Genomic DNA, 134,814 nt, shown 5'->3' with positions numbered 1-134,814 from the left:
AGTCCTTCAGTGAATTTTTAAAATCAATTAGGTCCTTTTTTCACGTTTAGAAGTGTTACTAGGTTCGTTTTCTTATATACATGCTTCATTTTACAGAACTCCACTCCCCTTAACATATCAGACATGCTGATTTTATGCTCTGGATCTGATCAGCCCGACATTTGCAGTCTGTGGGAGTCTGATTCTGCTGGCTCTCACTTGTAGGCCTGTTTCCTTTTTTACTTGCATGTTTGGATTTTTGGACTGGATCTTTTTCTTTCTCAGAACTTCAGATGGGAATGGCTGAGACCTGGTTGCAGGTGGCTCCTTCCAGAGAGGATTTTCACTGCTTCTCAGTTTTTGGGGAGCACTCTACTCTAGAGCCACTTTAAGCTCAGTTCTCACTCTGAGGGGTTCATGGGCTAAATGGGATTGTAAATCCCAGCCGAAAACCACGTGGTACTGGCTCTGAGTCCAAACGCTTCAGGGTCCATCATTTCCCCTCCCCCAATGACATCCCCTCTTGGGAATGTCCCACCTCCATGCAGATCATAGGAGGGGACCTCTACTTTTACAAGTCTTGAGCTCAAGGTCGTCAGAGTCTACAAATGGCCTCAAGCTGAATGCTGGCTCTGGAACTCCGGATTCCTGCTCTGATTGAATTTTTGGAGTTGGAATTCCTTTCTTTTTGCCATTTCATTGATGTATTTAAAAAGATTTTTTAAATATTTTATTTAGCATTTTACATGCATGCATGCTAACATAAAAAAAAAAAAAACCCAGCTTCGTTCTTGGCTTTCTGATTGCAAAACTGCTGATACATTCACCAAAGACGAATCTTTCCTTCTCACTCTTGGTTATCTGTTCCCAGGGTGGTCTTGTATTTTTCTTTCATAAACATCTTTTTAAAGTAATGATACATTTACTTATTAGCTATGTGATTGGATGGGTGTCCCCTACTGGATAATAACAGGGACTGTGATAGAGGAGTAGGTTCAGCTACATAGATGACAAAAAAGTCCTAAGAATGGTGGGCTAACGAAGCTAGACATTTATTTGTCTCGTGCATTAATGAAGTCCAAAGGCAAAACTTTCAAGGATAGTATACATGTTCCACAAAATCATTAGGGATCAGAGGTCCTTCCAAATTATTCCAACTCACTGCACCGTAATCCCTGAGCAGTGACCTTCATTCTCTTGACCCAAGGTGGCAGCGAGAGCTCTAGACATCACTTGAGAATGGATTTCAGGAAAGGGATGAAAGAGAGGAACAAGGAAAGTAGCAGCATTTTTGAAAGGAGTTTCCCAGTGCTAGCCCAGACTTCAAGTTAAATGTCACTGGTCACTGACCATGCTTAATTGGAACAGAGTCTCAGAAACATCATCTTTACCCAGGAAGTAACAACAGGCCCAGCTGAGGATTGGGGTTCAAGCTACAGAGAAAAATGGGCAAGCAGCCAGCAGTCTCTTCCACTGGACACTCTTCCACAGTGTCCAGGGAGACTGGCCCAGTGCTAGTGATTTGTTGGGACTTTGTGCGTTGAAATAATAAAGAAGGGAAGCAGAGAAGGAGGGAGGGAGGGAGTCTTACAAACCTAACAAGAGTAGTACTTACTTGTAACTAGGTATAGTGGAGCACGCCTGTAATCCCAGCACTCAGGAGGGAGGCTGAGGCATGAGGATTCGAGTTTAAGTCTAGCTTGGGCTACATAGCAAAACCCCGTCTAGAAAACAACAAAAACAAACAATAAAGAGTGGTCCCAACTTGAACCAGCCATAGATGGGAAATGCAGCCACAGCATGCTGCACGCTGAGGTATGTAAGGATGAAGGAGCACTCAAGGAGGCACTGCGCATGCTCTCTGGGAGGTGCTCAGCAGCATGGTAGCGCATCCAAGGCCAGGCACAGAGCAGTGTGCTACTTTTGTACAAAACTGGGCCTTATAAATACACAGGCGTTGTTTTGTGAACAAATGGTTTCCGTAATGGAAAATTCAAAAGGCCAAAGCAATCAGGTGTCTTGAAAGCACAGTATTAATGATCACATCTATCTAATGGGAGATGGCCAAAGGACAAAAAGAATCACAAAAGAAATCCGGATTTCTGTATCGGCTGGGCCTAAATGAGGTCTCCACTAGACAAACCTGGGCTCCTTGGAGCATGTGCAAATCCAGGACTGGAGTAGGGAGTGAAGGCGAGCCCAGGACATCCTGCTAGAAGCATGGTGGGGGATGTGGATGCTGCCCAGAGTGCCCCCGCCACCGGCCAGTGAGGGACTAGCTGAGCACAAGAGGAAGGAGTTGGCTAATGCCAAAGTCTGTGCATCCTAATGACTGATCATTGCCAGTCATGGAGGTTGCCTGGGGACCAAATGGTGCATGAGGGAATGTTCTTCCATTCCAGAATTCCAACCAGGAAATGCATGAAGAGTTAAGTAGGAAAATGCTCTCTTGGAACCCTAAATAACAGACGTAGATGCTGTAAGTGCTAGGTGAACGGTCACTGGGGAATCCTATAAAAGCTGGATCCCCTGACACCATCTGGATCTCCTGACTAGTGTTGGCATAAGTGTGGTAGCACCCAGGCTCAGCCCTTCCCCGTACCTTCTCGCTCACATAGAAAATTCAACCTGGATCTGATCATACCTCTCACTCTCCTGACCAGTTTCCAGGGAATGCAGAGGACAACAGAGAATGGTAGATGATGGCATCGATGCCATCATCAACTATAACCTGATGTGAGAAGTGGCACAGGAAAAATGGCTTGGCTTTTCCGATACAGAAAAATGGGAGGGCCCCTGTTCTTGATGCTTTGAATTTTTGTGGTGCTGGAGATGGAACCCAGGGCCTCGTGCATGCTGAGCATGCATTCTACCACTGAGTTACACCCCGAGCCTGTCCTAGATTTTCGAAGACGTGAGAGCCATGTGAAGCCTATGCTACGTGCATCACACCCATATCCAGGTCTGAATAAACAGCTACAAAAAGGCTTCTTTAAGACAATCAGGGAAAGTGTGCATTAGGTGACATTAAGTGATTATTTGGGATAGTTTTAGGTATGACAGTTATTCTGTGGTGTTGTTGTTACAAGTCTGTAACTGTTGTTAGAACTCCATACTTAAGTATTTATGGTGGGAAATGACACGATGTCTAGTATTTAGTTTAAAATACTACAGATGAAAAGTGCGGTGGGATCCTGGAACAGAAAAGGGACACAAGTAGAAAAGGTGTGGAGATGGGAACTGAGTCTGGAGTTAAGTTACTAATTGTATCAGTTTTTCTTTGGTATGACAAATACCCGAGATGGTTTCTGAGGTTTCTATCCATGGTCAGCCATCGCTATGGGCCTGTCGTGAGGAAGAAGATTGTGGCAGCAGGAACGTGTGGCAGAGGAAGCTGCTCACCTTGTGGCAGCTAGGAAAGAAAGAGAAACTCAGGAAGGGACAAGGTATCCTTTTAAGACATGTCCACAGTGACCTGCTTCCTCCAGCCAGGCCCCACCTTCCACAGTTTCCACCAATCCATCAATGGATTAATCCATTGATGAAATCAAAGCACTCATAACCCAATCACCTCTTAATGATTGGGTCCACCAGCTGGAGACCAAGACTTCAACACATGAGCCTTTGGGGAACATTTCAGATTCAAACCATAACCCTAACATTGAACCAATGGTCGACTGTGACAAATGCACCATGGTAATGTCAGAGGTTATCAATAGGGGAGAGACCAGCTGCTGGCCCATGGGAGCTCTGTGTTATCTTTGCGGCTTCTTGAACTGCAAAGATAAAAAAATAATTTTCAAACTAAAATTATTCTACAATCAAATGTTCATTTTTAAATATTTCAAGAAAAAGGGGAAAGTATGAATTAAAACGATAAGCAAAACTCAACAGTTAAAAAGGCAAATAATGATGCATTTAGAAAACGGGCAAAAGACATTTCACCAAAGAGTTATGTGGGTGGCAAATGTGTCTGAAAAGTCACTCGATATCATTAGCTATTAGGAAACACAAATTAAAACCACAATTCAGAACCATCACAAACCTTCCAGAACAGCTAAAATAAAAAATTGTGCTGCTAGCAAACACTGGAAGGGAGAGACTGGATCTTCCGCCGATTGCTGGAGAGCCTGTAAAATGGGACAGCCACCCTGGAAAACTGTTTGGCAGGCAGTTTCTTATAAAAAATACACATCTTGCCAGGCACTGGTGGCTCACATCTGCAATCCTAGCTACTTGACAGGCTGAGCTCTGGAGAATCGCTGTTCCAGGCCAGCACCGGCAAAAAAAGTTTGTGAGACCCCATCTCAAAGTTTGTGAGACCCCATCTCAACGGTTAAAACTGGTTGTGGTAGTGTGGCCCAGCGACAGCAGGAAGCTTAATTAAAATAGGAGGACTGTGGTCCAAGCAGACCTTAGCAAAAACGAGACCCTGCCTCCAAAATAACCAGAACTAAAAGGGCTGAAGGGGTGGCACAGCGATAGAGTGTCTGCCTAGCAAACATAAAACCCTGAGTTCAGACCCCAGTACTGCCAAAAAAAAATACACACCCATGGGTTAGGAGTGTAGGTCAAAGGCAGCGCACTTGGCTAGTATTCACAAGGCTCACCTTGTGGCAGTTAGGAAAGAAAAAGTCAGGAAGGGACAAGATATCCTTTTAAGACATGTCCACAGTGACCTGCTTCCTCCAGCACCACACATACACAAAGAAGAAAATACACAGCTACAAAGAGGTAGCACAAGGACCTTTGTGGTGAGGGGAACCATTCTGCTCTTTGATAACTGTGTTAGTTACACGAATCCACACAAGTGGTGAAATAGCACAGAGCAGGTAAGAGTCAATGCCCGCACAACACACGATAGTGATACCTGAAAAGCTCTGTAGGGCTTTTATGTTGGGGAGTGGAGGTGCTAAGGATGGAACCCAGGGCCTTCTGCATGGTAGGCAAGTGCTCTACCACTGAGCTGCAGCCCCCAGCCCTTCTCAAAGGGTTCCAAGACTGCACTGCCCTCAGACAAGACGCCCATGCTAGGAGAACTGTGGGGATGGACCACTAGACTCTGATGTTTCTCTAATGATCTCAAAAGAACAAGTTTAAAAAAAAAAACACCCAAGGAGAAAAAAGAAGGGTATAAATGAAAAATGTGGGCAAATTGTTGAGGATTGTTGACACTGGCTGATTGATCCATGGGCCTTCATTAACTATTCTTTACTTTTGTTTATGTTTGACCTTTTCCGTGATAAACTGTTTTCTTAAGAGTCACTGCTAAACAAATGTCTGTTGAATGAATAAGTGAAAGATTAATGAATAACCGCAGTCCAAACCTGTCCTTCTATAGATAATGGAAGTGGGATCTAGAGGGGAAGGGCTGCTCAAGGTCACATGGAATACTCAAGGCTCCTGATGGCCAGTCTAGCTCTTGAAAATATGTAACGCGCCCTACACATGATGCATTTTTTAGAAAAGAATAAGTGACCACTAATTGAGCACTCTAACATAGGAGGGAGAAGGGTTCCCCAGGCTGGCTCATGAAGCCCAGAATAAGAGCTGTGCCCCCGGTGGGGGCAGGCAGACCACCTGGAGCAGGTCAGAGGCGGTATTGCAGAGATACTCCAGGATGAGATCACTAGAATGCCTGGTGTGTTTGAACGTCTTAAAAGAACATTTACACACCCGGAGGAGGGTGCAGGGTTGAATTAGTGATAAGTGTGTGGGAAGCTAAGCAAACAGCAACCCAAAGGACAATTATTAACTCCTGGGAAAACAGAAGTGTTCAGGGAAGAGAAGTCTCAGGGTTTGCAATGGCACTTACGTGGCTGCATAATTTTCAAGGATGGGGACAGGAAGGGGGAGGAGAGCAGAATCCTTTTCTTGCAAAAGAAGCACTGGGTGGGGGGCGGTGAGGTGCACCTGACCTCCCAGGTGGGAGCAAAGGTTCGAGACAGGACTGAGGGGTCCAAGAGGAGACCCACGGGATGCAGCTGGCCCTTCACTCTGCACGTTCTCCTTCAGATTCCCCTGAGTGGCAATGACCACCACCATCTGGGCCCCCTTCCTGCTCCTTCCTGTTCCTCTGTGTGGCCAGTCCTTGCTCCCTTCTGAGGCCAGTCCCTCAGAAAAAGGCACTAGCACCTCCTCCCCGCCTCTGGCCCACTCAAGTTGAAGGTTTGGCTTTTCCAGTGCCTGGCCCCTCTAAGTTACTCATGGGGACACCTCAGAACACAGACACCAACCAGTGCACATGCCCAGCCACAGACACACCTAGGCCACTCTGAGGTGAGGACTCTTGTCCAGTTTCTGCCAGACAATGGCTAAGTAGCACAGAGAAAGAGGGCACTTAGTTCCTCATAGACAGAATGGACAAAAGCTGCAGATCTTGTGGCTTTGGTGACCCAGCATTTCAAGGGAGGGTCCCCACTGCAAGGCCAAAAGCAGCCACCTTGTCAGCACCCACAGGCTGTTGTTTTCAGACACAAGCTGCCTGGCAGTGTGACCCGTAGTGAGCAGAGTGGCTTGAGTGGTATCCCCCAAAAGATGTGTCTGCATTCTGAAGCCTATGAACGTGACCTTATTAAGGAAAACGGTCTTTGCAGATGTAATTAAATTAAGGATGTTAAGATGAGATCCCCCTAGATTATCCAGACGGGCCCTAAATCCAATGACAGATGTCCTTATAAGAGACAGAAAAGAGACAAAGACCACATGAAGACAGAGGCACAGACTAGGACGATGTGGTCATAAGCCAAAGGATGTCTGCAGCTACCAGGAGCCGAGAGAGGCAGGGAGGGTCCTCCCCTAGAGCCTGTAGAGAGATCACAGCCCTGTCCACACCTTGATTTCAGACTCTGGGCTCCAGGCCGGGGAGTGAACACATTTCTGCTGCTTGAGACTCCATTCATGCTCATTTGTTCTGGCAGTCCCAGGACACTCAGCCAGTGGGGCAGACAGAGCAAGTGAGAAAGAGCACAGGGGCACTAAGTGCCATGGATAGTGGGTCGACAGCCTCAGTCAACCCTATCCAGACAGCCCAGACCCCTACAGAATCAAGCTACACAGAACTACCCTTGCCCTGACCAACAGCCCACCGGGCTTCGTTCTGTAAGAACCACTGTTGCCCAACACTACTGCCAGGTCCATTCTCACAAGAACCAAACCAAGCTGTGAAGAAAAGGGGCTGGGGACACAGTGGCTCCCCTCCACCCTTTCACTCATGGGCCTACTCTACAGCCATAATTCTCGAAAGAACCATCTACACTCGCTCCACTGCCTCAGTGCCCACTCAATAGTCACCCATGACCTGCCTCCTCCCCTATCTCCTGTAACCTTTGCCCACTGTCTTCTCTGACATGACCCTCCTGGAGGGCCCCTGGTGCAGCTTAAGCTCCTTGATCTGTGGCTTTGACTAGGGGAGGGGCAGGAGTGAGCTGGGACTTCAGCAGCCTGTCCTCGTCCTTGGAGGCGTCCTTGGTGTGGAATCAGGGAGCCAGCGCTGTGAGCAGCAGTGAAGAGCATAGCCAAGAGGAACCGAATGGCCATTGACTGCAAGGAACAAGAGGAGGGGAGGGCTGTGGCAAAGATAAGGACCTGGCAGAGTGGGGGCTGAGGGCTCCCATGCACCCCGGATCTCCCCAGACACACCACAAAGCCCAGCAGCCAGAGCCTCCAGGCCACAGGATGGCCTCCCAGCTGCATAGCGCTGCCACTCAGGGGCCATGGGATGCCAGAGGGTGGGAGGTTGGCAGCAACCTGCTACAGCCATGCTGACTCCAAGGAGCTCAGAGGCTGTCTGGGCCCAGGCATGAACTGCCCCTAGCAAGTTGGCTTCATCTAGGTGACTATCTGGCTCCTCTGCTTAGAGCACATCAGTGCTGTGCTGATCGTCCTTTGGTTTTGTTCACTTTTCTACCACCAGAGCCTAGCACAGCCATCATAGGTGCTTCGGTATTTGTTGGCAGAATGAACAAGTGAACGAATGAAAAGTCCGATGCTCCATGAAAGAATAGGGAGCAGAGGTGGCTGACACAGCCCTTGCACCGCAACACTGCGGTCAAGGCAAGGCTGGTGTGCCTTCTTCCTCTTTGAGGGGTGGCCTGAGGACAAAGGGGCCTCCTGCTCAAACTCACATGCCCTGAAGCCTGGGTTCCCCTGAGGACTCATTAGCAGCTCTCTTCTCACTGCCCCCACGTCCAAGTCTCTTCCTCAGTCAGACTTTTTGGGCCACCCCTAGGCAGTGACCCCTAAGTTAACTTAATCTTACCAGTCAGGGAAGCCACTTGCAAAGGATGAGGCAGCAGGGTGCTGCATGGAGGGGTGAAAACTGGGAGGAAGAGAGGAGCAGGGACTGGGGAGGTCACGCTCTACTCTCCTCTCCGGCTGGCCCTTGCAGCTCTGGCTGCTCTGCTGCTCCCCAGCTCTGTTCTCCCCTGTCCCAGGCTGACCCAGGATAGGCCTGGGAGCTGCCAGGGTACAGAGAGTGGGTTCTGTGCTGGGGCCAGCTGTGGGAGCCAGGTGAGCTGAGACAGAGGGGCTGTCCTGTGTCTCAGCTTGCTGGGCTGGCCAGGGTGGCTGTGGGGCCCTAGAGACTGAGGCATATGTGCATCCAGTTCAAAAAGTAGGTGCAAGGACTAGAAGTGTTCCAGTGTGGGGACAGGGTCATGGGGAACCTGCATTCACCAGGTGCTGGTATTCCCCTCAGATACCAAAGGCTCAGGGCCACCAGGTCCCTTGCTCTCCCAGCCCTGTCTGCTGGGAACTGCCCCCCACCCCCAGACTGACCTGGGGTTCTTGTCTTCAGGTGGCCCTGGGCTCTGACCAGCACAGCTTAGCTCACAGCAAGGAACACTCGGTTGGCCTGTGCTCCCAGCACGAAGGCTACCTGTCCCAGGCTTGGGTGGAAGGCTGGATACCCACTCAGGGTGCTTCTGCCTGTGGGGAGTGCAGATGGAACGGGGCCAAGTACAAGCACAGCTTCAGGGCCCCTTCCCTGGAACAGAGGCCCTGAAGCCCAAGATGCCTGCTCCCTGGGGCACTGGCTGGGCAGCTCCAGGACTTGGCTCCTGAAGGGCAGTGGGGCAATGGTGGCTTTGTCCACTCCAAAAGATGTCTACGCCTTGACTTCAGTCTCTGGTCTCCAGAACTGGGAGAGTTGTTTTAAGCCCCCAGATTTGTGGTCACTTCATGTGTTCACCCCCGGACACTCCCGTGTGGGGGACCGGGGGAGCCCAGTGCCCTCTTGGGCCAGTAGAGGTGGTGGGACTGGGCCTTCGTGCCAGTATCATCTAGTCACTGGAAGGAGCTGGGTCACCTTGCAAGTCTGCTCCCTTTGGCCTTGACAGTTCCCAGGGAGCGTGGGCAGCTTTCCCAGAAGCCGGGGTGGGGGTCCTGGGGTCACACCCACATCCACTGTGGGAGGAGTGGCAGGGTGTGCTCAGCTTGCACATCTGACACAACTCTAGAAACGGTGGCCCAGGGGACCGCATGTGTGCACGACTATCTTCAGCAGCGTGGGGCTATCCTCTTGATGGTGTAGCTTTGTTGTGGTCAGTCTGCAGAGTATGCACACCTGAAGCAAACCAAAGGGACACCGAGAAACCCAGTTATATCAGGAGTTGAAATCTCTTCTAGAATTTGTTCAATGTTTTATTGGAGGAATATCAGACACTTGGCACCTGCAGAGAATGAGGGCCCATGGGTGCACCCGTTAGCATCAGCAGCCGCCCCACTGTGGTCCTCTCCCTCATCTCCCCTTCTCTGACACAGGCAACCTCACCTCTGCAACAAATCCAGAATCAGAACCTTGGCCCTCGTCTGTACCAGCCAGGACCAGAAGCTGGCCCACTCAGCAGGGGTGCCCAGAGCGCCCCAAATCAGGCCCTGGTCCATACCCAATGGTCAGATCAGAGCCAGGGTAGGCAAGAGGTATCTCGAGGGCCATGCAGGAAGCAGGGCCCTAGGTGGGGGCAGGTCCAGACAGCAATTTCCCCAGGCATTTGCCCTCACATTAAGGGGTGTGCACAGAGTCAAGAGGAAGCAAGGTCAGGTCAGAGCTGGAAGAGATGGAATGTGTGGCAACACAGTATGAAGGTCAGGTGACACAGCAGCTGGAGGCAAGAGGGCTGCAGCCAGAAGTTTTGAGAGATGGGTGAGAGGTCCATGGAGCTGAGATTGCCAGGAAGAAAGCCAGGGCCACTGAGCCTGGGGTGCTCTCCCTGCCTGCCTGTCCACTCCTTACCCAGCCAGGCTTCCAGCCAGGCCCGCCCACCCACCCACCATCTCACAGGGATGGGGCTGCTCTTGCCCACCCTGCACTGCCTCCCTTGCGGGGATCCCTGGAGTACTGGGTAAGTTCATTGCCAAGTACACACCCAGGTCCTGCGTGGCTTCCGATGCCCACTCCCTGCCCCTGCCACGCCTAATGCAATGTTAGGTGCAATTTCTTCTTCCCAGCCTGTCTGCTCCTAGTCTGCATGCCTTCCCTGGAACACACACGCAGGCCACAGGTTGCTTGCTCCCCTCAGCACACATGCAGGCTGCTGGAAGTGGGGCTGGAAGTCTCTCGCCTTTTCTCTTTTCAGCAGCCTCCTAAGAGACTGGGTGAGGGGTGGGACACACATACACACCCATATCCCCATATACATATACACAGACATGTGCACACATCTACATACTCTCATACACGCACCACACATTCATACACATGCCCCCCGTGACACAGTAGCAGACACATGTATGCAGACACACAAATGTGTGAAAACTGTTGATCCCCAACCCACATGGTGAGGACAGCTGGGCCTTCCCACCCTGAGACTGCACAACTGAATCTTGGTAGAGGACAACTCCAAGGAGCCTGTCAGCCTACTATCTAGTCAGACCGTTCCCCTCCTGCTCCCTAGGGGACACCAGGGCTATTCTCAGAGCCAGCCAACCAGTAACAGGCACTGGGCATTTGTGCCCTTCCTGTGGGTGGTGGGAGCATCTCTCCCTTCCCCAGAAAGCTCACCCCACCAGGGCCAGGCCTGCTACCCCCACCTTGCCAACTTCTCCTCACTCACCACTTGGAGGACACAAAGGGCCAAGGGACAATGTAAGGAAACCAGAGAAGGGGTGACCTTGGAGCAGCCAGCTAAAATGGGGCCCAAGATGGTGGGAGAGGCAGTGGAAAGGGGTGCTACCAATGACCAGTGTGTCTGCTTTCCCCTCAGGAAAGGTCTATATACAGGTGAGTGGGATCACGTGTGCCCGAGCGCAAGCAGGCAAAGCAGCATGTGTGATCACACACTCTGAATGCTGGAGAACGTGTGGCTGTGCAGTGGCAAGCCAGGGAGGCCTTGTCCATGTACATGACTTGTGTGTGTATGTGTGTGTATCTGTCTGGCTGTGCGTGTGTGTGCATGTGTGAACAAGCCAGGGAATAAGTACACTCTGCCCACGGGGACTCTAGGAGCTGAATTGGAATTTGAGGAGCATCTTCAGGCCTTGCAATAAAGGGATCCATCTACAGGCTCCTCTCCAACGTACTTGTGTACTCACAGCAGAGGCCCCGTGGCACAGTGCACTCCAGCTGTGCAGACATGCACTCTCGGCCCCTCAGCAGGAAAAGCACTCTTGCCCTGAACCATCTGGTGAACTCCTACTTCAACAGGCAGCTCAGTAGCTCACCCTCAATGGCACTTTCCATGGTCCTGCCTTCTCTGTGGGTCTTGTGAGCTACTTGTTGAGGGTGGTTAACTTCCTCCTGGCTCCTCAGCTCCTATCCCAGTAACTATATCCAGACCTAGATTGTCTCTGGAAACTCCTTGGCTTAGTTCATTCCTTTCATATACATATGCTGGGTGCCTGCCATGTTATGCTTCCTCCCGAAAGACAAGCTCTTAGTTAACACAGTTAGTTAACGTAACTAATCACCAATTACGAAATTAGGGTGCGTATTTAGAAAGACTAATTTAGAGCAGGATTTACAGAAATGTCAGTAACTAAGAATAAACTAAGAATCTTCCTTCAAGTCAATTATGAGCTACTGTTTGTTCATCTGAGTCTGTTTTAGAGGCAGAATATGCACTTCACTGAACACCTTTCCATGAAGTTACAGACTTCTTGTCCTTCCTTTTCCTGAGTCTGGGTCAAAATAGCCAAAGAAACAAAACTACCTTCCCTGAATCAAGTTCTCGTTCCCTTTGAGACTCTCCCCTGTTACCAGTCTTCAAACACCATGAAATGCATAGCTGGTGAAAAAAATAATAATCTGTATGAAATCTTAAATGTTTCATTTCAATACTAATAACAACTAATGCTGGGCACAGTGGCTCACACCTACAAACCTAGCTACTCAGGAGGCAGAGATCAGGAAGATATGGTTCAAAGCCAGCCTCAGCAAATAGTTCTATGGAACCTATCTCAAAAAACCCTTCACAAAAAAAGGGCTGGTGGAGTAGCTGAAGGTGCAGACCCTGAGTTCAACCCCCGGTACCACAAAAAAAAAAATACAACTTATGATAAAGGGTCATTCCACCAAGAGGATGTATCAATCCTAAATAAATATGCACCAAACAACAAAGCTTCAAGACATAAATTTATGGCTGGAGAATTCAACAAATCAGTAGGAGGGGGAAGAGGAAGGAGAGGGTGCTGGGGAACGGATGTGATTGAAGTAAATTATATATGTATGAAAATAGCACAATGAAACCCACTAGAAACTGTTTAAAAGGGGGAGAGAGGCCTGGGTGCTGGTGGCTCATGCCTGTAATCCTAGCTACTCAGGAGGCAGAGATCAGGAGGATCAAGATTTGAAGCCAGCCTTGGCAAATAGTTCATGAAACCCTATCATCTCGAAAATGCCCAACACAAAAAAGGGCTGGTGGAGTAGCTCAAATGGTAGAGTGCCTAGCAAGCATGAAGCCCTGAGTTCAAGCCCCAGTGCTGCAAGAAAAAGGGGAGTTGGAGAGACAGAAGAAAGGGGGTAAAGAAAGAGTAATACAGGTGGGTGAATGTGATCAAAATACAGTATATGCATATGTAAGTAACACAACGGCACTCCTTTGTACAATTAATTTATGTTAATAAATAAATTTTTTTAAACTGACCAAATAACCAGACAGAAAATCAGCAAGAATATAAAAGAACTTAATAATGTCAACAAACAGGACCTATTAGACATTTACAGAGCACTCCATCCAACAACAGCAGAATGCCCATTCTTTGTAAGTGCCCATGGAACACATACCAATCGATATGGACCATATCCCAGGAAAACCTCAACAAATTTCAAAGAACTGAAATTACACAGAGTGTGTTCTCCAGCCACAGTAGAATCAAACTACAAATTAATACTAGAAAAATCTCCACACAACAGAAATCTAAATAACACATTTCTAAATAATCCATGGGTCACGCAGGGGGTGTGGCTCAGTGATAGGCCCTGAGTTCAAGCCCTACCATAATTAATTGGTTAATACATTCGTTAATTAAGTTGTTAATCAATTAATAACCCATGGGTCAAAGGGGAAGTCTGAAGACAAAAAGTTTCTCTTGCGGTACTGAGGAATGAGGTCAGGGCCTCTCGCTTGCAAGCCCTCCACCACTTGAGCCACACCTCCAGTCGCTATGCTTTGAGTTTGTTTTTCAGATAGGGTCTTACGTTTTTGCCCAGATCAGCCTTGGACCTTGATCCTTCCGTCCAAGCTAATCCTCCTGATTAACTAGGATTTCAGGTGTGCACCACCACACCTGGCTAAAGAAAAATTGTTGGCAGTACTGGGGTTTGGACTGAGGGCCTCACACTTGCTAGGCAGGCACTTTATCACTTGAGCCAAGCCCCAGACCTTTTTGCCTTAGTTATCTTTCAAATAGACTCTTGCATTTTTGCCCAGGTAGACCTGAGCTATGCTCTTCCTATTTATGCCTCCCACTTAGCTGAGATGACAGGCACACCCCCACCATATCCACCTTTATCATGTGAGACGGGATCTCGCTAACTTTTTGCCCAAGTTGGCTTCAAACCGTGATCCACCAGATCTCTGCCTCCCAAGTAATTGGGATTACAGGCAGGAGCCACTATGCATGGCCAAAAAAAAATCTTTTGCAGTACTGGGGTTTGAACTCAGGGCCTGCACCTTGAGCCACTCCACTAGTCCTTTTTGTGAAGGGTATTTTTGAGATAGGGTCTCGAGAACTATTTGCCTGGGTGGCTTCGAACCATGATCCTCCTGATCTCTGCCTCCTGAGTATCTAGGATTACAGGTGTGAGCCACCAGCGCCCAGATCCAAAGCAAAAATTTTAATACACCAAAATAAATTGGAGAAAATCCTACAGCATGGCAAAATTTGTGGAATGCCGCTAGCACGGAGCTAAGATGCACATTAATGGCACAAACAGAAAGATCACTCTCTCCCTAAAAGGAAACCAATTTCTCAAAAGTAGGACAGCACACAGGGAGAGGGTTGGCAATTTGCCTGACTCAATCAACATTACCTGTCAAACCTAATACACTTTATTATGTTTTCTTTCTTTTTTCTTTTTCGTTGGTACTGGGGTTTGAACTCAGGGCTTTGTGTTTGCTAGGCAAGCACTCTCCTACTTGAGCCACTCCTCCAGCTGGGGACATGGCTTAAGTGGTAGAGTATTTACCCAGCAAGCCTGAGGCCTTGAGTTCAAACCTCAGTACTGCCAAAAGAAGGAGGAGGAGGAGGAGGAGGAGAATGCCAAAATCTGAATATATCAGGAAGCTGTGAGTGTTTGGACCTCTTAAATCTCACTGGATCCAGAATTAAAATCCAAAGTTGAGTTAAGCGCCGGGTACACCTCAGACTGATTGAATTACTCTGAGCAAGCCATTCAAATGTTTGGAATGTCAGTTCCTTCCTCTGTAAAATACTGAGGCATCTCATCTACTTCATATGGATGTGTAAGGATTAATGATATCACATGAAAAAGTGTTTCGAAACTACTGTAGCTCTGGACTGGCTTACTGGAGCAGTAATAGCAAAATAGCACATCCAAGGAAGCTTACAGCAGACATTTGTGCTCTGCCAGTTCTGGAGGCCGGAAGTCCAAGATCTAGATATAAACAGGGCCTTTCTGCCTGCAGGCCTCCGCAGAATGATCCATTCCTCACCCCAGTCCTGGTTTCTCTGCCAGTTTGCTGGTGAGCTTTGGCATTCTTTGATTTATAGCTCTCTGCCTTCATCTTCACATGGCATTCTCCCTGTGTGTCTGTGTTCAAATCCCCCCTCTGTAATTCATAGCGCATTAGGGACGCACTGCACTCCAGAAAGACCTCATCCCACTAGTTACATCTTCAAGGAGCCCATTTCCTAATAAAGCCACATCCACGGGTACTGGGAATCAGAACTTCAATCTACGAATTTGGTAGGAAGGTATGCAATTGAACCCATAACAAGCTCTCTACTAATGTTGTATTAGAGAATTTCAGTCTTTTTTCAAAAAATTATGCCCCTTCTGTTGGCTGCAGCTCTGCCTCAGTGGCCAAGGAGGTATATTGCTGTCCCTGAGAAGGTGTACACACACACACACACACACGCACACGTGGCCATGCTTGTGATTCTCGGCTCCAAGTGTATGAGCCAGCCTCTTCCCCTGGTCTTCAGTATACATGGCAAGCCCAGGGCCCTGGACAGGCCCAACCTTGTCACTGCATTCAGCCCCATTCCACCAGGGCCCCTGCACTCTCCATGCATGTTTGTGGGTCTAAAGTAATCCAGTGGGGTTCTGTGCAGTCGCCAAGGCCCTGGTCCCCCACAGAGGCGTGGTCTGCTTGTCTCCCTCCTCCCTGACAACAGGCACTCACACGAGGCACTGGTTTCCTCAGTAACAGAGGCCTGCAGCTGACTGGTCACGGAACCTGCAGCAGAGGTGTCCCAGGGACCACCAACGTGATGACATGGCAGTTTGTCCTCCTCCTGCCCTTGCCCACCTTTTCTCCTGCAGCACCTGGGGTGTGACCAGCAGAGGAAGACAGGGGGGTCCTTTGGCCAGCTGGGCCTTGGCAAATACATGTTCCACCCTCAAGACAGCCCACAGTCACCTGGAGTGCCGGGAGGCCTGAGGGGCACCAGCTGAAAGGGGTGGAAGGTGAGAGCACTAAGGCTGGGGGGGGAGCCTAGGGCTGGGCCTGAAAGACAGAGGGTGCTCTGACCAAGTTCTGGGGTGCATTCTGGGAGGGAGAATGTCAGAAACAAAGGCTAGGACAGGGAGCAGCAACAGGGAGCCAGAAGGCTACCAAGAGACACAGATAGGCAGATGAGGGGAGCCCAGGGCCAGAAGGCCCAGAGAACCCTGGGCTCCAGGACTGCCAGGCAGTGCCGCAGGCTTTGAGGTACACCAGAGCACATAAGACCGCTATTTGAAGGCAGCTGTCTGGGCCTACTCAGGAATTCAGAGCCCTCAGCTGAGCAGACAAGGCCACAGAAACAACTAGGTAGTATGATGCCTGCCAAGAGTGCGGGCATTGCAGGAGAGTCCCAGGCAGGGAGACAACCTAGCAATGGCAGCAGCCACAGGAATCAAAAGAGGTGACCAGAGAGCTGCCATCCAATACTGGGGCAGAGGGACGTGCTGTAAGTGCCACCCACGGTCAGGGGGCTCCTGGAGACGGGTACAGTTCTCAGTCCTGTCTGCACCTTGGCAGCCTAACTCAAGGCTAGGCGAGTGCCATCCATTTCAGGAAACATTCGTGGAGCACCTGCGCTGCTTGGACCCAGCACCAGACATGCTGGAGCACAGAGGCACCCACAGAAGGAAGAAGACGGGTAAGCCCCAATGACACAGGAAGGGGACCAGAACACCACCTGAGGGACATGCCTGGTACTGTGAGGTCAAAGGGGGAAAAGGGAGGGTATTGGAGATGGGGACACCCTATGTGGCAGAGCACCAAGTCCAGAAGGGGCATGGTCAGGGGAGATAAGGGTCATACCTAGTACAACCCAGGGAGTGCCTAGAAGGAGCTGGGGATCTGAGCCTCACCCTTCAGCATTCCCAGTAGCCTGTCAGGGACCCAGTCCCCTACTGGGTTTCCGAACCTCTTGTTTTCATGAGAGCTGGAGGAGAAAGCAGCGTGCGGTGAGTGGAGGTGGGGGTGGAGGGTAGCCCCAGAGCCCTGAGTCTGCCTGAGACCACCCATTCTGTCCTCCCTCCAGATGGCTTCTCTGGGGCTACCAGGGCACAGTCCCTGGCTGTTGAGTTCATTCATTCCTGGGATCTACCCATATTGTGACAGCGAGAAACACCACCACATGGCCCCTCTCTCAGGAAAGAGAAGAAAGGGTTCATAGAGCAGAGCAGGTGGGACTGAGGGGTGTAAAGGTAGATGGGCACGCGGGACTGTCAGGGAGAACACATGATGACTTGGGGCATGGGATGGGTAAACGTGTTTTACACATGAGATGATGTGAATTGGGGGCAACAGGAGGACTGTATTAGGTTAAATAGTGGCCCCACAAAACATAGCCCACCTCAGAACGTGACCTTATTTAAAATAAGGCAAAGGGACAGTAGACATCCTGGTACTTTCTGGCAACAGCAAGTAGAGGAGCTGGGACTGGAATGTGGCTTAGAGGAGGCAGAAGAGCTGGCTGAGAGGCTCATGTGGTAGAGCGCCTGCCTAACAAGGATGACGCCCTGAGTTCAAACCTCAGCACTGTCAAAACATAAAAATAGAAAAATAAAGATAATTCACATTAAAAAGCAAAAAAAAAAAAAAAAAAAAAAAAAGAAGAAGCGATTGATGGGAAGCCAGGAGGTGCTCAGGAACCAGATTGCTCAGGGACTGCGAACTGGACTTTGTCCTCAAGGCCACAAGGAGCCATTAAGGGGCCCTGAGGGGAGGAGTAGCTGAGGCACCTGTCTCAGGATAATCGCACTGGCCTTGGTGTGGGGGAGTTGGGGGGAGTGCGGTGGGGGGGGAGGGGGCTGGGCCTGGGAAGCAGGACACACTGAGGAAGACTGGCAAGAGAGGACAGGGACAGAGGGATGCATTTCCAAGATCTTTAGATGGTCAAAGCACCAGAACCTGGCAACATGAGGAGGTGATGGAGATAGAAATCGAGGCTGTCTCCCAAGCTTGAGGTGTGGAGGAAAGACAGTGAGCTCACTTTTGGACACACTGCATGTGAAATGCCATGGGACTTCCAAGTGGCAATGGCAGCTGATAGTTGCAGCTATGGGAGAAGCACCCAGGAGACACAGATATAGCAGAGGTAACCCAGGAGAGAAGCTGAGGTCATCCACTGGGGCATGTAGAGGGAGATAAGAAGTCTTGGAGCCTGAGAAAGAGACTTGGGACAAATGGCCAAAGGGAGGGAAAGAAAGCCTGGAGTGGAGCCGGGAAGTTGTGAAAGGCCAGGAAGGGGTGTGTTCTAGGCGGGAGTGGGCACTGTTAACAAGGGTTGGAGGAGGCATGAGGCTGAAGAGGGGTCCAGGGAACTTGGCCACGGGCACCTCTGCAGGCAGGCAGCACTGGGCCAGTGACTGGAAAAGAGTGTCTAGAGAGGACTAGGTGAGGAAGGGACAGCAGGCGTGTTTGCACACTGATGTAACTGTGGCAGAGTGGCATGGAAATGGGGAGGCTGGTGCAGATGGGATGGAGGGCACACACAGGCATGGGTGGGCAACTGGAAGGATCCGAGAGGTTCAGGAGGCCTTTGAGAGTCACTCAGGGAGGTCACACAAACAGGACTCAGGTAAAGGCAAGGCCAGTACCAGGGGCTAGAGCCAGCAGTGCAGAAAAGACTGCAGGGGACACAGTGATGAAAGCCATGGGGAAGGGACAAGCTTGACTAAGAGGAACAGGACATTCTAAACACTACAAGTCCCCTATTCTGAAGACAACTTCTGGCCACTTCCCTCCCTTCTAGTCTACAGAGCCTGCCCAGACAGTCTGGGAGTTGATGAGGCTGTCACTGAGGAATAGAGCACATGAGGGTTGCCTCTGGAACACAGAAAGTTTGAGAAGCCCTGAAGGTAATCCAGGGAGAGTCACCAATATAGCATCTGCATACAGGAGTCTAGAGGGGTTGTAGTTGATGGTGTGGGCAAAGAAGCGCCCTCAGAGATGTGAACAAGGGTAGGGGACCCTGCCCCAGGACCTCAGTGAGCAAAAGTGATGTCAACAAGATGGAAGACTAGGAGGTCCCAACCCTTATTGTCCCACAAAAAGAAGGACTCAACAACCACTTACCAACAGAAACAGAACATCAGTGAGCTGAGGATCTTTAGCTCCTGTCCTTCCAGGCTGGTGACCATCTCAAGCCACTGCCCCAGGTGGTGACATCAGAGTAACCAGGACTGGCTGACCAACTCCTAGAGCCATGGTACCCTCTCTTTCTCTCTCTGATAATGCAGTGACATTGGACTCGGAACGCTGAAGACAGTTAGCCCATGATCTGCAGGCAGAACAAAAAGGACCCCTGGAAGGCGCTCAGTGACCCATCACAGCTCCTCATTGGGTGGGCTTGGCCAGGAGCCTGTAGCCCTGGCTGCCTCCTTCTCACCTTCAGCATCTCTTGGGCAAGGGCACACCAACACTTGCCTCCACACGAGTGTAACTAATTCCTCAGGCTTTGCTGCCACTCTATCTTGCTTGGCCTGCCCCTTTTCCCACCTTCTCTCTGCCCAGGGACTGGCCCCAAGGATGGGCAAGTCACATGGCACCACATCTGCATGATCCTTGCAGGGTGCTCTTGGGATGCAAATCAGTTACTGCTGTGGGAAGCAGGTACTGAGGGGTAATAGCTGCTCTCTAAATTTAGATGGAAAAATCCCCACAGAGTTGGCAGAAAGAAATATCCCAAGCCTTCCTTGTGGCAAGTCTCTCAACAGAAAAGTGGGGAGGGGCAACGAGGGTGGCAGAGGAACAGGCCCTCCTCTTGGCTGGGGTGCATTTACTCCAGGGGCTGATCCTCTCTGGGGCCCAGGTCCTCCCTGCAGCCAGGTATTTTGTCAATCTGAATTGCGTTCATAGCTCTCCAGAGCCCCTCTGCAGCCAGGAGCAGAAGGGAGCTGTCTCCTTCCTTGCCAGCTGACTGGGTAGGTTTGTCAGGGGACTAAGGCAGGGGCCAGCCCCCGGCCCCAAACCTGTGAGAAGGAATGACCTGAAGCCCCGAGGACAAAGGCAACTCCCCTCTGGCTGGTGGAGGGGTCACTCTGGCCTTAGCTCCTTGCCTGCTAGTTGTGGGGCTCTGTGTGCATAACCTCCTTCTGTGCCTCAGTTTTCTCATCCATGAGGTGCACCAGGACCAGTCGGGAGGACTGGGTGAGAGCACAGGCACTCCATGCACAGCCAGCCAATGTTGCTGCTTGTCCTCATAGTCACAGTGCTGTGAATGAGACCCTCGTCCATCTGCTGTCCTGAGTTGCTGTCGTCATTATCCAAGGGGCCTGTGAAAGAGTCCTCCCTGCACACAAAGAGGGCTCCTCCTGAGGTTCATGAGCTGGGAGTCTGAAATCCCGGTGACAGTAACACTTCAAGGGCAGTCAGTCTGGCACATGACAACGAGACAGCAGGGCCTTACCCCAGTCTACCTCCTGGAGGCCACCTAGCTCAGCCAGCTTTGACTCCTTGCCTGGAAGGTCATAACCTGGCACCCACAGCCCTACTTCTGCCCCCCAGCTTTGCCACTGTTTACTGCAGGGCCTTGGGAAAGTCCTACGGTGGGCAGGACAGGAGCTCCTCCAGAGCTGCAGGAGGTTCAGCCAGTCTGAGGGGTCAGCCTTAGGCAGAAAGCCAAAGAGACCCAGGCCAGGCCCTGCCGTGCTGGGAAGAGAGGGGGAGCAGAGGGAGGAAGACAGCCAGATAGGCCAACAGGCAGGACACTTTGGATGCTCAGTGCTGTGACAGGGACAGAGGCAAGGGACTCCCTGAGGATTGAGGTGAGAAAAACTCACAGCCTCCCTGGCAGCCCCCGCCCCACTCCCACAGACATCTGAGCCAGGGAGAGAAATTGCAATGAGCCCCTGCCTGGGCCCAGCCATGGCTGCTGTTTCATGTATTATCTTGTTTCTTGTTAGGAGCCAGCCCCACTTGCAAGGCGCGCTCCTGGCAGGGGGTCGGGAGTGGTGGGGGGGAAAGAGATGTGGCCAGAAAGGCTGACAGGCCACTCACAGAGGCCTTCCTCCTGATCAGTCAGGCAGAACAGTGGGGGGGGTGGGTGGGAAGGTGGGGGGGTCGTCTGAAGAAGGGAGCCGGATGTCTGTACGGCCCTTGGCGCCTCCAATCTCCCCGGCCCAATCCTTTCACACTTGGTGACTCCCCTCTCTCCTGGCCCCATTCAGCCCTTGACTCCCCTTAGATAAGCCAGAAAGTCATTGGCTTCCCTGTCCTCTCCTTCTACTGTGCGTGGAGTCTTTGGGCTCCTCATCTTCCCTCACCTCCCTCTGCCTGTGCAGCCAATGGGCGTGGGCGACTGGCTCTCACCCTGCATCATCTGTAATGTATATCCAGACACATGCATGGCTTCTCGGGAGGACAAGACAAGGAGAGGGAGCCCGTTCAGCTGGCCGGAGGGGGTTTATAACCAGGTTATTGAACCTGAACCTGAGCCTCCCGGAATGGGGGTGTTAATGGCTCCTGAGGTCCTAGCCCCCAGAAATCAATCACTGTGCAGGCTGACTCTGCCCTGCCCTCCTCCCCCTCCTCTCCTCCTGCCTCCCTCCTCTCCCTGCTTGGTGCTCATAACCTCTGGGATTGGGGTGCTGGTTGGGCTGCCTGACTGGCCTACCTTCAACCTCAGCTACAAGTGCAGCTTGGGGAGCTGCCACGGGGCCCTTTTGTTTAAAGAGTCTGGATGTGGCCCTTTTGGGAGTCCCCGAAGGTCATAGGTGGGATGTGTGCTCCTGAAAGCATGGCAACTGTCAGTGAGATGCGTCCAGAAGACTCTGGTTGAAGTGCTGCAGACAAGGAAGCCAGTTTACCCAAAGGTGGAGCAGTGGCGGCCAGGGGTGTTGTGACATCAGCAAATGCCTTCAGCTGGAGATATTGCTCTCTGTGGGACTGAATGGTTGCCCAGAAATAAAGCCTCAGGTGTGTGCACCCAAGTACTGGCCCCCCAGATGGGAGCAGGGTTTCCAAGTGGAAGGCATGTGGACTGGGCCAGCACTCAGAGCACAGTACTACCAGGTCCTGGGGCAGGGGGGCTACGGTTGAGCAAGGAGGGCAAATCTGTTCGTGGGGAGGTGGCATAGGCAAAGCTCCTGGGGCAGACAGGAGCCTTCCTTCTCTGACCAAGTTAGGGACCGTATATCAGGCCCAAGGCTTCCTGTGCCTCTCTCCAAAGCCCCACTGGCCTAAGGAGTGAGGACCTGACGAAAGTATGCCTTAACAGGTTTGATGCCCTCAGCCAAAGGGCCACCATGTCAGAGAGGTCAGAGCTGAGCCAGACAGCAGTGACACTGCCAAGCAAAGACCTCTTTACCCGAAGCAAGACCTGCCATCCTAGCCCCTCCACCTTGCCTATGGCTGGAAGTCCCTGGGGCTACTTTCAGAGTCTTTGGGAAGCACCTGAGAGGTTCAAGAGAGGATGGAGTCTGTCAGAAATGACATGGCCATTTCCCAAAGGCCACCCCCAAGGAAGGGAAGGGAAAGGGAGTGGCCTGCTGTTGACCCCAAGCTAGTGCTGGGTGCCTCGGACTTCTGAGTGGAAGGGAGACGATGGGATGGATTCAGGAGCAGTGATGTAGACAGGGTGAGGGCTGGAACTGACCAGTCACGTCACCCTGAGATTCGCTAGGGGCAGACAGGACCTGAGTAGGTAGACCTGGTTGCTTCAGAGATGGAGGCCCAGCTGTGGTGCCAAGTCAGCAACAGGAACTTGCCTTCACGTCTCCTTTGAAAAGGTTCTGCAATTTATTCTCAGCACCCAAAAGGGCACGGGCTGGGTCTTGCTAGACAAGAAAAGTTCCTGGGGGATGAGGGAACCCTGTTTCCAGAGGCCAAGGAGGCCCATGCCTTTCAATTTCCCAGGTATCTTTGGACCAACCTGGCCCTTTGCTTTCTTGTCTTCAAGCAGTGGGGGGTAGGAGGGGTCTTGTTGCCTGGAGAGCAGAGTTGCTGTGGGAGGCCTGAGGTGGGAGCTTCGCAGGGATGGGGGACAGCACTAATCAATCCAGACATTCCTTCCCCAGCTTTTTGGCCCTGAGTCACTAAAGTACAGGATGGAGGGGGGTGGTTAGCAAACGTGTCTAGAAACTCTTCTGAGTCAGTTCACAGAATCTTTGCCAGGGCCTAACTGAGTGCCCAGGCCACATGCACAGCTGCCATATGTCCTCTGCAAGTAGGATCATGGGCAGGGGTCAGAGTTAGCCTCCTCTCTTTTGTGTCTGTGTATTTTCACGTGTCAACAGACAAAAGGGAAGGTCCTATTGCTGTAAAGTATCGCATTTATCATGTATCAGTTTCCACGAAAAGGTCTCATACCTTCAGGACACCTGACGATACGGACTGTCAAGGAAACACGGGGTCCAGCAGCAGGAAGCCTGCACGCATCACATTGTAGGCTTGCCCGTGTGGTGTCATAATGGCAGGTGCAAGCCCAAGTCCTGAGCACCTCAGCTGTGTGATGCTGAAGGAAAGACACCCACAGAATGCAATCCAGAGAGTCAGAGGGCAGGCTGAAAGGCCCAAGCTCCAGAGCCAGGACAAGTTGTGAAGCTGGTGTCCTCCGCCTAGGAAGGACTGAGCTGCTGAGGCTGAAAAGGTAAAAAGGGTAGTCATGGCCCAAGGGCAGGGTGGGTGTGCCAGGCTGGTAGCAGCCAGACTCTGCCCAGACTCACACATCCTCCTCTGAAACTGCAGCAAAGCGGGGTTTGGCGGGGGGGACTCTGGAGATCATGCAATCCCACCCTTCTCCCCAAATGTACAGACCAGGAAGCCTGGGCTCGAAGGTAGGACAGGGACTTGGGTGCCAGAGGCAAAGCTGCCATCTTCCTCTCTTTTCCAGGGGTAATGACTCAGGGGAATTCAGCAGTGCTGCAGACACTGGTCAGACGGCCAGGCCTCCCTTGGCTGCCCCTCATCCATGGTGCTGCTAGCGCTAGCGTCCCAGCCCTGCCTGGCCTCACCCTGTTTTGCGCTTTCTGGGTAGAGAAGCCAGGCCTTGACTGCCCATGGCCATAGGCTGGTTCCCAACATCCCCCCAGTGCAGGTCTGAGCCCCAGCTCATCCATGACTGGTCTGGGAGTCTTGGAATGACTAGCCCTGCCTTTGCCTCCTCCTCCCCCAAACCTGGGTGCAATGGGTATCCTGTACCCACGCTCAACTGAAGCTCTAGGCTTCTGAATTCATCCTGGCCCCACTACATTACTGAGCAACCACTGAGAACGAGAAGCACTGCCTCAGTTTCCCTAACTGTAGCATGGGAACAGTCTCTGACTTCCAAAACTGGTGTAAGGATAAAATGAGGTTTTGATGGGAAGGCTTGTGATCTTTGGTGCAAAGAAAAGCAAATGGGACCTGGTGCCAACATCCTCTTCCCCCACACTCTCCTAGCCCCTCCCCCAACATCCTGGCTCCACCTCTTCCAGGCACCGAGGCTCACACGTTAATTCCTCTTAGGCAAAATCTGACACATGAGAACGGGAGAGGACTGTGCGGGAGGACCCGGGGTGGGGGCAGTTGCAGCGCTGTCAACGGGACCTCGTATTCACTCCATTGTCGGAGCGGGAGGTGGCCCCGGAGACCAAGCTGTTCACTTCTGCTGGAAGCAGGGATGGCCAGTGTAGACTCTCCAGGTCAACCCCACTAGCCACAGCCTAGGTCAGCCCCCTCCCACTCCACTCCAGCGCCCAAGCTCGGGGCTCCCAGGCAACCGCGCTGTTGGGAGCTGGGGGACCACAGCATCATCACGCAGGACTCGAGTTGTGGGCAGAGGCTTGCAGGTGGGAGGAAGGCGGGTGGGGGCGTGAGAGGTGGAGGGAGATGTTGGGCAGGCCCGCGAGGCTTCTCCCCATCCCTCCCCGGCGCTGCTGGCGACATTGCCGCTCCTGGGCAGGGGGCGGAGAAGACCGCGACGGGAGGGGAGGAGGCGGAGGCGGAGGCGGCGGAGGCGGAGGCGGTGGCGGAGGCGGGATTTGGAGTTTCCCTCCGCAGCAGCAGCGGCGGCGGCGGCCCCTAGGCTCCAGGCGAGGCCGCCGCCGGGGGCTCTGCTGGCGTTTGGCGTTTGGCGTTGGCCGTGGCGCTTTCCGCTGCTCAAGCTACCGCAACTTCCCGGCCGCTACGGACGGAGCCGGGGGTCGCGGGCCGAGCCCAGCCGAGGTGAGCAGAGCACGCGGCACCCCGGGGGGCTCCCACCCCACCCCCACCCTGCCTGGCTGCCCTCCCCCACGTGCGTTCCTCTACCCTGCACCCCCAAAAGTCCAACCAACGCACACCGACCCCGGGGCCAAGGCACGCGCCCTTGCAAGACCCATTGGTTCCTACCACTGCACACTACCTCACCCTGCCCGTGCGCCTCCCATGTCCCCTGCCACTTCCACCAGCTGCACTATCGCGAGCGCGCAAAACACGCACCGCGGACCCAGGTCCCTGTAGCGCACACATCAGCAGCCCCTGACCCACTACTCACCACTGTCCTCAACTCACGCTAACACCCATCCCAGACCCTGCCACGCCCCAGTGTATACCCAGGCGCGCACGCGTTGCCAACACATCCCTGCGCTATCTGCACGAACGTAGCTCCCACACACACTCTGTGCCCCACCATCTCAAACTTCCCATATGCCCATTACAGACACCCCACCCACGTTCCCAGCCCAGAGACACTGTAGTCCACCCACTACAACACAAACCCACATCCCAGAGGCCGACACTCCCCATTACCCAGCAGACACCTCCAGCATCCCCGACACGCACTCTCATACACCCCAACATGCATGAACACCTGCTTGATTGCATGCTCTCCAGCATCCTGCCCAACCCCCTTCGCAAATAGCCCTCAACACCACCCCCCACCACATCGCTGAGTCCCTCCCACCACTCCCCCCCCCCAACACCTGGCACACGGGCTCTAAAGGCTGCAGCATTTGGTGGCATCCTTGCCAGGCAGCGGCTTACTAGTCTGGTCCCCCCCCTCCCCAGGTGCCTCCCTAAACAGACCTCGAGACTCCCGGGGAACTGACTTGACCTCTTCTTCTCTAAGAGATAAAGAAGGCACTTTGGGGCCCAAGGTAAAGTAGTAAGGTGTGGAGGCGAGGGGCCGCGGGGGTGGAGGGAGGGCAGACAGTGGCAGGGACTGAAATGGAGAAGGCCCAGCTGGGACCAAAGGGGTGCCAGCTGCCCGGCCCTCACGCACGTACCCGTAAGGGCTGGAGTCCGCGTGCACTGTCTGTGTCCCTGTCTCTGCGTGGGTGCTGTGAGGAGGGCTGTGTGTGCACGTGTGCATGTGCGTGTCTGGGAGGAGTGATCGGCAGGAGGAAGAAGCAGGAGCGGCACCCTCCCGGGCTGCCCCAGGCAGCAATCGGTTTCATTCATTCATGCCTTCTTTGTTAACGAGCATTTCTTCCGTGGGCGCCGGGCGCGTGCCAGGCCCTGCACTGGGGGCTGGGGCCAGCTTGGGGCCGGGCACACACCCGTTCCTGCCTTGGAGGAACTCCCAGTCCCGCGAGGAGCCTGACCAGGGAAAGCAGAAAGCCATTCCCAGCGGAGAGTGGATTTGGTGGAAAAGACACTGGATTTGGCAGGAACGCTGTCTCTGGGAGTTGTGCTCCTGGCCATGTGACCGGGCCGCGACAGCCGAAATCCTGCCACTCGGCCCGGCGGGAACGGTGCATTTCGTGCGGGAAAGGCGAGGCGCCGCTCTCGGGAGGCTCGCGGGCCCAGGGAGCGCACGCCGCGCGCGCAGGGCCTGCGGGGGGCGTTGGCCTGGCAGGGCGGAGGCCCGGGGTGCCCGGCTGGGGCGGCAGTGGGCGCAGCGCCCACCCTGCGGTGAGTCGCGAGCACGCCGCCTGGCTCCGCCCGCCCGGGCGGCGCGGGGGTGGGGAGCAGACGAGACCCCGACACGCGTCTGCTCCCCCAAGCCCAGCCCGCTTGGGGAGCGGCCGCGGGGCGGGGCCAGCCCCAGAGTCGGCGCTGCAGGGGGCCCGAGTGGGGGCGGCCCCGGCGAGGAGTGGGGGCGGGGGCTTGGCTGCACTGAGCCCTGCAGTGCGGAGGTGGCAACAGGTTCCCATTTGTCCTATTGCCGGCGCTGTGGGCGCTGCAGGCGGCGGGCACTGAACACTGACTTTGAGATCGAGTGCCCCTCACTGCCTGACGCTTTCTCCCGGTGATGGGGCGGGGGGGGGGAGCCTTGACAGCAGGGGTCTGGAACAAGGGGCAAGGGAACTACTTCAGATGTCAGCAGAAGTGTCAGGATTGCTGGAGCCTAGGCTTCCCTTTCCTTCACCACTGCGGAGAGCCGCCTCCCCCAGCATCCTCATCCCTAGCCTACTTCCTCCAGGAAGCCCTCTCCAGAGAGCAGGACCGAGCACCTCAGGAGCCCGATATCCCTCGGGTTTGGGATCCTCTCTCCAAGCACACTGAGCCCCATGACAGGGTGGGTGGAATACGTGCCTCTCAGTTCCCGTCCAGCCACATCCTCACGCCCCCCCCCCACAATCCACAACGTGGCCAAACTCTAGCCCTGCTTTCCAGGCTGGCACATTGCAGAGCCCCTATGGTGCCTTCTCCCCTTGCCCACCCCAAGGTCCCACCCACAGCTGCAGTGGTGTCTGGAGGCAGCCCCCAGGCTGGGTGCCCATGGCCAGATGGCAGATGGTGCCCACTTCTAACACTGTGGAGCTAGGATATGAGAGACTGTTCCAGGAACATGCTGAGAAAGGGAGGACTGGGCCACGCCACAGCCCTAGCCCTCTGAGGCCACTGGAGCACGGGAAAGGGAGACTACAGGCTTGCCCAGGTGCCCAGGAGCAAGGTAGGAGGCCTGGAGCTTGAGCAGAACCTGGGAAACAGCACAGGAGTGAGGCCTGAGCTGGAGGCCCATGCCCACAGGGCCAGAGGGAAAGGGCACAGCACATATGCCCAGAGCCCCTGCATGTAGGCCTTGGGACTTGTCCTAGAAGCAGGGACATGGTGGAGTGTGGTCAGAGATGAGTTCACTCCCCACGGCCTAGAAGTCTGGGGCTGGTGACCCGCTGCAGGGAGGTAGGGAGAGGGAAAACTAGGGGCCCTTTAGAGGTGACCTAGCTTTCTGTAGCCTGCTTCTTTCCTTAGCATCACTTCGTGCAGTGTCGTGCCTTCACTTCTATGGTTCCACCGACATACGAAGGCCTGCAGTGATTCTAAATGTTGCACTTCTAGGTGGCTTTGTGGTTTTTCATTCCTTAGAAAAATATTTTGTGGTGCCCATCTAGTGTGCTTAAGTCTGCTTTCTTTTATTTAGTTCCTTCAAATAGATTCCCAGAAGTAGCCAGAAGGTATAATTTTTGTGTGTGTGTAGTTCTTGATACAAATTAATTTCCAAAAAGGCCTAACACAAAATCCTCGGGCAGAACTGCATGCTGGATTCACAGCAACCTTGCTAACAAGGGGCGTTCCTGTCTGAGAACATTCCACAAATGCAGCCAGTGGGAAGTGTTACCTTGCTCTTGTTTTACCTTGCCTTTCTTTTCTTTTTCCGTTTTTAGTGGCCCCGACGTGATTTGAACATACCTTGTTTTTGAATTGCCTTTTTTCCATGTCTGAGATTGAACCTTCCCCCCAATTTTTTTTTACCCCATCACATTCTTTCCTTCATGCAGTATTGCAGTTTTGTTGAGTTCATTATCCATTTATCTACCAGGGTCTTAACCTTTTGATTATTTTTTATGAGCTTTATCTTATCTGTTGTGTTTTCCTTCAACACTGTTATTTGCTTTTCTTGAGCTTTAAACTGAGAAATGACACATAGCCAGATCTTTTTTTTTTTTTTTAGAAACCTCCCCTGCCCCTCTTTTCATTGTCTCAGCACTTATCACTCTCGAGGGGTCTTGTTCTGTCTCTGCTTGCTGTTGATCTGTCCTGCTGGATTGGGAGTGCCAGTCAAGCAGGGCCCTGTGTGTCCTGCCTGTTCATAACCTGTGCCAGTGGAAAGGATGGAGGCCATCAGCCTTTGCTAAACGATGTTCTGGCACAGGACAGGGCAGGTTGATGCACACAGGCCTGGAGTCAGGGAGATGGCTTTGGAAACTTTGGAAGCTGTGATACTGATTTAGCTAAGAGATGGTGAATGTGAGCCCATGGCCAGAAAAGGAGGCAGAGGGGAGCATGGATGGAGGGATGGAGAGAGTTCAGTGGAAACTGCTTCTCTCCAGATGGATCCATCCAGAGGGTCAAGGGAAAGGAGTCCAGGGGTGAGTCCTGGGATTCATAATGTGAGAAGAGCAAAGTGTCCTAGTTTAGGGCTGGGAGCTCAGAGCTCCTGGGTGCCTTGAGCCAGGCCTGTGCGAATAAAGCCAGATGGGAGGTAGGGTGTCCAGGAACTGCCCTATGCCTGCCTAGCCCTTCAGTTGGCCTTAGGCAGAAGTCTGGGTGGAGAGGCAACTGGTGGTCTCTAGCCCTGCTACCTCCTCTCCTCCACGATTGTAGTGGCACCCCGAAGTAGCCCAAGGTGTTGGTTCTGTTTGGCCCATTATACAGACAGGGCCACTGAGGTGCAGACTGGATATGATGGTCCAGGATCACTGAGTAAGTTGTTGGAGGCAGCTTCTGGGGCAGGGGCATTGGGCTTTTGTCCCCACCCCTCCCCCTGCCTCCAGGGCCAGGCTGGCGCCGGCTAGGGGTAACTGCAACTGGTCCCCTGCTGGGCCCCTGACCTGCCCTTGGCCTCTGCCCCGACCCTGTCCCGCCTGGGTGGAAACCCCAGCTCAGCCTGCCACTTGCAGATCCCACCCGACTGCTTCGCTTGCACCCGTTGGCTCACCAGCCCCCCTGAGCCCGCCCGCTGCCCCGCCCCGGCCCGCCCCTCTGAGTTGCTACTCCGCGTCCTAAGACCGAGGCTTCCAAGGTGGAAGCTGGGTCCCGCTGCAGGAAGCGGCCGGCGCGGCGCGCGAACGGCGTGAGGCTTGGCCTCCACGTGCAAGCCTGCTCCGCCGCCCCGCCCTCTCCCGGCGCCCGGGCCTGGGGACTCTGTGCCTGCACACGGTGCTCCGCGCTCAGCCGTGGCCGTAGTCGTGGCCAGGACATCCACGCGCGGCCGCCTGGCGCCGGATCGCGCCCAAGGTTTCTCCTTTTGTTCTCTCCTGGGGCGGGAGCGGGGGAGGTGGGGTGGGTCAACTTCGAGAGGGCCCGGCAAGGCCCATCACCTCGGCGACCCCTTGTGCCCTGCGTATGCCTGGCCGTGGGGGCACATCTAGGCCTTGAGCCCCATTTCCTTACACGCATACACCCGCAAAGTCGAACTCGGGGAGCGACTGCAGGCAGGCCAAATGAGAGACCTAGGAAAGGGTGTGAAGGAAAGTGGCTTTGGCCTCAGGGCGCCCTGGGAGGAGACTTGAAGGGGCCGTTAGACACCCAACTCTCTTCTGGGGCACCCCTCGCGCTCTCCCAACTGGAGGCTGGCAGCAGTGCCTGGGGCCGAGCGGCTGCCTCGAGCGTTTTTCTTGGGGCGCCTCTTTGCCTGTCCTCACCGCGGGTGGGGCGCGAGGAGAGAAGCGGGCAGTGGAGGAGTGTCCCGCCTTCAGGACACGCCATCTCCGCCGCCACGGCCGGTGCCCAAGAGCGGCCAGCCGCGGAGACCCGAGCTGCTCACGCCGCGCGCCTTCCCTGTCCCTCTCTCCGCAGCACCCGCTGCCCGACGTGCAGAAAGCCGTGCGCCCATGGAGAGCCTGGGCCGCTCGTGCCTGTGGCTGCGCCAGGAGCTGTCGCCCCCGCGGCCGCGGCTGCTGCTCCTGGACTGCCGCAGCCGCGAGCTGTACGAGTCGGCGCGCATCGGCGGGGCGCTGAGTGTGGCCCTGCCCGCGCTGCTGCTGCGCCGCCTGCGGAGGGGCAGCCTGTCGGTGCGCGCGCTCCTGCCCGGGCCGCCGCTGCAGCCACCCCCGCCCGCCCCGGTGCTCCTGTACGACCAGGGCGGAGGCCGGCGCCGGCGCGGGGAGGCCGAGGCCGAGGCCGACGAGTGGGAGGCCGAGTCGGTGCTGGGCACCCTGCTCCAGAAGCTGCGGGAGGAAGGCTACCTGGCCTACTACCTACAGGGTAAGTGCGGGCGATGGGCTGCGGACTCCCGCCTGGGAGACGGGGCCCTGCCTTCCCAGGGGATTTCACAGTTCATTTGACCTTGGGCCAGCTCCATCTTATTTTGTCCGAAGTGGAGGTGAGACTCCCTCTCCCGATAACCTGCCACGCTGCTTTAAGGGGAGGACCTGGGCACGACCTTGGGCAAGTCCTCTACCCTCTTAAGCCCCAGTTTCCGAGTCTGGAAAAGGGGGAGAACTGACCTGATCTGACCTAGTTCACACTATGCTCACGAACAAAGTAGCAAGTGCTGCTCCCAGTGTCTGGGCAACAGTCTCCCCACTTCCCCTCAGCTGCTCCCTGCTCCCTTGGAGGCAGGGACCAGACGGCAGGAGGGAAAAATCCCAGGCTCTTACAGAAGAGACAGAGAGAGAGAGAGAGAGAGAGAGAGAGAGAGAGAGAGAGAAAGCAGGGAAAAGGAGGTAGCAGGGTCAGGGGTGGGTGGAGGCGAGGAAGGCTGATTGGGGCCTGTTAGCTCTTTGCTGAGCCAAACACCCCCTCCCCAGAGGCCCAGCACAGGTCAAGGTTCCCATGAGCCTATAGAACCAGCTCTCCTTACCTCCTGATCAGTTAATTACCGAGAAAGGTCATTGGGCTGTATTGGGATATATAAATATGGAAAGTATCAGGTTTCCAGGCCCCCAACCCCAGCCCAGGGGAATGGAGTGTGTAGATGAAGGAGATGCTGTTTCCTTGAGACTTTGGAACCATTCAAATGGAATGCCATGCTCTCTCCCAAGCTCCCCACTTCTTGAGGTCCCCCTTAGGGGGTTCATCCCTCAGCGGGCTCCTGGCCACACTGGATCAGGAGATTCTCAGGCAGAGAACTGACAGCTGAACCTTTCCACATCTTTAACTGGTGGCCACTGTCCTCGGTTGAGTCTTACACATTCCTCCACTTGTTCCTGGGGATCCCTTCAGTGGGTCTGCCTGGGACCAGCAGCTGCAGTGAGAGCACTTGCCATCCAGAGCAACAGTCAATGGTGCTGAGTTAGGATGGCTGGGTGTTCACAGCACACCACATGTGGCCCTCAGTACAGACTAAGCTGCTGGCTTGTATGTTCCCTTTTCAGACATCTGCAAATCCCCTGGGTTATCTAGGGTCCGCTCCCTATGCCCAGCAAGGGACTCCTGGTTGCGCTGGAGGCTAGGTCAGCAGGACCCACCCCCTCTCTCCCAACAGGTGGCTTCAGCAGATTTCAGGCTGAGTGCCCTCACCTGTGTGAGACCAGCCTCAATGGCCGTGGTGGCTCAAGCATGGCCCCAGTACCCAGCTCAGTGCCTGTGGTAGGGCTGGGTGGCCTGTGCCTGGGCTCCGATTGCTCTGACGCGGAATCAGAGGCTGACCGCGACTCCATGAGCTGTGGCCTGGATTCCGAGGGCACCACACCCCCTCCAACTGGGCTGCTGCCATCCTTCCCGGTCCAGATCTTGCCCAACCTCTACCTGGGCAGTGCCCGGGATTCCGCCAATTTGGAGAGCCTGGCCAAGCTGGGCATTCGCTATATCCTCAATGTCACCCCCAACCTTCCTAACCTCTTTGAGAAGAATGGCGACTTTCACTACAAGCAAATTCCCATCTCAGACCACTGGAGCCAAAACTTGTCCCAGTTCTTTCCGGAGGCCATTGCATTCATTGGTGAGTCCTCTCTGCCCTCTCCGTCCTCCCTCTCCACCACTTCCAAGCCCAGCTCCTGGCCTTTCCTCTTCTGCCCCTCTCCCTTAAGAGAATTCTTTCTAGGCTTAGCTGCCATTCCCAGAGCCCAAAGCTGGGAGGGCATGGAGGGGAGAGGTAGAGCTCACACTGGCTCCAGAGGCTGCTAGCAAAACCTCCAAGACTCCTCAGGCCAGTTGTGGCTCCCTGGCCAGGGCCACCTGGCTCAGAGGATGAGGGTGCTGTAGGGGTCCTGGCTTCTCATGCTGGCCCTGTCCTGCCCCTCCCAGACGAGGCCTTGTCTCAGAACTGCGGGGTGCTCGTCCACTGCCTGGCAGGGGTCAGCCGCTCTGTCACTGTCACCGTGGCCTACCTCATGCAGAAGCTCCACCTCTCGCTCAATGACGCCTACGATCTGGTCAAGAGGAAGAAGGCTAACATCTCGCCCAACTTCAACTTCATGGGGCAGCTGCTAGACTTTGAGCGCAGCCTGCGCCTGGAGGAGAGGCGCGCCCGGGGCCAGGGCAGTGGGGGGCAGGAGTCCACCACGTCAGACCCGCCTTCCTTCTTTACCACCCCCACCAGCGATGGGGTCTTTGAGCTGGACCCCACATAAGGCCCTGCAGGGCTGGCGGCTGGTCCCCACCTACAACCCCACACCCAGCCGGTGCTCTGACCACCCATGCGGTTGGGGGGGGGACTCAGTCATAAGCAGGGGGGTTGGGGGGAGGGAAAGCTCAATACCTCACGAGGGGGGGCAGCAGAGCCAGGCAGGAAGGGGAGCAGTGACCTGCCCTGCCCACCTGGACAGCCGCGGGAATCCTATTAAACGTGCCTATGGGCCGGCCCGGGGCCGCCGGCCCGACCCGCACCGCTCTTGGGCGGGACCACGCTCCAGAACCTGCCTTTTCTGCGACTGTTACTTTATTCTTTGGGGGGTGGGGGGGGTTCCATCTCTGAAGGACCATTCCAGGTGGCTGCCTGTTCCCTGGGCTCTGGTACTCAGCCAACTCAGCTGGGCCCTGGGCCTCCCTGCTGTTTCCCCTCCTTTGCCACCGGGACCAGCTCTCAGTCTCTTCTTTGTCCCCAAGCAGCCACTTGTGGGGAGGGCTTGTCACCTACACCGGCGTAGCACTTTCCTGTTTCTATGACAAGGGCTTGGACCTCTCTGGGCTGGGGGCCTCCCGGGGGGCTGTGGGCCCAGAGAAGTGATGGCTGTTCGGCATCCACAGGGACAGCCTGTCTGGGTGGCTTCTTGATGGACAGTGCCACAGGGGAGGGCATGGGCCTGGGAGCCAATAGGAGGGTTCCCAGCCGCACATCTGGCGCCCTGACTATTTCTTGCCTCCTCCCCCAGATGTCTTGACAGGATCACTGGGGCTCTTTGTGACTGAGGGTGGTCAAACTGCCACCGGAGAAGATGGGGTCTCAGAGTGAGAGCCGGGGGGGGGGGGGCGGGGGGGGAAGGAAGGATGAAGGCCTCAATTTTGCTGCTGCGGGTCTCACACAGCCGCTGTTGGTTTGGGGGGCAGGGAAGGGGCCAGGCTGCAGACACACACAGTCATTCATTCCAGTCCACACCCCTTGTGGGCCGGCATGCATGCGTGTGTGTGCGCGTGTCAGTGTTCACACATGCACACCCACCTACTTACACACCCGGCCTGGGGCAGCAAAACCATCTCACCCTTGAACCTGGAGGAGGGGCTGTGCTTGTTTGTTTTGTAATCCACATCATGATTGCTTTCTTTAATCGTTTCTCCTGAATAAACGGTTTATTTAAGATACTGGACAGAAAGGGATCCTGAGCTCTTTGGAGGGGAGAAGCTGGAGAAGGGCACCCTCGCTCTCCCTCTCCACTTGGCCATATGGAAAGGGGATGTACTCAGACACCGCCCCACTCCCCTTCCATGCCATCATTTCCCATCTGTGCTCCACTGCCTATTGGCCAAATCTCTGAGCCACCAGTTCACTCACAACCCAGCTGAGCCCCTACACTGCTAGAGACTAGGACACAGCAATGAGCCAGACATAAAGAGCTTGCACTGGGCACCAGTGGCTCACGCCTGTAATCCTAGCTACTCAGGAGGCAGAGATCAGGAGGATCTCGGTTCGAAGGTAGCCCGGGCAAACAGTTCTTGAGATCTTATATTGAAAAAAACCCATCACAAAAAAAGGGAGGGGGGCTGGTGGAGTGGCTCAAGGTGTAGGCCCTGAGTTCAAAACAAAGTACCGCAAAAAAAAGAAAAAAAAAAAGCTTGCTCGATGCCAACTTTCTGGAGGGGTAAGAAAGACAACAGTGAATAAATAATAAGTCCCCTGGTATGTGTCCAGTGCCACAGACAGAGCAGGGAATCAAGGATCCAAAAATTGGTCATGAAGTTCGGCAAGTGACCCCTGAGGTACCATGTGAATCAGATCCAAGTCCTGCCCCAAAGTGCTCTGAAGTACAGCCCTGTTTGAGTATCGTTGTGGGGGACCTGAACAGGAAGGGGACATGGCCTAAGTGTGTCTTCCCTTCTGTCACATAGTATGGAACTGGGGCTGCAAAGACCCAGGGAGAGGGCAGAGAGCCCTGGGAAGCCATTGGCCATCTAAAGTAACAAGCAGGACCTACAGCTCTCTCTACTCTGGACACTGCCATTCCTTCTCCACACCACAACTGGAGGGGCCTGCAAAGCTGTGATTCTCCAGCACGGAAAGTGGAGGGGCAGCTGGAGGCCAGTGGGGAACAAGTGCAGCTTTCCATCCCTGCAGTAATACCTGAGACAGTCAGCCTGTAGAGAGAGATTATGTGGGCTCAGTTTCAGAGGTTCCAGCCCCATTGCTTTGGGCCTGTGGTGAGGCAGTACGTTACGATAGGAGCGTGCAGCGAAGCAAAAATGGCCCCTTCATGACCAAGAAGGAAAAGAGAAGAAGATGAGGGGCCAGGGTCCCCCAGCCCTCCTCAAAGTTATGCTCCCAGTGACTTAAAGACCCACACACACACACCAGGCTCCACTCCAAAAGTTTCCATACCTCCTGATGGCATCACCCTAGGGACCAAGCCCTCAAACACAAGGGCCTTCGGGGGACAGTCAAGATCCAAACCACTTACAAGCATTGTGGACCAGATATCCAGGAGCTCTCCTGGTTCAGAAGTTCTAAAATGTGGATGAGTTCTAAATCAGAGTGACCAAATGGCTGAACTTGTGAGAATACTAGAGAAAAGCACTTAAGTGAGAAACAGGCCCATCTCTGTTGGTCCAGAAGAACCAAGGGTATCTCCTATAGGCCCAGGAGTCAGAAGTCTCCACAAGGAATGCAGCCCCTCTCACACCTTGATTTTAGTCCAGTGAAATCTATTTTGGGTTTCTGCCTTCCAATGGGATTTGAACTCAGGGCCTACACCTTCAGCCACTCCACCAGTCCTTTTCTGTGATGGGTTTTTTTGAGCTAGGGTCTCCCAAACTGTGTGCCCAGGCTGACTTCAAATTGCATGGGATCCTCCTGATCTCTGCCTCGTGAGTAGCTTGGATTATAGGCATGAGCCACTGGTGTAAATTGTGTTTTTTTTTTTTTAATGTGGTACGCTCCATGGATTTGCTTGCCATCCTTGCACAGGGGCCATGCTAACCTTCTCTGTATTGTTCCAATTTTAGTCTATGTGCTGCTGAAGCCAGCACAATGACACTACTACTGGGATTTAAGCTCAGGGCCTCACACTTGCTAGGTAGGTGCTCTACCACTTGAGCCACTCCACCAGCTAAAATTGTGTTCTTTAGGCCACTAAACCTTTGTGACAGCAGCAACAGAAAACAATTACAATAGATGACCTTGAAAAAATACCCCCACAGAAAGAGGTAAGGATGTGTACCTGACCTTGGATTTAGGGAAAAGTGGAAAAAAAAGTCACATCCTGGGAATTTATTGCCACAGCTGGAATGTTCACTTAGATCACTTATGTGGTCTGGACATAGAGTAGAGGATGTTCTAGAATGTCTTTCTTGGAGGGGGGAACAGAGACAGTGATGGAGTTGGTGGAAAGCTCTGGATTTGTCTTGAAGCTGAATTTGATTCTCACACACAGGTTTTATTTCAATTGTGACAGCCCATCTAAAATAACAAACTTTAAAACAATAAAATAAATGCTTAAAAGGTCAAAATGGCTGGCAGAATGGCTCAAGTGGTAGAGCACCTGCCTAGCAAGTATGAGGCCCTGAGTTCAAACCCCAGGAACACCAAAAAAAAAGAAATATAAGGTGTTGAAAGAATGACAAAAAAAACAAGACTATAAACTGTTGTTCTTGAAAGAGGACCAAATAGAACTTCTAGAAACTGAAAATGTAACAACTGATCAAAAAAGAGAGAGAGAAGTTAGTCTCAGTGGCTCATGCCTGTAATCCCAGCTACTAAGGCAGAGATCGGGTGGATTGCAGTTCAAGACCAGCCCAGGAAAAAGTTAGGGAAATCCCATCTCAACAAATAAGCCAGGTATGGTAGCTTGCAATAGTGGTCCCAGCTGCACAAGAGGGATAGGTAGGAGGGTCAGGGCCCAGGCCAACCCCAGGCCAAAACGCATGACCCCAAATAACTAAAAAAAAAAGGGGGAGGTGAAGGGATAGGGGCATGGCTCAAGTGGTAGAATGCCTACCTAGCAAGCTTAAGGTTCTGAGCTTAAGCTCTAGTACTGTGGGGAGGGTGGAAATACGCACTATTTTAAAAGCCAATGGCTAAATAAACATTTTTTAAAAAGCCAATGGCGAGGACTTTTTCAAAACTGGTAAAAACAGTGGAAGAGATTCGAGTATCCTTAGTCTCCATTTTAGAAATAAAATGCCCAAAGTCTGATAAGGTATATGGTTTCCCAGTTAGACACTATTTCCCATCCTCCTTTGCCAAGAATTGTGACCCCATTCTTGCATATCATCTGCTTTGTCCATCAGCGCCCTTTGCATTTTCATCATAGTTACTCTAAATTTCTGTGTGCTAATTCCAACACTCCTGCCCTACCTGACTCTGGTTCTGGTACTGACTTTGTCTTGTCAATGGTGTTCTTTGTTGTTTAGTATGCCTTGAAATTTTGTTGTTGTTGAAAGCTGTACTCCATGTTCTGGGTAAGAGGAACTGCTGTAAATAAACCTTCAGCCATGTGGTGGTGAGGTGGCCGGAGAGGGACTCCGTCTCAGTCTATTAGTGAGTCTGTGCCCTGGCCTGTGACCTTCACAGATGCTTCTCAGATTCTGCACCAGCCCCCTGTAGGTGGGACAGAATGGCTGGAGGGGGCTGGAGCTGAATATTCCCCTTCTCCCAGGTCGGTTAGGCTCCCGACAAGCCCCAGCAGGACAGACTGGTTAACTAGTTTCTCCTGAGGACAGGACTTGTTAAGAACACGATGCTTTGGAGGTTTTTCAGAATGGCTGTTTTCTCCCTCCCACTGCCAGACGCGTGGGCTTTTTCTTTGTACCCGGTAGGACTCCTGGAGGTAAAACCCACAACAGTACGGGGAGTCACAGAGTTTTAACCGTCCAGCCTCTGGGAGCATCCAACAACTCCGTAATTCCCATGTAGGTTCCTTCTTGTGGGTTTCTGCTCTGGTCACTTGAGATCTCCGTGTACACCTGTCTCGTTCCAGTCTGGGGAGCAACAGTTTGCCCTGTGACCTCAATTCCCTGACAGACCTAAGGGGGGTAGTTCATTGTCATCTTGGTCAGCTCTTTACTTGTTTGGGATAATTGTGATGACTTCCTAGCTCCTGCCACATACGACCAGAAGCTGGAAACTCTCCTAGGCCATTTTGGGGGCAGTACTGGGGTTTGAACTCAGGGTCTCATGCTTGCTAAGCAGTGCTCTATCACTTGAGCAACTCTGCCAGCCCTTGTGTGTGTGTGTGTGTGTGTGTGTGTGTGTGTGTGTGTGTGTGTGTGTGTGTGTTGGCTACTTTGGAGATGGGGTCTTGTGAGCAGTTTGCCTGGACTGAGTCTCTGCCTCCTAAGTAGCCAGGATTACAGGCGTGACCCACTAGTACCCAGCTCCTGTGCCATTTTTATGGGTTGACTTTTTCTTCTCATTATTGGTCACAGTTGTTGCTTAGTCTGTTTCAGTCAGAGGACTGGGTGCTACAGCTCACCTGGATTGTTTCTTCTCTCAGGAACCACAGTCCTTCACTGACTGCTGTCCACCAGCTAAAAACTATTGACTCACATACTTTGCTAAATGTTCTAAGTCATTTATGGTAGGGGTATAATCTGGACCCTGTTATTGTCTCATGGACATATTGATAGTAAATTTAGGCTTTGTTAAGTTTGCATGCTGAATTTTTTAGGGAGCTACTAAAAAAAAGATAGAGTACACTATTTCCAAACTAGTAGAGGAGAACATCAAATAATGAAGAAAAATCTCCAAAAGTCAAGAGAGAGAAACAGAAAAACATTGAAATAAGTAGAAAGTATAGCAGAAGATGTCAGAAATAGATCCAAACATTGCTAAGCAAACCAAATAGGTTAAACTCTCCTGTTAAAGACAGGATTTTTTTTTTTTTAAATCCAGCCATAAGCTGTTTGTAAGACATCCATCTAAAGGATGGAACAAAAAAAAAAAGAGGTTGAAAGGTAGGACTTCCAGCTGTTCAGCTATAGCCAAGTGAGGGGATATTGGCAAATAATCTCCCCAAAAGCAACTATAAAGTTGGGCAAAATTGACAAAAACATTTTGATCTGGAAATCAACCGAAGGTACGTAATAAACCAAGCAGCTGAGCACTAGTAAGAATAGGCAGACTCTGTGACACTCTGACCTGGAGCATAGTTGCCATGGACCCCATGAAAGGCCAGGAGGACGTGGGGCCAAGCTACGGTAGGCCATGAAGCCCAGCAGCTCCTCTGCCAAAGTCTGAAGAGGGGTTCACTCAGTTTGGATGGTGAGCAATGCCCCCAACCAGTAGCACTGTCACAGAAGTGACTTGTCAGACACAGGCCAGCAGTAGAGGGACAACAGCTCAGCTGTACTAGATTGAGAATGTGAACATGGCTGTGGCAAGCATTTTCCTGGTTGAATGGGGACTAGAGGAGTCCCAAGCCATTCATTCACTCCAGGACTGTGCTGAGGCTACACACACGTATAGAGGAGAGTCAAAAGGACCCAGTAGAAAGAAAAACCTAGAAAGACGTGAAAACAGCCTCAGCGTTAAAAGAGCTCCTGTGTCCACACACAGATCCCTCACCAGAATACACAAGCCCTATTAGCTCATGGCAGTGGAGTGCAGCTTCTGTCCAGTTTTTGTCTGACCACTAAGCTAGGCAGATACAGAGGTAAGTCCTAGGAAACCAGGCTTAACATTTTAAACCAGAACATACATTTTTTTGTTTTGCTTTGGGGTTTTTTTGGTGTGATTTTGTTTGTTTTGTTTTGTTTTTGTGGTACTAGGGCTTGAACTCAGGGCCTCAAGCTTGCTAGACAGGTGCTCTACCACTTGAGCCACTCCACCAGCCAAAAACACACATTTTTTTAAACTGGAAAAAATCTGAGCAGAGACACCAGTGAATGCACATTGCAGGGGGAGAAATTTCACAGATTTAGCCCAGAAAAGTTACACAATAAAAAACCAAGTATAAAACACGCACACAGCAGCAACAAATTCCACGAGGGAAGGAAAAATCAGACCAGAGTTGTTGGAAAAATACTATCTAAAATATCCAGTTTTCAACAAAAAGTTTTACAAGACAAGTAAATAAACAGTAAGGTGAAACCCACACAAAGGAAAGCAGTCTGTAGAAACTGTCTCTGTTCCCAAATATTACAACTAGCAGATGAAGACTTCAAAGCAGCTACTATAAATAGGTTCAAAGTAGTAAAGAAACCATATTTAAAGAGTTAAAGGAGCCATTGGAGTGCCTCAAGCAGTACAGTGCTGGCCTAGCAAGCATGAGGTTCCAAGTTCAAATCCCAGCACTGCCAAAAAAAAAAAAGAGTTAAAGGAAAGTTTGAGAGCAATTAACCAATAAATACTCTCAATAAGGATACAGTACAATAACTGAAATGAAGAAAGTAATAGTGAACTTGAAAACAGATCAATATAAATCATCCAAAAATGAGGGAAAATGGACAAAGCCTCAAAGACCTGGAGGACAGCATCACACATATGAAGACAGGTTTAACTGGAGGCTCTGGAGATGCAGAGAGAGTAACAAGCTGAACAAATATTTGAAGGAATAATGGCTAAACACTTCCAAAACCTGGTGAAAAAATTAATCAGAAGCAAGAAGTTCCACGAACCCCAAGTCAGATAAACGATACATTAGTCAACTTTTTGAGACTATAATAACAAGCTTCACACAGGCTATTCATGAGGAATAGATTAATTTAGCTCACAGTTTGGACATTTAAGGTCCAAAGAGTGCAATGATGCAGACATCAATGGCAAGAGTATATTTAGGAGCAAGCAAGTGACTTCATCTGAAACAAGAACAGAGAGAATGAGAAGGGCCAGGCCTTCTCCTTTTATAGCAACCTCTTACACAACTCAAAGGATCACACAGAAATGCCTTCCAAGATGGGCTGGCAGAGAGGCTCAAGTGATAAGAACACCCGTCTAGCAAGTGTAAGGCCCTAAGTTCAAACCACAATGCCACCAAAAAAAATTAGGAAAAAAAAAAAAAGAGCACATCTTCCAAGAGCACATCTTCACTGACCTAAGACTTCACATTAGGCCCCACCTCTTAAAGTTTCCATCACCTCCAATACCACCTTCCTGGGATCCATGGGTTTTGGGGGAGAAGGACAGAATGAAAGTATAAACCATAGCAACAAAAAGACAGTCCCTCATAGACACTTCATAGTCAAACTGTTTAAATGCAAAGATAAAACAATTTTGAAAGCAGCAAGAGAAAAATGACCCATGTAGAAAGGAACCACAATAAAATTAATATCCACCTTCTCATCAGACAAAATGGAAGTCAACCAGGTGTGGTGGTGTGTATCTGCAATCCCAGCTACTCAAGAGGCAGAGGCAAGAGGATCGTGAGTTTGAGGCCAGCCCAGGCGAGTTAGCAAGATCTATCTCAAAAGCACAATACAAACAAATGGACTGGACATGGTTCAAGTGGTAGAGCACCTGCCTGGCAAGCATGTGTTCAAAGTCAGGTTTGCATGAGTTCAAACCCCAGTATCACAAGAAGAAAAAAAAAAAAGTACAAACCAATTGCTTGTGGTCACACGTATAATTCTAGCTACTTGAGAGGTTGAGATTGGGAGGATTTTGGTTTGAGGCCAGCCCTGGCAAATAGTTCATGAGAGCTTCATCTCCAAAACAGCCAGACCAAAATGGACTGGAGTTGTGGTTCAAATGATAGAGCACCTGTTTTGCAAGTGTAAAGCCCTGAGTTCAAACCCCAGTCCCACCAAAATAAATAAACAAAGAGAAATAAAGCAAAAAGGGCAAGGCTTAAGTGGTAGTGTGCTTGCCCCAAAACTGCCAAAAAGTGACAAAAATATTATTACAGGAAAAAGGACAGTCCATAATGATAAAAGGGTCAGTTATTCAGGAAGGTATACCAGTTATAAATATATATGCACCTAACATCACAGCCCCAAACACAAAAAGCCATATCTGATGGAATTGAGAGGAGAAAATTCAACTATAATAGTTGGATATTTTAATCCCTCATTTTCTTTTTTCAATGTTTATATGGTCCTCATTTTCAATAATCAATAGAACTCGAGAAAATTAACGAGGGTATAGAAAATCTGAGCAGCACTATGAAAAAAACTGACCAAACTGATACTGATAGAACACATCACATAAGCACAGGATACACATTCTCTTCAAATGCACATGGAATGTTCTCCAGTATAGATCCTAACCTAGGCCATAAAACAAGTCACAATACAGTTAAAGAGACTTAAGTAACACAAAAATAGGCTCTCTGACCACAACAGAATTAAATGAGAGTGAAAGAGGAAGAGGGAGAGGGAGAGAGGGAGGAAGGAATGGAGGGAGGGAGGGAGGCAAACAAATCTAGGAAACCCAAAACATTTGGAAATTAAGCAACACACTCTAAGTAACTGACAGATCAAAGAAAAAATAAAGAGAATTTAGAAAAGGCCTTGGGCAGGCATGGTGGCATGCACCTGTGATGGTGCTACACAGGGGCATAGGTAGGAGGATCAAGGTCTGAGGCCAGCCCCAGGCAAAAACATGAGACTCTACCTGAAAAATAACTAAAGCAGAAAGGGATGGGGGCATGGCTCAAGTGGTAGAGTGCCTACCTAAAAAGGCCCTGAGTTCAAACCCCAGTACCGCTAAAAAAAGAAAAGACTTTGAACAGAATGAAAAAGCACAACATATCAAAGAGTATGGAGGCAGTTGAAGCAGGACTTAGAAGAAAATTTATAGTTTTAAATGCTTATCTGCAAAAATGAAAGGCTGCCTCAGGATCTACTTTAACAAACTAGAGAAAGAAGAGCAAAATAAATCCGAAGCAGCAGAAGGAAGGAAATGTATCACAGAAAGAAATGGAATTTTTTTTAAAAAGAAAAATGATAGGCAAAGTCAATCAAAACAGAAGTTGATGTTTTGAAAAAACCAAAAATCAGTCTTAGCTAGACTGACCAAGAAAAAAGAAAACCGAATTACCAAGACCAAAACGGGAAAGGGGAGCATCAATATCGACCTATAAAAATTGAAAGGATATAAGAAAATGTTTGGTTTTTTGTTTGGTTGGTTGGTTTTTGGCGGTACTCGGGCTTGAACTCAGAGCCTCACACTTACTAGGCAAGTGCTCTGCCCCTTCACCCACTCCACTAGCCCTTTGGTATTTTTCGAGATAGGGTCTCAAGAACTTCTTGCCTGAGCTGACTTGGAACCACAATCCTCCTAATCTCCACCTCCTGAGTAGCTAGGATAACAGGTGTGAGCCACCAGCATTGGGCAAGAAAATGTTTTAAATAACTTTATGCCAACAAATTAAACAACTCAGATTAAACGGACAAATTCCTAGAAAGACCATACCAAAACTGCCCTTAAAAGAAACAAAGTCTGCTGGAGGTGTGGCTCAAGCGGTAGAGGGCCTGCCTAGCTAGCACAAAGCTCTGAGTTCAAACCCCAGTACCACCAAAAAAAACCCCTCTCCCATTAGCTGAACGCTGCAGCAGGAGCAGGAGGGGTGGAGGGTGGCAAATCCTTAAGTTAAGGTTCAGGCTCTGATGAGCTGGCTGGGCCTGTTGAATCGCTTCTGTCTAGTGACATATGGTTGATGGGACAGGTCAGCAGTGGGCATCGGGAACCTCTGGCTTGCAGGCCTCCGACAGAGCACCTCCTGGAGGGTGCTTTCCCTTCAGAAGGATAGAAAGAACTCTGGGGTCACAGGTGTCGGTGATTCAATTCCTGGTTAATACAGAGCTGAAGCACTTCCAGCAAAGCCTGCATGTGCCTGTCCCCTCTGAAGCCAGGCCAGGTGGCCCTGTGTTCTGGAAGACCCCTCCAGTGGTATCACACCCCAGAGCCACTGTGTTCCCCAAGGTCTGGGAGGACTGGCTGGGGCTTGATCCCCACATTCATGATTTTAAAGCAAATACAGTTCAACAAACTGGGAACAGAGGGAAGATAAGTCAAGATGAAGGGCATTTATGAAAAAGGCAAAGCCACTGAGAGAGTGGCTCAAGTAGTAGAGCACCCACCTAGCAAGCGCAAGTACTGTGTTCAAGCTCCAGAACTCCTGAGAGAGAGAGAGAGAGAGAGAGAGGAAGGAGGGAAGGAGGGAGGGAGGGAGGAAGGAAGGAAGGAAGGAAGGAAGGAAAGAAGGAAGGAAGGAAAAGAAAATGCTCACATCAGATTTAATGATGAAAGACTATAGGATGCTTGAAAAGAAAATGCTCACATCAGATTTAATGATGAAAGACTATAGGATGCTTTTATTGCTAGTATTCAATGCAGAATTGGAGGCTCCTGGTAACACGATAAGGGGGGGAGTGGTGGACAAAAAGAAAGGAGAAATTAAAACCACCTAGATTGGGAAGAAAGAAGTAAAAACTCTTGTAGCTCGGTGGTAAAGTGCACGCTTAGCATGCAGGAGGCCTTGAGTTCCATCCCTAGCACCACCAAAAAACAATTTCAAAAGAAGTAATAAAACTATTTTCAGATAACACATCCTGCATGTAGAAAATCCTAAAGCACCCAAACAAAATTAAAACTCATCATAATTAATAAAACATTTAGCAAAGTAGCAGAAGGCAAGATCAATATATAAAAAAATGGTAACTTCTATACACTTGCCATAAAGAATCCAAAAATGAAATTAAGAAAATAATTCTGTTCACAGGATCATCTGAAAGAATAAAATTCATGAATAAACTTAACAAGAGGCACAATATGTGTGCACTGAAAACGATAAAACATAACTGAAAGAAATTAAAGATGACATAACTAGAATGGTTGTATATTCACAGACTGGAAAACTTAATGTTTTAATATCCCACTACTCCCCCTTCTAGTCTGCTCAAGTGCTATAACAAAATGCCATAGACTGAGTAGCTTAAGCAACAGAAATTCATTTTTTCACAGTTTTGGAGGCTAGAAGCCCAAGATCAGTGTTCCAGCCAGTTGGTTTCTGGGTTGTAAGCAGCCACCCTCTTACTATGTTCTGGCATAGCTTCTCCTTGGTGTGTGCTTGTGGAGAAAGAGAACAAGTGGATTCTCTGATGCCTCTTTTTTGTTGTTGTTGTTGTTGCACTGGGGTTTGAACTCAGGACCTCATGCATGCATTCAGTCCATAGCACTAAAATTTTATCTAAAGATTCTGTGCAAGCTCTGCCAAAATCCCAGCTGCCTTTCATTGCAGAAATTGACAAGTGGATCCTAAAATTCATACAGGAATTCAAGAAACCCAGAATATCCTAAACAACTTTGAAAAAAACAGTTGGAGAACGCCCACATCCTGGTTTTGAAAACTTACCACAAAGCTATAGTTATCAAGACAGTGTGGTACTGATAAGGATAGATATATAGATAAATAGAATAAAAGTTACAGTTGTGTGCGGCTGGTTTTTCAATAAAGGTATCAAGATAAGTTCACAGGAAAAGAATGGGCCTTTCAATAAACAGTGCTGGGCCAACTGGACAGCCACGAGCAAAAGAATGAAGTAGGACCTTAACCTCACAACACACACAAAAATCACCTCGGAATGGATCAAAGAGTTAAACCACTCAGAAGAAATTATAGGTGTAAATTTTTGTTGCCAGGATTAAACAATGGTTTCTTACATATGACACCAAAAGCACAAGCAATCAAAGAAAACTTTGGACCTCATCACAGTTTTAAAACATTTCTGCACTGATGAACACGAACAGACAGCAAAAAGGGGCCGGAGGCTGGTGGCTCACGCCTGTAACCCTAGCTACTCTGGGGGCAGAGAGCAGGAGAATTGAGGCTGAAAGCCAGCCCCAGGCAAATAGTTTGGGAGAGCCTATCTCAAAAACACACACCAAAAAAGGGCTGGCAGAGTGGCTTAAGTAGTAGAGCGCCTGCCTAGCAAGTGTGAGGCCCTGAGTTCAAACCCCAATACTGCCAAAAAGAAAAAAAAAAAAGAAAGAAAGAGGGAAAATATTTACAAATTATTTATCTGTTAAGGATATAGTAGCTAGAAAATATAAAGTATTCATCAATTAAAAACGGAAAATGTTTTCAATAGACATTTCTCCAAAGAAGATACACGAATGAATAACAAAGTGTAGGAAAAGATGCTTCACACCATTTGTGTTCAGTGCAATGCACATCAAAGCCACAAGGTGCCCTAGAATGGCTGTAAAAGAAAATCGCACACAATAGCAAGTGCTGACAAGGATGTAGAGCAGTGGGAGCCCTTCTGCCATGTAAATGGTGGGGTTGCTTTGGAAAACAGTTTGGCATACCCTTCAGACGTGAAAACATGAAGTCACCATAGAGCCTACGATCTCATTCCTCTGTATGTACTCAAGACAACTGGGCTGAGTGCGGTGATGCATGCCTGTATTCTCAGCACTTACAAGGCTGAGGGAGAAAGATCATGAGGTTGAGGCCAACCTGGGCAGCACAGTGAGTTCAAGGCTAGCTTGGGCTATACAGCAATACCCTGTCTCAGGAAAAAAACCAACAAAAAAGCCAGACAATTGAAATATATGTGCGTGCAAAACCTTGCTCACCAATGTCCACAGCAGCGCTATCCATAATAGCTAAAGTGGAATCAATCCACATGTCCGTCAATGGATGAACGATGTGACCTCTGCATACAGTGAAATATTACTCAGCTGGGAAAGGAATAAAGTGGCAATGCATACCACAGCGTGGCTGATCCCTGAGCACGTTATGCTAAGGGGAAGAAGCCAGACCTGACAGCTCACATACCGTCTGGTTACATCTGCTTGAAATAGCAGAGAAACAAACCCACAGACAGAAAGTAGATTAGTGGTTGCCAGGGGCTGGGGAGCAGCTGAGGGTTGATTGCTGATGGGTACAGGGCTTCCTTTTGGAGTAATGAAAATGCTCTGGAATTAGATCAAGGTTGCAAAAGCCCGCGGAAGTGTACATTTTTAAGTGTGAATTTTGTGGTACTGGTACGTGAATTATATCTCAATAAAACACAAATTTTAAGCTTGAAAGAGAAAGGATTGAAAAAGATATAGCAGATAAATGATTAACAACCAAAGGGGGCTGTGCCAGGCACCAGAGGCTCACGCCTGTAATCCTAGCTACTCAGGAGGCAAAGATGAGGAGGACCAAGGTTCGAAGCCAGCCTTGGTAAATAGTTCTTTTCCAAGATTCTATCTCAAAAATACCCAACACACATCCAAAAAAGCTGGCAGAGTGGTTCATGTGGTAGAGCGCCTGCCTAGCAAGCATGAGGCCCTGAATTCAAACCCTAGTACTGCTAAAAATGGAAAGGGGAGGCTGGAGGTGTGGCTCAAGCGATAGAGTGACTGCTTTGCGAGCTCAAAGCCCTGAGTTCAAATCCCAATCCCATCCAAAAAAAAACTAATAGTTGCTATCCAGGTACCCATGTCTCAGGCCTGTAATCCTGGCTACTTGGAGAATATGATGGGGATCAAGAATCAAGGTTGGAGACCAGCTGGGGCAAATCATGAGACCCGATGTCCAAAATAACCAAAGCAAAATGAACTGGAGGTGTGGCTGAGTTCAAACCTCAGTCCCACAAGAATAAGAATAATAATAATGCATAAAGTAACAAATTAAAAAAAACTACAAAGAGAAACTGGCAAAAAGCAGTCAGGCCTGTACTCAGGGCCTCTGTGAGGCAAGACTTGGCTCCCTGGGATGTAAGACAAGAGATCTGGAGATGGGTGCGAGGTCTTTATATTTATCAAGAGGGGCCAGAGAGAGTTAAAAAAATATTGAAAAACACTCTCAATGCAAAACTCTGATCTCGTCACTGTCCTTCTCAAACCTTCAGTGACTCCCCAGTGTGCTGTCTTCAGAAAGTTCACATTCCTGGTCACTTCCTCTCACAACTCACCTCAATCGGCCAAACGGGATTATTTGTAATTCCTCAAACGCTCCATACGTCTTACCTTGCCCACCTGGGGTTAGGGATGAAGATGGGGATGCCCGGATAGGGCTAGGGTTGGGTGGAGCGCATCATTGCCCTGTGCCCAAACAGTGACCCAAAGAGAAGAATGTGCAGTTTATAGTGCCAATTCAGTCATTCCCTGGCCAAGGGACCTGGCTTGTCCCCTTCATCTCTAGCTTTTCTCCTGGGTTCCCTGACAGAATCCTTGACTCCCACACAGTCCACCCGCAGCCCCCTCACCTGGTCAGCCCATCGCACTAAGCTCCACAACCCCAGTCTTGCTGGAAGTCTCTCTACACCTCTCCTGATCCTCATTTGGACCCAGACACCTCTGTCTCCCGGCCACCTGCCCTGTTCTACTTCCAAGCCAGCCCTCATGCTGAACTCCAGAGGGATCTACAAAGATCCCACCCACCCCTATCATCATGGGAACACCTTTCCTGTTCTCATTTAATGGGACATGAAATTCAGTCACTGCAAAAGCCACACTGAAATCAAAAGCAGGTCCCCCCAGCCCAGTGGTCTCTCTCCTTCAGCACGTGATAGTTTGCATCACAAAAAAGCAGAAAGAACACCCCTTCTTTTCCTTAATTCCCCACAGTCCTTATGTCCCAAGCAAGACCTCCTCACTTGCACAGAGGCAGGCGAGACTATGGATTCAAATGTTCACTCTGCCACAAGCTATATGGGCTTGGCTCAGTTTCCATATGCCTCAGTTTCCCCATAGATGATGATAATGACAGCAGCTACCTCATTCATAGGTGAGGTTTAATTGGTTTTTTTTTTTTTGGTGGTATGGGGTTTGAACTCAGAGCCTCACACTTGCTAAGCAGTTGCTCTACCACCTGAGCCACTCTGCCAGCCTGTCTTGTGTTGAGTATTTTTGAGATAGGGTCTCATGAACTATTTGCCTGGGGCTGGCTTCAAACCATGTCCCGATCTCTACCTTCTGAGTAGCTAGGATTACAGGTGTGAGCCACCAGCTCACCTGTGCTCGTAGCACAGGTGAGGTTTAAGTAAATACAGGGGAAGTTCTCGGTAGCAGTCCTTGGCAGACGGTAAGTGATCAATAAAGTCACCATTAGCTCCCTTTTTACTAGAAGGAAGAAGCTTTCCATACATATTAGCTATAAAGCTAGGTACATACTTGCAAAGAGAAGGGCGAGGAATAAGTTCTCTACTTTCCTGACCCTTGAATATCTCGAAGTCACGGTGTTCAAAAACAACCCCACTACTTCTTCTCCCCCACAGCCACCCCAGTTGAACCCTTCTCAGCAAATGGTTCCATCATTCACCCAGTAACAAATGGGTTCCCCAGCACCCATTCCTTCATTCCTCACCCCAAATTCATCACCAAGGCCTGTCCACCCAACTCCTAAAGAGCTCCTACCTCCAGATCTCCCTGCCCCCAGTGGTGTCCCTACAGGTTAAGCTTCCCTGAAACCTCTGCCACCTACATTTGCTCCAAGATAGATCGTGGGACCCACCCTATCTGGCTGAGATCTGGGGGACAGCAGCCTCTTGGTCTGGTCCCTGACGTCAGAAAGAACAGCCCACTGAGGGGCTGGACTCTGCTCCTGATTCATAGCACCTCAGTTTTATAGCCAGCTCAAACTCAGCTCCTGACCCAAACTAGACAACGATGCTGTCTGGCTAAAATCCCCTCAATAACTCCGCATTACTCATAGACTAAGGTCTCAACCCCTTACCCTGCTAGGCTTTGGTGCGGCCCATCCCTCCAGTGGCCAACCTCAGCGCAAGAACACCTGTTATTCACTGAGCCCAAAACGCCATGCCAGTGCCCCACCCCAGCTCCCTGTCCATCCCGCCATCTGCACATCACCTTTTGCCTTCCACTAAACCAGCCCTTTCTCTCTCCTGAGAGACTCTGGGTCTCTCTGCCTAGATGACCCAAAGCTTTCCTCTCACAAATTGCCCTCCTCAGAGGGCGTGTGAGCAACAAGAGGCATGAAGAAGGGGTGCTGCCTCTGCCTTATCTGGGGGTGTCCCCTCTCGCCCCACACTCAGATGCACAGGACCTCTCTCCAGAGTGCAGACTTCTCCAGAGCAGGACTGCGGCGGGAGGGGTGGAGGAATATGAATTTGAGCTGCTGCCCCAGGTGCTGAAGGAACCAGAGGTGGCTGGTGGATGTCTAAAGACGTGGTCGCGACGCCCCCTGCTGGTGGGAGGCCAAATTGCACCCTGTGTTAGGACCACCCAGAACTGGGGGCCAATTCATCAGAAGCCATCTTGCCCCAGGCCTAGCCAGGAAGAGCTAGCACTCTGAGCAAGTGCTGATTTTTTTTTTCGGAAAGGTGACTCTGGCGCTCATATTCAGGGCTCCTGGGGCAGCCAACATGGCACTTCCCGCCGTCTCATCAATCGTTCCGGTAAAACCATTCTCTCCGTGAGAGGACCTCACCATGGAGGGGCTGATGGGCCCAGGGCATGCCTAGCACCCAGTACGCAGTAGAGGCACAACCAGTGCTGTGCAAACAAAACAAGAACAAGTAGGTGTTCTGTGCGAATAGTGAAAAGATGGAAAGCAGAGCTAGCCAGACGGATTTTGGCAAAGATGTCTGAAAGACAATGAGGCCAGGTGGGAGCTGAGGAGTGGCAGGTCAGGAAGCCAAGCTGCTGAGACCTAGTCTTGGTACTGGTTGGCTGGAGTCCCCCCTCCAGTGGCCCAGTAAGGGTGTGAGCAGGACTGGACAGGCATGACAGGAGCTATGTGTGCGACTCAAAGCCTGAAGCCTCGGATGGGGTGGGGGTGGCCATAGGAACGGAGAAGGAAGCTGACACCCGCCTCCAGACATCCCCCCGGCTTGGGAAGGGGGTAGCAGAATACTGGACGAGAAGAGGAGCTGTCCCCATTCCCACATATCTGGAAGACAGGCGCGTAGCTGCTCTCCTTAGTGGAAGCCAGGCCCCCTGGCTCCAACACTGAACCACTCCACAGCCTCTGCTCCCAGAGAAATAGGCCAGCCTTAGTTTTGGCCTCTCTGCCTCCTTTTGGGCCCCAAAATTCAAGGAAAGAAGTCATCTCCAATATGCATTCCAATCAGGCTATAGATCTTTGAGCTCACCCTGGGGGCCGGCAGGGGAGCAGGGTCTTGGAAGGAAGGGGAAAGGGTGTCCTTCTTGCCTTAAACTCTGGCTGGGACCAAGGAGTGTCCCTAGTCTTCTGATGGGCCCCTGAAGCTTGGTCCCTACAAGCCTTGGGCCATCCAAAATGGAGGTGGGAAGGGCTGGGGTCACTCAGACCAGAGGACAGACTACAGCTCTTCAGACTAGAAGCAACAATCCACCCATCACTGTTTCTGGGGGGTGGGAAGGGCCCCAGCTGTCAACCTCAGTCCACCTGGGCCTGGAGCCCACAGTTCCAGACCCACAGCACAGAACATTGGTGGAGGCCCCATGGCGCCCTCTCCTGGCGAAATGCTCCTCCTCGGCCTCTGACTCCAGGGCACCCTACGCTTTCAGGCGACAAGGTGCGCCCTGGAAGGGGAAGGGAGAGGTGGGAGACAGCAGCAGCTGTGAAGGAGACCTCACCCCTGGCTCTGGTCACTCTTCGCACACACCCTCAAGCTTCTCCAAGCCCGGGGCATCTGCATGACATCTGGAGACTGCGCTGCTGGGGAGAGGGGCATAGCGGCTTGCCTCCTGTCATCGCCCCCTGCTGGCAGCCCAGTAGGCCTCAGTTTGCCTCCATTTTCTCCCAGACCCAGGATGGCACAGACTCCGAGTGACAGAGCTGGCAGCCAGGCGGCCTCTTGCTGTCTCTCTGGGGGCAGGAACAGGAAGTTCTTGGACAATCGGAGAGCGTCTGCCATGATTCCAGGGAGCAGAGGTTCAGGTGGCAGAGAACAAGGCCCGGCTGTAGCAGAACCCACCGGCAGTAGGACCTTCATTTCCTTTCCTGAGGTGACCGGCAACCCCACACTCGTCCCACCCCCAGCTCGGCACCGGCCCATTGCTCTGTCTGTCTTTATTGGTTTGGGGAAAACTGGACGGGACTGGAGGACTACGACACAAGCAGGACCACCCACAGTCAGCAAAGCCCAGAACAGCCGTGCGGTGCATGCGTGCGTGCCTGCGGTGCGTGCAAGAAGGACAGCCTCTGGAGCCCCTCTCAGCTTCAAGAGGGAGGTGGCAGCAACTGGGGAGGGGAGCCCCTGACCCTGGGCGAGGGCAGGGCTTCGGGGCAGACTGGGGATGCATCACCCCGTCCCAGCGCCATGCACCACACACACACACACACACACACACACACACACGTCTCAAACTCTCCAGCAGATGTCAGCCCAGGGTCTGAGGGGTGGGGGAAAGGGACCGTAAGGGTCCAAGGGAAGGAAATCTGGGGTCAGTCCACTTGGCCTGGGCATCTGCCTGGGACGGAAGGGAGGAGAAAGAGGCAAAGGGAAGGGGGCGGTCAGGAGCAGGCTGGCCTCCAGGCGCTCCCCTCCCCACCACACAATCAAGCCTTGGGTTTCCTTTTATAGAGGCTCTCAGGGGCCATGTCCCCCCCCCCACCCCCAGTGTTGGGCACCTCTGTCTTTCTGCTGCTCCTGGAAGCCCAGATTCCCCTCCACCTGTGCTCTCTGCCCTCAACCCTGTGATCTGGAACCCACTTGTCTCTTGGCCACATGGACCACCACCACCCTCAAAGGTCACCAAGGAGCCAGCTCTCAATGGGAGCAGGGTCCCCACATACACACCTGGGTATCACCACTTGGGGGGCTGCCCAGCTCGGAGGCCTGGGTGGCTGTGCCGGGTCATAACCTGTCTGGAGGCTTCCTCACCCTCTGGGCTCTGCCCAAGCTTCCGAATGTGGCGCAGGAATGAGGTGGCATTGAATGCACGCTGTAGGAAGAAAGGGGGTCAGGCCAGCCCAGGCCCCAACCCCATGACTGCAAGGACCTGAGTGGCCCCTGGGCAGCTGAGGCCACCCCCTGAAGCAGGGGAAGGGTGTCCCCCCATGCTGACCTTCCAGTGGGTCCGGGCAAAATTCTTCTGGATCTGCTCACTGACTGAGCCTAGGATGTCCTTGTCCAAGGCTGCATCCCCAGAGATCCTGAGGGAAGACCGAAGGTTAGAGAGGGGTGTCTCTCTGGCCCAGGAGCAAAAGGCCAGGGATCCCACTCACCAAAGGTGCTGTAAAGCCTGTTGGCAGGTGAACCTCTTCTGGGGGTCTCGCTCCAGAAGGTGTCTTATGAAGTCTTTGGCTGGAGCAAGGGGTAAGGTCAGCCTGCCCTGTCCCCAGCACCTCTTGTCACTCCCGAGCATAGGGCCAGCCTCAAGCTCACCTGATTCTGAGATGTCATCCCAAAAGGGAGAGTCAAACTCGTAGCTGGCCCTCAGGATCTGGCTGAACAGCTCAGGGTCGCTCTCGTCGTAGAAGGGGGGGTACCCACACAGCCTGGCACCCACAGATGAATCACCCAGCTGTCCACCCCTCCCCAACCCAGCAGAGGCAGGCAGGCAGGAGTCGAGCCTTCCCAGTGGTCACTCACAGGATGTAAGAGATGACACCCAGGGCCCACACATCTACAGCCTTTCCATAGGGCTTCTGCTCCAGGAGCTCTGGGGCTGGGGGACAGACAGATAGGCAGGCATCCTCCCGTGCACACAGGATGCCATGCCATTCAGTGCCGCCAGGTGCAGCTCCAGGAATAGACCACCACATGCAACAGTCACGCCAGTCACTGGTGCAGTGGCTCCCCCAGGGATCTGGTCTCCCACTCCACGGGGGGCCTCAGAGTGCCCCCCACTCACCCACATATCCTGGGGTCCCACAGGCAGTGCCTAGCATATTGCCAGCCTGGATTTTGGAGAGGCCAAAGTCAGAGACCATGATCTTGGAGTCCTCAAAGGGTGTGGCATAGAGGAGGTTTTCAGGCTGTGACAGGTGGAGATAAGGAAAGGGCCAGGTCAGTCCTGACATTGCCCAGGCACTGAGACAGCATGAGCCTCAGGACCCCGAAGTTCTCTGGTGTAAAGAGACACTGGGAAAGGCCCCAACTGTGTTCTTGGGAAAACCACTCAGGGCAGGTGGGCAGGCGAGATGGAGGAGGTGGGAGCCCCCAGCCAGTCACCTTGAGGTCCCGGTGCACAATGCCCAGGCTGTGCAGATAGGAGACAGCACCGAGGACCTGACCCACCAGGTGGCTGGCATCCTTTTCTGTGTAGGAGCCCCGCTCCATGATGCGGTCAAACAGCTCACCACCTGTCACCCTGCAGAGTGAGGAGCTCAGCTGACCCTGGCCCCTCAGTCCAGGCTTCAGCCCCCACTCCTGCCCAGCCTCCCACCGCCCCTGCTCACAGCTCCATAGCCAAGTAGAGGTGGGAGGGGCTCTCATGGACGTCCTCCAAAGCCACAATGTTGGGGTGGCTGACCCTGTAACAGCAAGAGAAAGCCCCTGTGGGCAACCATGGGCCTTGGCCACTGCAGACCCCTCTGAGAGCACAGCAGGGTCTGGCAGAGCTTTGTCCCGAGCCCCTCCCTTTCCTCTTCTCCCCACTTGTGCCCCATTCCATAAGCCCCCTGGCCTATCCAGGAAGGCAGAGCTCCAGCCCCTAACCGTTTGCAAAGCACAGCTCAGTATGGACCCTCTGATTTCACCAATGGAGACATGCAGGCCCCGAGAGGGCAAGAGAACTGCCTCCAACATCCCTGCAGCTTGGCAGCCAGGCAGCCAGGCCTGGATTACCCCGGAGGGCTCAGCCTCCCAGGCCAAGGGGCTCCTAAGGACCAGGGCTGCGGGGGGGGGGGGGGTGGAGGGGGCACACCTGCGGAGTACTGCAATCTCATTCTCCACCAGGGCCTCCTTGCCCCGCAGCGCCTTCTTGGGGATGCACTTGAGGGCCACAAGGTGTGCAGAGCCCCTCTCCTGGGCCAGCACCACCTCAGAGAAGGCGCCTCTGCCACAGAGCCAGATGGTGGGAGGCAGAGAGAGAGGAAAGGTACAGATCAGAAATGGGAGAAGGCAAAGAAGGGACAGGGGAAGGGCCCCCTCCCTCCCACCCCCCACCCCCCCGAGAAGATTCAGAACCCTCTGGGCTGGTGCCACCCACAGCACACACGCACATGCACCCACACATACAATATCTCAGGCACTCAGACATCTACACACCTCACAATTCACTCATATAGTCACACACTCACACACCATCTCACATGCACACATCTCGCAGACTCACAGTCACTCACATCCACACACCTCACACATTCACTCATACCCGCGCACACTCATACACACTCACACACCATCACCCGCACACACTCACGAGCCCAGCTTCTCCCGGATCTCGTAGACGCTGCTGATGTCCTCCGTCTGTTTCTTGAGCAGCAGCATGTCTGCAGGGGGTGGGGAGGTGGAGGGAGGCCCCTGGCAAGGGACAGCTCCTCCCTCCCCCAAGGCGAGGCAGTGCCTGCGACAGCCACCCTCATGCCCCGTGCCCCCAGTCAGGACCACGATCCTGTGAGGGACCCCCTTCCTCAACTCAGGTACATGTCTCTGCTCCCCCATGGCCCAGGGCCACACTTCTCCATGGACGCCTCCCACTGAGGCAGGCCACCGAACACACGCTGCTGCCTGTCCGATGCTCCCCCTATTCCAGCACCCCGACGGCGACCAACACCGACCCTCTCTGCCTCCACCCATCCAGGCCAGCTGGATCCGCAGCTTTCCAGAAGGCTCTGTGCACTCCCACCGAGGCCCCTCTGGGCCCACTTCCATCCACAGGGCCCGGACCCCTCCCCCACCAGACCTGCCACCATGGCACAACGCCCGCACGCACGCACCACCCAGGCCACCAACCCTCCTGAATGCACCTGCGACCCCGCTCACAGCCACCTATCACGACCACGGCCACCCACGCGGCCGCCCAGTCGCAGCCCGGACCCCGGCGCCACCGAGTGGGGGACTCCGCAACCTGGGCCGCCCGAGTCGCAAGCTGAGTGGGCCGCGCGCGTGCGGGCAGGGGGCGCGCCGGGCGTGACAGGTGTGCGCGGAGGGGGGACGTGCGGAGCTGAGGCGGCCGCTGGCCGGGACCCTGCACGCCCCTCACCCCCCCGCGCTCCCCAGCCCAGAGCAGCAGGTGCAGACCTGGAGCCGATGCGGCAACGTCGCCTCGCGCAGTGGCTGCCGCGCGGAGAGCCCCCCGCCCGCGCCCCGCCGGCCCCGCCCCCTCCGCGCGCGTCCCCGCGGGCTCCTGGCGGCCTACACGGAGCACGCGGTGGCCTAGCAGGGCCACGGCGCTGCAGGGCGCCTTGTAAGGCAATCCCTGGGCTCTGGCCACCACTGCCTCCCTTCTCAGTTATGCTTGCTGGTTTTCAGCAGCTCCAGTCCCCTTGTGGCCTGGTGGGTGGCCTCAGAGCTTTTGCACCACCCGTGTCTTCGAGGGAAGTACACCCACATGTCTTCACCCATATTTTGGCATGGCTCTATGCTTTCAGGTCTCTGCTTTAACGTCCTCTCTTTCCAAGCCATTTGGTTAACAACAGCCCCTTTGCTAGTCCCTGGTCCCTGTAACCCTGACCTCATTCCGCTGCCCTGGCTTGAGCCTCCATCAGTCAGCATTCAATGGGCTCCCTTCACCCATTGTCCCTTCACCCTTATCCTCTCCTCTGCCACCAGCCAGAGCATTCCCTTCCTTCCGATTGTGTCATTCTGGGGCTTGGAACTCTCCTATGGATGCTGCATGTCATTCCCAGTATGGCGATCATTCTGCCACTCTTCCCCTCTCTCCCTTCTTGAGCCACAGTGCACCGGCCCCCCAGGCCTGTACACGTGCTGTCCCTCTTCCCCCAGATGTCTGCTCAGCTTGCCCTTCACTCGGTGCACCCTCGCTCACTCACACACTGCCTCCTCCAACAGGCCTTCCCTGCCCGACTCGTGCCAGTTCTCCAGGATACAACCCTGCCAAGTCTTTGGAACCTATCATTACAACAGCACCTTCTTTGTTCTTCCTCACCAAAGCATCCACTCCCAGAAAGTGTGTCTCTGCTGACCCAGCACAGGGGAGGCACTCAGGAAAGAAGCCCTGGACGGAGGGGGGGGGGATGGGTATCCTGGCTGGGACAGAAACACATCCACACAGGCCTGTATCAAAAGGCCCCTGCGAAGTCAGAGGCACCAATCTTCAGAGCAGCCTGTGGGGCCCCTGGCCTGACACAAAGTCTTCAACAGGTCCTTGGAACAGGAAGAGTTTTTTTTTTTTTAAGCATCTTTTGCCTTCCACGCGTACTCCGTCTATAAAATAAGAACTCTGAGGAGGGCCCCACCAAGAGCCCAGGCCTAACCCCGCCTGCTCATCTCTAAAGATGGGCTTCCTAGGGCTCAAATGGTAGAGCGCCTGCGTAGGAAGCACAAAGCCCTAAGTTCAAATTCCAATGCCACCAAAAGAAAGAAAAGAAGCATTGTTAAAAGTTCCACTCTGTGGCCAGTGTTACCAAGATAGACACAATTTTTATTTCACAAATATATCACATATATTTGCATTTAGAAGTACGATGGTGTGAGTAACGCATGCGCTTGCACTTGGAGACACGTGGCACAGAAATGGCTTTGAGGGGCAGTAGGTAAAAGTGAGGCTAAAAAGAAGGGACCCACTTCCAGAGTTGGAGGGGGACACAGTGTCAATTCCTGAAGCAATTTTGATGTCGCTGGTCTCGTGTCAAACGTGGTATCACGCACTGAGGATGATGGTTTGCTCCTTGTAGCCCCAGCTAGTTGGGCGGGTGAGCAGGAGGACGGCTTGAACCTAGGCGTTCGAAACATACCTGGCAACATAGTGAGGTCTTTTTTTTTTTTTCAGTGAGGCCTCAACTAGGAAAAAGCAATATCCCAGTTTTGTTTTCCATCGGTATTTACGATACACCAGGAATTACACCCTTTGCAACTGCTTAGACAGCTGCTAAATACTGTAGAAATCAACTTCAAAAGGCCTGTGTGCGTTGCATGGTGGTAGTGGATGAGAGCTTTTCAAAATCCTTTCAGGGGATGCCTTACTGCAAAAAATAACTCAACAGGGGTCATAGACGCAAAATGCCAAATTGTAAAACGTCTACAAGAAAGCATAGAAACAGTCTGTGTTACTTTGGGCTTGATGGTGATTTCTTAGATGTGACGTGGAAAACATGATCTATGAGAAAATAATAAACTGCACTATAACGAAATTTAAAATGTACACTCTGCAAACATTACGAGAAGGAGCCAGGTGTGGTGGCATAGTGGCACAATGGCACGCCTGTAATCCCAGCACCCAGGAGCTGAAATAGGAGTGTTGTGAGTTGGAGGCCAGTCTGGGCTACATAGAGAGACCCTATCTGTCTAAAAAAGAGAGAGAGGGAGAGGAAGAAAGAGAGAAAAGGGAAGAGAATGAGAAAACAAGCTACAGGCTGGGGGAAAATCTTTGCAAAACACATATCTAAAAAAAGGCTAGTGTCCAAAATATGCAAAGAACTTTCAAAACTCAACAATTTTAAAAATAGGCATGGAAAAACATGTTTAACATCAAATCTCATTAAGGCATTGCAAATGAAAACCACAAGATACTATACACTTAGCTATAAGAAAGGCTGAAATCGGACTGCAAAGTGGCTCAAGCAGTAAGAGCACCTGTCTAGCAAGTATGAAGCCCTGAGTTCAAACCCCAGTGCTGCCAAAAAAAAAAAAAAAAGAAAGGCCAAAATCCAAAACACAGACAACACCTAATGCTAGCAAAGATGTGGAGCAACAGGCAGTCTCGAAATGTCTCAAAAAGATCTGCAAAAAGCTGGGTGCCAGTGGCTCACCCCTGTAATCCTAGCTACTCAGGAGGTAGCGATCAGGAGGATCGCCGTTCAAAGCCAGCCTGGGCAAAATAGTTCATGAGACCCTATCTCGAAAAAAAAATCATAAAAAAGGGGCTGGTGGAGTGGCTCAAGGTGAAGGCCCTGAGTTCAAATCCCAGTACCGCTCCCCCTCCAAAAAAAGCCTGTAAAATGGTAGATGCTGCAGAAGATGATTTGGGCATTTTTATGGAGTAAACATACTCATAGCATACAACCCAGCAATCATACTTGTTGGTAAATACCCAACAGTTTTGAAAACATGACCACACAAAAAACAGCACACAAATATTTATAGCAGCTTTACTCATAACTGGCAGAAACTGGAAGCACTCAGGATGACCTTGAGTAGGTCAGCAGATACAGTGTGATATATCCAGACAGTGGGATACTATTCAGTGGTAACGAGGAAAAAGCTATGAAGCCATGCAAAGAAATGGCTGAATCTTCAGTACCTATTGCTAAGTGAAATAAAGCTACACTATATGATTCCACTTATATGACATTCCCAAAAGAGCGAAACTGTAGAGACAGAAAGCAGATCACTGATTGCCCAGAGTTGATAGGGGATTTGGAGGACAAGGAAGCCCTTCTAAAGACAGCAACATGACGGAAACTGTTAGCAAAGGCAGACGGGTAGACAGCAAGAATAAGGAAATGCCCTGAGCTACAAGATTCCATTCTAAAATGCAGATGACCCACACCCTGGAGCCAATGATTAAGATACTGGCCCCATACTCTCTTATGGAGCACACTCCCCACACCAATGACTGTAGGACCTCCCACTGGTGTACACTACACCAGGAAGAGCAACAGAGGATCAAATGCAGAGGCACCTTCACTATCCTTTCAAAAGCACAGGCATCTGACTTTCCACACCCTGGCATGATGCTGTGATCAAACCATTTGGGGAGAGCCACAAGACGAGAGCCCTAATTTCATGCCACCTGGTAACCCTAATCTACTGGATAATAAAACCCCAAGCCCCAACAACTTCAATTCAGTAAGTCTTTATCCAACTGCTAACTTACGATTCTTTGTAGAGCTTTTGCTGCACCTGGGGCAGCATACTAATCTTACATGTTGTACCCAAAGAATGGGAAACATCTGGACCAGGCCATCGACTGGTAACAATACCTGATACCCAACATCAGTCAAAACCCATAGAACTTTACAGCAGAAGAGGGAACCTTAAAATATGCAAATTTTAAAATATTCTTTTAGACTGTTGGGGGAATACCAAAATAGAATGCACGCTGTAACAAAAAGAACCTAACTGTATAAATGATCTCACTGAGGGAGGAGGAGAGGGATTGATCTAAGTTATTTTGGAAGTGAGTAGGGTCTGTAAGACTAAAAGCAGAGCTGGATGCTCACACCTATAATCCTAGCTACTTGGGAGGCTGAGATCAGGAGGATCACAGTTTGAGGTCAGCCCAGGCAAATAGCTCACAAGATTCCATCTCCAAAAATAGCCAGAGTAAAATGGGCTGGAGGTGTGGCTCAAGCGATAGAGTGCCTGCTTTGCAAGCGTGAAGCCCTGAGTTCAAACCCCAGTCCCACCAAACAGTACCACCAAAAAAAAAAAAAAGAAAAAAAGAAAAGAAAAGCAGAGCTAAAGTTGGAGCTCAGTGGTACAGCACTTGCCTAGCAAATATGAGGCCCTGGGTTCCATCCTCAGCATTCAAGACCAAATTTTAGAAAGGGACACCGGTGTCAACGGAAAGAGCTCTCAAAGATAGACAAGTTGAGCAACAAAACAGAGTAGTATTAAGCTGGGTGTGATGGCTCATGCCTATAATCCTAGCTACTTGAGAGGCCAAGAATGGGAGGATAGCAGTTAGAGGCCAGTCCAGGCAAATAGTTCCCCAGACCCCATCTCCAAAATAATCAGAGCAAAATGGACTGAAGGTGTGGCTCAAGCAGTAGAGCACCTACTTTGCAAGTATAAAAACCCTGAGTTCGAACCCCAGTCTCACACACACACACACACACACGTAGCATTTATTCCAAACAAAAGTATAAAATAAATATCCATGAATCCATTCTGTCATAAATAAAAGATTTATAAAAAAGTAAATAAATGTAGAAGAATAGAGAGAACTCATGTGCAGGGCAATTCCACATAATTCCTGTAGCACCCGCCCCCTATGGCTTATATGTAAAACGTCCCCCAAATGCCCACCTGTTGAAGGCTTGCTCCCCATCTGGGGTGGTATTTTTAGAAGGGGCGGCTCGTGGAAAGAGGTAATATCACTCACTGGGGGCCCTTGCAGGGGATATTGGGACCCTGTCCCCTTTCCTCTCTCTCTGCTTGCTTCCTGGCTGTAATGGTCAGCAGCTTTGCTCTGCCACATGTTCCCTGATGTGATGTCCTGCCTTGCCACATGACATAGACAACAGGGCTAAGTGACCATGGACTGAAATTTCTGAAATTGTGAACCAAAATAAACCTTTCCTCCTTGTAAGCTGATAACATCAGGTATTCGTTATAGTCATGGAACGCTCTGTCCCTTAGTTGTAAGCTGCATATAATGACTTTCTTCCAAAGAGTGCAGTATGGAAAGAGGGGGTGAAAGGGTCACTTTACAGTGCAGTAACCTGACACACACACCTCAGCCAGGTGATCAAGGTTAACACTGACGGTGATCAATCATGTCGGGAGCCTAGACCTCTGACAGAAGAGATGAATGTGGCATTTTACCTCTGCGATCTTCCTCTCAATGACTGCTAAGGCCAGTCTCATCATGAGGGAAAAAGCAGAGAATTCCCAACAGAGTAGCATACCGCAACGACTGGCTCGCCTCAAAGCTGTCAGATCCATCAGGCACAAAGAATGTCTGAACCACTGTCAGTCAAGATCAGCCTAAAGCCAGGCACTGGTGACTCACGTGGGTAATCCCAGCTACTCAGGAGGTAGAAATCAGGAGGATCACTGTTCAAAGCCAGCCCCAAGGCAAATAGTTCATGAGACCCTATCTCAAAAAAAAACTATCACAAGTGGCTCAACCTGTAAGAAAGCCTAGCTAGCACGGTGAGGCTCTAGTTCAAGTCCCAGTGCCACTAAAAAGAAGGAAAGCTGAGTGTGGTCTGTTTGGGAACTCTCGGCGGGGTGTGGCTCAAGTGGAAGAGTGCTTGCTTGGCAAGCACAAAGTCCTAAATTCAAACCCCATTTTTACAAAAAAAAAAGAAGAAGAAGAAAAAATGCCATCTGTAGGGGAACTCTTGCTACCATCTCTGCAATTATTCTGTGCATCTAAAAGTAGTCTAGGGCTGGTGGAATGGCTCAAGCGGTAGAGCACCTGCCTAGCAAGCATGAGGCCCTGAGTTCAAGCCCCAGTACTGCCAAAAATAAATAAGTAAAAGTAGTCTAATATAAAAAGCTTATTTAAAATGTAAAAACTAACCCAAAAATCCACCAGCACTGATGGCTCATGCTTATAATCCTAGCAACACAGGCGGCAGAAATCAGGAGGATTACAGTTCAAAGCCAGCCCTGGCAAATAGTTCACAAGACTCTATCTCAAAAACAAACAGCCAACACAAAAGTAGTAAAAGCCTGTCTACCAAGCATGAGGCCCTGAGTTCAAACTCTAGTACCACCCCCCAAAAAATCCTTTCAGAGGGTGTAAATGAGCACAGCTGGGGGGCAAGGGGTGCTGTGCTGCAGAGGGGACTCCCCCACCAGGCCTCTCAGGTTGCACCCCCAGCCTCATGACCCCTGACTCCAGCCCCATTTGTCCCCCTTCCCGCTGGGCTGCTGGAACTGGAAGCACAAAGCCCTGCCAGGTGGACCCCAGCTTCCCCTTTGTTCCCAGCTCATTGTAATTCCAAAGCTCATTGTGCTGCCTCCAGAAGAGGAGGTGCCCCAAGCTTGTCTCCAGCTGCCCAGCTCTTCCCAGAGATAACCAGTCGTAGGGCGGGGCAGCCTGCACCGTCTGTTCCCGGTCCACGGCTGCCCTGGGCCCTGTGGCAGCTGCTCTTCATGCAGCTCACCCCTCTCCACCCTCCCTGTCTTTACTCCTACCCCAACCCCTAGCTTCCGCTAGGGTCTTAACAGGCTGTGTTCCCTGGGGGATCGAAAGGGTAGACACAGTTCTCCCTCAGTAGGTTGCCTCTGTCTGGGAGAGGAGTTGCCTTCTCCCATGGGAGCTGCAGCAGGAGCTCTGGACACAGCTTGCAGGGGCTCCCACACAGGACTCCCTTAGGTAACTAGAACACCAGGGCGTGACAGGACACCTGAGGCTTGAACAGGACTGGTATGAAACAGCCTGTGACTGTCAGCTGACATCCTGGTGATCCTGCTCCTACCAAGCAGGAGGCAAAGCCTGGAGGGTGCCTTGGAGAGAACCCACCCAAGGCTGGAAATCTCTGTGTCTTTGTTCTCCCAGGTGCTCAGCACCTCATGGGAGCTGCCCCTGGATACGCCTTAACAAAGGTCATCAAAGAAAGAGAGCTGCGGGCAGTGGGCCCAGCACAGAGGGAAGCTAGCCCCAAGTGCAGAGCTGCTCCCAGTGACCTGAAGCTGGAGTGGCCACAGTCCAGGTCACACCTTGGAGAAGAATTTAGTTTTCATCTACAGAAGAGCCAAGAAAAGCAGATCAGACAGGGGAGGGACTGGTCATATTTGTGCTTCCAGAGGGTCCCTCTGGCTGCTGAGGGAAGAATGTTAGTGTGGCAGCTGTACCAGGGGTACCAGTGAGCCAAGGGTCCCTGTGTCAGGGCTGGCTGTGGGATGTGGAGGAGTGGGCAGACCCCAGAAAGATTTGTAGACGGAATTGCAGGCCCCACTGAAGATTCCTGAAGATTCCTGCAGGAGGGACTGGCTACAGAGAGCTTAGACATGGACGGTCCAGAGGGGGACATGGGGGTGCCTCAGATTGGTGAGGAGCGTGAAGACGGTGTCATTACCAGGAAAGGGAGGGTGTGGCCCTGTTGAGTCAGGTCTGGGAATCCACTGGACCTGCCCCCAGGTACGAAGGCCCAGGAAGTCCCAGAGGTCACATAAGCAATCTTTCAGCAACACCGACCCCAGCGATGCTCAGCAGCCTGACTTCACAGAGGTGACACTGCCTGTGTTCCACACATGCCCCTTGAAGCTCCTCCTGCTAGTCTGGGTGGAGCTGTCACCCCTCCCTCCTGTTCCTGCCTCTGTCCTTGGCGCATGCCTCCCCACCCACCTGGCCAGCACAGGGCGGAACAGGGCCCTCACCCTTGGCTCCTAGCCTTGCTTTTTTCCACCCTCACCTCTCTCCACAGCAGTGGCCATTTCCCCAAAGTGTCACCTGCTCACTCACATCCTTCTCGAGCCATTGTGTACTCTCCCTGTCACCTCCACTCCCTGGACAAGCAAGATCTTAAATTCTTGAAAGTCACCTGCACCAGGCTGTGTTCTCACTTCCTGAGCTATCTGGTCTCTGCGCACACTTTCAAAGCAGCCCTCATCCAGGTCACGGCCATATCGACTCCCCTCCCTTTGCTGGATCACACTCCCATTCCATCCTCTTGCTGCCTACTTCATGGGATCCTCTTTTCTCCTCTGTGAAATGCCCTCTGTCCCTGCTCCTTGGGTGGCCCCAGCCCTTCCAGGCCATGTACGGGTCACTACCCTAAGGCCTTTTTGTCTCCAGACGAACTTTGGTCTCGGGCTGGGCCAAAGAAGACCCAAGTTAGGGTCTTCCACTGAGCAATGTGACTCTGCCTCGCCAAGCCCACACCCCCAGCCTAAGCCCAGGTGACACTACCAGTGTCCCACACACTCCCCTTAAAGCTCCTCCCACTGGCCTGGTAGAGTCAGCCCCTCCCTCACCTAGCAGGCTCAATCTGGCTCCAGCCGGAACTGCTTTTCTTCTAAAGCTGCCCAACGGCTGCAGGCTTAGCATAACGGGATGAGCCATCTGGGGACCGTGGTGTCTGATCAGATCAGGGAGCCTGGGATTGAGCAGGGCACACCTTACCTCCAACTAGCACAATGAGCCCTTCCTTCCCCACCCACCCCGGGCTAGTCTTGGCCTTGGAAAATTCCCAAGAAGCTGCTCAGCTGGCAGTGGGGAGGCATCCCAACAACCTTGCTCTTGCTGGGTGGGGAGGTCCCAGATGTCCCTGGGGAGAAGAGGAAATGGGTGGGGAGTTGGATCCTCTAAGCAGAGGCTTTTAGGGGAGGGTCTGTGCACCTGCCAGGCACCAGGGGGCAGCCTTACCCTACTCCTGCCCCTGTCTGCACGGGTCACACACCCTGCCCACTTCGTGCCAGGCAGGGGTGAAAGCAGCACAGGTCATCATGCAGACCCCTTCCCCACCTTGGTGACAAAGTGTATCCTTACTCCTCAGCCAGGCCAGCTCCCTTTTGCCCACTTCCGGAGAGGCACAAAAATCTGTCATCCCAAGAGTTGAGACCCTGACCACCAGCCTCCAGGGGTGTACCCTCGGGGAGGGCTGAAAGCTTGGAGAAGGCGGGACAGTGCCTCTGGCAATGTCCCACAGAACACCAGAAGGGAGATCCTCCTACCCCCACCCTCTGGGCCAGCTGCAGGCTCAGCCCTTCAAGAAGCCAAAGCACCAGACACTCCCTCTGGTGCTGGTACCGGGAGCAGGGAAACTTTGGACCTGGATACCCAACACTGTCTCGGCCCCCAGGCTGGAGTCTGAGAAGGGCTGGACAGACCTTGGGAAAGTAGGTGCCACAAGGAGGGGAAGACTCCAGGCTGGAAGGAGTGGAGAGAAGGGAAAGGAAGGGCGGAGGATGGCTGGAAGCGGGCCAGGGGGACCGTTTGCCTATAGCTGGGAAGAGCAGGTTAGCAGAGAACCGAGGGGACGTTCGGGCCCGGTCAGGGCCAGGTGAGCGCAGGGCGAGGGGTGGCTCGGCAGGCTAGGGAGGAGGTGCTGGCCGGCGGGCCAGGTAGCAGCCACCCCGCTTCCCGCTGGAGTGGCGTCTCCTTCACGGGAGGAGGGCAGGAGGAGGTGGGCGGAGTGACGAAGAGGGCGGGAGGGAGGGATGGGGGAGGGGGACCAGCCGGGTCGTGGGGGTGGGGCGACAGTGACATCACCAGGGAGTCGGTTCTTAAGCAGCAGCCGGTCGCGCCGGGGAAGAGAGGGACGGTCAGAGTGCGGTGGTGAATTGCTGAGCCCGCCGCGGCCGGGACAGCGGCTGGAGCCGCCGCCGCCGGGAAGGAGGGGCAAGGCGCGTCCGGGTCACCGGAGCCGCCACCGCCGCCGGAGCCGCGGGCGAGGAGGGCAGTCGCTGCGGTGCCGGGCCGGAGCGGGGGGCGCGGGCCTTAGGCCCCTGCTCCGGCCGTCGATTGCAGGCAGTGGGCGTCCGATGCCGCTCGCCTCGCTAGGGTGAGCCTCGGGCTGGGCGAGCAGCCGCCGCCGCCGCCGCCGCCGCCGCCGCCGCCGCAGCCGCCGCCCGAGCCGCGGGCAGGAGTCTCGGGAGCCGCCGCCGCCGCCGCCGCCCGGCCGGGCCCCGCCGCCGCCCGCGCGCCCCCGGGCCCCCGACACACATGAGATTCTTCAGGCTCACTTTCAAGTGCTTCGTGGACTGCTTCTGACTGCGCCGCCCCCGTCGTCCCGCACCCCGCCCGCCCGCCGCCCCGTCCCCCGGCCCGGCTGCCCCCGAGGCCCCCGGGCGGGCCCGCGCCTTCGGGGCCCTCCCTCCGGGTGCCGCCGGCGTCCTCTGCCCGCCCGCCCCCCTAGAGGCGCCGCGACCCCCGGCCTGGCCGCGCGGCCCGCCGGGGCCATGGCGAAGAAGAGCGCCGAGAACGGCATCTACAGTGTGTCCGGCGACGAGAAGAAGGGCCCCCTTATCGTGCCCGGGCCCGACGGGGCCCCGGCCAAGGGCGATGGCCCCGCGGGCCCTGGTGCGCCCGGGGGCCGCCTCGCCGTGCCACCGCGCGAGACCTGGACGCGCCAGATGGACTTCATCATGTCGTGCGTGGGCTTCGCCGTGGGCCTGGGCAACGTGTGGCGCTTCCCTTACCTGTGCTACAAGAACGGCGGAGGTGAGCTCATCCCCACTCCTCCTCAGGGTCAGTCCCCTCCCCCAGCCTGCCGCGACCCACTGGAGTGGAGGGGCGAAGTCCAAAGGGTGGGGAGGCCCTTCAGAGCGCGTGGGCGCCGGGGTACCCCCTTGCTGGCCGGGCGCTTGGTGATCCAGCGCGACGGCCTCCACCCCCCTCACTAGTCATGTGCCTGGCAGTGGGGGAGGCAGCCGGAGAGCCTCCTGCCGAACTGAGGGGCTCCTCCTCAAGACTCCCAGCACAGGCGGGGAGTGATTGGCCACAGAGGTGGGAAGGAAAGGCCTGTCCCCCCCTCCCCCCGAGTTGGGGGGAGGCTCCAAGAGGTGAGGAGCCCTGGCTGCCCCCACGGGTCAGGCACACAAGTGGCACATTGTGTGGGCCCCCCACGTGTGCACACAGGAACACACACACACAATGGGCCACTCTGTCCCTCCCCCCCTTGCCCTCCCCTCCCCTCCCTTCCCTTCCCTTCTCTTCCTTTCCTTTCCCTTCCCTTCCCTCCCCTCTGGCCTGGGCTTGGAACACTGGGTGCTTGAGCCAGGCTTGGGAAGCCTGCGGCCTGGCCCGCCTGGCGCCAAGGCTGGACACGCTGCATGCACACCCCATGCCCGCCTGCCCAGCTGCTGAAGCCCAGCTTAGCAACACTGATGGGCACCTGTGTGCCCTGTGACTGCAAAGCAGCACTGGGTTGCTGGGAAGCTGAAGAAGCCAGGTGGTGGGTGGGAAACTGAGTCCCAGAGGGAAAGCCTTTGTCCAAGGTCACACAGGAAGGATGCTGGGAACAGGATCCAGACAAGCTATGTCAACTTGGCCACCGAGTAATAGAGAGAGCCGAGCCAGGGGCAAGGGTAGATGTCCTAGAGAGGAGTAGAGGGTAGTGGGCAGGAGCTGCTGGTGCTCAGCTCCTCCCTCCCTCCTGCCACCCCACCCAGCCTATTGGTGGAAGACTCTCTCTGGTCCAGCCCTGCCTGCCTCCTCCAGAGCCTGGATCACCAGGGCTTGCTGTGCCTGGCCTGGCCTCTTTCCTCCACCTGTCTCTCTCTGTCCTTGTGCACACCAACACTCCCAGTAGAGGACTGACAAACACACCCAATCTCTTCCTTGGACCTTAACAAGTGCAGGGCAGTCAAGGGCTCACCGCCCTGTGACAAGCCCCCAGGCCTGAGCACCCAACCTTCGCTCACACACACATGGTCTCCATGTTCCTTCCAGTGCCGCCTGGCACAAGGGATGCTCTGCATGCATGAGCCCATGTGTCCTCCATGCCCTTTAGGTCACCCTAGGTGTCCATGGGGTTTACACCACTGTGGAAGGGCTCTAATGGCCAGGTGCTGCTGTAATAGCCCCTCCTTTCAACAAACCTAGAGCTCACCTTGGGCATTTCTGAATCAGTGGCTGTCACTGCACTGATGTGCCTAGTGGGAAGTTACAGGGCCAGGGTGTAGGCCAGGGCTGGGGCTCCGCCTGGACCTCCCAGAGCTTCTGGAGTCTGGGCTGGCCAGCTAGGCCTGGACAGACTGGCTGAAGCGTTCGGGTTAAGTCCCCTCATGGCACAGGAGGCCTGCAGACTTCAGAGGGACACTAGGAGGCACTGAAGTGGTCTGCCCCTGAGCTTACCCCATGCTTCTTCTCCCAGGTGTGTTCCTTATTCCCTATGTTCTGATCGCCCTGGTCGGAGGAATTCCCATTTTCTTCCTGGAGATCTCACTGGGCCAGTTCATGAAGGCCGGCAGCATCAATGTCTGGAACATCTGTCCCCTATTCAAAGGTAAGCAGCCCCTGGGCCAGCTCTCACCCTCGGAGACTGTCTCCCACCTCTTTCCTACTGCTAAGGTGAGAGCTAGGGAACAGAGCATAGCCGGCACCCACTTGAGAAATCTTGTTCTGTCTTGAGCACTAAGCCTGGAGCCAGGTGATGACCCCACAACCTCAGGAGGAAAGCTAGAGGAACATGTAGACCACTACACAGTGAACATGGAGAGGCAAGGACTAGAGTGTGTGTGGGGGGGGGGGAAGGGGTCGGACCTCCCCACAAGAGTGAGGATGAACCAAAAGCAGCTAGATTAAAGACAGAATTGCTGTACACACTTAGCTTGCTCGACAGGTCCTTGTCCTTGAGAAAGTTGGGCACAGAGAGGTGAAGTGACTTGCTGATGTTGTCCACGGAGGGGTTGACTATCTCCTATACCTCAGGTTACTAGAAAGCTCTCCCAGCTGCGTGTACTGCAGGCCACTGGGTGGGGGTGAGGTGGGGGACAGGAGATGGTGACTTGCCTTCTAGGTCTGTTGTGATGGCAGAGGGAGGCCAGGTATCTGAGGCTGTAAAACTAACAGGACGTAATGACCAGATAAGGCAGGATGGGAGGGCTACGCCTTGGGTACGGGGTAGATGGAGATGAAGCATGAATGGGCAAGGAGTAGTGGAGTGTTAGTGGGAGACAGACTTGTGTGGGGACACCCACACAAAGGGGGCTTGGGAAGCGTGAACAAGTCTCTGGTATGATGGGATGGAGGAACCAAGCTGTTAGGGGATCAGCAGGGACCAGTGTCACCCGTAGAAGAAGAGATAATAGGGGCAGTGGGGAGAGAAGAAATCGAAGCTATTTGCTCTTCCTCAGGCCTAGGCTATGCCTCCATGGTGATCGTCTTTTATTGCAACACCTACTACATCATGGTGCTGGCCTGGGGCTTCTATTACCTGGTAAAGTCCTTCACCACCACTCTGCCCTGGGCCACATGTGGCCACACCTGGAACACTCCTGACTGTGTGGAGATCTTTCGCCATGAAGACTGTGCCAATGCCAGCCTGGCCAACCTCACATGTGACCAGCTTGCTGACCGCCGGTCCCCTGTCATCGAGTTCTGGGAGTGAGTCAGGCCCATTTGGGCCAAGCCCATCCCATCCCATCCCTCCGTTCTTCCAGCCCTGGGGACGTTTAGCCAGAGATGCAGAGCAACGACTCCCAGGCCCTGGCCATCCCCATATCTGCCCTCAGGGAGCACCCAGGCCAGTCCCTCACTCTTTCAACTATGCTTGTCAGTGTCGTGGCATTGTGACCTGGAGCTGTGTGCGTGCACAGGGTGTGGGTGACCATGGTGGTTCGGAGCTGTCCTGGCAGCCCCATAAAGCAACAGAGCCTGGACTAGGACTGGGGGAAGGGAGGAGCCGCCAACCATTGAGACACATCCCAGCTACTGTACCCTCTACGGGCATGGCCCTCAGGTGCCCTCCCTCCCTCCCTTCCTCCACTAGGAACAAAGTCTTGCGGCTCTCTGCAGGGCTGGAGGTGCCAGGGGCCCTCAACTGGGAAGTGACCCTGTGCCTGCTGGCCTGCTGGGTACTGGTCTACTTCTGTGTGTGGAAAGGGGTCAAGTCAACAGGAAAGGTATTGCTGGAGGTGGGCAGGGGGGTGAGGGCGGCATGGCCTGGAATGTGTGTGTCTCTACAAGGGTCACTATGGACCCAGCAAGTGACTGCACCTGGGCTACACCGGAGGGGCCTGTCCTTCCATGCAGACTCATTATTCTCACCCGTCCCTTTCTGGATCCAGGCAGGAGCTGGCCCTTCCCTGTGTCCATCACTCCCAGCTCTGCCCTCTGACTGCCTCTCCCTTTCTGTATTCCTCTCTCATTCCCTCAGTCAGCTTGACGGTCTTGGTGGTCTTGTCTCTCAGGGGCTCTGTCCACTGCCTCTCTGACCCTGAGGCCCCAGAGGGAAGTCTCCACACATCCCTCCCTCAGGGTCTCCCTGTTGAGTTATGGACACAGATGTGTGAACTGACACATAATAGTAAGACAGTTGAGCTGTGGGACATTGCCAGGTCCCTGGAGGACAAGACTACAGTGTGTCACGTCTCCTTCCCAGCAGGGTCCCCAGAGCTTGCATGTTGGGCAAGGAGGCATTCCCCAACCCTGTCCCTGTTTCCCTTGCCTCTGTCTGTCTGACCCACTTAGAATCCCCAACTGCTAAGGACCCCAGCTCTATACCTTGGATGACCTGGAGTTTTGGGCCACAGGGCTCTGAGACAGGCATGTGCTTGCCACACTGTCACACAGACTGTCCTTGTCCTTCAAGCCTTCATCTCCCCATGTGCCTCACACCGTCTCTTCCCTACATGAACACACCCTAGAAAGCTGCCCCAACGTTGCCACTCAGCAGAGCTCACGTGGGCTTACACCCCCTTCCCCGTGAACACCCTTCCCTGTTCAACAGGAGCCATGCCTAGGGCCCTCACCTGAGGGAGCAGTGGCCCTGTCTCTCCCCTCCCTCTAGCTGACTGGTATTGCTGTGGGGCTCCCTGGACCCCAGCCTTGCCCCTGGCTTTCTTCAGGGAGGGGCTCTGGCTCTGAGGAATCGAATGGGGATAGGCAGCTTTGGGCTGCCCTCCTTTCTGAGCTCTGGGCATGCCTGCAGTATGGGGCTTGTGGCCTGTGTGGCCACCAGCTCAACTGGGAGCCTTAATGGGGAGGGAGCCTCAGGGCCCTTCTGAGCAGCCTGGCCCCCCAGATCGTGTACTTCACTGCGACATTCCCCTACGTGGTCCTCGTTGTGCTGCTGGTGCGTGGAGTGCTGCTGCCTGGAGCCTTGGACGGCATCATCTACTATCTCAAGCCTGACTGGTCGAAGCTGGGGTCCCCTCAGGTGAGGGGCCCATGGCCATGCAAGCAGCATGGGGTGGGAGATATGGACCTGTCAGGCTGGGCCCTTCAAGCCCCTTGTCTTCTGGCCCACCTCCTCCAGGTGTGGATAGACGCTGGGACCCAGATTTTCTTTTCTTATGCCATCGGCCTGGGAGCCCTCACTGCCCTGGGCAGCTACAACCGCTTCAACAACAACTGCTACAAGTAGGCACCACCCTCCTCTGCCCTACCTGCCCTGTCCTGCCCTGGAGCAGTGGGTGGCCTAACCAGTATACTGTCCCTCCACCCCCAGGGATGCCATCATTTTGGCACTCATTAACAGCGGGACCAGCTTCTTTGCTGGCTTTGTGGTCTTCTCCATCTTAGGCTTCATGGCCACAGAGCAGGGCGTACACATCTCAAAGGTGGCGGAATCAGGTAAGCTTCCCAGCCTCAGCACAGGTTCAGAGCAACCGCACTGTCACAATGGGGGACACAAGCAATACACATGCAAACAAATTCTGAAAGGTGACAGACAAGTTCAATTAAGCTCATCAGATTGCTCTGGGCCACTGTGAGGCACAGTTGCACCCACATGCCCAAGGGCTGCAGGGTGTGTCCTTGTTGTCTGGTGCTGAGGACAAAAAAACAGGTCTCTTTCAGACCCCACTGTATCACTCCAGGGTGAATGATGACCTGTGACCACAATGGCTGCTGAATCCCAGAAGTCTGAGCCAGGCACACGCCCCCTGGCCGTGTATGGGGTGGGGGCCTGCTGAGGGTATACAGGAGCTTTCCCCGCCCCTGCTGTGAGATGCCTGAGTTGACCCAGCTAGACACAACTGGAGATGACAGGGTGTAGTTCATGGCCCCAGGTGCCCTTTCTTTTTGTCCATTGCTCTGGAACCTCTGGAGGGTGGTGTGGGTCTGAGCATCCAGGACAGGCTCAGAGCGTGCATAGGTTGGTGTGGGTTGCAACTCTCACCCTACACCTTTGCCCTCAGGGCCCGGCCTGGCCTTCATCGCCTACCCACGGGCTGTCACTCTGATGCCCGTAGCTCCTCTCTGGGCTGCCCTGTTCTTCTTCATGCTGCTGTTACTCGGCCTGGACAGCCAGGTTTGCAGGGGGCTGCAGGGCGGGGGTGGGGGCCTAGTGCACTGGGCAAGAGGCTGGGGGGAGGTTGGAGGGAGCTGGGGCTTTAGCTGCCCTGGCCACAGTTTGTAGGTGTGGAGGGCTTCATCACCGGGCTCCTGGACCTCCTCCCGGCCTCCTACTACTTCCGTTTCCAAAGGGAGATCTCCGTGGCTCTCTGCTGTGCCCTCTGTTTTGTCATCGACCTCTCCATGGTGACCGATGTGAGTGGGAGCTGAGTGGGGCTGCTGGTCTTTGGCCACCAGCCGCCATGTTTCCTGACCTAGCTCTGTCCCCAGGGTGGGATGTATGTCTTCCAGCTGTTTGACTACTACTCAGCCAGTGGCACTACCCTGCTCTGGCAGGCCTTTTGGGAGTGCGTGGTGGTGGCCTGGGTTTATGGTAGGTCTGGACCAAGGGCTGGGTTGGGGACTGGTGGAGGGGAGGGGCAGGAGGCAGGTGGTTTCTAACTCTTGGCTCTCCAATCCCACCCCATCCCACCCCGCCCCAGGAGCCGACCGCTTCATGGACGACATTGCCTGTATGATTGGGTACCGACCTTGTCCCTGGATGAAATGGTGCTGGTCCTTCTTCACCCCACTGGTCTGCATGGTAAGGGCTGGGGGAAAGGCCAGGTAGGTGAGGCAGTGTGGAGGGCCCTGCTAACAGCAGGGGTTTGTGTCCATAGGGGATTTTCATCTTCAATGTTGTATACTACGAGCCGCTGGTCTACAATAACACCTACGTGTACCCATGGTGGGGCGAGGCCATGGGCTGGGCCTTTGCGCTCTCCTCCATGCTGTGTGTGCCCCTCTACCTGCTAGGCTGCCTCCTCAGGGCCAAGGGAACCATGGCAGAGGTAAGGCCACCACCCCATCCCTCCTTCCACAGGGCAAGCCATCATCCAGAAGCCTGGCCAGCTCCAACTGGAGATGGATGGGAGGAAAGCTGACCCTTTTATGGCCTTGGGTGGCAGCAGGGCCTACCTCTCATTTCCTTCCCTCCCTCTGTCCCTCCCTTCCTCCATGCAAACACCCATTCAACCCAATTTACCAGTTCAGGGTGAACAGAGCCTAGAATTGTAATCCTGGGGTGACCCTGACTTAGTGGCAGGTTGTGGTTCTGGATGGAGGCAGAAGCATTGGACATAGGGAGGAGCTACTGATCCTTGGGGGAGGGGGGCTCACTATGTCCTCCTCTCCCACAGCGCTGGCAGCACCTGACCCAGCCTATCTGGGGCCTTCACCACTTGGAGTACAGAGCTCAGGATGCAGACGTCAGGGGCCTGACCACCCTGACCCCAGTGTCCGAGAGCAGCAAGGTCATTGTGGTGGAGAGTGTCATGTGACAGGCACCCCCAGCTCACATCACCAGCTCATCCTCTGGTAGCCATAGCAGCCCCTGCTTTAGCCCTCACCCCAACCCTCCAGGGGCTTGCCTTTCCTTGACAGTTTTGGGGTCAGCCTGGGGTGGGGGAAAGGAAGCACCACGAGTGCTAAAATAACTTTTTCCACTTTTAATAAAACGCCAAAAATATCACAACCCACCAAAAATAGATGCCCCCCTCCCCAGCCAAGCTGGTCCACACATTGCTCCCAGGCCCCACCTCTTGCCCCTTTTCCCACAGCCCAGAACCCATCTCCTACCCCCACCAGGCCCACTTTGCCTGCCTCCCAGGCTCTGCTCTGTAACACACTTTCACCCCAAAAGCAGCAGTGGAAGCTTGGGGAACAGGAGGGAAGGGTGAGTCGGGAGGGGTGGGAGGGGTGGGAGGGTCGGGCGGGGCAGCAGAACCAAGGTGAAAAGTTTCAGTTGGACTAGACCCCCCCCATCCCTATTCTAGAAGCTTAGAGAGCCAGCCAGCAAGGGAACCTTTTGGTTCCTGCGCCAATTGCTACCAATATCAATTGTGTGAGCTTGGGTACGAGTACACGTGTGTGTGAGTGTGTAGAGGATGTGTAGATCTCTTTCTCTTAGCAAAGGCAAATACCAGATATAAGTGGTGCCTCTGGGCCAAGGAGGCTTGTATTTTGCACATTTTATAAAAACTTGAGGAGATTTCTGCTTGTATATTTCTAAACAGAGAAGAGCCCAAACCATCCCCTCCTTACCCCTCCCTTCCTCGAAGTCCCTCCTTCCTCTTCTGCCCCTAGCCAAGGAGTGTGAATTTATAGATCTAATTTTCATAGGCAAAACAAAAGCTTCAGGCTGAGTGTATGAGTCTGTTGTGTGGATGTATGGAGTGTGTGTGTGTGTGTGTGTGTGTACGCGTGCGTGGTCTCCATCCCCAGATCGGGGTGGAAAAGTACATGGTGGGGGCCTTGAGGGTGTCCCCACACTGACCCTTTGCCCCCAAGTTCACAGGGTGGGGATTCTGTCCCAGGGATCTGGGGCTGCTCACCTGGCTTGCCCACACCTGCTCCCTGGGCTGGGCTCAACTGCAGGGATCATCCATGGGCACAAGCCAGGGAAGGGATCCCGGGCATGGCTCCCACCTCCAAGCTTAATTAAGGCTGATGTACTTTCCACATCTTAAGTCTTCCGTGTAGCAGCTTTAACCCACATCTGTGTCCCATCAAGCCCAAGACAGCCGAGTGGCCCCTAGAAAAGCTTTCACATGGGGACAGAGACCTAGGTTACAGGGGTGGAGCTGGGTGAGGGTGCGGGCCTCTGGGGACGTTCTTACTGTGCTAAAAAGCCACTGCAAACATAGCAATAAAAACACATCATTTTCCAAAGCTGGCTCCTGCTTCTGCCTCTGCTTCTCTCGGAGAGGACGGGGTGGGGTGCAAGAGGCCTGGGGGAACTTCTCCCAGCTTCAGCACTTGACAAGGCCCTGTTTTGAGGACTCCTGCACCTAGCACCACTGCAGGAGCAGGGAAGGAAAGCTGGTAGAAAGCCCCAGAGCTGACATACTGAGGGTGAGAGGGGTGACAACAAGCTCAAGAGGAGCAAATGTAGCAGGGAGGGTGTGTGTGCAGCTGTGGGCACTGGACTTTCAGATGGCCTTCTAAGAGCAGAGGGTGAGGGGGCTGGCCAGGGCCACATGGCCACATGCTCCAACAATGACCCAGGGAGGGAGGGGGTGAGATGGAAGTACTTACACCATGGTATAATGGTCCTGGGAGGGGTTCTATCTTTTGATTAGGATTTTTGTTTTGTTTTTGCTTTGAGGTACTGGAGTATGAACTTTGGCCTCGCACTTGCTAGGCAAGCACTCTTACCACCTGAGCCACACCCCCAGCCTAGATTAAGGTCTATTTTGTGGGCAGGACCAGCAGGGGCTATGGATGGGTATGATGCAGGTTTGAGGAGTCAAACCAGAGATTTGGCCCAAGCCTCAGGAAGAATAGTGCTGCCAGGTCCTGCAATGGGGACAACTGGGAGTTGGCTCTGGGCATGTCATCAGGGAAATGTCATCCAAGTGGAGATGTTTAGCTGGCAGGTGGACACAGGAGTCTGCAGTTACAGAAAGTCTGGCCTGGAGCTAAAACTTTGGAAGTTATCACTACATATAAATGACAAGCCCTGAGTCTGGATGGACTGGGGGGAAGGGAGACATGAATGGGTATAGATGGGAGATAAAATTAAAGCATGGAGCCCTGGGGCCCCCAGATGGCCTGCAGGAGGAGGGAGCGGCTGTGTGCTACTCTGGTCAAACACAATGGTTCCGTGGCATGCTCACTGGGTATGGCAAGGAGACGAAGAACCCCTGGTCAGGAGAGGTTTAGGTGGAGGGGCATGCAAAAGCCTGATTGAGTTGGGATTAAGAAAGAAGGGGTGGGCTGGACACCAGTGGATCACGCCTACAGTCCTAGCTATTTAGGAGGCTAAGATTGGGAGGACTGCAGTTTGTGGCTAGCCCATGCAAATAGTTCATGAGACTCCATCTCGAAAATAACCAGAGAAAAATGGACTGGGTATGTGTCTTAAGCCGCAGAGTGCCTGCTTTGCAAGCACAAAGCCCTGAGTTCAAGCCTCAAGTCTCTCTCTCTTTCTCTCTCTCTCACACACACACAAATAATAAAAAGAAAAAAGAATGAAGGGGTGGAAGGAACCAAAGTGTCCATCAGCAGATGAATGGATAAACAAAGTACAGCATGTCCACACAACAGAATATTACTCAACCTTAAAAAGGAAGTAAATTCTGACACATGCTACATGAGTGATCCTCGAGGGTATGATGCATAAATGAAATGAGGTGCTCATAAAAGGCATGATTCCACTCATAAGAGGCCCTAGAGCAGCTAAATCCATAAAAGATAGGAAGTAGAAGTGCCAGGAGCAGGGAGGAGGGGAATGGGTACTGGGTTTCCATGTGGGAAGATGAGCAGTTCTGGAAATGGTTGGTGGTGACGGTTGCACAACAATGTGAATATACTTAATGCCACTGAACTGTGTACTTGAAAATGAAAAACATGGTACTTTTTTTTTTGGGGGGTGGTGTTTTACCACAATTAAATGGAGAGGAATCAGAGATAGTCCAGACAGGCCCTTGAATGGGTGGGACATAGTGCACAGGCAGAAAGCAGCCTTTAATGAGCACGTGGCACCCTAGGCAGGATGACCAGGCAGCCCTCGTTCTATTTTGTGCAGAGCAGGAAGCAGAGACATTGCCGGAGGCAGGTGGGAGCCTAGGCAGCCTCCCTGCCCCCTTCTCCAGTTTCTCTTCCAGTCTGCTTCCACAGACTTCCCCCCTCTCTTCTCCCCCCTGCAATCAGGTGTGCCATTTCCAGATCCCTGTTTGTCAGTCACTGCCAAATCTCCAGTCTGTCTTAACTGCAAAGGCCTTCCCTAAGTGTTCACTAGACCCTTCTCAGGGTGTGCCAAGTCCCTCAAACACTGTGCTCCCAACTAAATGCCTCTACCAGAAGAGGTAGCCCAGTGTCATCCTCAGGGCCCGCCCCCTCCAAGCTCACACCAACTCCTAAACAGCCCTTGGCCAGATCCCTTACCTGGATGAGTGCTCTGGTCTGCTATTTTCCCCTTCAGGCTAAATGCCCTCCAATGCCACCAAAGACACAGAAAACAGTGACATCACAAAAAGGCAATCTCACAGAGGTTTGCCATCTAAACTGGACCCTGCAGTAGTAGGTAGGGGGTATTTACTCAGGAATCTGTCCCTATGCTAGACGTCAGGACATGGAGATAGTAAGAGTAGTCTTGGCCCTCAAGCCACTCCAGTACAGTGAGGAAAATAGGCAAGAAAGGCAGGCACCAGTGGCTCATGCCTGTAATCCTAGATACTTGGGAGGCTGAGATGGGGAGGACCATGGTTACAGGCCAGACCAGGCAAAAAAAATTCTCAAGACATCATTGCAACAGAAAAAGCTAGGCATGGTGGCACACGCCTGTCATGCCAGCTACAGCGGGAAGTGTAAAATAGGAGGATCATGGTCCAGGCCAGCATGGACAAAAAGCAAGAGCCTATCTCAAAGATAAGCAGAACATAAAGAGCTGGAGGTGTGCGTAACAAGTGCAAAGCACTGCTTAAATCCCAGTACCACCCAAGAAGCGGGGGGGGGGGGGGGGGGTGTGTGTGTGGTGTGTGCAAAAAACAAAAGTATTGTAGTCTTTTCTGTCTCCCCATTAGAAAGTGTGCCTTGGAAGCCAGGCCAGATTGGGGTTTTGCCAGGGTTGGGGTGGAACAGCAGGAGAGGCTGTCTGGACTTTAGCCTCTTGATGCATAGACAGGTGATCTCAGGGAGGCCCAAGGTAGTCCAGAACACTTCCTGGAAAATCAGACTAGCTCTAAGCCTTGGCATAGCAACCAGAGGGTGTCACCTGAATGCCCCCTGCCCCCATGAGCACCACCTTCTCAGACTGCCAGAAAAGTAGTGGACTCCTCACAAGACAGTCATGCTCTGAGGAATGGGAAGGGTGACAGGATGCTTGAGAAGACAGCTGCTGGTCTGGGCCCAGACAGGGAAGGCAGGTGGGGGAACACACACTTGGCCATTAGCCAACACTGGCTGGCCAATGTCAACATCTTCAGGGGTCACCCCAATTCCAAGAGACACACCTCTAGCCTGCTCCCCCAGTCCTTCCACCCAGTCCTCAGACACCAGGTGTGGCTGAGACCCTGCCAGAGACAGGGGCAGAGAATAAGCACCTCTTTGGGGACAGAGCCCTTTCTTGTGCCCTGCTACTCTCCAGCAGGGCAACCCTGCTCTAATCCGTACTCAAGAGGAAGCTGTGGGGGAAACTGTGAGCAAGCCAGTGCATAGTGGCAGAACCACACCCAGTGCGTCTTCAGGGCTAGAGAGAAGAGGCACCCTGACCCCTCTGCAGCACCTCTTCACTGCCTCACTCTGCCTTGGGCCAGCTCTAGGTCACCGCCAAGGACGAGTCTCCTCTCCTAGTCAGCATTAGTCAGAGGTCATGCTGCAAACCTTCACAAGGGGGGGGTAGGGCAAGGAATGACTGGTGGCGTCCTGCCACATTCTATCAGTCCCGAATGTGATGAACAGGATCCCAGAGAAGACAGGCAAGTCTGCCACCAGGAAGTCCCGAAGTCCCGCCGGTTTACCAAGCTTCTGGGACAGCTTCCAACCCCCAGAGAGACTGACAGGACAGACACTCCCCAAGAGCCATAAAGCAGGGCATGTCCTGGCCTGGGGGAGGAGGAGAGGCGGGAGAGGGCAGGACAAGTGTGAGCCTGGCCTTCAGGGGCTCGAACAAACTCAAGGATGCACAGAGCCCTTGCCACACCTCCCTGGCTACTCTGGAGCTTTGGGAGGGGAGGAAGCAAAATCCTCCCTGCAGCCTCAATTATACACACACAAGCACCTCATATACATCATAACAACTTTTATTGCCCTCAGGAGAAACTAACTGGCCTGTTTTACAGGCCTCCTGCAGGACCACAGAACACATCAACATGGCAAAACAAAATGCACTCAAACGCAGGCCAGGTCACAAAGTGCCCTCCACACTCCTAGGAGTGGAAGCTGCCTGGCTAGGCAGGATAATGGCAAAATCACTCTGAATGAGTGATGATCAGGTCCCCTTTGGTATGTTGGCAGAGTGTGGAAAGGGGCCGAGATGATGAGCTACAAGCTGTGAAAGGGAATGGGGCAAGCAGAAGGGAGTGAACCTAAGTACCGGAGGAAGAGGCTCCCAGGAAGCAGCGAGCACGGATCAGGTGGGAGCTGGTTGCAGGCAGGGGAGGAGGCAGGCCCTCACTCCTCCTTCTTGTCTGTGGGACCATCTACCGAGGCCTGGAAAGGGACAGAAACCCAAAAGCAGTAAGTTGGCAGGGCTTACTCCTCCCCTTCAGCCTCTAGCCCTATTTCCCAGAGGCCCAGATCAGTTCTCTTCTCCCTTAAATGGCAAGTATTCAGGTGAGCAAGAAGCCCCAACCTCAGCAGCGCCCAAAGAGTTGCCAGCATGGGCATGCTGGCCCTTCCCATACACTAGAGATGCCCTGAATCTAATGCCAGCCAAGGCAGAACTGCCAGGATCTCAGTGAGGGATGAGCCCCAGGGCAGGGGGTAGCAGTCGGAGGCCTACACTGCAGCAATCTTTAACTACAGCTAGAACAGAACCAAGACCTTCTCTCAGGCACATATAGCAGGCCAACTTTCAAGTCCCAATTCACGACCTCCTCAACTTTGTGTACTTTCCATAGCTCTCCCTAAAACCCAAGACAGCCTGTCCTTACACTGAGGGCACAGACACCCACTGTGGGGCTGGGCCCCTTCTCCCCACCCACTGTGGTGCCCAAACTTGAGCTGTCAAATACTGACACAAGCTATGCAAACAGGGGTGTTTACATGGCTCTCATCCAACTTTCAGACCACCTGAGCTTCCAGCTTTCCCTAGAGTTCCGAGGCTAGACTAAGGACTCAGACCAGACCTAGGGTAGCAGGCAATGGCGGCAACTAGCATCTGTCAAGTGAGGTACCCTTTGAGGCTTTCTCCTTACCTGCCGCAGGTTTTGCCCACATTACCCTCCAGCCCTAAAGGAAAGGCATCAAGTACTGCTACTTGCCCAGTATTTCACCTGCATACATTCCTTTTTTTGTGATACGGGGGTTTGAACTCAGGGCCTTGTGCTTGCTAGACAGGCACTCTACCACTTGAGCCACTCCCCAGGCCTCATCTGTGCATATTCTTGATGGGCCCCCATACCACGGGGATGGCCTGGAAAGTAAGGAGCTCCTCTAGAGGGATCTGATGCTAAGTTTAAGGGTGGGAAGGCCCAGAGCATAGAGAGCCAACCCACCACAGAAGGCCTCCTTAACAAGTGCCAGCTATCTAGTGCCATGCCACATGCCTGACCTGGCATGTGGAGGGTTTGGCTGCTGGGCCTGCTCTAGCCACAGACTTGTCAGTGAAGGAGATGACAAAAGTAGACTGGCAGAGTGCTACCAGCAAGCTACTTAGACCTCCTGCAAGGCCTGCAGAAGAAGAGGCATCAGGCTCCCTACATACAAACACACACACAATGGGAACTCTGCAGCACAGCTGGAACCCAAACCTGTTCCTGCACAGGCGGGGAGAAACTGACCTGAAGCTTGGCGTGCTCTTCCAGCAAGCGGTCATACTCCTTGGTGAGGCCTTCAGACTGCTTCCGCATGGCCAGAGCTTCGTTTTCGGCTTTCTCTAGTTCTGGAAATGATGCAAATGACAAGGACAGGAAGAAAATAAAGGACTGAGACTAGGCAAAAAAAACTTACTTGCTTAAAACATGGGGCCCTAAATCAGTTTCACATGACATTGTACAAACAATTTCTGGTGTTTCTAAAAAGTCTTTTATGGCCACCCTTCTCCCTCAAGAGCAGGGGTGTGAAGAAGGGATGACTAAACAGCTAGTTGAAGCAAACAAAACAAAACAAAAACAGAAGACCCCTTGGTCCCTTTTAATGGTGGGTTCTCAGCAGAAGTAATCTTTAAGGAGGCTGGGGTAGGGGGGCAGGAAGCAAAATCCCAGCCTCAAAGCAATACCCCTGGTGATAGCAATGCCTTACAGAGTAGCAATAATCAAAGCATACACATGCTAAATGAAGATGGTCTGGATTCAGTCTAGGGCTGGGAAAGAAAAGATAGGCAGGCCAGTACAGAGCTGGTTTAATTTTCAAAAAAAGAAGAAAAAAACCTACCATGAATTCCCATCCACTCCCTTCCTGACACTCCTTTGGTTCTCAGCTCCAAGACATCTCGGGGCTCCCCTTGCCTGCCTCTCTTAATAGGAAAACCCCCAGCAGGCACAGCTAAAGCATGCAGTGTGACTGCCAGGGCTTTTCCAAGGCCTGCTCAAACCATTGAACCCCACCTAACTGTAGGCTAAGCTCACCCATGTTTGGGTGTGGAGGTGCAAAGTACTGTGTGTTTTCCCTCAGCTCTTGAGCTTGCACATGAGATGTGCGATTAATACTTTAGTACAAGAAGGGCAGCAGTGGACAGTGAGCCTCTGGACCTGGGGGAGGGGGATAGCACAGGAAGACAACCCTCACTTTGCTTGGTGCTGGCCAGATCATCCTTTAGCTTCTTCACATCAGCCTTCAGGCTTCTGTTCTCTTCCTCCAACTTCACCTCAGCATTCCCAACATCCAACCTGCCTCCATTCACAGCAGCTCCCTGGGTAAAGTGTAAAGGGCTGGGTTACTCACCAAGTATGCCTCGTCAAGCTACCCTGGACACTTACTTGTCCCTTCAGAAATTTCAACGTGGAACTGTGCCACTACTTGCTCCCAGGCAAAGGCCAGGGTATGGCTGGCCACCAGGGAAAAGGAAAGGGCCAGCAGGGCCACCTGTTGTAGCTCACAGGCCACACACCCTGCCTGCCCTGGCCCTTGGCCCTACCTCCTACCTCAACAGCAAGACTCAGCTCCGTGGAGTTTACCAGTTCATCCAATGACTTACTTGCTGTCATCTGGAGCTCTCTGCCAGTCACTCCCAACTAACTACTCTTCCTTCCTCTTCCCAGACTCAAGCAGTTCACTGAGGACAATGAACCCCAAACTTGCCCCTGCCCATTCAGTTGCATCCCACCTATGACTCCAAATCCATCTGTCTCCCTCCAAGATAGGCTTGCACCTTACCTCTTCTGACAAGCCTTCCAGGACTGGCCAACAAACCAGTTCCTGCCTCTTCCCTAGCACTGAGGGATTCATCAGCCCTGAGTTCCTGAAGAGGTCCAAGTGACAGCAATCTTCCGGAGAACAAGGGTCTTCTCTGAGAGGCAGGGGTGTCCCAGCACAGAGCCCAGCTCACTGTGAACTCATTCTCATCAAGGCTGAGTCTCAGTGAAAGCAGTAGATAGATATAAGATAGCAGCAGCAATGCCTCCCTTTTCTACTATGTACTTCTGAGCCAGGAGAGGGTGCCAAAGTCACCCAATGATCCTTCCAGTGGGCAGACACCCACCCCCACTGACAATTTTCCCTTTGTGTCTCCATCCAACTCCAATTTCTCAGGCATCAGTAATCTTACACAGTCTAACGGTGGCCACTCTGGCCCCTGAGGAATGTGGCCCTGGGCATCCCGGTAAGGTTGGGAAAGTGGGCTCACCTTCTTTAGCTGGTCATTCTCCTCCATGTATTTCTTGGCCGCCTCGCTAGCGCTCTCTGCCTGCTTTTTAAAGGCTTCATTAGAGGCCAGCAGTGTGGCCTGCTGAGAGATGAGAGTCACCAGGCGTCTAAGCAGGCTGTAATTGTTTACAAAAAGAAGGGAGAAGTGAGAAGCAAGAGAGTAAAGTGGCTGGCAGGAACTCTTTTTGGCTGCTACCTGCCCCAGCCTGCCTCCAGCATGGACCTGGCAACATGAGAGAAAGGTGGGGCCTGGGAGCTGGCCTCTGTCACCACCCCTAAACAGCTACCCTGGGCTCTAGAAGATATCTCAGGGAGGGGTTGGAAGCAGGAGCCTAGGGACACCCAGGGCATGGCTTAGCTACAGCACGAGATTCTGGAACGCTGGCACTTCCCAGATCAGGGCCTGGACATGCCAGACAAGCCTCAGCACTGTTTTCCTCCCTGCGAGGCCAGGCCTGCCTCTGTAAAAGAACAATGGTGGCTAATAAATTTGGGTACTTCTAACATGACAGGCAGAATCCTCACATCTACCTTATGAGGTAGTTACTACTGCTGCCCTCATTTTACAGAGAATGAAACTAAGGCTCAAAAAAGTAAAGTAACATGTACAAGGTCAAGACCCAGAAATAGACATGGCTGGAATTTCAACTCATGTCTATGTGACTCCAAACCCTGCATTGGGAACCAAACTTTCTCAATTCCCAGGGCATAGGTCCCAACATGACATAGAAAGGACTCTTTTCTCCTCAACCCTCTTCCCAAACCTATCATACAGTCAGCTACCACAACACATCTGTTATGTAAAAGTGCCCCAAATGAGGTGGTCTTGGACTAGAAGGGACAGAAAAAGAATCAAGGCACAGGTACATGCTGCCTGTCTAAAGCAGCTGAGAGAGGTAAACAGGTAGCAGCTGGGAACAGACACTGGTTCCAAGCAGTGAGAATGGACTGGCAAGGAAAGGAGGGAAGGACTTCCCTGCACCCTTGAGAAAGGCACTGCTTGAGCAGTCAAAATGAGGGGATGCTTTCCCCACATGCCTTAGAAAGGGGCCCAGTCCGCCACAGTGCTCAGGGTCAGGCAAGATATGTGCAGAAGTCCAGAGGGAAAGGAAGAAAATATGCTTGTTCTAGGCACTTTGACCAAAGTGCTACAGCAGCCTTGTCAGCCTGCTCCACGGCTGGCCTCTCTAGCCCTGTTAAGCAGTGGCAGACTCTGCCCATTTCCACCTGCAGCTCAGGTAGTCGAGACTGGAAGCACAGAGCAGAGGAGCTCTCTTGCAGATCTGAGCTAGGGCTCTGTAGGGTCTTGGCAAAGCCCCTTTCAGGAACATACATGTGGAATGGAGGGGTCCCTGTGGTTCCTGGTTTGGGAAGAGGCTCCCAAGGGCCCTGGCAGCACAGGGAAAGCCAGGCTGCTGATTCCTGGCAGAAGAGGAGAGTTTCCAGTGACATGTGCTCTCTAAAATTAGCGGCTGAGACCTCGTGGCCTAGAGCTCAGGTTTCCCTGCCTCAGCCCCCAGCTGCCCACCAGCCTGCCCCCCACTGGGCTGGAGCCCTGAAGGTGGAGGGAGCTACCAATCACCCCAAGAGCCAGCAAGAAGTCATGGGCTTGACTCATGGCAGCAAGGGGAAAAAAGGCAAGTGTGACTAGCTCCAACCCCTAGAACAGAGCTTTCTGGCTCTTTAACAGGCCCCTGTGGTGTTGAGGAAGAAGCCCCTCCTCCCAGCTGGAAATGGGGGAAGGGGGACACGTGTGCCACCTGGTGGTAGAGATGGAACCTGTGGACACCACCGGGACCCAGTAACGATAGGCAGGCAAAAACCACCCCACACCCATCATCCTGGGCAGGTGACTGCTGGGAAGTACCCATAGCTGCCTGCCTGGTTACCTAAGGAGGCCAGCCAGCTGGGGAGATGGCTACCACAAACAGGAAGATAGTGCCAGTGATGACAGTGGCAGCACAACAGGGGCCCAGCTATCCTCAGTGCTATCCCAGGCCTTCCCTAGCAATTGAGAACCAGGGTTTCCTAGATAGATTAGGGCACCACAGAATCTAGCACAAAACCCGGGCAGTATCTGCTCACAATCCTAGGCTTGTTCAGTCCCAGCCCTGGCCTTCAGCTCTCAGTCATTAACAGTTAGGGTCCTTCCACCAGCCACGCCCTGATTCCTATTCCTCTGGCTGACTATCATGGACACTCCCCACTCCCAGAGCGCCCTGGTTGGCTTCCAAGGGCAGACACCCCCATTGCCCAACACAGCACTGGCAGGTCTCTTTCATATCATCTGATGTTGGAGCCATTTCCAACCCATCTAAGGGTGATTCTGGATAATTCTCCCTGCTGTGCTGTCTTCACCATCAACCTCCTTCCTCCCTCCCACCCACCCCTACTCTGGTCAAGGTCTGCCCTTACCATGCTACCAGCAGGGCCACGAGTACTCCCCCAACTACTATCCTATCCTGCCTCACAGGACTTGTACTCTGCAGCATTTGCTGCTGCTGACAAGTCACCCTCAAGATATCCCCGCCTCACACTATGCTCCTTAGGGGTCTGCTCTATACCTTATACTTTCTTCTGCCCAAAAGGATTTTATCTATACTAAGCCTACTGAATATAGGCTCCTGATGCTCCCATAGACATTCCAAACACAGCCTGCCAAAATGGACCTGCTCTTAGCCCCACCTGGACCAACCACCAAGTGCATCCCTGCTGTGGCAGCAAATATATGAGCCATCTAGACTCTGCCCTTACCCCTCAGCCAAGCCACTAATTAGTATCTTCCATGTCAACTCCATTGCTGGTGCCTAGTGCTTCCTCTCTATTGGTAACCGCAGAGTTCCCACCTACCCCAAAGCAGACAGATCCAACTGGCTACTTCTCTGGTCAAGCCACTGCTCAGGTAATACTAATCCCTCACCGTCCCTGGGACATGCCTGGTTCTGCCCATCAGTCCTCCAGGCTACATGTCCTTCCTAGCCAGCTCAATTATCACCTCCCTTGAGAAAACCTTTCCTGATCCACCACCCACCCCAGATGCAAGGCGAGGCACCCTCTGATGCTCCCACAGGGCTATGTGGTTCTCTCTAGGCCCCTGCATCCCTCTCACTTGTTCATTTGTTTGTCTGCCCTACCAGGCTATGAATGCCTTCAGGTCAGCAGTGTACCCTTCTTTTCTACACCCCCATACCTGGCATAACAAAAAGGAGCCTTCCAGGTGACCTCATCCCACTCCCTGACAGGTGAGGGGACATGTTTGAGACTGCCTGCCAAGCCCAAGCCTGCACATCCTTCTTACTACATTCATGTCTACCTGGGGGCCTAGCGCTGAGGGACAGGCACGGGCAAACCACAGCACTCACCACTCCATCTAGTAATTGAAGAGACAGAAGACAGCAGCAGGAAGGTATTAGGTGAGACTCATGTCAGTGAGCAAGCCAGGCTTGTGGCCGAGGAGGCAGATTAAGAAGACACATGTGAAAAGCGATTCACCACCACTAGCTAAGGGCAAACTAGATCTCTGGTATCATTGTTCCCCCACAACCCCTGCCCCCAGCAAGTTAGACCAGACCCTTCACAGTGGGCTTATTGGGAATTTGCCAACTTCTGGAATATTTTACTGCTCCTTCACTCACTGGGCCACCCATCCAGATCCCACCTGATGGTTCTCCCAATGACCCTCCAACCCACCCCCCAGAGCCCCTCCCAGGCACTCTTCACACTGCTCTCCATGGGGTTTACCAGCGCCCCCCACCAAGAACTGAGCAAAGAATCCAATGAATAGGGATAAGCTTCAGAATTTCAAGGCTTCAAGAGCCCAAGACATACCAGCCTACAGAAATGGCTACTGCATGGCCTCTCTCCAGTTACATTATCTTCCATTATTCTCTGCCTCAACAATCCTCTCCTGCCACTCCTAGCTACCCAGGAGGCAGAGATCAAGAGGATCGCAGTTTGAAGCCAACCCCAGGCAAACAGTTCCTGAGACCCTATTGCAAAAAAAACCCATCACAAGAAAGGGCTGGAGCCATTTACGGAGCACAGGTAAAAACCTAAGAGCCATAGGAATTTCCTAAAGGTAGGGTTGTCACTGATAGAATGGCCTAGGGTCCAAATTAACTACGTCCAAGGACAGAGAGACAGGCCAGTGAGCCAAACCTAATGGAGTCCAGATGTGTCCTTGGCAGACAAATGTCAACCCCCAAAACCTGAACTTGTCTCGGCTTTCCTGGTAAAATGTTCTTGGATGCTAAGCAGGGCTATCATGCTTTTATAAAAGGTTGAGTAAACAAGAGAAGGCAGGAGAAATAGAATCTCTCTCTGGACTCTAGAGAAACAGGGCCAAGTATATCAAGTGAAGAGACATGGCTCACAGGCACTTTTCACCAACTCTGTTCTCCCTACCCCCGCCCTGTAAGCAAACAGAAGGAATACATGTGCTTAGCGGGGGCAAGTCCCGACTGACAGATACCATAATATGGCCCTGAGAGGCCTCAGGTGAGATGACACCCCTGCAAACACAGGCTGTGCACTCAAGCTCAGAAGACATAGGCTGTGCACTCAACATAGAAGACTCCGGCCCCACACATGTGACCCTGATGTCACAGTGCCACCTGCTGACTCCATGCTGCCACAGTCCAGGATAACCACACAGCATGGCCAGGGGACAGCAAGTAAATATGTCTGGCAAGGAACCAAAAGCCAGGTGACATTCATCGAAGGCAAAGCAGAAGGATAATACTAGTGCTTCTGCTGCTCTGGTACTCTTATCCTCAAAAGCATGTAGTCCTTAAAATAAGGAAGCTGTGGAATAGGAGAGTTATTAGGACTAAGAAAGTTACCAAGAAAGATCCAAGAAAGATCACTCTGAGGGGATCCTCCAAGTCTCTTTCGGCATAGCCATTTGGCCTTCCTTTCAGCTTTCATGTACACAGAAGCTGTAGAAAATGGGAAGAGGACTAAAGCCCAACTGTCCTGAGAGCAGAGAGGCCAGGAAAAGAATAGACACCCAATGTCATCCTGTCTTCTTAAGGTAAAGAGAATGAGTGACATGTACAACCCACATTTCAGGAGAATTTTTGGTATTTCCTTCTTGAAACCAGCTATCTGAGTAGGTCTGGGTAATTTGGGGTGGGGGGGGTGGCAGAGCAGAGAGCAACCAAAAAGAGATCAGACAACGTACGTAAAGACAGTCTGTGATTAGCTGACTCAAAACTAAAACATGCTGATAACCCACCTTGCTTCTGGAGAAGTTACCTTAGTTTCCACTATTACTCCCAGGTACATGTGGCACTAGGTCACTTTGCTCATCACAGTAAAGTGCTTCCAGGAGGGTGATGATAGTGTTCAGAGTCCTGGGAGGACCATCACAGAGGACAATAAGCATGAACTCAGCTGCATGGTCCTCCCCTGATCCAAAATGATGGCTGTAGACACTGCTACCTGGAAACCTGCTGGTCTCCAACCAGCCTAGAGGTGCTCAGAGAAAGAAGTCCTGCTAGAACAATGTGCTTCTGGAAGACCTTAAAACAGGGGAAGAAAGAACCCTTGTTTGCTCAGCATCCTGCTCCAAAGGAGCTCATTCACCATTTGTTTTTAGAGGGTGAGAGAGAAAACTATTTTGGCCCAAATTAAGAGACTGTATTCCGAAAGAAGCTGGTGCTTGTTGGGATGCTATCGGGCAGTCCTTCCCAGACCATTAGTAGGGAATCCCCTTTATCAGGACCTTCCAAAGCCCAGCTAAGTGGAAGAGCGAGCCCCCAAAGGTCACAGCACATACTACAGCTGGGTGATTTTGGTTTATGGGAGTTAGAAACTAATGGAGTTCTCAAAAAGGCTCTTCCCTGATTAAGTGGTATTCCAGTGTTTATACTCTTAAGAAAGGGTGGCAACCAATTGAGGGATGAATGGATAAAGGAGAGAGGCCGTCTAGAGGACCTAAAGTTCAAACGCCACTCCCAGCCTTTCCCAGAAGCAACCTCAATCCTGGCCACGTAGAAGAGTTACCAATTAAATCACAATGCCTTCAGGTTTTTTTTTTTTTTAACTACTAATTATCTTATCTGGATACCAATTTAAACAAACCTCAAACTGAAAGGCAATCAGGGAAATGTACGAAGTCACCAAAGACTTTATTTAAGAAACAAATGCAAAAAAAAGGAAACAAATGCAAATTTCATGTACATAAGATGTTAGCATATTTACGATATTTTTTAAGTAGCCACCTTTTCAAAATGCTAAAATATTCTTTTGCCTATAAACATGTTATCTGGAATTTGCTTCAAAATAATCCAGACCAAGGGATCACATGGAGGGCAGACATGTGAGATGGCCAATACTGAAGCTGGGGTCTGTGTCTTACTATTCTGCTTCTATACACACTTGTGCTTTCTATGTCAATGAAGCACAGACACCATCCTGAATAGTTCCAGTGTGTGGTTACGGCACCACCTACTAGGAAGCCTGGGGCTCCCTAAAGATAATGAAGCTGGCTTGCCGAGCATATGAGATAGGAGTATCATGGTTTGAGGCCAGCCAGGGCAAAAAATGTTAGCAAGACTCAATCTCTAAAGCAAGATGAGCATACTAGTTTATACCTATAATCCCTACTACTGGGGGGCGGGGAGGAGTAGAAGGATTGCTGTCTGAAGTGGGCCCTGGGAAGACATGAGCCCGTACCTGAAAAATAAACTAAAACAAAAAAAACTAAGGGCATGGCTCAAGTGATAAAGGCTGCTCTGAATTCAATACTCAGTGCCAACAAAAAAGAAAAGAAAAAAATAATTAAGCTGGTTCATCTTCAACTTCCATTCAGATCTCTCCTTGGAACAGCCTTTCCCCCAAACCTTTGCTTTTTCAGCAGCCAAAACATTAGCCCTTACTCTAGTTGCAGTGCTCATCTTATTTGTTCCACTCCCCTCTACCCTCTTTCACTCTACCCTCTGCTGAAGGCCAAGACTGCGTCTACTCTTTGACTCCCTTTCTGAGCCTGGCACAGTCTACCACACAAGGGAGAAAAAAATCCCACCAAACTCCTTCACCACTAGGGATGAGACTGATAACAGCTATTGGGCATCAAACACCTGTACTCTAGGCACAATACTAAGAATGTGACACTAATTGCCAATATTCTCATCTCTGCTTTATAGTTGTGGGAAAAAGTTCAGCGAGGTGAAGTGACTTACCTGAGATCGCATAACTAACCAGTAACAGAAACAGAATCCAACTCCAGGTCTGATTCCAAGTTCCACTCTCATGTCAAACTGCCTACCAAGGCTACCATGGGCCATTGTGGCCTCTGGGCAAACTGGAAGCAAGCACCCCAGGGCCAGGGCACAACAGCAGGCAAAGGCCAGACTGTGCTGGCTCTCACACACTTTCATGGCCGACACATGCCGCATCAGTTTACATGCTGGCTCTAGCTCCTCTCACCAGTGAGCATAAGCCCTGTATTGCATGGGTGCCAACAATCTGCACAGCTGAATGCTGGCAATGAGCAGAACTAACCCAAAGGCAAAGCAGCGGAGCTCACCCACCCTGGAGGATCTGGACGGACTGCACCCTGTGGGTTAAGTGTTCCATCATCTTCTAGCTGACAACCCCAGGCCCCTACATTCCTGATGAACAAGAGCCCCTAGAGGAGCACTCTCTAGTACAGCACTTAAAGTACATGCACTTAGCTCCAATCCCCACCTGCCTAGAAGCTGTCAAATAATTCTAGAGGCTTAGCCCTGACTGGAAGCCCCACCTAGAGCTACTGAGAACAGCCTGCAGGCAACTGCACAAGTCTCCACAACCTGCTGAACTCTTTCTTGGATTCAGCCCACTCAGTCTGAACCCCTCTCTCCAAAGCATGTTCATTCCCTAGTTCAAGAAGCTGGCAGGGACTGGAATCCCATCTAGGTCAGCCACCAGTAACAAGCTGTGAGGGAGGATGAGGGAACCAGTCAGAAACACACAGGGATCACTAGTAGTTTTGGTGCTACCTGTACCAACCTCCCATGCTGCTCACTGAGAATGGGGTCCAGCTCCAACCCATCCAGGTACTGGTTCATGCATCAGCACATATTGCCTTAGAAAATGCCTGTTGCTTGCCCAGTGGTAGAAAAGGGCTTATGGACTTCTCTGAGGTATTCTGGCTTCATGTTCTGTGGCCAAATCCAGTTCCCGGTCTATGTGGGTGGTCTGCCCTGTCACAGGGCAGGTGCTAGATGGTTCAGCCCAGGGATTGTCAACCTTGGCTCTACTGACACCTGGAGCCAGAAGATTCTTTGCCTATGTATTGTATTGTATTTTAAAACATCTCTGGTCTCTGCCCACTAGATGCCAGTAGACCCCCCTCCCAATTATGACAGCTAAAGATGTCAATAGATGTTGACAAACCTCTTCCGTCAGGGAGCAAAACTGCCCCCAGTAGTAAACCACTGGTCTAGACCCGCACTAACATAATAGTCATTAGACACATGTGATTATTTAAACTGAAGCTAAGATAAAAGATCAGTTTCTCGGTCACACTAATCATATTTCAAAAGCTCAGATAGCCACATGTGGGGAGAGCAAAACTCTAGGACTTTTCCAACATAAAGCTGTTTTGGGGTTTTGGTTTTTTTTTTGGCAGTACTGGGGTTTGAACTCATGGCCTCACACTTGCTAGGCAGGCACTCTACCACTTGAGCCACACCACCAGCCCTGTTTTGTGTTGGGTATTTTCAAGATAGGGTCTTGCAAACTATTTGCCTTGGGCTGGCTTCAAACTGGGATCCTCCTCCCGAACAGTCAGAACAGCTAGGAGGCGTGGGCCACCAATGCCTGGTTCAACAGAAAGTTCTGTTGGACAGTGCTTGTCAATCTATGTTAACTCAGGTATTTTTTAACAGTACTGAGAGGTTGAAATCAGGGCCTTGCACTTGCTCTACCATTCAAGCCACATTCCCAGCCTTTTTCAGGGAGGGTTGACGGGAAAGTACTGGCCCCTAGCCTCTTTTTTTTTTTTTTGGTGGTATTGGTTTTAACTCAGGGATTCATACTTGCTAGGCAGACACTCTACTTCTTGAGCCACACCTCCAGTCCACTAACTCAGATTTGTTTCACAGAAAAGCACAGAAACTTGAATAATCCTGATACTTTCATCTCAACAGGAACAAAAAAAAGAACACCAGCCAGCTGTTCCCTGGAGGGGCCTGGACATGCATGTGTTCACACATTGTCATCATCTATGAGACTTGGAAGGTTGAGCTTCCAATCTAAATTGCCTAGCATGCTGGGCACCAGTGGCCCCCACCTGTAATCCTAGTTGCTTGGGAGGCTGAGAGCAGGAGGATTGTAGGTCGAGGTCAGCCTGCGCAAATAATTCGCAAGACTCTGTCTTCAAAATAACCAGAGCAAAATGGCCTGGAGATGTGGCTCAAGCAGTAGAGTGCCTGCTTTGCAAGCACAAAGCCGAGTCCAAACCTCATCCCACCAAAAAATAAAATCAGATGAAATGTCTAGCACGGCAGTTTGACAAGTTCAACCCAGACATGCACCTACAGCTGTCACCACTGGCCAATGGCAGCCTGTTCAGTCAGCAAAGGATGTGGTGGCCCCTCGGCTGCATAAAGCTCACCAGTACAAAGGGGAAGACACTGGGTTTCCTGTGCTGGGCCAGGACTTCCCAAGATAGTTTTCCGGGCCAGTAAGCAGCTCAGGCGAGCCTCAGAGCAGTCTCCAGAGGGAAGCCCAGAAGATGAGGCGGCGGCCTTGGCTGTACCACGAAGAATGGGGAGTGTCCCAGGCAGCAGTCCCAGAAATGCTCAGAGAAGGGGGCATATTACGCGAGGCTCTCCAAGGAGACCCATGTGGCTGTCTCATGACGCAGAGGCCAAAGCAGAGACCATTGGGATAACAGCGCCAAACAAGTGTGTGTCAAACCTCATACCCAAGGTGACATGTCAGAAAGATCCCTTGGCTGGGGCATGGTAGACAGACTGAACAGAACAAGGCTGGTAGTAGAAAATCTAGTGGCCTGAGAGGCTGTGCTCCCAATAAGTCAAGGCCCTGTGCCCCAGGCTATGCCTAGTACAGTAAGGTGCCAGGGCACCAGGTGCCAGCAGCCTGTTTCCAATGACTAGAGAAAGAGAAAGGATAAAGGGAACATAATAGAGACGGAAGGCTAGAAATCAGAGGTGGAATGGAAAATTTTCCATAGTAGTAATTTTAGCAGGACACGGCAGTACACACCTGTAGTCCCAGATATGGGAGGCTGAGGCAGGAAGATCACTTGAGCCCACAAGACCAGCATGGGAAACAAAATAAAACCCCATTTCAATAAAAAGAAAAATTTTTAAAAAGTAGGGAATTGGCTATACCAATGCTGGTCCTCTCACAAACAGAGGACCTTAACACAGATGTCAAGAATGAGGAAGGTCTGCTTCAGTCATTTGGAAAAAAATGCTAAGTAAGATATATGGTTGGGCAAAAAATGCTAGTTAGGGAAGAGTGGGTCAGGTGGTAGAGTGTCTGCCTAGCATATATGAGGCCCTGAGTTCAAACCCCAATACTACAAAAAAAAAAAAAGCTAGTCCAAGCAGAGTAAAACAATCAAAGAACTGTAAGAAGAGTGTTAATGATTAAAAACTTCAGAACCACTCCTATTATTATCTAGTTATGTCTAGGGACAAGACTTATTTTGGGCAGTGCTTGGGGCTAGAACCCAGCAGGGCACTGCACATGCTAGGCAAGCACTCTACTTCTGAGCTACATTCCAAGCCCAACAGAATTGGGCAGGGGATGGGGCTTGTTTGTCTATACCTGTTTATGACCAGGTATAACTTTGTACTTGGAAGAAGCAATAAAAAGGATGGTTTTGGTTTTTTTTTTAAGTGTTAAGACACATGGGTTGTATAGATCTAAAGTATGTAAAGAACATTTCTGTGGCTGAAATCACAAAAAAACAGAAATTCAACCAAGGTACAGCGGCACATGCCTGTAGTCCTAATGACTCAAGAAGCTAAGACAAGAGGATTGCTTAAGTCCAGGAGTTAAAGAATAGCCTGGACAACAAAGCAAAACCCTGTCTCTAAAAAAAAAAAAAAAAAAAAAAAGAAATTTTAAAAACCCCAAAAGTTCCTAAGGGCCACAGCTTAGATTCATCATAGGATCTGATGCCTAGACTAGAGAGTATATATTTCTGGAAAAAACTCTAGAAATGACTAAATAGATTTTTTTTTTGTGGGTAATTGGTAAGTCCACACTGATTCCCCAGGATCACCCTGTCCTTTTCTAAGATGTCATACAAGACCCACCTTGTGACTAGATGGACCCACAGGAGGGTACTACAGGAACAGCAAGACAGCTGACATTCAGCTAGGATAGAGAGGTTAAGACAAATGCGGCTGTTTGAACAATCTGAACAAGAAGAGAAATCAGCTATTTCTCTTGTCTAACTTGTTTAAAAGGGAATCAGGTAAGCCTTACATGCTTATCAAACTGGGGAAGGCTGCCAACACTACAGATAAAGAATCAGGACTGTCTGAGCAGATTGCAGCAGTGCACCCAAACTGAACTCCATTCTCCCACCTCTGTGTATCACTTTGGGAATACTGTATGTTTTGAATGAGGACTACTTTTATTTGAAGCTACCCATTTAGATTAGAAATGAAACCATTCTGCACCGTGATTGTGGTACTGCCTGATGCTCTACATTTGTCAAAGAAATCTCATAGATGAGCTAGCAGAGTTGCTCAAGTGGTAGAGCACCTGCCTAGCAAGTATGAAGGCCTGAGTTCAAACCCTAGTATTGCAAAACAAAAAACCAGAAAAAAAAACAAACCCACCTCATAGATGACCAGATGTTGGTGGCACATACCTGTAATCCCAGAACACGGGAGGCTGAGACAGGAGGATCAGGAATTCCAGGCCAGCCTAGGCTACAAGGTCAGACCTTATCTCAAAAAAAACCCCCAATCAAACAAAAACTCATAGATGGGTACAGCTCAGTGGTAGAGCACTGGCCTACTACACAGCCCCACAGCCCAGACTGGCTGTCCCCCACATGGCAAAAAAAAAAAATAAAAGTCATAGAACTGTACACCAAAAATGGTGACTTTTACTACAGTGATGCCCCATATAACATTTTGGTCAATGATGGACCACAGATATGATGGAGGCCCCCATGAGATTATAGCTGAAAAATTCCATTCATAGCTGAAAAAGAGGTAAGAGGAAAGGAAACTGTAGGAGAAGAAAAGGAAGAATCCCCAAGAAAATTCGTAGTGAAATAAAGGTTTAGCAGAAGCTTGTACAGCCAGGTGCCGGTGGCTCACGCCTATAATCCTAGCCACTCAAGAGGCAAAGATCAGGAGGATCAAGGTTTGAAGCCAGCCTGAAGCAAATAGTTTTTGAGACCCTATCTCGAAAAAACCCATCACAAAAACAGGCTTGTGGGGTGACTCAAGGTGTAGGCCCTGAGTTCAAGCCTCAGTACTGCAAAAAAAAAAAAATTTTAAAAAGAAAGAAAAAGAAAAGCTTGTACAGATTAACAGGTTCCTTAAATCATTTGAAAATGTGGAGCTGGGAGTGTAGTTCAGAGGCAAGCATATGCCTAACATGCCTAGCTTGTGAAAGGCTCTGGGTTCAATCCCCAGCATTAAAAAAAAAAAAAGAAGAGTTTTGAAAACATTGGCCCCCAAACCCAAAAGGTTTTAATGAAGAGGAATATTCATAGTGTACAGTCTTTTTACAAGCAAGTCTATGATGAAAAGAAAAAAAAAAAAAAAAGCCAAGCAAACCACCATGGACATATTTCTAAAGGAAGTGACACTTCCTCAAGAAAAGCCTCAGGTAGGACCTTCAGGAGATGTTCCAGAAGAAGGCATTGTCATTACAGAAGATGACAGCTATGTACATGTTATTGCCCCTCAAGGCCTTCCACTGGGACAAGATGAGGATGTGGAAGACAGTGATACTGATTGATGCTGATGATTCTGTCCCCATGTCAGCCTAGGCTGATTGTGTTTATCTTTTTTGTTGTTTCATTTACTTGAGACAGTCTCACTATGAAGCTCAGGCTGGCCTCAACTAGTGATCCTCCTGCCTCAGCCTCTCAAGTGCTGGGATTATAGATGTGCTAGCACATGCCCAGCTTGTGTCTTAGTTTTTAAGAAAAAGTTTAAACCAGGTGCCAGTAGCTCATGCCTGTAATCCTAGCTACTCAGGAGTCAGAGATCAGGAGGATCACGGTTCAAAGCCAGCCCCAGGCAAATAGTTCACAAGATTCTATCTTGAAAAACCCATCACAAAAAAGGGGGACGGGGGACGAAATGACCCAAACATTGTATGCACATATAAATAGAAGAAAAAAATAAATAAATGAAATTTTTTTTAAAAAAGGGACTGGTGGAATGGCTCAAGGGGTAAGAGTGCCTGCCTAGCAAGGGTGAGGCCCTAAGTTCAAACCCCAGTGCCAGTGCAGCCAAAAAGGAAAAAAAAAAAAAGGTTTAAAATGTAAAACAAAAACAAACCTAAATAGAAAAAAGCTTAATATAACAAGTATGTAAGAAAATATTTTTGTGTAGCTGTACAATGGATTTGTGTTTTATGCCAAGAGTCAAAAGTTAAAATTAAAAAGTTTACATGGCTGGGAATGTGCCTGCATAGCAAGCACAAGGCCCTGAGTTCAACTCCTCCACTGCCACCAAAAAAGAAGTTTATAAGTCACAGGAACCTAAAACTCATTTATTATTGAAGGAAAAATTTTTTTCATAAATGTAACATAGCCTAAGAATGCAGGAGTTCAGAGTCTACAGTCACGTATTGTAGAGTCCTAGGCCTTCACATTCACTCACCAACTCACCCAGAGCAACTGCTCAGCAAGCTCCATTCAGGGTATGTACCTTACACAAATGTAGTTGTTTTTTTTTTTTTTTTTAAATCATTTTGTACCTTTTCTAGTCAACATTTTTTACATTGCTGAGAACTGAACCCAGGGTCCTGCATGCAGGCAAATGCTCTACCACTGAACTACACCCCAGTCCTTTATCTTTCCAATGCTGAGATATACAAGTACTTGTCACTGTGTTACAGTTGCCTGTAGCATGCCAGCTGTATACAGACTTGCATCCTAGAAGCAATAGGCTATACCATAGAGCCTAGGTATACAGTAGGCTGTTCAATGTAGGTTTGTGTAATTGTGCTCTATGATGTTATCACAACAAAATTGCATAATTATACATTTTCAGAACATGTCCCTGTCATTAAGCCATGTATGAATATACGTCAATGTTTAAAAAAAAAAAAAAAAAGGCAGCCTACAGAAATTAACCTGACCATTTTGGCCTACAGTAATGCACACAGAGAGGACTGTACTGAGCACATACCCATTCACTTAGCAGTCTAGCCACCCCAAAGCCACAGAAGAAGGGAGGTCCGACCACTGTCCCCTGGCATGGTCAGATAATACCTGCAGCACCTGACCTGGAGGTATCTTTCTAGAAGCAAAAAAGAGTCAGGAAAGTAAAGGACTTAGAAGCCATAGTCTGTGGGGAGCAAGTGCTAGCACATCTGCTACCGCTACTATGCCCCTGAAGTAGCATGCAGTTTGCTGGCAACTTTCAAAAGGTGGTGACCCCAAAGCAGCACTCCAGGTAGCATCTGACTAACAGCAAGCCTAGCAGGACTTGTGCCTCCCTCCTAGCAGCCCTAGGCTTCACTGAGGGGTGCTAACAGCATATAAGGTTTTCTTGTTTTGTCTTTTTCCAGTACTGGGGCTTGAACTCGGGGACTACACCTCGAGTCACCCCACCAGCCCCGTTTTTTATGATTTTTTTTTTTCGATAGGGTCTCTTGAACTATTTGCCCGGGCTGGCTTCAAACCAAGATCCTTCTGATCTCTGCACCCTGAGCAGCTAGGACTAAAGGTGTAAGCCACAGGCACCCAGCATTTTTTGGTTTTGTTTTTTCGTATTTTGGGGTTTTTTTTTTTTGAGAGGTACTAGGGATCTAACCCAGAGCCTCACCCATGCTAAGCAGGTACTCTATCACTGAGCTACACCCCTTATCCCTGCCCATTAGCTTTTGCCACTAACTCATACTGAGCTGCAACAGTCCCCAAGCCCAAGTTCCTGTTTACTCCAGTCTTCCCTGGCCTTGATAAACTCACATTTATGCGCATTTATGCCTCTCCATTAAAAATTCAAGTCTCATTCCAGTTGGCCCAGCACCGAGTCTGTCTAGACAGCTAAGGACTCAAAAAGGTGGCTACCCTACCTGCTATTCCTCCTAGTGACTATTTCTCCCAGCATCTGTTCATGTCTTCATGCAGATAAATACGAAACAGGCCAGGCAGGGAAAAGGAAGCAGTGAGCCACTCACGAGGTAGGATCACACCTAACTACACTGTGCCATGCCCACACTTCAGAATTTGCTCCTTAAGAACAGACTCAGAGCCTGACAAACACTGTGCTGAGAATCCTTTGACACTTGATCTACAAAAGGCAAGAATAGGACGGACAGAACTTCTCCAGGAACTCATAGCTGTTACCAATAATCCCATCTCTTCCAAAAGCGTACAACTATCCCTTCTAGAGCACGGCTTGAGAATAAAGTCAAATCCTCCCATTCTAGTCATATCCTCACCCACTTTCTCCCTTTGGAAACTGGGAAGCTGGCATGTCTATAGCCTTTCAGCATCTCTCCCACCTTGAAATGCCTCAAGAATCAGCAACGATTCCAGCCACAGTTGATTTCAATAGTTTTTGAACATAAATTCATCAAGTCTAAGCAGACATTACCTCATTTGAAGCTAGGCACCCTCGTAGATCCTTGCCCACAGTAGGTTTTCACCTTCTCCATATCTTTTTTTGGGGTGCTGGGGATGGAACCTAGGGCCTTGAACATGCATGCTAGGCACTCTACCACTAAGCTACAACCCCAGCCCAACAATACTAGTCTTTTTTTTTTTTTTTTTTTTGCATTGATGGGCGTATTGAATCCTGTGCTTTACACATATTAAGGAAGCTTAGTGGTATTTGTACCACTAAGCTACAAATACTAGTCCTTTTTTGGGGCAGTACTGTGGTTTGAACTCAGAGCCTCACACTTCAAATACTACTCTTAAAGCTCTACATGCTTTACTAACGGGCACCCTCCCTCAGTTTCCTCTCCTCTGTAGTCTCGATTCCTTCCTCACTTGGCTCACTTGCAGTTGTACTCAGAATCCTGTTTTTGAGACCTAATCCTTTAATACATTTCCCTTTTTCAGTCTCAGACAAGATTTTTTTTAGAACTTCCTACAACTCTAAAAATTGAAAGTGTGTCAACTCCTCCCATCCTCACTTCCTGACTTTCCCAAGTTTCTGGATGGGAAGCTTACAGATTACATCTGTGACCAAATACATTACCTTGAGCCAAGCACAATGGCACACGCCTGTAATTCCAGCTACTCAGGAGGCTGAGGCAGGAGGATGGCAAGCTTAAGACTAGCCTGAACAATTTAGCAATACCTTGGTTTCAAGTTTTTTTGTTTGTTTGTTTTGTTTTTAAAGTGGAACAAACATGAGGCTCCAATCCAACTCCAATACTGCCAAAAAAAAATTTTAGTAAAATAATAATAAAAAAGTAGAGAGGCTGGGGATGTAGTTTGGTAGTAGAGTGTTTCCTTAGCAGACATGAGACACCCTGGGTTCAATTCCCACTACCACTAGAAAAAAAAAAGGTATTTCTTTTTCTATAAATCTTCAGTCCCTGTCCACAAAGCACACACAAGTGATGACTCAGCACACTAAAATACTAAAGTGATGGAAAGATAAAAGACTAAAAGCAAGTTGCCTTTTCTAGTTCCACATCTGACTCTCTCCAACTTGGACACAGCAAGTTCAAGATCTGCCTGACTGAGGCTATTTCCTGAAAAGCTAAAACCTAGTATAGGTAGTCATCCTAAAGCCTAATGAAACAGGACATAACAGCTGATTATGGGAACAAGAATCCCTTCGGCACTGTCTTGAGTCTTTGGGCACAAAGCCAGGTGGGGAATTACCATCTGTGAACCCAGTCTGAGAATCCACACACTCACTTGGTGCTATCATCTGAGTAACCCCCCACCACCACCACCAAAATTCATGTGTTGAAATACAATCCCCATTGTGGAGATATTAAGAAGTGGGGCCTTTTGGGAAGTGCTTAAGTTGTGAGAACTCTGCCCTCACAAATGGATTAGCATCTTATAAAAGGCCTGCAGAGCGCCTGCCTAGCAAGTGTGAGGGTCTGAGTTCAAGATCCAGTACTGCCAAAAAATAAACAGTGAGAAACAAAAATTTCCATTGTTTATCACTTACCCAGTCTCAGTTATCTTGCTGCGATAGCATGAATGGACTAAAATACTTGACTTCTGAACCACACAGCAGTGATATCTTTCCAATATCTCCACCTGCTCTAAGCCTGAACTTACGTCTACTTCTCTGCCAGCCCCATGATCAAAACCCCAGTGTGAAGCAGGAGGCAGCAAACAGGGCTCCAGACCCTAATAATCACTTTTAACTAGTCTGCCCTTGCCCAACTAGCCACCCTCGTCTTGCAAAAAATCACCAGAAATACCCAGTGCACCATGAAGCGTAACGTGGGAAAGCCACGGAGACAAGATCGGTCTTAATCCCCACTGCTTCTGCCCACTCTACCTAGATAAGCACTCTATATTACATACAAAAGGCCCCTAGTGAGTTAATTCCTTGTAAGCTGGGCTCCAAAGGTCTTCTCTCAGAGAAAGGGAAAGTCTTTGTCATTTATTTCAATCTATATGCAAAGCATAGGATGGTAATAAATTTTCCCTATGAGACCATGGAGTGAATTCCGGTCTTCTGGGATTCAGTCAGCCCCTTTCTATTCTCCATGCTGCCTCTGGAGGTCAGGAAGCAACTATGAGGGTCTCCAAATAAACAGGGCCTCTGGGTCCAGGCCGCAGACTAAGGAGGAATTAAGCTACAGGCGCAAACCAAGCCCACATAGCTCCATATTCCTGGTTAGCAACAGGCTCTGTTCACAGCCCCAGTCCCTTCCCACTCACAAGGACAGCAGCAAGGAAAAGCCAGCAATGTAGAGATTCCTCTGGGCACGGAAAAGCTTCATGTGGAAATGTTCCATGGCTCCAGGATTGTTCTGGAGGTTCACTTTTTCTGTCACATCATCATACTTTCGAATCTCGCGTACAGCATCTACAGCAGAGCAGAGGAGACAGACATTTAGCTGTCCGTTGGGCAAGCAAAACAGGTAGCATGAGATGGGCAGGCTGCCTTCAAATGTGTCTTCCTAGTTATTACTTCTTCTATACTCACACCCCTTGTGGGAGGCTTTATCAAAAGCTCCTGCCCAAGGGCTGGGGAACATAGTTGAAGTGGGAGAGTGCCTATCTAGCAAGCATGAAGCCCTGAGTTCAAACCCCAGTACTGCCCTCCCTTCCAAAAAAAGCTCCTGTCCTCAGACCTTCTCCTCTAGCTTTTCACATATCAATCCTTGCCCCATTCTACCCAGACCATGCGCTTGCTCTACACTTCAAGATGCTAACTAATAAGCTGGCAGAGTGGCTCAAGTGGTAGAGCACCTGCCTAGCACATGTGAGGCCCTGAGTTCAACACCCAATACTGGAAAAAAAAACAAACAAGATGCTAACGAAAGCTGAGGTATTATTGCTGGCAACAGAGGCAGCATCCCTTTCCCATGGTGCCCCCAACTTCAACTTATTCTTCTCTCAAGTCAGGCCACCAGCCACGGCACTAGTTAGATGGAGGTCTTATTTGTGGAATACTCACAAGACCTGCTCATAAGACATGGGTGCATAGGAGGCAAGGATTCCTAAACTGTATCATTTAATCATTTGTGTTTTATTTGACTAGAAAAAAAATTCATGCCAGGCGCCAGTGGTTCATGTCTGTAATCCTAGCTACTCAGGAAGCAGAGAACAGGAGGATCACAGTTCAAAGCCAGCCCAAGGCACATAGTTTGTGAGACCCTATCTCGAAAAAACTCATCACAAAAAAGGGCTGGTGGAATACCTCGAGGGGTAGGCCCTGAGTTCAAACCCCAGTCGACAAAAAAAATAAATAAAAGCTCAAACATGGGCTGTGAGTGTGGCTTAAGTGGTAGAGCACCAGCCCTGAGTTCAAACCCCAGTCCTACCCAAAAGAAAAAAAAGTTCAAACATAGCATAAATATAGGAAGGGAAAAATGCCATCTACCCAGTAAGGTATACGATAAGTTATGTGGCCACCTGATCTAAAGTCACTGTTAGTGTCATCTTCCTGTATTACCTGCTTTGTAACACACATCTCTCTCTGAAGTTATCAAATATGTGTCGCTTGTCCGTCTTCCCCAGACTAAACTACTACAAACTGTATGATAAGTCTTTTTCACTAGATCCCCAAGGGCCTAACAAAATTCTGAGCACATAGTAGGAAATCAAGCAACTGTTGAACAAGTGAACAGCCTCTGCTCCCACAAGAGCCACTCTCAGTCGCACAGGACTCTAGTTTAATAATACGTCTACAGAAAAATCCATCTGTACTGTACAAATGGAAACATAGTGTACCTTCTGCTTTTCCCCACTTATCCTGAGACAGTATTTTTTTAGCCTACATAAATATCTACCTGAAGAAGACTTCCACGTGAGAAGGACAAGATATCACTTTTTACATATTACTTGGTTTGTAATTTCCAGTTTGGGATTACTTCGGTTTTGAAGCTCATCTTGCATTACAAAAAATATGCCTGTCCTTCCTGGTATCTTTATGTTAAATCTGGGCCATGAAGCAAGTACTCTCAAACACTGCAAGCAGGATATAAACTGGTACAGCATACTAAAATGTTCATACCCTGGGGTTCAGCAATTTCACCACTGTAAATTTATCCCACAGAAGCATTTGCATAAATGTGTAATGATACAAGGATGCCTATAAAGAGGGAATTACACTATGGTATAACCATGAGAAAGTACTATGCATTATTTTTTTAAACAAAAAAAGATATCTGAAGTACAGATGGTAGAAAAAGCCCAATCCAAAACTGTATATACAGTCCCAGTGCTATAAATATTTCAATGTACAACAAAGTATTCCATGGTTGCCCGTGGGATTACAGGGAACTTTAACTTTCTATGTTCAATTTCAAAGTTGTTCTCCATACATACAAACCTGGCACAGAACTTTCCAACAGAGGTGACAGCATGAGGCCTAAACCAGGTAGCTACCCCCATCCCAGCTCACTCACCAATGACCAGCAGCACAAGGATGACAATGAGAACCACAAAGAAGGTGTTGCCGTAGGTCACTACCAACTCCACCAGGCGGGACTTGAAAATCTTCTGCCATCTGTAAAGGACAAGATGAAAAGCCTAGGGGCTGAAGAAAATGTACAACACACCTGGGATCCAGGCCCTGAGCAGAATGCAAAGCCAGACTGGCACTCTTCTCCAGTGGCCAAAGGGCATATACAAAGTTGGCTGCTTATAATTTTCCACTCAAGAGTGTTTAATAAGCCGAGGGCTGGTGGTTCACATTCGTAATCCTAGCTACTCAGAAGGCAAGATCAGGAGGATCATGGTTTGAAGCCATTCCCGGGCAAAGAGTTCCCCAGACCCTATTTCAAAAAAACTCATCACAAAAAAGGGCTGGCAGAGTGGCTCAAGCAGTGAGAGCACCTGCTAGCAAGTGTGAGGCCCCAAGTTCAAACCCCAGTGCTGCCAAAAAAAAGAAAAAGTGTTTAATAGGCTAGAGGCATGGCTCAAGTGGTAGAACACCTGCTTAGGAAGCACAAGACCCTGAGTTCAAACCCCAGTCCCACTCCTCCCCCTAAAAAAAAACAGATTTGGTTTTTGGCAAGAATATTCCTCAGGTAGCGTTATATTTGTGGCAACACAGCCTTATTTACAACAACCTAACAAACAGGGATGATGTGTTTATATATCAAGTATAATTAAAATTAATTTCCAAGTATCTTTTAACAGGTCCTCTGTTCTTTAAAAGGAAATATGGCTTCATCCTTCATAGGCCGAGTAATGCTCATGAGGCTACTACGCAATGCTAGTGGAGCTAGTTAGGAGGACAGAAGTCAGCAAATCAGCAACAATGTGACCCAGTGGTGCAAATGTTCCGGATCCCACACATCCATCCCTCACACCCCTGAGGCCCAAAGGTAGGCAGGAAGGCATCATTGTTCCCAGAACTTTGAAGAGATCCTCTCCCTTTGAGGGCATTCTGAAGACCAGAAGGCAGGGTGCACAGGAAAGGAACTCGGGCAGATGTGACAAAGCAAAATGAGGTAGAATGTTGGCAATAATAAACATACTCCTACCCACCCCACCCCACCCCTAGACAGGTTCTACCTATTTCCATCTGGCCCCAATTTCAAGATTCATGAACTCTGCACACACAGGCTAAAAGGCTCCAAGATATGTACCCTCCCATTTGCTTGCCTGCTTGCTCCATAGGCCATACCTTTTGGGAGAAATGAAGGGAATGCAGAGAAGCAACACAGCAAAGACCTCTGCATAGAGGAAGGTGGCAACTGCAGTCCACTGCAGACTCATCTTGTGGCTAGCAGGTTTCCAATAGAGATGTGAGCTTGTATCCTGGCAAAGCATAGAGGAAACAAGAGGAGTCAGAGGAGCTAGGCGGCCACCGACATCCAGTTCAGGGGGAGACTGAGGCTGCCTCTCTTCACCCTGGACCCCACCAGCTTCAGAGTCTTTGAAGCACTGACTGAACCAGGGCTTAATCAGGCAGGGCCACCTAGCCAATGGGATTGAACAGCCAACAAACTTCCATTTACTGAGATAGTTACTTGCTGCCCTCCAGCATGTGTGCGAACACATCTATAGCCACCTTTTTTGATGACTCCTTTTCCCAGTGGAATAGACTCCTTAGGCCTGTTTAAGAAAGTGTTTTTTTTATAAAAGAACAGTACATGAGGGCTGGTGGAGTGGCTCAAGTGGTAGAACGCCTGCTTAGCAAGCATGAAGCCCTGAATTCAAACCCCAGTACCACCGAGAAAAAAAAAAAAAAAAAAGAACAGTACATGAAAAGGAGGAAGTCAGCACCCACCAGGCTCCCTTCCCAGGCAAGCAGTGTTCTGGGGCAGGGCGTGGGCGTCTGTCAATCCCTGCTACAGTAGGCCCCAGACCCACAGGACTTCAGTAAAAAGGCAGCCGCCGGCCGCGCCCATGCCCCCGCCTCCGCCGAGACTAGGAGGCCCTTCCAACCCACAGAGAAAAAGCCAGCAGTCTCCCTCTGGGGCTGTTTTCCGGAGCTAAAAAGACCTGAGGGCTCCTTCTGCCGTCCATGAGGCAGGAGGCCTCGAAGTTACCTGGAAAAGCCCACAAGAGCGACTCCTAGAGGAGAGGAGTCCGGGCCAAGAGCAAATGCAGGTCTCAACTGAGTACCTCAAGGCCTCATCCAGAGAAAGTTCTAGAACAAGCAAGTCTCCTCGGAAGCCAGAGGAGCCCTTCAAATAGCCCTGGTGGGCCACAACGGTATCGAGCTCGAGAACCACACAGGAGGCACCGAGGACCCCGCGTGGTCCTAGCCGGGCACACCATCGAAAGGCCCACTCCCGCAGCTCCCGGGAGGGCGGGAAACTTCACCACTTCCGCACACCCTAGCAAACGTCCCTCGCGCCACCAAGACCCAGCTCCACTCGCCGCCGCCCCAATCTCCTCAGTCCGGCCCAGCTCCACCTTCCCGGGTCGGCCCTGGGCCCCGAGATTCCCTACAACCTCTAGTCTCTCGGCGGCACTACTCGCCCCCTTCCCTCGTCGAAGGGCTGAGGGGGACCTCACAGGCCTGGAAGCCCAGCCCTGAACACAGACGCCGCTCACCGAGTTTCTCCAGTCACCGCGCACGCCTAGCCGCAGCCACCAAACTCTCTCACCACAGGCCGGGCCCCACCTCTTCCCACGGCCGGAAACCGGAAGCGTCCATCGCGCCCCGCCCACAAGTCCTCGCGAGGCCCCCGGAGGCCCCGCCCACGGCTGCTTCCCGCCCCGCCCCCGAGTCGAGGGCCTGTTGCCAAGGACTTGAGAAGAAGTAACGCCTCGCAGCCGGCGGTGGCGCTTCTGGCGCTCCCGACGCGCAGGGGCGAGGCAGGGCGGAGCCTTGGCGGGAAGGCGAGGGCCGCTTCTTTAAGCTGCGTGGTCATCCCTCTTCTCTGAGTCCGGGGTGGGGGGGGTGGGGGGGCGGAGGAGGGCGTGGCCAGGCCGAAGAACGGGGTGGGGCGCCCCTTGAACGGACTCCGCCTCCCGCCCCTCCTTCGCCTCCTCCCTTTTCCCCTACTCGCCCCTGGGGAAGGGTGGGTGGGTGGGGGTTCTGGGCCGGTGGCGGAATCACTGTCGCCTCAGCCTGCTGCCGAGCTGACCGACGTGCTCGGTGGCCTCGGGAAGGGGCGTCACTAGGGGAGAAGGAGGAGGTAGAAGGAAAGAGACGCCCTCTCTGCCCGAGACCTCTGGAGGCTCTGACCTCAGGGGCTGAGGAACTGACAGGAGAAGGAAGCCAGGTTCCTCCCACCTGGGCTTACTGAAGAGGCCACGACCCTGGAGGACCCTGAGCCCCGCACCAGGGTCCCCAGCAGCATCCAGGGGACCTAAAGGACAGTCCAGGGACCAGTGTGAGGTTTCCAGTTGCCTAGACAACGAGCCCGCGTCCGAGCAACAACCCTTCCAGCACCTGCCTCAACTGCTGCCTGAGGCACCAGTCCCGGCCCAAGCCTGCCAGCCAGTCCAGGTGACATGCCGGTGCTCTCCACACCACGGCCCTCACGGGTGACCACGCTGAAGCGCACAGCCGTGGTCCTGGCCCTCACAGCCTATGGAGTCCACAAAATCTACCCTCTACTGCGGCAGTGCCTGACTCCGGCCAGGGTCCCTCCGATGCCAGCTGGGGAGCCCACACAGGAGGCCTGCGGGGTCACAGCAGCCAAGGCCGGCGTGAACCGGGTGTTCCTGCAGCGGCTCCTCGTGCTCCTTCGGCTGCTGTTCCCCCGAGTCCTGTGCCGGGAGACAGGGCTGCTGGCACTGCACTCGGCCACCCTGGTGAGCCGGACTTTCCTGTCCGTGTACGTGGCCCGCCTGGACGGCCGGCTGGCCCGCTGCATCGTGCGCAAGGACCCGCGGGCCTTCAGCTGGCAGCTGCTGCAGTGGCTCCTCATCGCCCTTCCCGCCACCTTTGTCAACAGCGCCATCCGCTACCTGGAGGGCCAGCTGGCCTTGGCTTTCCGCAGCCGCCTGGTGGCCCATGCCTACAGCCTCTACTTTGCCCAACAGACCTACTACCGTGTGAGCAACATGGATGGGCGGCTGCGCAACCCAGACCAGTCCCTGACGGAAGATGTGGTGGCCTTCGCTGCGTCTGTGGCCCACCTCTACTCCAACCTGACCAAGCCACTCCTGGACGTGGCGGTGACCTCATACACCCTGATTGGAGCGGCCCGCTCCCGTGGGGCTGGCACAGCCTGGCCCTCGGCCATCGCTGGCCTCGTGGTGTTCCTCACAGCCAACGTGCTGCGAGCCTTCTCGCCCAAGTTTGGGGAGCTGGTGGCAGAGGAGGCGCGACGGAAGGGAGAGCTGCGCTACATGCACTCTCGCGTGGTGGCCAACTCGGAGGAAATTGCCTTCTATGGGGGCCATGAGGTGGGGCACGTTGGAGCTCTGGCGGGTGTCAGAGAGAGCTGGTGGCTGGGAGACCTAGGCAGCCAGCTGTGACCAGTGGGGAAAGACCAGGGCCTGCTGGGCTCATGCTCAAGGGGTGCTCAGGGAGGCTACGGGAGGGGCTGGGCCTGGGCTGACCACCTCTTGGGGACAGAAATGGTGCAGCAGGACCACTGGGTGGGGGCTGGCCTGTGCACACAGCTGCTGGCACCTGCAGGCCACATCTGCTTCCTTGGTGAGGTGGCCCTGCTCTTGGAGCTATGGATCCTAGCTGTTTGAGACACTAGTGCTCCATCTCGTTCCTCTCCTGCAGCCAGCTGGGAGCAGGGACGGTGGGGCCCAGCCTGCTGGCCAGCCTCTGCTGCATCTCTGTGCCCTTTGAAGGCCGGCGTCCAGCAGAGCTGGCTGGCTGGGCAGGCAGGCATTATGGGCATGACTCAGCCCAAGCAGAGGTTAACGAGCAGTGGCTATAGCAGTGGCGGGCTTGGGGTCAAGGCCGCCTGAGAGAGAGCCCTGGGCCTGCCCAGCTGGCGACCAGCTTGGCCAGCGACCAGCTTCACCGCCTCCCCAAGGCCCAGATCTAGGGATGCCTGGCCCCAGCCGCCACCGCGGCAAGACACACTTCCTGCCCACTTGGCAGCTGTCCTGCCCCGGCCGGCCACCCTTCCGTCAGGATCCCAGTGGCTCCCTCCTGGGTGGGCCTGGGCCAGTGGGGCAGGCACTAGGAAAGGTTACTCCAGGCCAATTCTCTCTTTATCTCACTGCAGCCCCTCCCCTTCCTTGTGCCTGGGGCTGCAGCTGCCTCAAGCCAGGCTGTCTGCAACTCAGGTTTCGGTTCCCCAATGCTGGGTCAGGGGGAGGGGCACAATAGCACCCATCTCCTGAGGCCTATGTGTGTTTCCCAGGACCTTGTCTCATTGGCTGCACATCATGTAAAGAAACAGACTTGTCCCTGATTTTTAAAAAAGGGCTTGTCCCCTGTCCTCGTGGCAAATACCTGTCATCCCAGTCTCAAAAAAAAAAAGGCTTATTCCTGCACTCTGAAGAAAGGGACATCCTGCATGGTGCCAGGCTTCAGATTAGGTGAAAAAGTGCCTGGCCTTCATCCTTAACCCTCTCTGCAGGACTTTGGCAGGCAGCTGTAGCCTTGGGTGAGGCACCTAGCACATTACCTGCAGCTACATTGCCAGCCTTGGCTGGCACTCCTACAGCTCTCAGCACAAGCCTGGATTACCAGGATGCTCAGAGGAGATGTGCTCACTTCAAAAACCCAACATTGGGACTGAAGAAAACTGAGCTATGTGAGCAGACCCTAGTACTAGGGACAGACAGAAGAGAGCTCTGGTGTTTGAAAGGACTTCCTGTGGGCTGGCTTCAGGAAATAGCACAGTCACCAAGAGAGCTGACTTACCAGGGCAGAGTACCCTTGTGTACATCCTTGACCTGTCTGTTAGGCCTCGGTTAGAAAAGCTGTGTGAGGTGACAGGCTCCCACGGTGGGTTGATTGCCTTTGCTATGCAGGTATGCGGCCCACTCCAGTCCCACTGGCTGATGTCTCTGTAGACATGGGCCTAGGCTCAAACCAACAAGTTAGGACAAAAGTAAGTGACTGACTGGACAACAGTGGAGTCTTCTGTTCTTACTAGGATTTCAAACAAGGCCACTTAGTTAAATACATGCACATGCATTGTGCACACACATGCACATGACTTCTTGCTTGAGAAGGAAGTAAATCTTTCTTACTAAGTCAGAGCATCATTTGTAAGAATCCAGTTCTCCTAACAGCCCTGCCAGTGTGGCCTGCACTGCTTGGTACCTCCTGCTTTGGCAGGTCACTTTGTCTGTCTGGGTGTCAGTATCTTATAATGGACATGAGAGTACACATGCAATGAAACGTGACAATCAAATGGAGAGAGATGTGGTGCCAGGCTGAACAGCTGTCATCAGTAGAGAATGGGGAGTTGGGGACAGGGCACGTGCACCTGGACCTCATGGTCACTTTGCCATGAGCATTTCCCAACATCTCTGGCCTCCTCCACTGGTGTGCTGCTGCCACCGCTTTCCCTGCAGAGGCACCGGTTCCCTTCTTGATGCAGCCAGTGCAGTAAGAGAGTGGGGAAGACAGGGGAGGCCTACTCCCTGCTGAGGGACAGAAAGCCAAGCTGGAGTGCAGGCCGGCTTGAGAGTGTACCTTTACACTTTACCTTCATGGAGAGGAACCCTGGGAAAGTAGGCAGAGACTGTTGACTGAGTTTTTCAAAACCAAGAACATTGCTGTTTCCTGTGCTATTCTTTAATTAGGTCAGGGTAAAAAAGTTAGCCCTGACTGGATGCGGGTGGCTCAGTCCTGTAATCCTAGCTACCCAGGAGGCAGAGATCAGGAGGATCGCACTTTGAAGCCAGCCTTGGCAAATAGCTTGTGAGACCCTGTCTCAAAAATAACTCAACAGACAAAAGAGCTGGTGGAGTGGCTAGAGCACCTGCCTAGCAAATGTGAGGCCCTGAGTTCAAACCCCAGTGTTGCCAAAAAAAAGTTAGAACTGATGATTTCTGAGGTGGGGAGGTACCTGGGTAGCAGGTGCTTGGAGGGAGCCCAAAGAAATAGGCTCAGCAAAGGACAGAAAGGTGATTGCCCTGGGCCCACATCCAGAAACTGATCAGGATACAGAGAGAGGAGTGATGAGTGTCCCAACTAGAGAGGTAGTTAGAAGAGAGGACAGGAACTCCACTGTAATGTCCAGCAGTCAATCCCCACAATCACCCCTGTTTGAGACTTGGCCCCACCCCAATTATAACCCCCAAGCTTTTGACCTTGTCATGCCATCAGACAGCATAGTGTGTGTGAGCAGCACTTAGGGACTCTTACATAGCCCCCGCAGGAGTTGCCAAAAGGCTTCAGTCTCTACTGTCCTGACAGGTGGAGCTGGCACTGCTAAAACACTCCTACCAAGACCTGGCTTCGCAGATCAACCTCATCCTGCTGGAACGCCTGTGGTATGTCATGCTGGAGCAGTTCCTCATGAAGTATGTGTGGAGTGCCTCAGGCCTACTCATGGTGGCAGTCCCCATCATCACTGCTACTGGCTATCCAGAGTCAGGTGAGAGCCATGGCTCTGGGGGGGCTGGAACCAGGGCACTGTCCTGTAGCACTGGGTGCTAGCTTTGCAAGGTCCCAGAGCTTAGCCAGATCATCTGTCTCTGCTACCAGTAACATTGAGGCCCTGCTGGCATCCTTGAGATTATCAAAGGTCAGGCTTTCCTCGTATCTCCCCTTTGCCTTTCACCCTGCATGTATTTTATTTTCCTTGGTACCATGCAGCTGAGCCTGGGACCACAACTCAGGAACACCACATGCTACTTCATCACACATGTGCACCCTTGCCCACCTGTCCCTATCCCCAACCCAACTGCAACTTGGAAGTGGGTTGTGGGGAGTACCTTGGGTAAAACCCTTCACTACCTCAGTCTTGGTTTTCCCACCCCTAAAATGGTTCTTACCAATTGCAGATGATGGTAGAGACCTCCTCCTTAAGGCCTTTTGGGGAAGTGGGAAACCTGTCCTACCTGTTTTTTTAGTAATGGTCTGGTTGTCTTTATTCCCCTTTGTTCCTCTACTGGTTTGCAGTTTATTCGTTCTATTTTCAGACTTTCAGTGGTTACCTTGCTTGAGAAGTTTAATACGCATTCTTTTTTATTTATTTTTTTATTTATTTATTGCGGTACTGGGGCTTGAACTCAGGGCCTATACCTTGAGCCACTCCACCAGCCCTTTTTTGTGATGGGTTTTTTCGAGGTAGGGTCTCACGGAACTATTTGCCTGGGCTAGCTTCGAACTGTGATCCTCCTGATCTCTGCCTCCTGAGTAGGATTACAGGCATGAGCCACCAGCACCCAGCCAACATGCATTCTTCAAAGAGGTCTTAGGTTAATCAATAGCTCCCCTCCTTCTGGACCTTAAAACACTTTACCTTGGAAAAACAACCCCTTCATACCTGTCATTGCAGCAAAAGTTAGGTTTCACATGGTTTTTATTCTTGGTTATTGCTTCATCTGTGGGTGCATGTGTAAACTCACTCATATTCTGATTTCTCTGCTCAGCATTCTGTTCTTTCACCTCAATTCTCCTTTCTCTGTTCCATTTCCTTCTTCCAGATAGACATCTTTTAAAAGTTTGGGTTTATTTTGTGTGTGTATTTTGGTTTGGGGTTTTTTGTTTATTTGTTTGTTTGTTCAACATAGGATCCCGCTATGTAGCCCAAGCTGGCCTGAAACTCACAATCCTCCCGCCTCAGTCTCCTGAATGCTAGGATTGAAGATGTCACCACGCCAGGCTAAACGTTCTTTCAGTAAGGGTTTTATCATGGGATATTTTCAATTATTTTGCTATCTGAAAATGTCCTTTTTCATTCTTATTCCAGAGCTAAAGTTAGATTGAGTATAGGAATCTAGGGGAACAAGTAATTTCTCCCAACCCTTTGACAATATTCTATTGTCTTATCACTTTTTCTGTAGCTGTTGAAAAAAAGGCCAGGAACCGGTGGGGTGGTTCATGCCTGTAATCCTAGCTACCCAGGAGGCGGAGATCAGGAGGATTGCAGTTCTAAGCAGCCCGGGGAAATAGTTCGAGAGACCCTATCTCAAAAAACCCTTCACAAAAATAGGGTTGGTAGAGTGGCTCAAGGTGAAGGCCCTGAGTTCAAACCCCAGTACCACAAAACAAAACAAAAAAATCTGTTATCAGTTTAGTTATTAGTAACCTACATTTTCTCTCTGGGTATCTTTATGATTTTCACTTTCTCTTTGGCATTCTTCATTTTCACCGTAATGTGTTTGGGTGTAGATTTCTGTTTGTCCTGCTTGAGACTTGTATATCCTTCAAATATTCAGGTTTTTCAATCTTCTTCCTGCTCACTAATTCTACAGTTCATCAGTTTTCTCTTCAGCTGTGTCTAATTTGATTTTTTTTTACATTTCCGTATTTGATTCTACTTCAAATAGAAATTTGAAAATAGAAAATTTTCCTTTTCAAATAGAATTTTCAAACTATATTTATTTATGATTTTTTTGAGACAGGGTATTTTTTGTAGCCCAGGCTGGCCTCAAACTTGCTGTCTTCTGTGTTCCACCATGCCTGGCTCAAACTGTTTTTATAAGTGCCTCATTTGCTCATCTTTCCTACTGCTTCTTTTATGTTTGCTTATCATATTAATCACACTCATTCCACAGTCTGTATCCAATATTTGGTTTTCTGAAGTCCTTGAGAATCTAATCTACCTTTATCTTCTGTCTTCTGATCCTCACTCATGGAGGATCATTTCCTTGTTTGGATGGCTGTGGCCTCATTGAGGGTGTAATTACCCAGTGCATAGCTGCTTTTGTTTTGGTCAAGCACTCTAGGGGTAATTAACCAGTTAGAAGCCATGTTCATGTTAACCTCTCAGCTTGAGCAGGAGGAGGGTGACTCCTGACTTGGAGGTAGTATTCATTTAAACCCCAGAGACACATAATTACAAATTCTTACAGGAGCCCTTTTGTTCAGTATGCCTAGAGCCCAAGCAAAGCTTCCCGTCTCTTCTGCCTGTCTGCTTCTGGAAATTTCAAAGAATCACTTGGCTACTTGCTTCTCTTTTTGCTCCTGGGATTTTCCCATGTTTTCCTTCAAACATGACTCTGCTTTATGGGTGTTATTGTTTATTCAGACAAGAGGGTTTTTGTTTATAAGTATGTATATCTGGCCTGACTTGTTTCAGAAACAGAAGTCTCTGATTCTTCCCCTATTTGGGTTTCTGCTTTCGGGCTTCTACCCTCAGTTGCTGTGTCCCTTTCTGAGTGACCCCCGCACCCCCGCTGGAGGAAAAATCTAATTCTGGAAGTCTATACATAAAAGTGGCCTTGATTCAGGTGCAGATACCTGATCTAGTCAGTACACCTGGCCCAGAGCATGTGGACCCCATGAGTTAGTGCCTACAACCACTTTTTGTATGGTTGGAACTGGACAAATCACAGAAGACCTAAGACTTTTTTTTTTTTTTGCAGTCCTAGAATTTGAACTTGGGGCCTCATGCTTGCTAGGCAGGTGCTCTACCACTTGAGCTACTCTGCCAGTCTTCTAGGACTTTCTGAAGCCTCTACTGTACTAGCCTTGTGGGTGATTCAAAGAGACATGAGCCTGTCTCTGCCCCTCTGGTCCTCACAGTCAGTCACCTTTGGAAGGTGTACATAGGAAGTTCTCAGCCTCTGTGCTTATCTCCTTGCCTGCCCCACTTCTGTCTTAAAGGCCTCCTTGTTATTCCTCTAAATACCGGGCATGCTTTGGCCTCAGGGCCTTTGCACCTGCTGCATACTCTGCCGGGAATGCTCTTTCCTCTGCTACCTACCTCCCTTTGTCAGAGCTTACTCCCAGGCTGCCCTAGGTGAGGCCTGCCTTGACTACCACACCTCTTTCTGCCTTTCCCTTCCTTCCTGCCCTTCCATATATTGAACACCCTGTGTGTGTGTGTCACCTCTTTGTCACGCTCTCCCTACCTTCTATGGTGAGCTGGATGAGGATCAGAATTTTTGTGTGTATTATCACCACTATATCACCAATACTCAGTGGCAAGTGAAAGCTCCAAGAGACTGAGAGGAGGCAGGCCTTTAACCACAGGGGAAGATATAGATAAGTTTTGCTTTGCTGGCCTGCTATGGCCAGAGTCTAGGAGAAGGGTGGGGCTGTGACTTTCACTCCAGCCCAGAGGAGCTTCCCAAGGGAACCTAAAGGGGGCAGTGAGTTTCTGCCTCCAGGAAAGTGCTAGCTGTGGCAAGAATGCCCTGAGTCCTTCCCATTGTCCATACTGACTGTCCAGCTGTCGGGACACTACGGAGGAGGGCTGGTGTCCCTGATACTTGGTGGGGCTATATCCTGGAGGGCACAGTGGGAAGAAAGGCCCAAGACCTTAGACTTTGCACATTGATATCCAGCCCCTAACTCAGTTCATCTCCCGGATTTCCTGGCCTGGGCCCCAGAAGGCAATGTGAGGCACTATGTTCATCCATCCTGTCCTCTTTCCATTTGCACTGCTCTGAGCTGCCTCTGTCCCTTTTTCTCCTACCTTACCCCTGCCATTGATTCTTGAGGATCCACTTTGGGATTGCATATGCCCCTGGGTAGAGTTCCTACTTCAGCCCTAGGACCCTTGGTCCCTTGGTGCCTCCCCAGTGGACACTCACTACTCATTCACCTATACCCCAGGACCCTCAAAGTCAGCCCTCTCCTTTTTCCTGCCACCATTTCCAGATCCCTTGTGTAAAAACTCTGCTCTTCAAAGGTCGAGGGAGGAGGTTGAAAGACATGACCATGGGGGTCTAGATTATGACAGAAAAGCAGGTTTAGAAAAGAGCAGCTCTTGGGAGAAAAGATGACCTTTGGCATGGAAGTTAGAGACCGTGGCACAAAGGGGAGATGAAAGAGAATGCACATTGCAGGGAAGTCAGGAAGGGGGTTATTCACATTTCAAAGACAAACAGCTCTAAGGTATTGGATGGGGAAATCCAGATAAGACCCTGGAACTGGAGACATGGCCCAAGTGGTAGAGAGCCTGCACAAAGCCTGAATTCAAAGCCCAGTACTGCCAAAAAAAACCAATAACAGATGTGTTCCTAGAGGGACTGATATGGTACAGGACAGAGGGTAGGTAGAGACAGTGTAGGTGAGGAGAGCTGATTGTGCTAAAAAAAAAAAAAAACAAAGCCAGATCCCTTGTGGCTCATTTTCTTAATCATTATTATTGAGATGTGATTAACAAGCCATAGAAATCAGCTCACACCTGTAATCCTAGCTACTCAGGAGGCAGAGATCAGGAGGATCATCATTCGAAGCCAGCCCAGGCAAATAGTTCAAAAGACCCTATCTCAAAAAACTCAGGACAAGAAAGGGCTGGTGGAGTGGCTCAAGGTGTAGTTCAAGGTCCTGAGTTCAAACCCCTATACCACAAAAAGTAGAATTCAGTGGTTGTGAGCCACACCTCTGGCCCTCAGTGATTTTTAATAGATTCTCAGAGTTGTGCAACCATGATCACCAAAGTCCATAACATTTTATTACCCCAAAAAGAAACTCCAGACCCATTATCAGTCATTCCCAAGTCCTCCCTCACCCAGGCTCTTGTACCCAAGCATATCTATGGATATGCTTATTCTGGACATTTCATAGAAATGCAATCATATGATATGTGACCTTTGGTGACTGGCTTCTTTTACTGAAGATAATTGCTACAAAGTTCATCTATGTTGTAAGATGAATCAGTACTTCATTCCTCTTTATGGCTGAAGAATATTTTGTTGTACATATACACCGCAATTTCTTTATCCATTCATCCATTGATGGACATCTGGGTTGTTTCCACCTTTTGGCTACTATGAATAGTGCTGCTGTAGACATTCCATACAAATTCCCCTCTTTTGTTTCTTCTGAGTATATATTTAGGGTCCTATGGTAACTTTGTATTTAACTTCGTGAGGAACCACCAGACTGTTTTCTACAGCTGTGCACCATTTTATCTCCTACCAACAGTGAATAAGGGTTCAATTTCTCTTCCTTCTGGCCAGTGCTTGTTATTACCTCCCTTTGTTGCAGCCACCGTAATTGGAGTGAGGTGGTATCTCTTGGTGGTGTTAATTTGCATTTCCCTAATGACTAATGATGTTGAACATCTTTTCATAACTTATTGGCCATTTATATATCTTATTTGGACAAATGTCTATTTGGACCCTCTGCCTATTGTTTGATTGGGTTTTCTGTCCTTTTGTTGTTAAGTTATGTAAGTTCTTTTTATATTCTGTGTACTAACCCTTACCAGATGGGTGGTTTACAAATACTCTCTCCCAATCTGTATGTTGTTTCTTTAGTTTTGTGATGATACCCTTTAGTGCCCAAATGTGTTTTAATTTTGATGAAGTTCAGTTGTTTTTCCCTTAGTTGCTTGCACATTTGGTGTCATATCTTCTTAGATTGCCTCATTCAAAATCATGAACCTTTACCCCTGTTTTCTTCTAAGAAGTTTATGGTTTCAGTTCCTCACATTGACCTGCAATCTCCTAGTTTTCATTTGTGGTGTGAGATGGGGGTATTTTTATGTCTGTATATGTATCTGGTTATCCTAGAACAGTTTGCGTGATACTTATCCTTCCCATGGAGGCTCACTGACTCTCCACTGTCTCCCCTGCCCTCCCCGCCCCCCACCCCTCACTTGCAGACTCAGAAGCCATAAGGAAGGCAGCCCTGGAGGAGGATGAGCTGGTGAGTGAGCGTACAGAGGCCTTCACCATTGCCCGCAACCTCCTCACAGCTGCTGCGGATGCCACTGAGCGGATCATGTCATCCTATAAGGAGGTAACCCCAGTACAATGCAGTCCCACCCCAGCTGATCACACACACACCAGGTGGCCGAGACTGAGCCTATGTCACCCTCCCTATAGGTGACAGAGCTGGCTGGCTACACAGCCCGGGTTCATGAGATGTTCCAGGTATTTGAAGATGTCCAGCACTGTCGTTTCAAGAGGCCCGGGGAGCCAGAGGATTCTCAGGCTGGGTCTGGGACCATGGTACGGTCTGGTGTCCACGTGGAGGGACCCCTGAGGATACAAGGTGAGGTGCTGTCCTCCATGCAGAGTGTTTCCTCTTGTCTCTACTTACCTGCTGCCTCAGCTCCTCCTACTCCCACCCCTACACTCAGAGACCACAATGCACCCCAGCCCACCCATTCCAAACAGGAGGGACGGATGTCCAGCAGGATCATTAAGGACTTCTGCAGGGTGAGAGAGGTCCCTGAAGAGGGTTTCCTCAAGAGAGGTACTGGCCCAGCAGCCTGCATTCCTGGAGCAGTAACTGCCAGTCAAGCTGCTAATGCATACTCCTGAGGACCCTAGCCTGGATTAAAAAGAGGGGGGTGTGGACCCTAAGTGCAAGAGATCAGACACCCACTCAGGGCACCCAGAGAAAGTTCAAGGCAGTGTGTGAACACAGGAAAGAGTCCAGCCAGCTGCCAGCTACATAGGAGTCAGGGCAATGAAGAAGAGGAGCCTAGGCATTGGAGCTGCTTTTAAGATGGTACCAGGTGGGGAGGGCGTCAGAGCAGTAGTTACTCAATGTCTCGGGTCCAGAGGACCAAAGGGCTTAGGGCATGGTACTAAACAGTGGGAGGGCGTCAGTTTGTTGGAAGACCTGGCTATTTTCCCAAGGGGCCCTGGTCTGTACAAATCTGTTTCAGAATCCACTGGTGTGTTACTAGGGGTGCCAAGGGAGCAAAGAAAGGCAGCCAAATGCTGCTCCCTCTCCCCCTTCCTTGCATTTTCCCTACAGGCCAGGTGGTGGATGTGGAGCAGGGGATTATCTGTGAGAACATCCCCATCATCACGCCCACAGGAGAAGTGGTGGTGGCCAGCCTGAACATCAGGGTATGTCAAGTGGGGGAGGGGTCTCTGATCTAGAGACTTGGGCTTGGCCAAGTAGATGGGGCCAGGATGCACATCACTGGCTCCTGGCCATCTGCGTCGGCAAGCTCTAGCCCTTGGCTTCCTGCTTGGCTGTGCTGGCAGTAGTATTGTCCCCAGATCTACGTGGCAGGTAAGCTAAAGTCAAGGTGAGAGGCCAACGTGTGTCTAACTAGGAGTTCTGGTGCGATAGGGTCAGAGCTGGTAAAAGAAACTAGTAGCTACCAGAATTGACTATGGGTTACCCAAGTATTCCTGGTCTGATCCTCTCTGAGAGCCAAGACTTGGAGTCACTGGTTCCACTCTAGGTCTGGAAAAGAAGATTGCTACTCTACTCACCTGGGCCCCTCTGCTGTCCAGCCAAAGATCCTGTTCCATCTACTTTGAGACATCCCCAGCACAGGGTCTATTTGGTGGGCACAGAGCTATGCACTGGGGAAAGCTCTGAGGCCCTAGAATGATCACTAAAAGGAATCCCTGGTCACTGAGCCATCCATTGATCACCTATGTCCCAAGGCAGGGCTTTGGATAGGGGCAGGGAGAATGGAGTAAGGGGGAGACTGGAGCAGTATTCGCTGAATGCTGGGTTGGGAACTGGAAACCAACAATAAATTGGGGAGAAGGGGCTGCCCTCAGGGAGTCCCCACTCTGGCAGGGAACACTAAAGTGTTACAAAGGTTCCTAGTTAGACTACTGTCCAGAGTACAGCAAGGGCCACAAGTAGGCTGATCACCATCCCTAGGGGCCGTGAAGGTCCAGTGAAGCTTTGCCCCTGTGGCCACAGATAGGTGGGTAGGTGGATAGGACTGGGCTGAGGGGCAAGGGACTAGGAAGCAGAGCCAGCCATGTCTCAGCAGTAGTAAGCAGGGAAGAGGCAAGGGAAGGTAGGAGTGTCTAGGCTCCTTCCTTCATCTGCTGAGGGTGCTAAGCCTGGAAAGAAGGAAGATGAGAGAGGGGCCCTGAGAGCTAGTTAGAGGCAGGGCATATGATATTTCTCCAAGCAGCACACATAGTGGTGTGAGCTACATCGCTCCTGGCAGTAATCACTCGAGGGGCTAGGACAGCAGCCAATGGCTGATGGATCCAAGGTAGATGGGTAGTTTCCAGGCTGGACCCAGGAAAATCCAAGGAGGCAAAGACACCCAGGCCCTGGTGAGCAAAGATACAGCTGGTTAGAGAGGAAGGCCAGGCAAGATGGGGTGGTGACAGGGAAGAGCAGGGGTGGGGTCCTGAGGGAGCCAGAAGCCCTTTTGCCCCTTCCACCCTCCAGAGTTGATGATCATATGATTGTGTGGATGTTATGGGGCTGCCCTAACAGAGCACCACAGACTGGGTGGCTTTAACAGCAGAAATGGACTCTTACCCAGTTCTGGAGATTACAAGCCTAGATCAAGGTGGCAAGATGGGATCCTTCTTGGGGGTGTGAGGGAATCTGCCCCAGGCCTCACCTGGCTTGGCTTGTGCTGCATCATCCCACTTTCTGCCTCTGTCTTCACACACACAGCATTCTCCCTGTGTGTGTCTGGGTCCCAATCTCCCCTCTTTTTTTTTTCTTCTTTCATTTATTAGCATATCATAGTTGTACTTGGGGGTACATTGTAACATTTACAAAAGTGCTTATAGTATATCTTAGATTTATCCACTCCATCTTTCTCCTTTATATTCCTCCCCTCTTCTTTTTCTTGTGGTACTGGAGTTTGAACTCAGGGCTTTGTACTTACTAGGCAGGTGTTCTACCACTTGAGCCACACTGCCAGCACCCGATCTCCCCTCTTTGTAAGGACAGTGGATTGGGCCCACTCCACTCCAGTATGACTTCATGTTAACTTATCACAACTGCAGCAAGCATATTTCCAAATAAGGTCATATTCAGTGATACTAGGGATTAGGATTTCAACATATGAATTTGGGGACCACAGTCCAACCCATAACCCTACTCAAGGTAAACCAAAGGCACATTGGATCTTTCCAGGGGCCCTGTGCAAAGTGTTGTTATCTTTTACAGGTAAGAAAACACACACACTGAAAAAAGGAAGGGACTAAGTATGATGGTGTTGATGATGGCAGGGCAATTTCTGCCCCAGGGCACCCTGACTCATTCTTCCCTGGGGACTGAATGAGAATCTAGTAGAAGAGAATAGAGCTCCCCTACACTCTTGCTCCTCCTTCCTACAACTGTTTCCATAAATCCAGTGGGGATGATGTAATCTACTAATGGGGACCTCAAGAACTTTGAGGTCCTTGACACTAGGCTCAGGGGTCACAACAGCCCCTATAGAGGTAGAGAGGACCCTGGGGGACAGGAGATAGGCAGGGTGGAGTTGGAAAGTAGTTCTAGAAGTATAAAGAAAATGCCTTTCCTGTGGGCAGTTCCTAAAGGGGGCTGAGGCTCTGCACCCTGCACTTAGATTCCCAGTGAAGTGAAAATTGAATGGGATCGCGGATGATGTCAACTATCTTAGAACACACCCATTCATTCAGTTGTAGGAAAAGAGACCCTTCTTGCATTGGCATTATGTTCTCCTGGTGTGTCAGGGCCTTAGGGGACAGGGCTGAGATTTGTTCATTTCCTTGTGTCCTGTGCCATCTGAACACTGGACTCCACTTCTCTGGCCTTGCTGTCACTTAACAAGAGATCAGGAATGGCCTGCTCACCAGGCATGGGGGAACAGGTCTGCCACCCCAGCACTGAGGAGGCTAAGATGGGAAGATTACAAGTTCCAGGCCAACCTGGCCTACATGGTGAGACTGTGCCTACCTGCTGGCCTTGAATGTACAATGTTTTCTGAGGTTGGAAAGAAGGCCCAAGCCCTGGGAGCCACAGCCTGCTCCCTCCACAGGTGGAAGAAGGCATGCACCTGCTCATCACGGGCCCCAATGGCTGTGGCAAGAGCTCTCTATTCCGGATCCTTGGTGGACTCTGGCCCACGTATGGTGGCGTGCTTTACAAACCACCACCACAACGAATGTTCTACATCCCTCAGAGGTGAGGAGGCCCAGCACAGGAGGGGTCTGCCCAGCAGGCAGGAGATGCAGAACCCTGTTCCCTGGCTTTCCCCCACCTCTTCTCACCTACACAAGTGAAGGCTTACAACAGAGGCCTAGGAAAGGGTAGAGTCCGCCCCTGAGGAGAGGACACCAAGACATTGCCCCAGAATTGGAGCGCCAAGAGCCTGATCTCATCCTTTGTCCATTGCAGATCTGGGTGGGGGTTCTTACACTCAGACCCACAGATGTGTGTGCATGCATATTAATGTGTGAGTGTGGAGATGCATGAGTGTGATGTGGTCACCACTTGGAAGGCTTTGTGGGAGGTCTGTCCACAGCCCAGGCCACCACAGACTGTACTCAGGCACAGAACACTCTCAGGTAAACAGGGCCTCCTTGCCCTGGGTGGACATACAGCTTTCCCACAGGCCCTACATGTCCGTGGGCTCCTTGCGTGACCAGGTGATCTACCCAGACTCGGTGGAGGACATGCGGAGGAAGGGCTACTCAGAGCAGCAGCTGGAAGCCATCCTCAACATCGTACACCTCCACCACATCCTGCAGCGGGAAGGAGGTAGGGGCAGGGCTGTTGCTGGACTTATTGTCCCTGCAGAGAGCAATCAATTGCCCTTTGTCCCAAGTCCCTGATGGGGAACCTGCTGTCACCTCCACCCCTGGCCTCTTTCCCCAACCTCAGAGGATGAGAATTAGCTCAGCATCCAGGAGTCCAAAGTGCCTGCTGCGAGCCCCACCTTCCAGAGAAGATGCCAGTAAACAAGTGGCCCCAAGTGGTATGAGTCCCATGAATATACCAGGAAGGGGACTTTCAGGAGGGCATTCATCTCAGAGAAGAGAGGTCAGAACCAAGACCTGTGGAACATTGAGTGGTCATCCCATCTGGGAGCCAGGGGGCAACAGGACAGAGCACAACCAGGACCCAGTGGCAGGGAGGTGCTGGCTTACAGAGGGGCCATTGGATTTTCCCTGGGAGTAATCTGAAGCCCTTGGGAGATTTTAGGCAGGGAAGGGACAGGTCAGTTTTGCAATTCAGCAAGAGGGTCCTCTCTGGGCAGGGTAAGCCTAACTGCATGATGTTTGAGTTTTATACAGAGACTTGAAATGAGGGTGGGAAGAGTAGAATCTGGGGACTCTGGGAAGAGCCCTCCGGAGGGACAGGTAGCAAGAAAAAGTGTTTGGGAGAAGAGAAGGCTTATGCTGGGACAGTGCTTTTCTATAATATCCATTGTGCCCAGAGGGAGGGAGGAAGGGAGGAGGAGAAGACAGTGTGCTGCAGAAGCAGGATGTAGGGTGCATTGGGTTTTCCTAGTGAAATCTGAGCAGGGGGTTCTGTTTTCTGCCCCCTTCATGCAGTAGGTACAAGATGGCATTGAACAAAGTCCTTCGCTGACAACCACAGAAGGGCCAGATACCCTCTGCAGCAGCCTTCAGTGGAATGGCTCCTGGGAGGGCCCATGACCTGGCGGCGGGGAGGAGGAATTAGGAAGTCCAAGGGTGTGAGTGTACAGGAAAATTTTCTACATGGTGGCTTAAATCATTCATGCGTTGGGGGTCCTGCTCTGTGCAGGCTCTGGGGATCCAAGCTATCTACCAGACCACTCTGCTATGTGGCCTCCATTCCTCCGTTCACTGGTGGAGTGGCTCAGGTAGCAAGAGTGCCTGCCTAGCAAGCATGAGGCCCTGAGTTCAAATCCCAGTGCTGTGAGAAAAAAAAAAAACAAACACCCAAATCACCTCATGATCCAAGATTGCTGCTGTAGTCATCACAGTCCTGTCCTAGGCTATAGGATGGCTGAAGTAGTGGAGAAGAGGCAAAGGTTGTTTGCCTTCTGTCTTCCAGGAAAGGGTCCACAGGCTTCTACATGTGTGACACACTCGTATGTCATTGGTCAATCACATGGTTGCACCTCACCTCATCGCAGGGCAAGCTAGCTAGAAAGTATAATTTTGTTTTGTTTTTTGTTTGTTTTTGTTTTGCAGTACTGGAGTTTGAACTCAGGGCCTACACCTTGAGCCACTCCACCAGCCCCCCTTTTTTGTGATGGGTTTTTTTCAAGATAGGGTCTCCCAAACTATTTGCCTGGGCTGGCCATCCTCCTGATCTCTGCCCCCTGAGTAGCTAGGATTGCAGGCATGAGCCACCAGTGCCTGGCTAGAAAGTGTAATCTTGATTCTGATCAGGTACCCCCAAGTCTCCTAGTTCTATAGTCTTCTAGTTCTATAGTAAGGCAGAATGGATGAAAGGAGAGAAGGTGCCAGTTCTGCCAACTGGCCTAACAAATTATCCTGCTCAGACAGCCCACCTGAACCCTGCCAGGCCTCTCTCCTTGGTGTGTAGGTGGTGGTCTTCTCCCTGTGTCTCTTCACATCCTCTTCCTCTATGAATGTCTCTGTGTTGCCCAATTTCCCTTCTCATAAGAACACCAGTCATGTTGGATTAGGGCCCACCCTTAGGACCTCATCTTAACTTGATCACGTGTGTAAAGACCTTGTCTTCAACTAAGGCCACATTCTGAGGTACTAGGGATAGGGGTCCAGTATATCTTTGGGATGGTAACAATTCTGGCCCCAACTCTTTTTCAATTATTAAAATATCACAGACAGACAAGGACACAGCAGAAACATGTAACTGTATAAGCTCCTCCAGGAGAGAAATTGAACAGAGCCCCCTTGTCTCCTGACCAGGTTGGGAAGCCATATGTGACTGGAAGGACGTCTTATCCGGGGGCGAGAAGCAGAGAATTGGCATGGCCCGAATGTTCTACCATAGGTGAGCCCTGGGGGTGGCTGTCCAGGGCATTCAGGATAGTCCAGAACCAGCAGCAGAGAAAAATGGGTGCTCCCTGGAGCCCTCTGCAGGAGGAAGGCAGCTACCAGGAGTAGCCTTGGCCCTACCAGAACATAGCAGGGCCATGGGCCCCAAGGAACAGATCAGGGGCTAGTGCCAGGGCTGGAGCAGAGCTAGGGGCTTGGCCCGCAGCCTCTTCCTCTCGGCTCTCCACCCTCAAGGCCCAAGTATGCCCTCTTGGATGAGTGTACCAGTGCCGTGAGCATAGATGTGGAAGGCAAGATCTTCCAGGCAGCCAAGGACGCCGGCATTGCACTGCTGTCCATCACCCACCGGCCATCCCTGTGGTAGGTACCTCTCTGAGACCTGCTCTTGGGGGAAGGGGATAGAGCTGCCATGTGAGGCAAAGAGGGCAGCTGCTAGTGAGCTTCCTGTCCCCTTTCTGCCCTTCCCCTGGCCAGGAAGTACCACACACACTTGCTGCAGTTTGATGGGGAAGGTGGCTGGAAGTTTGAGAAGCTGGATTCGGCTACCCGCCTGAGCTTGACTGAGGAGAAACAGCGGCTAGAACAGCAGCTAGCCGGCATTCCCAAGATGCAGCGGCGTCTCCAAGAGCTCCGCCAGATCCTAGGAGAGGCTATGGCCCCAGAACAGGCCCCAGCTGCCAGCCTCCCGGGCTCAGACATCCCCGCCTGACGGAGGCCCAGCCTTTACCCCCACCCTCCCTAGGCTCTCAGATCACATGAAGGAAGCAGCAGCACCTACCCTGCTCTTGCCACCCCTGCATGCCTTTCCCTTCTCCCAGGTGTCCTAGCTGTGAGCCTGCCCTTCCTAGAAGACCCCAGGGAATCCATGTCCCTTCCCTTGCTTCCCGCCTTACCCTGGGGTCCACTCCTCAATACCTGTGCCCTGGTCCAGGCAGCAAGTCCTTTACTTTTCTTTGGGGAGGGAGTGTGGGGCTGTGGGCCCCCAGTCCTGACCCCACACCAAATGTTGAGCCATAGGAAGTGAGCAGGGACCCCTCCTTTTCTGGTCCTGCTTACTGTAGCATGCCTGGCAATTGTGGATCACTTCTTTCCTAAAACTCAAGTCCCCATTATTTCTTCTATGGTCCATCTCTCTGCAGCCACCCCCTAGGATGGCCAACCAAGGCTCCTGGTGCACAGGATGATCTTCCTGCTATAGAAGCAGCCAAATGGGGCCTTGACTCAGACAGGGCCCAGGGCATGCATCCTCTCTTACTCTGGTAATCCTGAAGAGTCCTAGAAAGAAAGATTGTGCAGCATTTCCCCCTGAGCCCTGAGAAGAAATGTAGCCCCTCACCCTGTCTCCCACTACAGCATAATTTATTGGATTCCATTGTAGTCTCGATTGCCAACATGAGCACCCTGCCAGCACAGGAGGTGGCCGGGCGTGTCCCTTCAGCCTGCTCAGGCTCTGGAGCCAAACCCAATACCCCCCTGTGCCAGCCTACACTGCCAGCCGCCACTGGGGGGTGCCCTCTGCCTGCCAGGCTGGAGTAAGGACACCATGTTCCCAACTCAGTGCCAAAGAGGGGTCACAGGGGGCTCTGTCTCTGCCAAGCCAGCCCTCACCCAGAGGAAGACCCCACCGCCACTGTGCCTTTCCTGGGCCCTTAGCCCTCTGGCTGGGGCGCCCCCCCCCCTCAGTCTCCTTAGTAAAAACCTCCTGTGGAAAATGTACTCGTGCCTTTCTGCCTTGGTGTTAGGAGAGAGATGAGGGAAGAGGGCAGGAAGTTGGCTGTGGGGGACAAAGGTGATTGAGGAAAAGGAGTAGACCTAACCACCTAAGCCCTTCAGGATCAGAAATTGCCCCCGCTGCTAAGCCCATCCTACCTGAAGACTCAGTCCAGCATCTTTTCTGGCTGACTTAGAATCTAAATGCTCTTGGGTTGCATTTCATATGGCAGTAGGGAGGTAGAGCTGACAATGGTTTCATAAAAATACTGGCTGAGCCCAAATAGGCCTCTGAGCCCAGTGCTGGGTGGGGAGGGGACCACACTGCCTGCCTCTGCAGGAATAGTATTGAGAAGGATGTTACGGAAAGCCAGAGCCCTGTCCAAAATGTGGGGTGGGCACAAATGGGGGATATCCCAACCCAGGCCAGCCAAGGGCTGTGGGAAAGAGGTGATGCTCAAGCTGAGCCACAAGGCAGTGGTACTAATGCTTCTGGAGCCTTCTAAAACAAGGGAGCCACTTGTGCAAAGGCCCTGGGGAGAATCAGGAGCAAGATACAGAGTGTTGATGCCCAGCTCAAGAGTTGGAGGGACCAGCTGGCAGGTAAGTTATAGGCCATGTTAAGGAGCCTGAACTTGTTGCCTACCTAGGAGGCAATAAGAGGCCACTGAAGAGTTCTCTTCAGGATGGAAACAGCATTGGGTTCTGCCTAAAGCAGGCCTTGGGAGGCTTGCTGGAGAGAGGCCAGAGCACATTACTGCTGGGAATGGGAGGGGCAGGGTGGCCAGCCCAAGAAAACCAATCAGAGTTGCCACCCTGGCCAGCATTCTCACCCTCGCGTTGTATCCAAAAGGACTGAGAACAGCCAGTGAAAGAGTCACATGAGTATCAATAGCAGCCTGAGTGTCTACCAATGGATGGACAATATGTGGTATATTCAGCCATAAAAGCAATGAAACAGTGTTGCACACTACAACCTGCATGAACCTTAAAGACTTGGTACGGAGGAAATGAAGCCAGACAAAAAAGCGGCATATCATATGATTCAATCTAAATGAAACGTCCAGAATAGGCCAATCCATACAAACAGAAAGCAGATCAGTGGTTGCCTGCCAGGGACTGGAATGTAGGGAGGAAATGGGGAGAGGTTGTATAATAAGTACAGAGCTTCCTTTTGGGGAGAATGATGAAATGTTCTGGAACTACAGACATGATGGTTGTGTAATACTGTGAATTTACTAAATGCCACTGAATTGTATACTTTAAAAGATTAATTTTATGTCGTGAACTTCACCTCAAAAATAAGATAGGTGATGTATGGCTATGGATGGATGGATACAGATATGATAAATAGGTGATGAACTTATAGATTCATCTATAAATTACTGATAGATGATACAGGCTAGATGGACTGATAAATAGATGGAACTGGGATGATTGATAGGTGATAGATACAGAGAGGGCGGGAGAGAGAGAGAGCTGAAAATATGGCTCAAGTGGTAGAACGCCTGCCTAGCAAGCACAAGGCCCTAAGTTCAAGCCCCATGCCACCAAAAAAAGAAAGAGATGGATAGACAGAATGAATAGAGAATGAGAGAGGGAAGCAGAAGCAAGCAGTCCCTTGCCTCGGCCCAGGCAAGCCATGCTAATGCCTAAAACCCTAGACGGACCTGCTGGTTAGAAGAGGCAAGGTGGCCCCTAGGTTTTGGCTTGGAGTGCAGGGTGGGCAACAATGCCCTTGGCAAGGAGAGGTGGACTGAAAGGAGGGACAGGTGCCTGGGATGGGAGTATGACCTGGAGCTCTCACTGGAGTGCCTCATGTGGCAGGGACCAGCAGAGAAGCAGATGGAGTAACGTTGCATTGCAGACAGCCTGGGAGGAGGCATTTGGCATCTGGTTGAGGGATAGGCTCCATTTCTGTGACACATTGAGGTTAGACTTCCTTCTTGCTCCCAATAGAGGTGGTAGATGTGGGCGCTGGAAGTGGTCCCTCTATCTCTTCCCAAGATTGCCTGTAATCTCCATGTGCTAGGACTATGTGTATGTTTTCCTGGGGATTGAACTCAAGGCCACACACTTGCATGGCAAGCCTCTACATCCCCAGTGCAAACCCCTTTTATTTAAAAAAAAAAAAAAGCTTATATAGCTAGAATGGGTCTTTGGTCTGCCACCAAACCCCGACTGACACAAATGGAAATAGCCACACCTGGAAAATACTGTCACAAAGTGAGTGGAGAGAACATAATATTGGACAAAGTCAGCTTCGGGCCAAAATCATTATTAGAGATAAAAAGAAGTGGAGACCTCTTTTTTAAAGCATTTGATCAGAAGTATTAACTATTCCGAGCTTGTGTGTACCTACCAAATGATAGGGTTTCAAATGAATATAAAACAAAAAGTAGCAGTAAAAGGGCAAATTAATAAATTAGTCAATTCTCCATAATAAATTATACTGCCTCTAATTGGAATTGATAGTTCAAACTGACAAAAGGGGACTATGGGCGTGGCTCAAGTGGTAGAGCACTTTCCTAGCAAACACAAAGGCCCTGAGTTCAAACTCCAGTGCAACCAAATAAAAGAGAAAGTTGATAAAAGTAGTAAGAATAGTCTTTTCCTTCCATTTCCTGCCTAGGGAGCAGGAAATGCTTCTCCCTTTTTTTCACTTTTCCCTACTTTATCCTGTTATACTAAAGTAAATTCTTGCTAAAACTTTTTTTAAAGGAGAAATCCGTAAGAATATAGAAAAATTGAACAAGCATGATGCAATGGATATCCAAAAACTACACCAGGCACTGGTGGCCAATAACGCTAACTACTCAGTAGGCAGCCTGGGCAAACAGGGATGCGAGACCTATCTTCAAAAAACATCACACACACAAAAAAAGGACTGTTGGAGTGGCTCAAGGTATAGGCCCTGAGTTCAAACCCCAGTTACTGCAAAACAAAACAAAACAAAAAAACTATAGATTACACATCCTTTTCCAGTTCATGTAGAACACTGAACATTTTAGCAAAACTCACCATGCCCTAGGCCATGAAACAAGTTTTAACAAATACCAAAAGAATTGGTATCACACAGACCATGTTCTTGAGGTATAATAGAATAAAATTATAAATCAATAACAAATGTAAAATTAAGTCCTCCCAATGTTTGGAAATTTATTTATTTTGGGAGAGCTGGGGATTGTACCCAGGACCTTGCACATGCTAGGCAAGTACTTGGTTGCTGACCTACATTCTCAACCCTGGAAAATTTAAATTAAGAAATACACTTCCAAATAATTCATTTGCTCCAAGAAAAATCATAATGAAATTCTAAAAACATTTAGAACTGAACGACTAAAAACTTATGAGGACATACCCTGATGTGGTTTGGATAAGTCACCCTACCACTGAACTACATTGCCAGCTCTTTTTGAAAATTTCATGAGACGAGGGTCTCACTAAGTTGCCCAAGCTGTCTTTGAACTTGTTATCCTCTGGCCTTAGCCTCCCAGGTATCTGAGATTATAAGTGTGTGCCATTGCACCCAGCTACCTTCTATCTTTATTTTTTAATTTAATTTTATTTATTTTGTGTGTGTGTGTGTATGTGTGGTACTGGGGATCGAACCCAGAGTTTCATGCATGCTAGGCAAACAACCACTGGGCTACATCCCCAGCCCTTGGTGTTTGTTTGTTTTGTTCTGGAGTTCGAACTCAAGACCTTGTACATGCTAGGCAAGTTCTCTGCCTCTCAGTTATAGCTCCAGTCCAACCTTCTGTCTTTGAATTGATTTTGTTACAGTGATGGGAAGCTGATCAACACACAGCCTTAAAATGAATAAGGTGAGCCCCAACTCAACAAGATTTTCTTTCTTTCTTTCTTTCTTTTTTTTTTTTTGGTGGGACTGAGGGTTGAACTCGGGCCTTTGTGCTTGCAAAGCAGACGCTCTACCACTTGAGCCGTGCCTCCCGTCCATTTTGCTCTGGTTATTTTGAAGATGGGGGGAGAGGTTATCTCACGAACTATTCACCTGGGTTGGGCTCTAACCATGATCCTCCTGATCTCAGCTTCCCAAGTAACTAGGATTGCAGACATGAGCCACTGACAGTAGCTCACCAAATTTTTCTAACCACAATATAATAAACCCAAAGAAAACAGAAGGAAGGAACTCACCATGACAGCAAAAAGTAATGACACAGAGAAAGATCAATAACACCAAATGTTGTTTCTTTGAAAGAAGTTTTTTAAAAAATGCCTCTGGCAAGAATGAAAAGAGAGAAAACATAAATCAACAACACTTGGAAGGAAAGGGGGGTCTGACTGCAGATACAACTGCAATCTCTAACATCCCAAGAGCCTCAGGGTGACACATGGGAACTTGAATACATAGTTAGCCATTGGTTCTCCAAACACTGCCAAAATGACAGCCAAGCGATTGGAATGGCCAAAGGAATACATTTGCAACAGAAATTGACAGGAGCACCTGACAAGACAGTGTTTGGAAGCTGGAATACAGGTGGAGGATTGATGGCTGATTTAGGAGAACAGAACAAACATTGCAAAGGGGGTGGGAGGTAACAGGGCAAGGTACCTGAAGGAAAAGCCACGGACCACTCGAGGCTGCAAGCCAACAGCAGCAGCCTCAGGAGAAACCAACCCTGCTAGCACTTTGATGTTGGACTTCCAGCCTGGATGCTAAAAGTAGTGGGTGCAAACACTTGTCTCATCCTAATTTCAGAAGGGGAAAGGCAGCTACCATGATGGAAGGACACCGAAGAAATCTGTGGGACAGGAGAGGCCCCTGTGAAGAGGGACCAAGGCCTTCCAAGGGCAACCAGAATCAACCAGCCAGCCCCCTTAGGAAAACATAGTCTACACTTACATACCTCTTCGTCCACTGGACAGTAAGATTCAAGACAAGGACCACAGCCCTTCCTCTTTGAAACACAGGGATGACACAAAATACACGTATAATGAGTGGTGTTTGCTTTTCAGTTTGAAAACAGATAATGAACTATGATTTGTTGTTATCTTCCCATTAAACCCCAAGCCCATGGAGCCAGTGATCTCTACCTGAAATGCCCCCATCCTTCCCTGTCCCACAGACCAGAGACCAAACTTATAGCCATCTCTCTCCAACCAGCTTCTTTTCTGGTATCCTTTCAGGTGCCCCAAGCAGAACTCTGGGGATCATCTTAGCTTCTCTGTCTCCCGTTATACCCTGTCTAACTGATTCAAGTCCCCAAATCTGTCTTGTCTGCCATTGGGTTCCCCAAGCCTAAGCAGTACCTGACAATAATGCCGACAACATTATCCGAATAAAAGAATGCCATTATTTAGCGAGTTTGCAGAACCTCACATACTCACCATCCTCAGTAGGGCAACGAATCGTCCTGTGTTGAAAGGGTCCTAAGTTTGCAGCCAGGGCATAGGGACAGAGCACTGTGTGACTGTGCAGATCTCCCTTTCCAGCATTCCGAAAGCGTTTTCTGCAAGAGCAGTTTACACTGAGGCGCATGCTCCCCCCACGAAGGGCTCAGCATAGGCAGTCCCAATGAGCCAGTTCCCACCCTCACCGCACACTTGTGCTGACACAAAGGCGCACATCGCCCTTTGCCACTTCTGCTTTCAAGAAAACCCTGACCTCTATTGACAAGAGAAGGGCACTGCACTGTGATAATTTCTGTCAAGGGGGATTTTAACCCTGAGGCATCAAGGAAAGAAGCCAGTGGAAATACTGCCTGCTTTAATCCAGCTAACACCATCACCTCTACATTTCAGGAAGACATACATGTCCAATGAAAATTGATTTTCCTATTAATAATTATTTTTGGGGGACTGAGGGTATAGATCGGTGGGAAAGGACTGGCCCAGCATACATGAGGCCCTGGGTTCCATGCTCAAAACTGCAAAAAATTATCATCATTATTATTATTTATCCAAATTGTGTTCTTTTGCTCAAATGTATACTAGGAAAAATTGCATGGCCATTCAGAATACATTTTCTAACAAGGGAAAAATGGTGAAAGGCAGCCAGCTGGGGAGGTGGGTGTGCACAAGACTTGGAGGCACCAGGTGTCTCAGAAAAAAACATGCATGTGTGTGTGTATGTGTGTGTGAAGCACGTGGAACAAGAGGATGGACTGAAAGTCCATAGAAGAGGCAGTTAGATGTGCACGGCTCTGCCTCCCCTTGTGCAGCACACCGGGGGAACAGCAGATTGTCTGTGGAAATGCAAATCAAGCCACAGTGAAGCACTTTTTACATCCACTGATTGGCAGAAATTAGAAAACCTACCGATACCAATTGTTGGCAGTGATGTGGAGCAGCAAGAACTCGTGTTGCAGAGGAGAGGGTGAACACTGGGACAAGCACTGTCGAAAACAACATCTAGTAGAGGGCAGTTGTGCACATTTACAACTAGCAAGTTCACCTCTAGGCACCACCCAGAGAAAAGGTGATAGAGACCCTAGATTACCCTTCAAAATCACTCCGGGCAGCTTTCTTTCTAATAGGCAAAAGCCGGAGGCAACTCAAATGTCCATTAACACAATAAGAAATCCAGTCTGCTGGAGTCATTAAATGAAACACTATACAGCAACAAAAATGAATAAACTAGGTTCTGTGCATCAACTTGGATGCCTGGCAAGTACAAAACAGCAAGTTACAGAAAAATATCTAGTATAGTTCCATTTATGTGAAGTTTTTAAAAATTGTTGCATGAGGCACCAGGGGTGTGGCTCAGTGGTAGAATGCTTGCTCAGCATGCAGAAATGCCTGGGTTCCAAACACTGCAAAAAAAAAACAAAAACAAAAAATACTGCATGACTTGAACAACACTACAGATGAATGGACCTAACAACTCCAGAGCACTGGATCCAATAGCGTGAGAATGCATTCTTCTCAACACACACAGGACATATGGGAGGCCACAAAGCAAGTTTGTTTTTTAGTTTGTTTGTTGTTTTTTTTTTTTTGTTTTTTTGGTAGTGGTGCTGGGGTTTGAACTCGGCCTCATGCTTGCTAGGCAGGTGCTTTACCACTTGAGCCACTCTGCCAGCCTTAAAACAAGTCTTTTAAACAATTAAAATCATAGCAAACATCTTTCCCAACCACAATTAGCAATCAATGACAGGAGGAAAATTAGAAATTTCACAAATAAGTGGAAATTAAACATCTTTCCTAGCCAGGTGCCTGTGGCACACGTCTATAATCCTAGCTACTCGGGAGGCAGAGATCACAAGGATTGAGGTTCTACCCCCATCTCAAAAATACACAACACAAAAAGGGTTGATGGAGTGGCTCAAGTGTAGAGTACCTGCCTAGCAAGTGTGAGGCCCCGAGTTCAAACCCCAGTATCACCAAAAAGAAAGAAAGAAATTCAAACTAGAACTAGTATATAATCCAATAATCTCATTCCTGGTCATAGATCCAAAATAATTGAAAACAAACATATTTGTGCACCACTGATCATGGCACCACTATTCACAGAAGCCAAAAGGTGGAAGCCTCCCAAGTGTCCATTGACAGATGAACGGATGAACAAAATGTGGTACATTTTGGAAGATTATTCAGTTTTAAAAAGGAAAGAAAGACTGGCAGAGTGGTAGAGTGTATGCCTTGCAAGTGTGAGGCCCTAAATTCAAACCCCAGTACCGCCAAAAAAAAAAAAAATTAAAAAAAGGAAGAAGCCAGGTGCCAGTGTCTCACACCTGTAATCCTAGTTACTTGGTAGGCAGAGATCATGAGGATCACGGTTCCAAGCCAGCCCGGGCTTGGAACCCGGGCTATCTCAAAAAAATATTCACAAAAAAGAGCTCTTGGAGTGGCTCAAGATGTAGGCCCTGATTTCAAACTCCAGTACCGCAAAAAAAAAAGTGGCAAAGCATACATAGTGGCATTTGAAAAAAGAAGTGCCAAGCACCAGTGGCTGACATCTGTAATCCCAGCTACTCAGAGGGCAGAGATCAGAAGTATCATGGTTCTCAGCCGGCCTGGGTAAATAGTTCTCGAGACCCTATCTCGGAAATACCCAACACAAAAAAGAGCTGTCGGATTGGCTTAAGTGGTAGCATGAGGCCCTGAGTTCAAGCCACAGTATGGCCCAGAACCATAACCCACCCCCAGCACTCAGGCCACCCTAAGACAGGTTCCATTGGCTGTTTCCTTCTGCCTGTGGGCTCCTCTGCCTAACTTTTTTTCTCCTTCCCACCTGCCCCCTCCACTGGTGACCCTGCATGCACAGACCTACCCTCCCCTTCACTGGTGACCCTACAGGTAGAGACAGAGCCCCAGCAGATAAGACCCAGGCTTGAGGATTCCTGCATTCTCCTGCCTTCACCTCCTGCACCCCTTCCAACACCAAGTTTTCAGGATCTACCCTGCTAAGCGTATCTGCAGTGCACTCCATCCATGCCCTCACCCACCCCTGGTCCAGGCTTACCCACCTTCTCCTCCCCAGGACCACCAGCTTGCACTTGCCCAAATGCAAAGCTGCATTCAAGGTCATGGAAAGGAAGGCCATGGAAAGGCAAGCCCAGGTTCTGATTTGCTGACCTCTGCATTCTTGCAACCCACCCTCCACCAATGTTATGCAAATAGCAGTGGTTTCCTCAATGCCACAGGGGCTTGTCACCCATCTCCCCTCCTGCCCTATGCCTGCCAAGGTTCATGGTTCAAGGTCATGTGGCTAGATGGATAAG

At 51.1% G+C, this 134,814-nt stretch overlaps 5 protein-coding genes and 1 non-coding gene across 12 annotated transcripts; 3 read left to right on the top strand and 3 right to left on the bottom strand.

The window, feature by feature from the left end:
* Positions 1-24,562: 24,562 nt before the first annotated feature.
* On the top strand, positions 24,563-34,280 carry Dusp9 (dual specificity phosphatase 9). Of its 2 annotated transcripts, XM_074062568.1 has the most exons (7): positions 24,563-24,743; positions 25,077-25,241; positions 26,064-26,152; positions 29,843-30,179; positions 30,741-31,148; positions 32,371-32,826; positions 33,132-34,280. In XM_074062568.1, the coding sequence occupies exons 5-7, from the start codon at positions 30,776-30,778 to the stop codon at positions 33,455-33,457; spliced, it is 1,155 nt and encodes a 384-aa protein (XP_073918669.1). In that variant the 5' UTR covers positions 24,563-24,743; positions 25,077-25,241; positions 26,064-26,152; positions 29,843-30,179; positions 30,741-30,775; the 3' UTR covers positions 33,458-34,280. The 2 variants fall into 2 exon arrangements, with proteins under 2 accessions (XP_073918669.1, XP_073918670.1); XM_074062569.1 differs by lacking the exon at positions 29,843-30,179.
* A 2,116-nt stretch (positions 34,281-36,396) lies between these two features.
* On the bottom strand, positions 36,397-36,503 carry LOC141420050 (U6 spliceosomal RNA). The gene has a single exon (XR_012444758.1). It is a non-coding gene; the product is annotated as a U6 spliceosomal RNA (small nuclear RNA).
* Positions 36,504-51,417: 14,914 nt separating this feature from the next.
* Pnck (pregnancy up-regulated nonubiquitous CaM kinase) lies at positions 51,418-67,401 on the bottom strand. 5 transcript variants are annotated; one of them, XM_074064367.1, is made up of 12 exons: positions 65,019-65,043; positions 55,663-55,732; positions 55,165-55,296; positions 54,698-54,772; positions 54,471-54,609; positions 54,151-54,274; positions 53,889-53,964; positions 53,682-53,794; positions 53,522-53,600; positions 53,362-53,449; positions 53,094-53,238; positions 51,418-52,764 (listed from the first exon to the last, which is right to left on the bottom strand). In XM_074064367.1, exons 2-11 carry the CDS (start codon positions 55,728-55,730, stop codon positions 53,101-53,103), a joined length of 1,032 nt encoding a protein of 343 aa, XP_073920468.1. In that variant the 5' UTR covers positions 55,731-55,732; positions 65,019-65,043; the 3' UTR covers positions 51,418-52,764; positions 53,094-53,100. The 5 variants fall into 5 exon arrangements, with proteins under 5 accessions (XP_073920468.1, XP_073920467.1, XP_073920471.1 ...); XM_074064366.1 differs by having other exon boundaries at positions 51,424-52,760; positions 65,019-65,042; XM_074064370.1 differs by lacking the exon at positions 65,019-65,043 and adding an exon at positions 67,185-67,401 and having other exon boundaries at positions 51,425-52,760.
* On the top strand, positions 66,885-75,714 carry Slc6a8 (solute carrier family 6 member 8). The gene is made up of 13 exons (XM_020175922.2): positions 66,885-67,206; positions 68,861-68,992; positions 69,843-70,092; positions 70,478-70,610; positions 71,732-71,866; positions 71,966-72,069; positions 72,158-72,282; positions 72,849-72,961; positions 73,063-73,200; positions 73,276-73,378; positions 73,488-73,588; positions 73,665-73,835; positions 74,184-75,714. Exons 1-13 carry the CDS (start codon positions 66,945-66,947, stop codon positions 74,322-74,324), a joined length of 1,908 nt encoding a protein of 635 aa, XP_020031511.2. The 5' UTR covers positions 66,885-66,944; the 3' UTR covers positions 74,325-75,714.
* A 4,057-nt stretch (positions 75,715-79,771) lies between these two features.
* On the bottom strand, positions 79,772-131,618 carry Bcap31 (B cell receptor associated protein 31). Of its 2 annotated transcripts, none has more exons than XM_074062770.1 (8): positions 131,480-131,618; positions 104,967-105,100; positions 103,741-103,841; positions 101,546-101,693; positions 83,492-83,627; positions 82,435-82,558; positions 81,489-81,589; positions 79,772-80,196 (listed from the first exon to the last, which is right to left on the bottom strand). In XM_074062770.1, exons 1-8 carry the CDS (start codon positions 131,480-131,482, stop codon positions 80,158-80,160), a joined length of 786 nt encoding a protein of 261 aa, XP_073918871.1. In that variant the 5' UTR covers positions 131,483-131,618; the 3' UTR covers positions 79,772-80,157. The 2 variants fall into 2 exon arrangements, with proteins under 2 accessions (XP_073918871.1, XP_020031512.1); XM_020175923.2 differs by lacking the exon at positions 131,480-131,618 and adding an exon at positions 106,346-106,494.
* Positions 106,830-126,133, top strand: Abcd1 (ATP binding cassette subfamily D member 1). The gene is made up of 10 exons (XM_020175924.2): positions 106,830-108,151; positions 111,087-111,267; positions 117,400-117,536; positions 117,623-117,791; positions 118,506-118,600; positions 121,477-121,622; positions 122,053-122,198; positions 124,328-124,412; positions 124,652-124,777; positions 124,892-126,133. The coding sequence occupies exons 1-10, from the start codon at positions 107,252-107,254 to the stop codon at positions 125,124-125,126; spliced, it is 2,220 nt and encodes a 739-aa protein (XP_020031513.1). The 5' UTR covers positions 106,830-107,251; the 3' UTR covers positions 125,127-126,133.
* Positions 131,619-134,814: the final 3,196 nt, after the last annotated feature.

This window comes from Castor canadensis, chromosome X (assembly GCF_047511655.1).
Source record: "Castor canadensis chromosome X, mCasCan1.hap1v2, whole genome shotgun sequence".
Lineage (NCBI taxonomy): Eukaryota > Metazoa > Chordata > Mammalia > Rodentia > Castoridae > Castor > Castor canadensis.
Note: the sequence above shows the minus strand (reverse complement) of the source record. Positions and strands in the feature narration are given on the sequence as shown.

What these genes read in the sequence shown, in the direction of transcription:
- Dusp9 (XM_074062569.1), top strand. Translation starts at nt 30,776, where the DNA reads ATGGAGAGCCTGGGCCGCTCGTGCCTGTGGCTGCGCCAGGAGCTGTCG. An exon ending in CCTGGCCTACTACCTACAGG is followed by an intron (nt 31,149 to 32,370) that starts GTAAGTGCGGGC and finishes CTCTCCCAACAG; the next exon opens with GTGGCTTCAGCAGATTTCAG. An exon ending in GGAGGCCATTGCATTCATTG is followed by an intron (nt 32,827 to 33,131) that starts GTGAGTCCTCTC and finishes TGCCCCTCCCAG; the next exon opens with ACGAGGCCTTGTCTCAGAAC.
- Pnck (XM_074064370.1), bottom strand. Translation starts at nt 55,730, where the DNA reads ATGCTGCTGCTCAAGAAACAGACGGAGGACATCAGCAGCGTCTACGAG. An exon ending in CTCTACTTGGCTATGGAGCT is followed by an intron (nt 54,610 to 54,697) that starts GTGAGCAGGGGC and finishes CTCACTCTGCAG; the next exon opens with GGTGACAGGTGGTGAGCTGT. An exon ending in GGTGTCATCTCTTACATCCT is followed by an intron (nt 53,795 to 53,888) that starts GTGAGTGACCAC and finishes TGTGGGTGCCAG; the next exon opens with GCTGTGTGGGTACCCCCCCT.
- Slc6a8 (XM_020175922.2), top strand. Translation starts at nt 66,945, where the DNA reads ATGGCGAAGAAGAGCGCCGAGAACGGCATCTACAGTGTGTCCGGCGAC. An exon ending in CATCTGTCCCCTATTCAAAG is followed by an intron (nt 68,993 to 69,842) that starts GTAAGCAGCCCC and finishes GCTCTTCCTCAG; the next exon opens with GCCTAGGCTATGCCTCCATG. An exon ending in CCAAGGGAACCATGGCAGAG is followed by an intron (nt 73,836 to 74,183) that starts GTAAGGCCACCA and finishes CCTCTCCCACAG; the next exon opens with CGCTGGCAGCACCTGACCCA.
- Abcd1 (XM_020175924.2), top strand. Translation starts at nt 107,252, where the DNA reads ATGCCGGTGCTCTCCACACCACGGCCCTCACGGGTGACCACGCTGAAG. An exon ending in TGGCCAGCCTGAACATCAGG is followed by an intron (nt 118,601 to 121,476) that starts GTATGTCAAGTG and finishes CTCCCTCCACAG; the next exon opens with GTGGAAGAAGGCATGCACCT. An exon ending in ACCCACCGGCCATCCCTGTG is followed by an intron (nt 124,778 to 124,891) that starts GTAGGTACCTCT and finishes TCCCCTGGCCAG; the next exon opens with GAAGTACCACACACACTTGC.
- Bcap31 (XM_074062770.1), bottom strand. An exon ending in TTTTCCTTGCTGCTGTCCTT is followed by an intron (nt 83,628 to 101,545) that starts GTGAGTGGGAAG and finishes AAACAATTACAG; the next exon opens with CCTGCTTAGACGCCTGGTGA. An exon ending in TCTGGCCAGCACCAAGCAAA is followed by an intron (nt 81,590 to 82,434) that starts GTGAGGGTTGTC and finishes CATCATTTCCAG; the next exon opens with AACTAGAGAAAGCCGAAAAC.